This window comes from Lissotriton helveticus (assembly GCF_964261635.1).
Source record: "Lissotriton helveticus chromosome 1_1 unlocalized genomic scaffold, aLisHel1.1 SUPER_1_unloc_31, whole genome shotgun sequence".
Classification (NCBI taxonomy): Eukaryota; Metazoa; Chordata; class Amphibia; order Caudata; family Salamandridae; genus Lissotriton; species Lissotriton helveticus.
The window spans coordinates 301,136-445,314 of NW_027611672.1; the positions used below are offsets into that span (position 1 = coordinate 301,136).

The 144,179-nt window shown below is 47.2% G+C and overlaps 1 protein-coding gene and 1 pseudogene across 1 annotated transcript; one reads left to right on the plus strand and one right to left on the minus strand.

Annotated features, from left to right (window-relative positions):
* Positions 1-17,277: 17,277 nt before the first annotated feature.
* Positions 17,278-76,336, minus strand: LOC144805891 (uncharacterized; annotated as a pseudogene).
* LOC144805875 (uncharacterized) lies at positions 73,171-118,547 on the plus strand. The gene is made up of 4 exons (XM_078672355.1): positions 73,171-73,295; positions 75,097-75,214; positions 87,263-87,332; positions 109,811-118,547. Exon 4 carries the CDS (start codon positions 111,114-111,116, stop codon positions 112,743-112,745), a length of 1,632 nt encoding a protein of 543 aa, XP_078528481.1. The 5' UTR covers positions 73,171-73,295; positions 75,097-75,214; positions 87,263-87,332; positions 109,811-111,113; the 3' UTR covers positions 112,746-118,547.
* Positions 118,548-144,179: the final 25,632 nt, after the last annotated feature.

Genomic DNA, 144,179 nt, shown 5'->3' on the forward strand with positions numbered 1-144,179 from the left:
TAAATGCAGAGTTTTGTGGTATGGCCAGTTACTACTAAGGTACAACGCAAACACAAATCCTTATCCCACCGCTTGCCGCCAATGTTGGAAATGGGATCCCCGGCTGGCCAGGGCTTTCGCCAAAGTCAGTCAGAGACCACCACCCCCAAGTCAGGGCAAGGGAGTTACACGCCAAGATAACCCCTACTCACCCTCTAGGTAACGTGGCGCGAGCAGCAAGGCTAAACTTGGAGGCGATGTAGGCTAAGTATTTGCGCACGCACCCCAGCAACAACAACCAAAGGCCCACCACAAAGGAAACTCCACACAAGGTTATATAAAAATAGCCTTTGTATTACACCAAAACACATTAGATAAAACACACACTTTACAATGTGCCAGAGGCACGGGCAGAATTTACAAGGGATATGTACAAGACAGGGCCACCTGGACCACTGTCAGGAATCAGAAGTAGCACTTTCAGAAATAGCACTTAGTACATAGAATATAGCACAAAATAGCACACAACCAGTAATTACTGGTAACCAGGACCTCACTAGCACCACCTGTACTAGGGAGAAAACAACCACCTATGTATTACAATACCTGTAGGGGTGTAAGAACATAACACATGATGCAATGCATAACATTCATTCAGAGGTGTAAGGAGGAAAACACATGATGCATTAACAATACATTCAGAGGTGTAAGAACAATAATAATTGCGCCAATCTCACAAGTCACCACCTGTGACTGTCCATGTGTCCCAATGTCAGGGCCTAAACGGAGCAGCTGCCCACGAAGTGCTGGGCAGCTGTGTGAGACAATACTGGGGCCAACGTGGGAGCCTCACTGGGCTCTATGCCCCAGAACAAAGATATGCCCCCTAGAGCCTCTCAGGGCTCTAGACACAACTGTGGCGCTTTTGAGCCTCCCTGGGCTCCAAGTAAATCAAAATGCCCTTCTTGAGCCTCTCTGGGCTCAAAACACAATTGTGGGGCTCACGAGCCTCTCTGGGCTCTTCAAAACAACTGATGCCCCCGGGGCACCTCGTGGCTCCAAGGAAAATGCCCCTGAGCCTCGCAGGCTCCAACAAACAAATGCCGCCGTTATGAGCCTTTCTGGGCTCTTGAACGATGGGGGTGCTGTAAGCGGGAGTCCCCCTCCTGGGGACTCCCAGGGCAATGGTGCGCACTGAGCCTCTCGGGGCTCAAGCGACCCTGCAATGCCCCCAGAGGTCGCGCTAATGAGAGGGGGCGGGGCGGACACCGGCAATATGTCCCGACGCCCCCCTCTCCTTTCCCAAGCACCAGCACTCACCGGCTCGGTCTCTCCGTAGGCTGCGGGGACGCTGGCAGTCTCCTTCCTCGTCCGGAGCTTGGCTCTCCTCCTTACCGGGCCGCGGGCGGGGCTCTCTCACCCTCGAGAGCCTCGCCGAGGACAAGACGCTGGGCTCCTTCTTCCTCCTGGGCAGTATGTGCGGCCGGCGCCCCAGCCGCGATTAGGCCGCCATTTTCCCCGACGTCCTCGAGGACGCTTCTCCCGTTGCCGGGCAACACTCCGGCCAGGCTAAAGCGTGATAGGCTGGCGAGACAGCCAATGGCAGCGCGGCCCTGCAGACGAGCCCCCCAGGCTCCGGGTCGCGCTGCTGAGGCCAAGGGAACTTCTTTTTGCCGCAATCCGGGGTAGCCTCCCGGGAATTCACAAATAAAAGCGAGGTGGCACTCGCTTGGGCGGACAAAGCGCTCCTCAGCGCTAAAAGGCAATTTAAAGCGCTCCCTGCGCTAGATGCAAAATACAGCGCTCTCAAGCGCTAGAACAACATCAAGCGCTCCCAAGCGCTAGAGGACCAAAATAGAGCGCTCCCAGGCGCTATAAGTAAAATAAAGGTCCAGCAGAGTCCTTCAGCAAGGCAGGGGGGCAAGGCTGGGCCCAGAGCCAGCTCACTGGGTCTCCAGGCAGGGAGACACCCCAAGTGGCGGTCCTCTGGCCCAGCGACAGCAGCAACAGCCCCCTCAGGATCCTGGAAGAGAACAACCTCTGTGGGGACACAGCCCCATTTTTATACAGTGCATTCCTTTGTCTGAGGGTGCAGAGTGGGGGCGGAACCAGTCGCAGCTGGTTCTTGAGTACTCTGTTTACCTCAACCACCCTCTCTATTCACTGGCAGGGCTTGGGTCATTAGACAAACCACAGGGGGGCGGAGCCAGCATTGTGTGGGGAAAACCCAGCCCATCCAGGACACAGGTACACTCCTCCCACACATTACTCATGCAGATCTCCCACTCACCACCGGGCAGACCCATCCAGACTTCCTGGAGCCTGGCATGCCAGCCAGCTCCAGCCAATCACATGCCAGCACCCTCACAGCACACGTACAGCCATGTCTAGAAATGGCGCTTCCCTACTAGACACATACATGCTGCATACACCGTTGCGCAGCATTCACTCACACGAGTTCACACATACCAGACTCAAGCCTGTACACCCCACGCATCAGGAACTACCAGGGACACATACATTCCCCATGCATTCCTATGGGCGGGCAGGCCTAGCTCAGCACATGCACTCAGAGTGCGCACGCACTTTCCACTGGGACACAGTGAAAGTGCGCAGAATCCAAAAATCACCATCTCCAGGTCACCATTTCAAGCAAAAAGTCTAGGGGTGAACCTGCCCTAAGGGCCAAAGTCCAACAAAACATGTAAGCAGAGAACATTCCGGTTGCACAACACTTTGTTTTCAAACTCTTCTGACTGGCTGTAACTTTGTGCATCGGGTATATGTTTGTACAACTGCATTTTTACTATAAAAGCTTGTGAGCCACGGAGTAAAGTGGCAGTCTCCTGAGAACATACTTGGTGTACTTCTAGGACAACTGTGCCTAGCTGCAGCTAATAAATTCGGTTTCCTACGACAACAGAGTGTTCCGTGTCTCTGTGCAACCTCGGAGATTAAGGCGTGCCCTGTGCCGCCAGGCCCATAAGGCCCGGTTCTTCACAGGTCACACTCACCTGCGCTGTGCGGCCTCCATATGAGGCCAAGTGGGAAGGAGGAGCAGCTGGGAGGCAGGAGCGGGGCGGGCAATGGGCAGGGAGTACAAAAGAAAAGGGGCGGGCGCGAGGGAGCAGCGGCGGGGAGCGGGGGGGGCACACACAGAGGGAAGGAATACAACGGCAACTACGAAAAATACCGAAAAATGCAGCAGTCCAGAAAAAAAAGCACAATTCACAAGTCACAAGTGAGGGCAGCAGCCGAAAGAAGGAGAAGGTAGCAGCAGGGGGACACCAAGGTCAGGGGCGAACCTGCAGCGCCAGGGGCAAAGACACGGTCACAGCGAAGGAGCCGTGCGGCGTGGGGGGTGGCCCGGGGTCAGGTTGTTGTGTTGTCCATTCGGATCAACACTGAAGCTCCTTGAATGAGGGTGCAAAAGGACTTCAGAGCCGGGAATATCGCCAGTAACTCCAAAAGGTTTATGTGCCAAGTTCATTGGTGGGTGTCCCATTTCCCCTTGACTGTGAGGGCTTGAAGATGACCTTCCCAACATTCGAGGGAGGCATCTGTCGTGAGGATGAAATTTGGAGTGTCCACTACAAACAAACTGCAGAAATGTTTGGTATGCGAGTCCACCATACCAATGCTCTTCATATCTGAGACGTGATGTTGATGACATCGTCAAAGTACCCTGAGACTTGTTGCAATTGGTTGTCGAGTTCTCCAGTCGGGGTCCTATTTTGAGGCGACAGTTGGGAATTAGGGGAATACCGGAAGACAGCATCCCCAGAAGCGATTTGAACTGTCGAACAAAAACATACTTTTATGTGCGCAGGAGAGTTGCCAGTTTGGAAATCTGCGGTTGTCTTTCATTGGAGACAAAAGCCCTTGTTTGCTGTGTGTCTATGATGGCCCCCAAGAAGGTCCTCACTTGAGAGGGGGTGAACTGAGACTTCTACAGAGTGATGGAAAGACACAGAGACAGGCATGATTGAGTGTGTCTGCTTGCGACTGCGAACGACTAGGCCTTTATAAGGCAGTAGTCGAGGTAGCGGAATATTTGGACATCAGCTTGACCAAGATATGCTGCCACCGGTGCCAAGACTTTAGTGAACATTCGGGTGCAGAGCGAAGGCCAGATGGAAGGACTTGGAATTGGAAATCTCTGCCAGCCACTCTAAAGCGCAGGAAGTTTCTGTGTCTGGGTAGAATAGGGACATGAAAATAGGCATCTTGAAGGTCCAGTGTTGGCTTGTAATCCCCTTGAGGCAGTAATTGAAGTACTTCTAGGAGAGACAACATCCGGAAAGTTTGCTTCTTGAGAATCTTTTTGAGGGAACGAAGGTCCAGAATGGGGCGCCACTCCCCCGATTTTTCCTTGATTTGGAAGAATCTTGACTAGAAGCCTGCATCCCTTTGAAGATTCGGTACACTTTGATCGCTCCTTTCCTTAACAAGAGATGGATTTGGCATATAAGTTCCATCAGACGGGCAGGAGGAGGACCTCTGGGGGGAGATTTTTGAGGGAATTTCACAAATTCCAGAGTGTAGTCTCTGGACACTATGTCCAAAACCCGTCGATCTGTAGTTATTGTGGACCAATTGTAGAAGAAATGGGAGTTCCGCCCTCCAACTTTGGTCGGATTGATGGGAAGAGCGGTTGACAGTTGGCAGTTGGCAGTTGGCCGTGCTTTTTTTAGGAATCTCTACCTCAGCAGGAGGATTTCGCTCTGTACTGCTTGTAAGAGGCAACCTGCGGCTGTCGAAACGACTGCTGTTGCAGGGAGGAGGAGTAACGCGGTTGGCCCGGATAGGGATGGTACTGCTCATATTGGTTGTAACATCCCCGAAAGGAAGAGGAGGAGCCACGATCCCTCGCACCCCCAAAGGGCTGCATTTTAAACTGTACAGTAGACACTTCACACTACACACGGACCCGAGAGGCCTGGAATTTAGACTTTGACATTCCAAAGGAAGATCAAGACTGGCAGCGGTCCTGTGAACTAACATGCATGGTTTCTAGTAATGCCCATTTTCGAATGATACATTATAAATTTCTGTGAAGAACCTACTTAACGCCACAAGACCTTTATCGAATGGTCGTGTCTTGCCCAGATATATGGCTGCACTGCAACACTGTGGGGGCTGATTTCTTACATTAACCATGGCCCTGCGATGCAATACATTCCTTCTGGCAACAAGCTGTCGAAGAAATGGTGCATGCCACACAACTAAGTATTGAGCTGACACCCAAATGCTGTTTATTAGGCCTCTTCAGATGCCAGAAGGGCGCAAGATAACCTATAAATTTGGTCAGTCGCCTATGGTACTGGCATGACGTAGAATTGCAATCACATGGCTGTCCCAGCATGCCCCAACGATTGCGCTCTGGCATAGAGATGCGCTCAACTGGGCCTAGCTGAGGAGACACATATGCGCCTTAGCAGAAAGGATGACAAATTTGAGGATACACTAAACACTTGCCGTGCTCATACAGATAACTCCTAGCTCCTGCTTCCCGAGTGACAACAGACACAGACTTTGGCTCTGAAACAGATGAAGCAGAACACTACGACACTGGGGACGAGCAGGGAGGTGTCTCCACATAATAATTATAAGGTACATTCCCAATTAGGGAAATATGACACTTATTGATCACCTGGAGAATGGGAAAGCAGATTAGTGCATGTGTAATTATTGACTGCTTCTTGATTAACCTACTTACGTAGAACATATTGGTATGATATGCCTATGTATACTCTGACTGCCAGGTTGTATGTTGACAAAATAAAAATAAAGTTCTGAAAAAACAAAATAAAGTCATTACATTGACCCCAAACCCCAGAGGCACTAGGTTTGGGGTCTTGTCCTCAGTATAAAGGATTCCCTCCTCCCAATAGGTCGTGTGTTCTGTCGGGGGGTCAAGGGGACCAACAATGTAAATCATTGCCCTTTCAAAGGGAACGGCAACAACTGGAAGCGGGATTAAGAGGGCCTTTGGGTGCCCACCTCTCGTGCCACTGGCTTGACAGATGGGACAGGAGTTACAAATCTCCTTCACCTTCTGGTGCGTCCCTGGCCTTTAGTTTTGGTCCGATCAAGGTGTCCAGCTAGTGGGATGCTCTAACCGGGTCCTCTAGGAAAGATACAAACAAGTTTGCCCCACTGAAGGGAAGATGGCTTAACAAGAGCTTCTGAGAGTTACTTACCTTCAAGACTCGCATCCAGATATGCTTGTGGCTGCTTTCACTGATCTTAAAGCAGATGGGACTGCACAGACGCCAAACAATACGTCATATACAACTCTGACCCGAAGTTCTATCATGGAAAGCCGAGAAGCACAGTCAGTTCTTTGATAATCTCAAAGAGTCTGGACAGAATGAGTTGTATGTGTGGCTGCTTATAATGCACAAATGGAGGCGCAGGGTTTTGGCATAATTAGCACGACCTCGCTCAGGCTGTTGGGATCATTTTTCTTGTGTCTGTGCATTTGTTTGATTCTACTGCTCACTCGACGCATTTGTGTTTTTGCTGACCCTGTCTGCCTTTCCCTTTGACCCTCCATTTTGTTGTTGGTATCCCCTGGCCCGCCCCTCATCCACACTACCGCCTCCCTGCTGCCCCTCCCACCCACGTTCACCGAGCCTTCCTCTCCCCCGGCCAAACTGTGACCACGTGGACTTGCTTCAGAACGGTCGCTCCACCACGCTCCTCCTCATTAGTAGCTGAAACGCTCCCTGGTATCGTTTCTTGTGTGTTTTCTACAGCACTGTTGTTACCATTGCATTGTAGCGCTTTTCACGCATAGCGCCGCTGTTACTATTTGGCATAATTAGCGCGACCTCGCTCAGGCTGTTGGGATCATTTTTCTTGTGTCTGTGCATTTGTTTGATTCTACTGCTCACTCGACGCATTTGTGTTTTTGCTGACCCTGTCTGCCTTTCCCTTTGACCCTCCATTTTGTTGTTGGTATCCCCTGGCCCGCCCCTCATCCACACTACCGCCTCCCTGCTGCCCCTCCCACGCTCCGCCCCCTCCACTGTCCATTTATGTCAGATGTCCACACGCGCTACGGCCGCGCCGAAGGTGCGCCAAAGGTAAGCCCGTCTACGCCCGTCCGCGCCTGGCCCACGCCCAGCGCCAGACCCCCTAGTCCCCGTCCCTCCCACCCCTCCCGCATTACCTACGATGCCACCTCCCTCCTAGCCCTTAACCCCGGCCGACTCCCCAACTGCGCCCAAGGCGCTCCCGGACACACCCATGGACCCTTCTCCTGCAACTCCTGCAAGTTCGATGGCACCAAGTACAACTCCTCATCCACGAACACACAACAGATATCTGACGCCAACCACCTAAAATGCATCCTGCTCAACACCCGCTCAGTCCACAGACACGCCATCGACCTCTGGAATCTTCTCGACACCATCTCTCCCGACGTCGCCTTCCTTACAGAAACATGGATGAACACCTCATCAGCCCTAGACATCACCATTGCCATCCCGGAAGGATACAAGATCATCCGTAAGGACCGCACCGACCAAACAGGAGGAGGCATCGCTATCGTCCATAAGAACTCCATCCGCATCTCAACCAGCTCAGACGTCAACCTTGCTAGCGCCGAACACCTTCACTTCCAGATCCACACCGACCCCAAGACCACAATCAGAGGCACACTCCTCTACCGACCTCCAGGACCCCGTGCACAATTCAGCAACGTTATCACTGACTTTATCACCCCACACGCCCTCCCCTCCGAGGAATACATTCTACTGGGAGACCTCAACTTTCACCTGGAAAAGAGCAATGACAGCAACGCCACCTCCCTTCTGGACAATCTCGCCAACCTTGGACTCAAACAACTTGTCACTACGCCCACCCACATCGCAGGTCACACACTCGACCCTATCTTCACCTCCAGCAAACATGTCTCCTTCACTCACACCACTACTCTCCATTGGACGGACCACAGCTGCGTACACTTTATCTACAATAAAACCACAACTCACAACCATCCTCAACCCACTCTGCGAAGAAACTGGAACAAAATCACCATCGACCAGATCTCCTCATCGCTTCTTCAGAAACCCCCTGCCCACTCCTCAAACCCCAACCAAGCAGCCAGTGGAGCAAGCAGTGGAGTGGTGTGGCTCACTGGTTAGAGACGGCAGACCCGTAAGCAGAGGACGGCCCGGGACCAGGGTTCGATTCCCGACGCGGCAGGGTCGTGGACCAGGGTCAGCGGGCTCGATAATTCTCGCCTCGGTGCCTACTCCAGTCAGGGACCACACTCGGCAACTCTGGGCATTAGCTTGCCTCATCTTCACAACGGCCCCCCCAGACTGCCGGGGATGCTTGGTCGCACCTTAGAGATACCCATTAGGGACCATCTCTCAGGGTGAGCCAGGACGGGTTCCCCAGCGGTCGAAGCGCGGAGATACTCCTCCGGGAGTTGATTCTAGCGCTATATAAACCCACAATTAATTAATTAATTAACCTCACCCAATGGCTATCCAACAGCGCCGACATCCTAGCACCGCTGAAAAAACGTCAAATCAAACTGGGCAGCAAAAACGCCTCCTGGTTCAACGATGATCTTAAGAAATCGAAGAAACTCTGTCGCTCCCTCGAGAAGGCCTGGAAAAAAGACCCAAACACCTGCACCAGGGACGCCTTCAAAAACGCCACCCGCATACACCACCAACTAATCCGATCTGCCAAGAAAGCCGCATTCAAAGACCGACTAGACAACAACGCCCACAACAGCAAGGAATTATTCAACATCGTCAAAGAATTTACCAACCCCTCAGCCAACTCCAATGATATCACCCCCTCTCAAGCCCTTTGCGGCTCCCTAGCTTCATTCTTCCACAACAAAATCGCAGACATCCACAACAGCTTCGACAACCGACCCGGAGACCAACCCACCCAACCTTCTGCAGGACCTTCACCCCCCTTGAACATCCTTAACGACTGGAACCCAATCTCCACTGAGGACACCATCCACCTGATGAACTCCATCCACTCAGGATCCCCCACAGACCCCTGCCCTCACCACATCTTCACCAAAGCAGACTCCATCATTGCACCACACCTCCGTGACGTCTTCAACTGCTCACTCAGCTCCGCCACCTTCCCGAAAAGCTGGAAACACGCAGAACTTAGCGCCCTTCTGAAAAAACCCACTGCGGACCCCACCGAACTCAAAAACTACCGCCCCATCTCGCTCCTTCCATTCCCGGCCAAAGTCATCAAGAAAGCCGTCAACAACCAGCTCGCCGCCTTCCTCGAAAGCAACAAATCCCTCGACTCCTCACAGTCCGGCTTCCGAGCCAAACACAGCACGGACACCGCCCTCATCGCAGCAACAGACGACATTCGAACTCTACTGGACAATGGAGACACAGTCGCCCTCATCCTCCTCGACCTCTCCGCAGCCTTCGACACAGTCTGCCATAGCACCCTTCTACAGCGCCTCAGAAACATCGGAATCCAAGGAAAAGCACTGGAATGGATCACTTTGTTCCTCACCGGAAGAACCCAGAGAGTCCGCCTCCCACCATTCAACTCAGAGGCCACTGAAGTCATCTGCGGCGTACCCCAAGGGTCCTCACTCAGTCCCACCCTCTTCAACGTATACATGAGCCCCCTCGCGACCATCGCACGCCAACACAACCTCAACATCATCTCCTACGCGGATGACACTCCACTGATCCTATCACTCACCAAAGACCCTAACACCGCCAAAACCAACCTACATGAAGGAATGAAAGAAGTAGCCGAGTGGATGAAGCACAGCCGTCTGAAATTGAACTCAGACAAAACAGAAGTCCTTATCTTAGGTACCTCCCCCTCCACTTGGGATGACTCTTGGTGGCCAGAGGCCCTTGGAAAAGCACCCATCCCAACGGACCACGCACGGGACCTAGGCGTCATCCTGGACTCCTCACTCTCTATGAACAGACAAGTCAATGCCGTTTCATCATCATGCTTCAACATTCTTCGCATGCTCAAAAAAACATTTCGCTGGATCCCCACCAAAACCAGAAAAACAGTCACCCATGCACTGGTTACAAGCCGCCTGGACTACGGAAACACCCTATACGCCGGTATCACCGCAAAACTCCAGAAAAAACTCCAACGCATCCAGAACGCATCAGCCAGACTCATACTAGACATCCCGCGTAAAGACCACATCTCTAGTCACCTGAAAAACCTCCACTGGCTCCCCGTCAATAAGAGGATTACTTTCCGCCTCCTAACCCACGCACACAAAGCACTTTAAGAACTTGGACCTGAATGCCTCAACACACGACTTTCCTTCTACACCCCCTCTCGCCAGCTACGATCTTCCAACCAAGCCCTTGCCACCGTACCTCGCATCAATAAAACCACCATGGGAGGTAGATCCTTCTCCTACCTCGCAGCTAAAACCTGGAACTCACTCCCCACTCACCTTCGTCTCACTCAGAACCACCTAGCATTCAGAAAGCAACTTAAAACTTGGATATTTGACATGTAATTCCCCACCCTTCCTCAAGCGCCTTGAGACCGTCCGGGTATGTAGCGCGCTATACAAATCTCTTGACTTGACTTGACTTGACTTGACAATCTATAGCTGATAGATTTTTATGGGGTTGGAAATCTGCGCGTAGGGCGTCTAAATTTATGACATTACCAATATTACGTGGGGGTTGGGGAGTTCCAAACTTTGCACTATATTATTTGGCGTGTCTTATGCAGAATATTAAGTATTTTGCGATTGGTGGAACTCCGCCTATATATGAGAGCCCTGATATTTTTTCTCCTTTACTTGGCCCACAATCTTGTCAAATGCTGCTTCGTTTTTTAGAACCCAGCTATTATAAAAGAACCAGATTTAAATTGGTACTGTCTGCATTTAAAGGATGGCGGTCTATACGGAAGCTTATCTCCCTTGGTCGCATTAATTTCTATACATGTAATTCTATAGAATTGTTGCCGCCAATATTTTGGGATCTTACTATGTGTACATGGGGGGGAAAAGGCATATTAGCTATAGGCAATATTGTTAAAGATGGTACAATTGCTTCTTTTCAGGAGTTAAAAGATATATATAGTCTTTCCCAACATGACTTTTTTAAGTATCTACAAATACGTGATTTTATTCTTAAACACCCAAATTCTTTACCGCTGTGTCATAATGATCTTATTGAAATACTTAAAAAAACATCACGTATTGGGACTCTATACAATCATTTGGTGAATTTACAACAGGATGATATGGGAATGCAGGAATCAAAATGGTGTAATAGATTGGGTACATTGGCTGTGCCATTTCAAGAGTCAATTAATATAGCTGCTAAAATTATTTTGTCTGCCAATTTATACTCACAGCATTATAAAACTTTATTTAACCTTTATCATACGCCGTTTAAAATGATGAAATGGGGTAATGCTAATAATGGGAAATGCTATAGGTGCCAATCTGATCAGGCAGATATTGTACATATATATTTTCAGACTGCCCTGTGTTAAAACCTTTCTTTATATCTATAGAAACATTTCTGGCTTTTATTACAAAGTGTGATGTTACAATCTCAAGAGAGATGATTATTTTTGGTTTATCTGATGATAATAATTCGTTTCCAGGGTATCAAAATAACAGATATGTTGTATTTATGGCTATGGCGGTAGCTCGCCTATGCATATCTTCAATGTGGTTGAAGCCAGAAGCACCTATATATGAAATGTGGCGAGCAAAGTTTTACAATGTTTTTTATTTAGAATTTAATCTTTATCGGATTAAATCAGTTAGGAAAATGCAAAAAGGGTATAAAATTTGGCAGGCAATGATAGATCATTTGGATTCATAAAAAAAAATTATTGTTTTTTCTTTCATTCTTTTGGTTAATATGATGATATCGCTGCTTATACAACATGCTTAGATACTGTTTTTTATTCTTTGAGTATTTTTGATTGTGTACCTGCTCTAGCAATCTGTCTGTTTTGTGTGGCTTTGAACTGAACCAATAAAAAAAAAAAAATACATAGACGGGGAAACAATGCTGGCGGTAAAAACGTCTTTGAAAGGCGACTGTGCAGCATTACCTATGAACTATCCACTCAATTATACATACATAATTGATGCAAACTTCGTTCCTTTTGCTCGAATCCCTGGAGTGGGGGATAGAGTAATTCCAAACACGAACAGGAGAGTTTTTTTAATAGCACACGCACACATGAGATTGGGTCTAAGGCATCGAGAGATCAAGGAATCCCTGAAAGAATTACAATCAGAATACTGGTGGCCGGGGATGAGCCTGCAATTTTACAAATTTGCAAGTGATTGTCCAAACTGCAACAGAGATCGCAGTCGCGAACCGACCGGAGTAATGCCAGGACCCTTCTTTTAGAAAGCATAAGGCTATCTATACGCAAAACTCCAGCAGGAGAAATGCGTCCCATTTATATTTAGGACTAGATTCACTTAAAATGTAGACACCAGCGCTCGGCTGACTCCAGAACTGTTATAAAAGATTTGCGAGTCTTTATCGGCACATTCGCAATTGGCATGCTACATTCTGACCAGGGTCCTGCTTTTAGCTCTCGGGCTTACAAGGAGGCCATGGCCAGCATAGGCATTGCATTGCGGTACTCTTGTCCCTTCCATCCTGAGGGAAATGCGGTAGTGGAAAGAAAAAACCGGGACATAAAGCAATCTATAACGGCGAGGGTATTAGGTTCGGGTGATGGGTGGGTCCAGCATTTAACAAGTGTCCAACGTAGTCTTAATAATCTGGCAGGAAATTCTCTAAAAGGTCTTAGTCCGTAACAACTATTGTTCGGTACTAGAATGCATATTCAGGACCTTGATAGTCACACTTCAGTGGTAGAAGAAAAATGATTTGATATCAAAGACCGTTTGGCTGTTTTACAGGACTTAAATGAAACAAGAAGAAACCTGAGCAACATAAAGTTAAAGCAACAGCCAACAGCCACTGAAGAAAAACCACCTGTCCCAGCAAGACCTGTCTGGATTCCAAAGATTGGGGATCTGGTCAGAGAGAAGATCGCAGTAAAGAAGGAATTTGGGCCTTCTTACAGAAAAGCAGTACCTGTCTTAGCTGTCAGCGGAACAAGATCAGTTGTACTACCGCCCCTTGCTGGTAAAAAGGAGAACCGAGTTGTATCCATCGACCTGGTAAAACCACAATCATGTGGCCAATGATAAGTAGTAGGCCCAGTGGACTCCCAAGAAATAGCAGAGTACCAAAATTTTCTACAATTCAAGAGGTTCAAACTGAAAGACTAATCACATTCGATAAACCTGCAGTGAATAAAAAAGGACTATGCAACAATGCCATGGAACTTGTGCCTTTTGAAACCCAAATTGCAACAGTTCGTCAAGAAACACCAGTCTACAACGATGTAGCCTCAGACTATGCTGATGAAACAAAGAACAATCCAAAAGCAAATGAAAATCCGGAAGCAATTCCAACAATTGACAGAACTGCATCTGGCTACTTCATCAATTTCGATGACTTTTCTGAAGATCCAAGCGAGCCTGAAGAAATGCCAGCAACAAAATCTTTCAAAGAAAAAGTAACAGAACTCTTTCATCAACTCAAAGAAACCTATCTGATTTCTCCATGGATTGAATTTTGGATTGTGTTAGGTGTACTTTTCCTCCTGCTTTGGCTCATCATGATTCTTTGTTTGGGAAAATTCATTGAAGGAAAATACAGTACAATGGACACAGCAAGTCAGAACATCAACTTGGTCCTAAAGCCTCACAAGTCATCTCACATCGAGAAAAGAGAACTATCATCAGTGAACGTCACAGCCAATCCAATACCCGGTGGGGTAGCATGGGACAGAACTGAATTTGACATTTTTGACCCGATTGAGCTCTTGAAATATCCACATCAGTTCAAGGTTTCATTAAGCGACTTTGTAAAACCAAGTACTTTTTCTGATGATTGGGACTTTGAAAATATTAATAATATGATGTCAGATTTAGTAATGTCAACAAAATTTACAGAACATGATTACTTACAGGGTTCATCAAATTATGAAGAAATGTACTGTTATAATCACTTTGGACATCACTATTTGCATAAATATGCTCAACCTAGAAATGTTTTGAATTATAATCAATGGGAACATTGTGCAACGCCACCTAAAAGCAGCTCAAAAACATTCTATGAGAAATTCCCATACTTCTCAGGGTTTAACACAAGTGATGCAGAAACGTTTTATTTTAAAATGTTAAATAAGACAGGAATGAAAACAATGTTGACAAATACTAAGTTGATTTATTCTGAAACATTTTATGAAAAAATGATTACATTTGGTTTTGAATTCTGGAAAAACAACATTGAAACAAAAACCATCTGGGGTACAAAAGAATGGCAGGTCCAAGGTCCAGAAGCATTGTTTAGAGCCTGCATGATCCCAGAACAATTAATATTCTTGAATGACACCATTCAACAGACTACCTGTCTTGGCCTAGCCAAAATTAAGGACTTAAACAAACCGTCTATTCCAAAACCCATACCTGATAGTAATAGCACTACTGATATGGAGATAGACGTATCCCATATTTTAAACCAAAACAGAACACATCCTGATTGGAAAAAATGGTTGATCTGGCCCACAGACACTAATAACTGTCAAGATAGATTCCTGAACAAAATACAGGGGTTCAAAATGACCAGGCCAGACCCAAGATACTCCCAGAGACAACATCCAGGGATAGTTACAACATACAGTGTAGGGAAACTATGCCTTGAATGGCTACAGAAATCCACACTGGCTGAAATTAAGCAACACTTGACTTTACTTAAAGACGATGCTGACTTGCATGATTTCATTTTGGGATTTTTTAAGCAACAAGCACACAGCGTTCCCTGAACTCTGAATTCGGCCTTCAGCTCTGATAAACAAAAGCTACTGAAAACATTTGGAACTGTTTTTTCCCTGAAAGCGAAATTATTTTTTTCTCACTTCCAAAATATTTACTTTTTTTTGGCACAAAGTACTCTGCTTAAATTAGAACTATTCTTAGAGAACAGAGCTTCTAATTTAGGAACTCTAGAGACAATATTTTACCTCAGCCTCTAGCACATGTACAGCATTTGTATTAATATGTGATGGAATGGTCTCGACCCTCTTTTCTGTATTCAGAGCCATTTCATGTGTAAATTTTGCAAATCGTTCAGCTGAGATATATATGCATTTATTAACTGAATGATACCACTGCTTGAAAAGCGTACAGTACCAATACTCATTTTCATGTATTTACCATATACCATTTCAAATGCGAATTATGTATTTTGGGGTGGGTTGGAAAACACATGCACCATTATATGCTTACTATTGCTTAGTTTTAGCAATGAGGGACATTAGATCGTGGAGTGGGTGTTGTATTTCTATCTAGGACCCTAATTCGATATTTCTGATGTATGCCCTTATGTGGTTATAATAAATAATATCCTTATAAAGGCATAAGAATCATATCCATATTTAGTCGTAGCCCATGCAGTCCAAATTAAGCAAGGCTACTTCCCCAGGCTCCTAGAGAGTACAACGAGTTCTCTAAACAAACCAAACCTCCAGCAACCTGGGAATTCCCCATGGCTTTTGTTTTGATTTGTCCTAGATCTCCTGTGAACACTGTAAGAACGGCCAGTTCTTAGTGACATCTTTATTGACGTCTTATGTCCAACCTTACGTCAAACCCGGCACCTTTCAGGTATAAATATACCAACGTTGCCTTAAGCGAACACACGGTGGTTTGGAGCAGAGCGGCTATCTACTTGCCCGAGAGCCCAGCTGATGCGAGAGCCCACGGACGCCGCCCCTCCCTTTTGACGCACTGAGAGAAACGCTGTCTTTTCTCCTGCTGAGAAAATCCAGCTCCGGTGTTCTCAGCCGCCCTTGCAGGTTGCTGGGATATCGAGTCCTGAGAGAGAGATACCAGACCTCCTGCTTTCTATTACCCAGGTACGGAGCTGACTAAACCCTTGAGAGAATTCTTGATTCAGATTCTTGGCAAAACCAACTTAACTTGAACTGCTACTTACTTACTCCTTCCCACGTATTAGGCTTAGGTCAGGTACACCAGGGTAGGCGTATTTAGAAGCATCAGTTGAGTACGTTAGTCAATGTATATATGTATCTATATATTTTATCCATTTTAAAGTATCATATGGCTAAGAAACCATATCAATGCTTTTACAGTATCATTTTATAATACTCCTTTTACTGTACGCACTTTACTTTAAGATAAGTATTGCAATTGTGGCAATTCATTTCTCTTGCATGAGAAAGAAGACTGCTCAATAAATACCACCTTTTATTGAAAACGCCCGTCTCTCTATTCTCTGCACTCTGGTGAAACTAAGTATGCACGATTGACTGAGTAAAATAGCTGTCTATTGTTTTCACACAACTCTAGAGATACACTCTTATTCTGAGGGAGCAAAGTTGTCATGTTTTACGGTTGTCAGAAGCTAATCCCTTCTTGTCTATCCAGTAGAGACCTAGTCGACCTCAGTCATACGTCTACACTGCTGTTTATATTATTCCAATGCGCAGAGCCTATTGGGAATATAGGAACTACACTACACTACAATATGTGCTCTCTCATGTAAAGTCAGGTTGTTAGAAGCTTTTCTGCAACTCAAGATACACCTTACTTTTCACGTGGTGTGGATGCATTTCTCATGTTTAGTGAGATCTCCTTTCTGAGTAAAACGTTTCTGGCTTTAACCCTCCTGTATTAGGCTTTAGTCCAGTGGGAATTCTCTCTTGTGAAGTGGCATTGTATTTGAGACTAAACCTTATCTGACATTCAGAACACACATAAGGCTTTTTTCCCGCTGATGTCAAGTGAGAAGTAATTTGTAACCAAAACGTTGCTTGCATTTCGAGTACTCCTAAGGTTTTTCCCCAGAGTGGGATCTCTCATGAAGCAGAACAGTCTTTCAGATACAAGCTTTTAAGGTATAAGGATTTTCTCCAGTGTGGAGCTTCTCATGGTGAGATAGTGTTTTTCTCTGCAGCTTTTCTGGCATTCAGAGCACTCATAAGGTTTTTCATCAGTATGGAGTCGCTTATGGTTAGTGAGGCTGTGCCAATCAAATAGGAATTTCTGGCATTTACAGCATAGGTAATGTTTTTTCCCTGTGTGCGTCTGCTCATGTAGAGTGAGATTGCGTTTAAAATTGATGCTTTTCTGGCACTAGGAGCACTGAATTATTTTGATTGTGTGTTTTCTTATGGCGCTTGTAACCATCTCTACCTCTGAATCTTTTCTGACATTTAGAGCACTGATAATTTTTTTTCTCTAGTGTGGATTCTCACATGTTGAGTGAGATGAGATTTTTGGCTGAAACATTTTAGGCATTCGGAGCACTGATAAGGCTTTTCTCCAGTGTGGATTCTTATATGGTAAGTGAGACTGCCTTTTTCACTGAAACATTTCTGGCATTCAGAGCACTGATAAGGTTTTTCCTCAGTGTGGGTTCTTATATGCTGAGTGAGACTGATTTTTTCACTGAAACATTTGTGGCATTCAGAGCACTGATATGGTTTTTCCTCAGTGTGGATTCTTATATGCTGAGTGAGATTGCTTTTTACACTGAAACATTTGTGGCATTCAGAGCACTGATAAGGTTTTCCCCAGTGTGGGTTCTTGTATGTAGAGTGAGTCCTCTTTTGTCACTGAAACATTTCTGGCATTCAGAGCACTGATAAGGTTTTTCCCCAGTGTGGATTCTCATATGTTCAGTGAGATGAGATTTACAGCTGAAACTTTTTTGGCATTCAGAGCACTGATATGGTTGTTCCACAGAATGGGTTATTGCATGTCGAGAAAGGCTTTGTGTGTTACAAAACCTTTTCTGGCATTCAGAGCACTGATAAGGTTTTTCCCCAGTGTGGAATCTCAAATGTGCAGTTAGAAGTGATTTACGGTTGAAATGTTTTGGGCATTCAGAGCACTGATGGTTTTTCCCCGGTTTGGAATCTCAAATGTGCAGTTAGAAGGGATTTACGGTTGAATTGTTTTGGGCATTCAGAACACTGATAAGGGTTTTCCCCAGTATGGATTCTTATATGCTGAGTGAGACGGATTTTTTCACTGAAACATTTCTGGCATTCAGAGCACTGAAAAGGTTAATACCCAGTGTGGGTTCTGATATGCCGAGTGAGACTGCTTTGGTCACTGAAACATTTCTGGCATTCAGAGCACTGATAAGGTTTTTCCCCAGTGTGGGTCCTTGTATGTAGAGTGAGTCCTCTTTTGTCACTGAAACATTTCTGGCATTCAGAGCACTGATAAGGTTTTTCCCCAGTGTGGGTCCTTGTATGTAGAGTGAGTCCTCTTTTGTCACTGAAACATTTCTGGCATTCAGAGCACTGATAAGGTTTTTCCCCAGTGTGGGTCCTTGTATGTACAGTGAGTCCTCTTTTGTCACTGAAACATTTCTGGCATTCAGAGCACTGATAAGGTTTTTCCACAGAGTGGGTTAATGCATGTTGATATAGAGTCGCTTTGACACTAAAACTTTTCTGGCATTCAGAGCACTGATAAGGTTTTTCGCCAGAGTGGATTCTCATATGCTCAGTGAGATAAGATTTACGCCTGAAGCTTTTTTGGCATACTTTGCATGGAGAGTGGTTTTCCCCAGTGTGGATTCTCATATGTTCAGTGAGTTTAGATTTACGGCAGAAACTTTTTTGGCATTCAGCGCACTGGTAAGGTTTTTCCCCAGTGTGGATTCTCATATGCTCAGTGAGATAAGATTTACGCCTGAAGCTTTTTTGGCATACTTTGCATGGAGAGTGGTTTTCCCCAGTGTGGATTCTCATATGCTCAGTGAGATAAGATTTATGCCTGAAACTTTTTTGGCATTCAGAGCACTGAGAGTGGATTCCCCCAGTGTGCATTCTGTCAAATTATGTGAGATACGATTCATGGCTGTGTCTTTTTTGGCACTGTTATAATCTCCTGTTCATAAATGTGCAGTACAATATTACTATACGCAGATATTAAGGATGTACTTTGCCAGGGACTTTACTGGTAGTTATATGGGTTGTTTTACATATAATGTTATGTAGCACTTGGTACCTTCCTACTCCCCTCCCTTTCCTCCCCCTGTGGTATGTTCCTTGTCCCTGAAGGCTGCTTTAGAATGTTTACAGTAAGGGCATGCTGAGTTAAAGAGAGTGATGTTATAGGTGTCCTGATAAGCTATCCTGGTGGCACTGTGGAGGTCATGAATAAAGAAGAAGTTATCCAGCTACCTGTCTGGTATCTTTTTAACAGGCACATGTACCTTTTTTCCCCAAATTAGGTTATTTTGCCTTCATTGAGGTGTTTTTGAACACTGAATTTGTTCTCACAGTCTGTGTTTTTATAAGGTGTATACCTAGAGTTAATACCTCTATGTTTAGTTTTCTCTTGCGTATATGCCACGGTAAGAGGGAACCCGATTTAAGAGTCTGGTTTGTTTAGATAATGTTCAGCATTTATCTCTAAAAGAAATTGTGTATAATCTTTTTAACACTTGAATTGAGCAAAATATATCTGAATGCAGCCCTGTAACACCTGTTGAAATGTTTCTAGCAGATAATAGTCTTTAGGTTATAGCCTCTCCGGCAGCAACTTATTTTGGGACTGAAGATTTTCTCAAATCTATTTGTATAGGTACTTAGCAATGCAGTGATAAGGTGTTAGTCTGATATTTAATGATTAAACTGAGAAGTACTTTTCTGCACTGGCGTAATTGCAGTAACTGAGGGCGTTAGAACGTGCACAGTACTATTGTGGAACACCAGTCGCAGAACATCAGTTCATTTACCCTTTCGTTGTTTGGTGTAAGGTTAAGATTTGTAGTCCTGAAGACGAGGATTTATTTACATTACCTATAGCACAACTGTGCTCATTTAATCAATTTTTATCTTTAACAGTTTTACATATCACTCACGCACAGCAGATAATGTTGAGGCGATTTAGATAGAATTACAGAACAGTACACAATAAAAAAGGAAACAATCTGAGACGTTATGAATACAATAAAGTGGTGAATTTTTAAGGTTTTCGCCAGAGTGAGCAGAGTGGGTCGTGGTTTTCTACCCAGAGGCAGATAGTCTCAAACTTGCGTAACTGGTTAAAAACGGTTGTTGAACAAAGGTGATTTTCCAATCTTTCGGTTGTTAACGTGTCAGCTTTGGAGTCTCCTTTCAGCGTCTTTTCTTTGATGGTCTGCAGAAGAAACCTTTTGCTATAACTTTCTTTTATGCAGTGTGTGCTTCCTCTCTGGAATTATATGAGGTTTTAGATGAAGGTTATTCTGTACACAGATATGGCTTTGCTCTGGGTTAATGAAATGCTAAATTAGAGACTTCACTTACAGGTATAGTACTTTCCTCAGCTCCCACTTCCTCGCCACACCTAGATTTTGGAAATTGTTTAAACGTAGAATGCTGGATGTTCTTCAGTTTTTCAAAATAATCCTTCTTATGGCACTGACTTCAGTTGCCTGGTGCTAAATCTTGCTTTCTTCGTCAGTAATTTCAATCACCTATAGTATTAAAATCAGACAGAGCAGAGTGCAGAATGGTAGCCTGAGAGTACTTGGATGTAGGAGTGAGGATTTATAGACTTTTCAACATTTTATTAGGCTCACAAAGGATACATGCACCCTATGGACTTGTAACGTAGAATCCCAAAGGCAGAAATTAAAGTCATATGCACTGGCACCAAACGGATATTTAAAAAAGGATACTATTAATTAATGTTTAATCTAGAGTTCTGGGACGGAATTTTCCCTCCATGGAAAACAGGCATTTTACCCCTGCCCTGAGTTACCACCTACTTGTATCTGGTATCCTGACTTTTGAGTTTGGCCTCTGCCGCACACAAATCTATTCAAAAATATTTGAGTGGTCACCCTCCAAGTGAGGGTGTATTTTATTCACCCAAACTAGACCCTCCCAACCAGGCAATGGAAGGCCAGGTTTTGAGTTATGGTGAGGACTAAGCAGTAGTGGGCCTCGACAGTGATGGCGCAACTGGAAGCCAATCGTAAGATTGGCAATCACTATCAGACATGAAGAGGGAATGGGTTAAAATCACCTTACATGATTTTTATATAATGCTGGAACCTGGGCGACAGCCCATTTTCTGGCATATGTGTATTTTTTATGTATTAGAACATGATTTGAGAAGGCTGGCATAATGATCTCTTCGCCATGTGGGCACTCCCTGACAAATTCAGGTGGCCTATCTTTTTCAGCTAGAAGAATGTCATAACCCTTAGATAGCTTCTCCCAAAAGAGTGCTTTTATTTTCCTAGTTATGTCCCCCTCCATCCGGAGCGTTATTTCATATAACTTATGGGGTACACTAACCCTAGTGTCAGCAGTTTCAACTTGAATGTATCCATTCAAGTCCACTGTCTCCAGATGATCCTTCAGGATTTTGCGAGCTATGGTGACTTCTGCTGCGCTGCCTAGCATTGTCTGAGCCCACTCCCCGTTCTTGAGTTGTGTCCTCAAGATCCTCAGCATGTCGGATTGTAAGACCTGCTACCTACTTTTTGGTGAATTGAGTTTTATTTTTCTGAACGTGTTCATCGTCTTTGGACTTCACACGTTCTTCCTTGTGTTCTGGCCGTCCTCTTCTTTCTTTCCGATTTCTGGGAGGAAGTCTGAAAGGTTCGAGAGGAACGTGTATCAGTATCTTGATATCTATCAGGTTTTCTCAAATTATCCCTATTCCTGAGGTTATACCTCTTTTCAGAGGGCTCCTTTTGAGGAGAACTACCTCTGGAGTGAGAATGCTTCTCTTTAGGAAGTGAGGTAGTGTCTGTTTAGTGTTTTCCCATTTCTTTTTAGGAGTAGTGAGATTATTTTTAATAAAGACTTTTTCAGGATTTTCAGTCAGTTCAGGTTTTACTGGTTTACCACCCAAACTGTCTCTGCCTAACTCTTCATAGGATTTTTTAAATGTTCATATGGTAGCTCAGTAATATCAAGTTCTTTTAGTTTTTGGCAGATTGCCAAGGATGCTGCTTCACCTTTAAATTTAGCTAATAATATAGCTGAGACCTGTTTGAAATCTTTTAGTAATTTCATACCAAGATTTAAGACAGGTTCTGGTCCGTATTCATTTTGAATCTGTTTCAGGACGTCTGGTATCACTGCCATAGACGGAACGCCATGTGTTTTTGTGTAGATTGCAGCAAAGACTGTACCCCAAGTGTCCCAGTCCTCCAGGCATGGTGCGATCCCCATTGGTAAACAGATTGTTAGAATCCTGTGTTTCTCATGAGGTGTACTATCGGGAAATAATGCCTCAATTTGAGTAATTCTTTGAGCTAATTCTGAAATCAAAGCCTACACTCCCAGTAGAGAGCTTCGCTCTCCCTCCCAGTCTCTTCTTTATGTACCTCGATTTAGGAAGATCAAATTGGGGGGCATGAAGTTTTCTGTCCTCGCCCTTACCTTTTGGAACACCCTTCCTTTCACCATTAGGTCTGCCGTCTCTTACTCCAAGTTCCGCAGGGCGCTCAAGACTTTTCTTTTCTTACAAGCCTTCTCGCCCTAGCATCTGCGCTTCTGCCCTCTAGGGTCTGCATCCCCAGCGCCAAGAAACCGCCTGGTAGCCGTGCGCTTAACAAGTATTTTAACTTCAACTTCAACTTTAACCAGAATGGAATTTGTTCCCTTTTTGTGGGTATTTTACCAATGACTGATTGTATAGTCTGTGGTGTAATTTTGTTTGTGTTCCCCTGGTGTGGGATGTGCTGTGGAATCCTTATAGCAGTATGGACTGTTAAAGTCTGCATGACATATTGAACCAATTGTCTATATATTTTGATTAACTGTTTTAGCTGAAATAATAGTTCTGGACCTGTCATTTCTTCAATGTCAGGATGTGGTGTAAAGCTGGATAGTACCGGCCAAGTTGCTCCTGGTCTACCTAGTGGACCGAGCCTGGTAATGTGATTTTGATGTTGTAGGGCGCCTTTAAACCAGAGCTGATGCTCTTGGTATTTAATGGAATTTCTATATCCTCGAAAGGAATGTATTCCACTGGTGGTTCCTCTACTTGTAGTAGTGGAACTCATGTGTTTCTGGATTTGCTGTGGGAAACAGAATCAATAAATAGAATACCTCTGTCTACCGATATTCATGTGCCTCTATAACAAATATTACCTTACCTCTCTTGATGATACACCATTTGTTATAAGCTTTATAGTGATGGCTTTCTTTACATTTACGGGGATGATTATGGCATCCGGGTCGGCTTCAGTAAAGCCTGTAGTATCGAAAATCGGTTGGCCTGCATTTACTGCAGCTCTAGCCCTTTCGTTGTCACTCATTTTGTTGACCGAAAGTTTGCAAAGCAAGTTTCAAGGAAACAAAGATAAGGTGCACAATATTTTTGGAACACTGTATTCTTCAACGTTGAACAAACCAAAACTAATACATAGGATGTTTCGTCCTACTCGGTTATGGCGGATATTTTATCCTTTCACCCACTCCAGACGTCTATTGGAGTATTTTACGGGAAAAAACGGGTCTCTGTGAAAAGCATGACTGAGTTACTCTAGTATCTAACATTAAATTAATGCCTTACCAAACGTTGGGCGCAATGTAGTGTAGTTCCTATATTCCCAATAGGCTCTGCGCATTGGAATAATATATACTATAGAATTGACGAAGGACTTAGGTCGACTAGGTCTCTATCGAATAATTAGACTTAATTGTGGGTGCCAGCTGGCTCAGAGGTCACTAGAAACTTTCTCGAATTCACAAGAAGGGATTCGTTTCTGACAACCACATAAACATGACAACTTTGTTTCCCCCAGATAAACGTATCTCTAGAGTCGTGAAACAATAGATAGATATTTTACTCAGTCAATCGTGCATGCTTCGTTTCACCAGAGGTGCAGAGAAATAGAGAGACGGGCGTTTTCAATAAAAGGTATTTATTGAACAGTCTTCTTTCTCATGCAGAAGAAATGAACTACTACAATCATAATACTGTCTGTAAAGTATAATGCGTACAGCAAGAAGAGTATCATGAAATAATACTGTAAAAGCATGATATGGTTTCTAAGCCACAGAATACATACATAAATAAATACTAAAAAAGTACTCACCTGGTGCTTCTAAAATACTCCTACCCCAATGTACTTAACCTAGGTCTAGTACAAGGGAAGAAGTAAGTGAGGTGTAGCATAGGTAGTATTCTTTGCCAAGAATCTATCCAAGATTTCTCTTAGGGTCTAATCAGCTCCGTACCTTGGTTTAAAAGGAAGGAGGTCTGGTATCTCTCGGTTTCAGGACTCAATTTCCCAACACCCCACCAGGGGAGCTTAGAAACACTGGAGCTGGATTTCTCGGCAAGAGAAAAGACAGCGTCTCTATCAGTGCGTCTGCTGGAGGGTTGGCTTCCTTCGGCACTTGCTGCGGCGAGCTGTGTCGGGTAGGTAGATAGTCGAACTGCTCCCAACCATTGTGTGATTGCTAGGGCAAGTGTGGCCATATTTACACCTTGAAGGTGCCGAGTTTGACGTAAGGTTGGACGTAATAACGTCATCAAAGACTCGCAGTTCTTTGAAAACTCCATGAGTTCTTGGACAAATCAATATTCAAGCAAGGGGAAGTCCCTGACTGCTGAAGGCGAGTTTTTCCAAGAAATCGGTGTGGATTTTCGGAACTAGTGGAAGTAGCCATGCCGTATTTGGACTGCATGAGCTATGTCTAAATATGGTTATGATTTCTATGCCTATATGACGACAAGGTGATTTATATCTATATATGGGCATAAATCTGGAAAATTACACTAGGGTCCTAAAATGCTATACAACACCCACTCCACTTTAATATGTTCAACAATACTAAATTATAAGCATTTAAAACATATCTAAGGCATGTGTTTACAATCCCACCAAAAATACATAAAATGTACTTGAAATGGTTGCACACGAAAAATGAGCATTTGTACTGTACGCATTTGTAAAGGCAATGGTTATAGTCAAAGCATATAGTTTGACATTGGCAATGCTACTGAATGAATCACTAAATGACATTTCATGAAAAATGGCTCTTAAATACAGAAGAAAGGGTCGAGACCATTTCATAGCAGAATATATAAACTGTTTCGGTTTAAGGACAAGTTAAAATATTGTCTCTTGGAAGCAATTCAAAGAATTCTTGTTCTCTAAGAATAATTCTACTTTAAGCAGATTACTTTGTGGTCCAAAAATGTTTTTCAATTTTGGAAAAAGTCAAATTGTAGAGAAAAAAAAATAGACAAACATGAACAATCAAGAAGGAAAATGCTACTTACCAGTATGCATCTGTTATTGGCATGTAGAGCTGCAGAGTAGTACACTGCATTAGATCACCACCTGGTGTTGGGCTCGGATGATTACAGGTTGTTGTCTTCTTGGAAGAAGTCTTTCTAAGTCCCGATAGGTGACTCCTCCCTTGGGCAATACTGCGCATGGGCATCGGCACCATCCTCAGATTGTTTTTCGCCATGATGGGAAATGATGGAGTCAGTAGAAGTAAAGAAAGAAAGATGTCCATGCGTATACATCTAAGTAAGATGAAAACTGGAACGGATACAAGTCCTGGGGAGGCGGGAGGGCATGTACTACTCTGCAACTCTACATGCCAAGAATAGATGCATACTGGTAAGTAGCATTTTCCGTTCGAGGCATATGAGCTGCAGATAGTACACTGTGCATCGATTGTGCAGCAGTATCCCCTCTAGCGGTGGTCACCTGTATCCGTTGCAGTAGTTTGAAAGAGAGTTTTAAGGACAGCTTGGCCTACTGCAGCTTGCTGCTTGGCTTGCACATCAGCACAATAGTGTTTAGTGAAGGTGTGTGGTGTAGACCAGCGTTTCCCAAACTGTGGTCTGCGGACCCCCAGGGGTCTGTGAGACATTCCCAGGGGGTCTGCAGGACTCGAGTGCCTGTGGTCCTCACAGCACACAAGAGCTGTTTATGTTGGCGCAGGGGCGGCAAGACCACAACAATACAATCAGGAGGCGGGTGGCAGTGAATGGGCAGTCAGGGACGTGGGGCTGCAGGGGGCACAGCGGCTGGGGAAACGAGTGGAACAGAAGGCAAAAGGGGCGCAAATACAAGGAAAAAATGAGTGGCACAGAAGGGCACAAAAAACTGAGTGGACCAGAGGGAAGAAGGGCACAAAACAAGGGAAAAACGAGTGGAACAGAGGGCAGAAAGGCACAAATAATGAGGGAAAAGCGAGTGGAACAGGGCAGAAAGGCACAAAAAACGAGTGGAACAGAGGGCAGAAGGACACAAAAAACGAGGAAAAACGAGTGGCACAGAGGGCATAAAGTCACATAAAAGGAGGGAAAAACGAGTGGCACAGAGGGCAGGCAGGCACAAAAAACGAGTGGCACAGAGGCAAAATACAAAATACAGAAATTCAGGGGCAGCTGAGAACAGAAGGCAGAATGGGCAGAAAGGCACAGGGGCAGCGAGGGGAACAGAAGGGAAAACCGGGCAGAGACATGGGGCAGCGAGGGGTACAGAAGGAAAGTCAGGGCAGAGAGAGCACGGGGATAGCGAGGTGAACAGAGGGAAGAAAAAGGGGCACGGACCACGTACAGGCAGCGGGGGAAGACAGACAACAGCAGTCACGGACACAACAATGAAAATACAGGCAATACAATAAAAGCAATAAAGCGTTGAAAGGCACATGTGTATAGGTTAACGTTACTTGGCAGGCAGGTAAAAATAGATCCAGCCAGGATCAGCATTAGGATTTTCGTGCTGCTTTCTGATTGCTCACTTTCCACTTCTTGGGTTAATTATGTGTGCTGTCAAGCTTTCATCTTCAGACATATCAAGCTCTTATTCTGTGTAGCCTTTGCAGTTTGTTGTTGGCAAGGGATGGGGCAGTGGGCATCCTAACAGGAGAGGGTCATGTCAGGTGCCACACGAGGCCTCTCTGAAATATGCCTTAACTCCATTGCTCACCCCTTGGTGGTAAAATGTTGTTCTGCTGTCTGTGACTAAAGATTATGTCTAACGGGGTTTATGGTAATTGGCATAGCATTGTTCCATGATCTCACTGAAACAATAAGCCTCCTGTGCAGATACCTTCCTGCCATCTCTTGCACCTCCATGATGAACTCCTAATATAGACCTTGAATTTGCTCTGTACACTGGACTCATCACTTTGTGCACAATCTTGTTAGAATTTTCACAATATTCGTTGCTCCTTGGGGCATGTCTTTATTATAAAATGCTTCATAATTGTATCATATTTTAGACCTTCTTAAACTGTGAATAGGTAAAAATGCTAATAATTCACAATCATTCAACCTGTTGCTGTAAGGAAGGGTCAACACTCCAAGGCTCTGGAATGAGAATGTAGAGGTGCTGCTATGGCTGAGAGCAGGAGACTTGTACCACTAAATAATACGCTGCTGTGTGCATACATGTCCATGCCAATAGACCCAATTCAGGCTGTCTCCCTCTTGAAATTTCCTCTGCTTCAAAAGGCTTTTTTAAAAAGAAATTTTATTTGTACAAATTGTTTGGGTGTCCCCGGCATCTAGTAGTGATTCAGTGGGGGTCCTCAGGAGTCAAAAGTTTGGGAACCATTTAGGGCTGAAACCCTGAAGATGATGGTAACACCTCTGGTAAATTACTTGGCAAGTATGCTACCAATGACCATCTCCGATAATTTTATACACAAAGTAGAGAAGCTGTTTGGTGCATTTCAGTGGCAAGGAAAGAAGCCCAGGATATCAATGAAAAAGCTACAGCTGGCTAAAGAAAAAGGCGGCCTGGGTCTGCCAAACTTCAGACACTATCAAACAGCGTTCCTATGCAAACAGGGCGCCCAGTGGCTAAGCAAAGAATCAGATTACACCCCACTATGGATGGATATCGAAAAAGCTATATTGGGTACTATTCCACTCCCAGCCCTACTCAAAATGGACCTTGCGCGCCTACCCCATTCAAAGTATATCCTGCTAAACACAAGAAGGGCACTCCTGAAACTCGACCAGTCAAACGATAAAGGCCTAGAGCTCAAAAATTCCACTTCCATAGCCCTTTGGCATAACCCTTTACTGAAAATCAACGGGGTACCCCTTCAGTGGAAACACGGGTCCGCGAAAGGTATCAACATGGTAAGCGACCTCTTCAAGGGTATTGAACCTCTACCGTTCTCGTCACTCCAAGCCACAAACGCCCTCACACCAATAGACTTCTACGATTTTCTGAAACTAAAAACACTCCTGTCTGCGCGCTCCTTGATTCCCTCTGTGCCACGGCTCTGGAGTTCTGTCCGACGCATCAATAAAGCGGGACATTTCGTTTCGAAGGTTTATAAAATGCTCCTCCCCCTTCCTCAGAAAACACACAGACGAAATGAGATGAGATGGGAAGCAGAGTCCAACACAACGGGTATGACTTTCGACTGGGATATAATATATACTATTGCATTTAGGAATAAGGTCTCCCCTATATTATCACAAACTAAATTCATGTTAGTCAACAGTCAGTCAGTCAGTCAAAATACTTTATTGCGATAACTTAATATCATATAAAGACAATGGCAAAGTACAAATTAATCAAAATACATATACGGAAAGTTCATACTTAAAAACAGTTAGAATACAATAAGAATAAGAACCACACCACATGTTACAATTCGTATCATTATGAAATACAAAGTGCAAAGTGCTAAAAAGCTAAAAACAGATACTAAAAAGGAAAACCCCAGCAGGACGAACATAACAAGGACCAGATGTGCCCTAATTACAAGCCATGATATAATTACAAGGTGCCTTTTTAAGGTACATAGTCTGTATTACTTAAGGAGGTAGCCACATTTTTTAGTCTAATGTTCCTGCTCCTAATGGCACTCACCAGGAAACTAGCCACATGAAACATAATCCTGGGAGTCTGTAGAAGCTGTAAAAAAATAAGAGCAGGTTTAACTTGAATAAATCCCTCCTCCTTAAGAATTGGCACAAGGAACTTTCTCCTAGCATCAATGTAATGACTACAGAACATTACAAGGTGCATTGTATTTTGTACGGAGAAATGATCACAAGAACATGGTAACGCCTTTTCTGGGGTACTCCAAGCAGGATAAAAACCGAGATTAAAATGTATCAAGTTAAAACGAAAGCGAGTTAAAATAAACCTGTGGTAAGGGTGAGTCACCATGTTCAAGTAGTTTTCTGGGCCGTCAGGTATGGATAATATTAGACTTGCCCTAACACTAGATTTTTTTAGCTCACACTCTTCTCTCTCCAGAGATAGAAGCTCTCTCATTGCGCATTTTGTGAGCGCAATATCTTTAGATGTTATAGAATCTATTTCAGAATAAAGCTCTGGCCTCCCTATCCTGGAAAAATTTTCCTTGATGTAAGTCAACCACTTAATATTGTTAGCTTTGTCCAAACACAAACAATCTCTCATGATGATATGGTTTAAGGGGATTTCTTTGTTAAGCCACAACCTCAGCCATGCTATTAAAGGTGCTGTTTTTATCAGGTCTGTGATGTAGCCTTCCCCTAATTCCATATGAACAGTGTAGGACGGGGTCGATTGTGGAACACCAAGGACAGATCTAAAAAATGTATTTTCCATGATTTGTAGAGAGTCCAGTCCCCTATATCCCCATATAGAACTACCATAGGTTGCCACCGAGATGCATTTAGCCTTATAGATTTTCAATATGGCTATGATTGGCCTAGCCCCAAGTTTCTTGGAGAACCCCTGAAGGGCTGCAGAAGTTCTTGCTAATGCAATTACTCTATTCTTGACCTGGGGACCCCAATTTCCCTTCTCATCAAATGTAATTCCTAAATAAGGGAAGGTGGTTACTCGAGCAAGCTTCTCCTGCCCGCAACTAAAAGTTTTATGACACTTTTTTCTTGCTACTCTGCCCATGAGCATAACTTGAGATTTCTTTGTATTTATTTTCAAATCTAGTGAGCCCATGAAAGTTTCAAAGGCATCCAGAAGGCGTTGGAGCCCCACCCCAGTACGCGCAAGGAGGACCGCGTCGTCCGCGTAGAGGAGGACAGGAATCCCCTGTTCCCCTGCACGCGGAATATCAGGGGTCACGTCCCTAAGAGCAGGCTCCAAGGCATTCACATATAGAGTGAACAATAGGGGTGCCAAAATGCACCCCTGTCTAACCCCTTTTTCAGAAGCAAAGGCGTCAGTGCAACTTCCTCTCGAGGTAACTCTGATTTTTGCAGTAAGGCCCGAGTGCAGGTCAGCCAATAGGTTGACTATGGTCCTATACAGACCCATTTTCCAGCAATTTTACCCAGAGCTTCGATCTATTAACCAGGTCAAAGGCAGAGGAGAGGTCCATGAAGCCAAGGTACATGGACCCCTCCTTAGCCCTGGTATATTTCTCTATCAAGAAGTGGAGATTAAGACATTGGTCCTGGGTACTTCTTTTTGGTCTAAAACCATATTGCACATTTGTAAGAATACTGTTCTCAGTAGCCCACTCATTTAGTTTCACTAAGATGACTCTTCCTAAGATCTTAACTGATGAGTCAATCAATGAGATTGGTCTATAACATGCAGGATCCTGCCTGTTTCCCTTTTTAAACACAGGGATAATTATAGATGTTTTCCATGATTTAGGAATATTATCATGGCTTAATGCATTAAATACCCTGCAAAGTAGTCTAGACCAAAAATTAGGGAAGCATTTAAAGGCGTCCGCAGGTACACCATCAGGTCCTGGCGCCTTTTTCTTCAGAGTACAGTCTATGGCGTGTAGAACTTCCGATGTCTCAAAGTACAATTGAGTCCCAATGGTTTTAATATCATCCTCCCGAGCCCCAGGATCTCCACTGGTATGACTGGAATATATGTCACTAAAATGTTTAATCCAACCTTCGTCAGATATGTTTGTTTCAAGGGGGGAATTCTCCTCCCCTGTAAATAGGGGTTGGTTGACAATCTTCCAGAATTCTCCACTGTTTTTCAATATTGCTGGATCTAGGAGCTGGGTCCAGGCTTCATCTTTAATCTCTTTTTTCCTGACTGCTATAGCTTTTTTATACTGAGCTCTGCAGATAGTGATAAGTTCTCGGTCTTTTGGGACAGCCTTTAAAGCATTTAGTAGTGCAGAATGTGTTTTTGAACATTTATGATCAAACCATCTTTTGATGGGCACTGTCTTAGGTTTAGAGCCAACAGACAGTCTGTGGTTAATCTTACTACAAATGCTACCACAGGCAAGTATCACTTCCCTATTTTCAGCCTCACTAGATAGGCACACACCAACCTCGTCCTCAGCATCAGCGAGTACCTCTTGTACAAAGGGTTCAGGGGTTATACTATCCCATTTCAATCTACGTCCCTGGTCTTTAAGTTTAAATGCTTGTTTACTATTACAGGGACCATATTTACGTCCTATGAGACCAGTAGTTACTAAGTCCAAGGAGACAGGATTGTGATCATTGAAAACAGAAACCACAGTTTTATACATTAAAACCTTTTCTAAAAAACACAATGAAATAAATATATAATCAATAATAGAGCCATTGTCTGTTCCCTTAAATGTAGGGAGCCTAACCCCCCCTTCCCCGCACCCAGACTCATATAAGTTCCATCTTGCTAAAAAATTATCTAAACATTCCCCCTGTTTGTTATGTTCAAGATGGATAGGTGAACAGTTCGGGGTGGATTCTACTTCATCGCAAACACACATTAATGAACACTGGTGTATGTTAAGATCACCCAAGAAAATGATTTCAAAAGAATTAACATTTTCACTGTAGACTGACAGAAACTGGTCCAATCTATCTAGGCTATATAAAGTACAGTCAGATGCGTTGGAATTATAGAAATTTATAAATAAAATATTGGGAGATTCTGCCGACGAAAGTTCAACTATTAGACATTGTTCGGAGCCGAAATCGCATTTCTTTAGGCGACCATTAATATCTATTTTAAAAAGGCTTAACAGGCCTCCCTTGGCTCTTCCTGCAACGCTAGACACTGCAGGGATACAGAAAGGACTATAGCCATCTAAAGAAAAACTGTTATTTGTATCCCATGTTTCCTGCAAAGCAATTATGTCGAACCTTGTCATAAAATCTGTCCATGCCACGTTTCCTACTTTAGACTTAATTCCTGCAATATTCCAAGTAAGCATACTAAATACTTGTACTTGTTTCTCTTCATGGCTTATGTGTGCAGGCGGAAGTCAATCATTTTGATCCAGAAAGGATAGAGGAGCATAACGGTTAGACAGCAAAAGAGGTTGTGCAAAAGAATTGTGATGAACTGGATGAGGTGGGTGGTATTCAGTATTTCGATGATGATGTTGGCCCCATCTATTATTTATGTCCCTATTATTGTCCCACCCGAATGCAGGGGTCTTGGGGTAGGTGACATTCTCTTGTTCTCCATAAAAAAAATGTAAGGTTAATGGGACAACAGTACCCTGCCTGCGTTGGGGCAGAAGTAAGTTAGTGAGGATGTTTGGTAAGACGCCTGCATGTGAAAAACTCACTGCCACACAATCCCCTTTAAATTTTTTGGGGCGATTTCCTAACCAGGAAACCCTTTTTGCGGTCTTAATCTCCTGAGCTAATTGTTGCCCCCCCCCCCCCCCCCCCCGGGCTAGCCTCACATTATTTGTAAACCATTGCAATGCCTTGTTTGACAAAGAAGTGGAAGATTCTACTATGCCCGCTTCTAAGGGGGGAACATTGGCTAGCACTAGTACAACAGGTGAAGCTTCAACAATAAATTGTAAAGGGTCCGTTGTCTGAGCTTCTACTAGGGGGATTTCAACTGTTAAAGGACCATCCCCTTTACCAGCTGTTTCGTTAGCATTTAGTAGCGGTGACTGTGTTGGGGGATTATTAGGCAGCAGATCATCTATTCCTTCACCGTCAGCATCTGCGTGCTCTCCAATGTTATTGCCCATGTTATCAACCAGCGTGGTAATATTTTCAACTCCATCCACTAACTTATTCTGCTGCCCTCCTAACTTTTTAACCTCAGTTTGTAGTTTATCTATCTTAGCTACTAGAGGTTTAATAATAGCTTTAATTTTACTTTCAATCATCTCAGCAATTTTTACAAACAAGTCATCATCAACATTAAGTTTTACTCTCCCCTCTCCATTTTCCTTTAAATTATCCTTTGGAGTATTTGCCCTCTTCCTCCTTGTCCCCGACCTTAACCCTCCCCGTTTTGGCTGAGTTTTAACACCAGAACGTTCTGTCCGAGGGGCATGGACAGATAAGGACTGATCTTCATCTGAGGGACAAGACTGTATCTCCTGATCCAAGTCACTGTCTATATTGTTCACCGGGTCCGCAGTGAGTACCTCGGGGGCTGGCACTATGTTCTCAAATAAATTGCAGCTGCCCTGGTTAATAGAAAGAACCCAACGAACCTCAGGATCAGTTTCCAAGGATATGATATCATCAGTGGGAAGAAGTATGCTAGGGGTCAAGCATTGTAAGTCTGGTGATTGACTCAACCCCAAAGATTCTCTTCTCTGTATATTTATTTTTTGCACAGTTTGGACCAGATAGTTTTCCATAGTGTTTGTAGCAGTAACCACGCCTCTTTTTGGCATCCTGCCACTGAAGCCAGGGAACTAGCTCCACAATCTTACGTGTAGGTGAAAACACAACAATGCCTTACTTGATTATTCCAGTTTACCTCGTGCATCCAACAGCGTTTCTGGCCATGGCCCTGTCGCTTCCTGCCGCTGAGGGCCGTAGAGGGCCCACCCTTTGCCCGGGCTTAGCCCCGGGCGACCCGCTCGCGTCCCACGACGCGGGGGTGTCTGCGGATTTATCACACCTGCTGGCGCTCTCTCGCCACGTTTGCTGCGTCAGTTGCGCGCCGCCGCGAGGCCTGCCGGGTGTTGTAGTCCCCGGAGCGGCGGCGCGAGGCTTGGAAGCTGAGTGACTCTCGGCGGTGGCGGCTTGGTGTCCTGGCTGCTCTGTGGACTCCTGGCAGTGTCGGCGTGGTAAGTGTATCTCAACAGAACGTATTGGACACCAGAGAAACTCTTTAGACTTCAGCTAAGAGATAGCCCCATGTGCTGGAATTGTGATGCAGAAGTGGGGGACTTGGCCCACATGATATTTCATTGACCCTCATTGAGGAAATATTGGAATAGAATCTTTGACTGCATTGAACATATTTTCTGTATCAAACCTGTAAGGGAGTTTGTCTATGTTCTGCTGGGAGTACAGGACCCGAACTTGTCTAATACGGTTGATCGCCAGCTCCTTGATCTTCTTCTCACCTTAGCATGCAAAGTTGTACGGTGTAAGTGGAAAAACGCTTCTGAAGTATCATTCAAAATGTGGCAAGACTGGTTGTCCTTCCTGAGAGGAGCCGATAACCCAGCACTGCACTCATCTCCAGGGCGTGTCTCTCACAAACAATTGTGGAAGGCCCATGACGCTTCCTCCTTCTCGTTTGACCCCCCTTAGGCTACATAGCTAAAGTCAGCAAGACCAAGTCCCTGTCAAATGCCCCTCACCGAGAGATGGTTTTAGATGCCATTGAGATGAGAACCTACACAAAGATATAGGATGACTATGCAATTGTATATGTATACGTAAATGTATTGACCACCACATATGTTAACGTTCCTTTTTCTTTTCTTTCTTTTGGTTTGCTATTCCAGTGACTCTAGTGATTCTAGTGATTCTATTACCATGTTTTCATCATAATCAGAACCTTGTATTTGGAGAATTGCTTTTATTGTCTTTAATGTATTTTTTGCACCTTATTGTATTGTCTTGTTCTTTTCTTTCTATTTTCAAATAAAAATGATTTGAATACAAAAAAAAAAAGTTTGGGAACCACTGGTGAAGACCATGTTGCTGCCTTGCATATGTCCTCTAGTGATAGATTTCCTAAGAAAGCCATAGAGGCTCCTATTTTGCGAGTGGAGTGCGCTCTAGGAGGAACTGTTAGTGTACGTTTAGCCTTTATATAGCATATTTGTATACACTTTACAATCCACGTGCAATCCCGCCTTTGAAGATGGGGTTGCCTTTGTGCGGAGGAGAGACAGCGACAAACAGTTGTTTCGTTTTTCGAAATGATTTAGTACTCACGATATAGTAGAGTAGAGCTCTTTTAACATCTAGGGTGTGTAAAGCCCTTTCTGCTACCGAGTCTGGGTTTTGGAAAAACACAGGTAGCTCGACAGACTGATTGAGGTGAAAAGGAGTGACAACTTTTGGGAGAAATTTTGGATTAGACCTAAGAACCACTTTGTTAGGATGTATTTGAAAAAATGGTTCTTGTATAGTGAAAGCTTGTATTGCACTTACTCTTCTGGGAGAGGTGATAACAACAAGGAAAGCAGTTTTCCATGTTAGGAATTGCAGCTCGCATCTATTTAGGGGCTCGAAAGGGGGTCCCATAAGTCTAGCAAGGACAACATTTAGGTTCCACACAGGAGAAGGAGGCAACCTGGGTGATATTATCCTTTTTAAGCCTTCCTTCCTTCTTTTTTATGCTTTAATCGCGGGAACTCTGAAGAGAGACAGATGTTGCCTGTTCTGTAAATAAGCTGCAATTGCTGCAAGGTGCAGGCGTATGGAAGAATATGTCAAATTGGACCTTTGTAGATGTAGAAGGTAACAAATAATATTCTGGATGGAAGCATCCAGGGGTCAATTTGATTATTTGTGCAATAAATTGCAAATCTTTTCCATTTAGCAGCGTAACACGCTCTGGTAGTGGGTTTCCTGGCTTCTTTAATAATGTCCATACAGTCTGGTGGTAGGTTTAAATAACCAAACTGTAAGACTTCAGGAGCCAGATCGCTAGATTCAGTTAGTGCGGGTCTGGGTGCCCGATTTCACCATGGTGTGGAAAAGTAAATTTTGCCATGTCATATGTGCCTACGTGTTCCCCATCTTATGCTATATGTGCATGATCGATATGCATGTATCCCCCTCTGACCGATTAAAGACGCAATTACAGTTGTGTCCATCTCCAGTATGTCAGTATCCAGTTCTCGTGAAAGCAACGAGTATTAGGCCTATGTTGCCACATTTTACAGTGTGCACGTTAATTCATTGAATTGTCCCCGTTTCTAGGCCTCAAAAGGGCCCGGACACCAGATTCAGCTCCTGTCTCCTGAACCCTCTCCGAGGAGCGATACAGCCCCCACCTGCATCCCTGACCCTTCACTTACTTCCTGCCTCACAGTGCCCGGCCCGGCCTGGCTCTGCCTGCCAGTCTGCCAAGAGTATGTTATGCTTCTAGTTATCAGTCCAGCCCTCCTTCTCTGCATTCCTAAGCTACTGAATCGCATCAATAGTTTCCGTCATGGTCTAGCCTTACTGTCTCCATGTAAGAGAAATACTGTATTAATATTCATAGAATATTCCTAGCACACGCAATACATGTAGAATTATGCATGCACCAGTCTTAGTGTCAAGTAGCCTTTGCCCTGATAACTTTTGGATTCTATCAATATGTATTCCAAACACTAGATACCAGATATGCTTTAGGTACATGTCGTTCTGACACTGCAGACTGTAGTCTCCTCTTCTAGCGCAGAAGTCATAGCCCCCAGTCCTCCCTGGTAACACGTCATTGCCCGTTTGCGCGCACCACTAGGTTAAAGGTCCAGGCTGCTCAGGTAACCCCCTCCATGTTTCCGCCCCATTTATGACACTTCTGTTACGTTTACATCACATGTCTATGTATACGCCCTGTACACGCCTTCTTGTTACATCATTTTGTCCTTATCTTTCGTGACTGCTACTAGTTACGCCTACTGCTACGCCTACTGTATTGAATGTAATGTATTTGTTTAAGTATATATACTGTGCACTGTTACTAAAAGTTACCCCCAACCCCCCTTACCCCTACCCCATGTCATTCCCCGGCAGCTGCCATCAGTCTATTCCCATGCAGGCTGTCCTGTTCCTGTCCCCTATGCCTGATTAAAGCCTGTAGACTCAAGATACCTCGAATCCTGTCTCTTATTTATTGAGCTATCTGTTTTATTCACTGTATTCAAAAATAGTACCGGTAATTAATTATTTATTTACCACATAATGGCGCCCGAATAGGGACTTGCCCTTTCCCCACGCGCCGGCGAAGCCACGCAGGCCCCCTGACCCTCTGCAGCCGTGACGGAACTCTACTGCGCACCGGCAGATATTTCTGCTTCAAGTATCCCTCAGGCCCACGGAGGAGACGGAGGTTGCGGTCCAGCATCCAGACGAGGCGGTGAGGAACGCGGCGAGTCCCGACCAGAGCCCAAGCCGAGAGTCCAAGGTCCGAGGTATCCGGAGGCCCACCTGTAACTGAAGTCCGAAGTTCGTAGTCCGTCGTCGTAGCCGTCCAGTCCAGTCCGAGGCCTTCCGTTCTTGCTGCCCGGTGAGTACCGTTGCTGGGGTAGTATCTAGACAGGGTCAATTAATTTGTCTCTGGTCCGTGGGTTTGGGTACGCAGATCCAATCCGAAGTGTTCACCTAGGTGGATGCGGGTCCTGACGTGTCTCTTTATGGGACCGGTATGTTTCGTACTGTTTTAGCAGTGCATCTAGTAAGTCTAGTAAGTTCCGTTCTCGAGAAATTCATGTGTTGTGTTCTCAGTATACCAGGTAATATTCTGTCCGAACTGTTATTCTAAATGTTATTTAATGTGTTTTCAATGTTGTGGTATGAATGATTTGTTTTTCCAGTCATTATTGTGTTTATCGTGTATTGTATTGTGTTCGAATTTCAGCCTAAACAATGCCTCTATTTTCCAAGTTATGTCAGTTAAAGACCCGAAAAGGGTTACTAGAGGAAGCAGTTCCTGTCCCGCCTAGGGACAGTCCAGGTCATTTTATGTATCATAAGCATGGCTTAAGTGCCATATTATATCTAGACTTATGGGTGGATTATACCAAGGATATAGTTATAGAAGGAGTTAGAAGAGAAATATAGATGGCCCATGTCAGGTACATGGGATGCCGAGTGCATCATGCGAGTAGAAGAAGCATTATGGAAAAAGAAAGCCAGACAGTCCCAGAAAGATGCCATTGAGTTATGGCGCAAAGAATCTCATAAAAGAACCGAAAAAGAAATCAGAAAAACAGAATTAAGTAGGGAATCCTCAGAAAGAGCCCAAGAAAGGGAATTGATCGAAGTAGGTGAACGAGTTAAAGCAGAACAGTCAGACAGACGGAGAAATGCCCTTATTAAGGGTATGTATCCTCTTCTTGCCGAGGGCTTGCCAAAAGCAACGCCGGAAGCACCATGTAATTTTCCGCCACCATTGGTCCCGATTAAGCTACGTCACAAACCGACCGCAGCTGATATTTTTCTCTCGTCCTATTTGGACGATACAGTCCCCGAATATGCAAATCCTGTCCCGCCTGCTCCCTTAAATAATGTAATTCCTGTTCCTCCAGCCACCGGGGCACCCGTTACAGCATCTGTTACGGCACCCCCGGTCCAGCCTACAGTACATATGCCCGCTACATCAGTCACTCTCCCAGCACGTACAGTACCCACCGACGATTCTAGTCTAGGAGCCGCGGGGGGAAGTCCTCCTGGAACCCCGCCTCAACACAGACGTATGACGCTACTCGAGCTACATGAACGAGCGGTACGCCGAAAACTCAAACATTTACAGATATCAAGCGAGCACTTACCGAATGTCGTTATGATCCAGTTTCAGGCGATGGTAATATGATCATATACTCATTACGTTTAAGACGGGTGACCGAATATTTGGACACCCTGCCCAATATGAAAGAATATCTAGACAGAATATATCGTCGAGATTCAGCTTATGCTTTTAAAGTTTTTAATTAATTGTTTAATAAGAGAACAAGATTATCCAGATAAAGATCCAGAAGAAATGAAAGTCCTGACCAGGTGGAGTGACCATATAACCGAGGGAAGACACAAGACACAGAACTGTATAGAGAGTATGTACAAGAAAATTCGTAGGGAAATAATAAAGTTACACGAGAAACGAGAAGCAACACAAGTAACCGAGAAAGAAGACAACTCTGATAATGAAGAGGTAGACGACGAGAATCCCTCCAGAATAGCGTATGTAGGTAGAACTAGACTTTCCGACCGACATTCACGCCTAGATCACAAGAAAGTTTTCCCTCCTCCCGTACCAGAACAGGGTTCCCTTGAGCAAGTATTCCAAGCTACCGATCACATTCTGAAATCACGAATAGGCTATAGTGAGCTTAGTACAATGCATGAACAAGAACTAGCCCGATCAGCAGTCCGATGGACTACTGATTCTACCACTTTTCCAGACGAAATAGTGGCACAAATGTTTCTGAAACTGCCCCCAGCCAAGCAGCGACTGGTGGGTATGTATATGATCCAGCACCTCATTACACTGTATGAGGATCAGCATTCTGATCCAGGTCCGCTACATGATGTATTGAACGAGTTACTCCAGTATAGATGGAGAGGTCTAGGTACCGATTTAATTAGTGTCATTCTAGAACAGCGCCACAAATATCGAACGTCTCTGAATCCGCATTTTGTTCACGTCTCACCCCCAGAAAGTAAATCATTCTACATAGATAGACAGAATCCGTTACGAGAAGTACACCCAGTTAGAGGAACGGGTGGTGATCTAGAACGAGTATTTGTTTACACCCCTATCACAAAAATGGAACTCTTAGAGATGAAAAAGTTAATTCCCTGTCACGATAAAGATCCAGCAGGGTTCCATCGAGAATTAAAAGACATGCTCCGTATGGGAGAATACACGTATCCTGATATCATTAAAATGTTAAAGGTCCTGTTGCCCGCAGGGGTATATGAAAAACTTAAGGAAAAAGAATGGGAGGTGGGAGAGAAAAAGATAGATTGGACAGCTCTAGAAGCTGAAGATAATTTACGAGTACCAGGTACCGGTCTTGGGGAGAAAGCTAAAGATTTGCCCGAGTTATTGATACAAGTTTTGCCAAGATTACTAGCCACGAAAAAGGAAGATTGGGATGCCATCTCAGCTTGTAAACAGAAACAAGATGAAGACACTAGTGATTTTTATTCTAGATTTGAAAAATGTTTTATTATTAACAGTGCTCTGAAAACAAGTAGTGAATCGTACCCTCATCTTTTTGTTACCAAACTAGTCGAGAATTCAAGTCCACAAGTTAAAAATCGAGTACTGAAGGTCGAAAGTACCTGGCAAGCTAATACTCCGTCACAGATGTTACAAATGCTCCAGTATCACCAGAACAGAATCAGGGAAGAGCAAGAACACGAAAGGAGACGTATGAAAGACACGAAAATGAAAGTATTAGTTGCACAATCTGTTCCACAAGACAGTCAGAAGAGGGGTCCGAATCAAGCCAGTCATCCTGCAGCTCCCGTTAAAGGGACCTGCAATTACTGTAAACAGCCAGGTCATTTTATAAACGAGTGTGCAGTTCTGAAACACAACATAGCTACTGGTAAAACTAAAGAAAGACCACGTCCGCCTAGACAAGAACAAGTTTCACAGACTTCTCAGCCATCACAGAATGCACAACAGACAGTTCCAGCACCGCAGCCTATCGCTGCAACACAGCATGTTACACAGCAGATGTACCAATATGCCCAGACAGAATATCCAGATTATCAGCCGTATTCATGAAACAGCCTGGAGAGGGAGGTAGGCTTGCCTCTCATCGAGATACCTGTAGATCAAGAGGGTCCCTATGTACACAGTCAAGTATTAGGGAAAGACAGAAAGTTTCTGATTGATACAGGGGCAAGTAGGACTACTATCAGTCATGACGAGGTTCCAGGGGCTCCGCTCTCAGGCTCTAGAAATGTTTCCCTTGGATTTTCAGGAAAGCCGATTGTTAATGAAATATCGAAACCAGTTACTCTAGAAGTCGGTCCATTGTCCCGAACTACTGATTTGTTACTCACGAAATCATGTCCAGAAAATGTGTTAGGCATTAAGACATTGAAAGAATTAGGAGCAGTAATTTGTTGTTCCCCAGAGGAGGTTCGCTTGTTTTTGAGAGACTTCAAAGGTCATTATGTATTACGTGATTTTGATCCAAGGTTATTGAATGTACCACAGCATTTATGGGCGCAAGGTCCAACTGATGTAGGTTGTATGCATATCACACCCCATCGTGTGACTCTGAAGCCAGGTGTAGTTTTGCCACGAATCAGACAGTACAAATTGCCACCTGAGGCTGTAGCAGCCTTATCCAAAATTATTGACGAGCTTATTGCTCAAGGAGTGGTTGTAGAAACTGACTCCAATGTATGTAATTCTCCTATCATTCCAGTCCTGAAACGTACTGATCCAAATGCACCTCCAGTATATCGATTAGTGATTGACCTTCGAGAACTTAATAAATGTATCATACCTCAGTACCCAGTAGTCCCAGATATTTCATCCCTATTGACAGCCATTGATTCTGAAGCTACGTTCTTCACAGTTATCGATCTCAAGAACGCATTCTTCAGTGTCCCCATTCATCCAGACAGCCAGTTCCTTTTCGGTTTCTGTTTAAATGGAAGAAGCTATAAATTCACACGAGCTCCTCAAGGTTTTACAGAAAGCCCTAGCATTTACAGTCAAGCACTTAAAAGACAACTAGACAATATTCACATGCCAACTGACACTGCCCTGCTCCAGTATGTCGATGATCTACTGATCACAGCCCGTTCTGAACGTGACTGCGAGCGAGCGTCACTTACAGTTCTGTATTTTCTGGCCGAGATGGCCCCTTCCAAATTACAATTCTGTGTCCAGCAAGTGGTCTACTTGGGACACTTACTGTCCAAGTGGGGTAGGCAGTTGACACCTGACCGTATCCAGTTAATAGCAAGTCTTCCACAGCCCAAGACACAGAAGGAGGTACGAGCTTTTATCGGCCTCACTTCTTACTGCAGACAATGGATTCCTCAGTATGCATTTCTAGCCAAGCCCCTGATACAGTTAACGACACAGGAGGCAGCCGTATCGACTGTCCTCCCTTGGACCCAGGAACATACACTTGTTTTTAATGAGTTAAAGAAAGCCTTATGCCAAGCACCTGTTCTAGCAACACCGAACTACAGTAAGCCTTTTACACTTTTTGTCACAGAACGTGATGGTACTGCATTATCTGTTCTTACACAAGACCAAGCAGGACAATACAAGCCCTGTGCTTATTTTTCCAGCACATTAGATCCAGTGGCCCAGGCTCTGCCTGCGTGCCTCAAGTCAGTTGCAGCCACAGCTCTAGCGATCAGACAAAGTGATTCCATAGTGTTAGGACACTCCCTGACAGTACAAGTTCCACACTCCGTGGAAGTTCTTTTAAACCGAACCCAGACTCAGCACTTGACAATTGCACGTTTAACAGGTTATGAACTGACACTGTTCCAGCCACACATAGAAATCAGACGCTGCAACATTCTAAATCCTGCTACACTCTTACCGTCAGTTACTTCAAATCCTGCCACACATGACTGTGTGGAAGTTGTTAACACTATGACAAAGCCAAGACAAGATCTGACAGATATTGCATTACCTGATCCCGACCTGACACTTTATGTGGATGGTTCATGTATGAGAACAAGTACAGGAGAACTAGTGACCGGGTATGCAGTGACTTCTGAAACCGAAGTTATAGAAACACATCGTATTGACACCCTGTCTGCTCAAGCAGCAGAGCTAGTCGCTCTGACCCAAGCCTGCATACGTGCCAAGAACCTGAAAGTAAACATATACACAGATTCACGTTATGCATTCGGAGTCGTACACGACTTTGGAGTGCTCTGGCAAGAAAGAGGTTTTATGACTTCTCATGGAACCAAGATCCAGCATGGTCTTCTCATTCAAGCTCTGTTAGATGCAATACATTTACCAACAGCTATCGCTATCATGAAGTGCAAGGCACATACGAAAGTCACTGACATCATTTCCCAAGGTAACGATCTAGCAGATCGAACAGCCAAGCTTACAGCTCAGACTCCAGACATTCCAGTTAACACGACACAGACACTCACTCCAGATCAGACTACTTGTATGACAGTTAAGGACCCTACACAAGATGTCATAGACATACAGTTACATGCTACTCCTGAAGAAATCAAGAAATGGTCCGAACAAGGAGGGGTCCAGACAGATCAAGGATGGTTGACGAAGGGAAAAGCCACATGGTTTCTCCCCGACTCTATGGTTCAAGTCATTATCAATACCGCACATAGTCCAGCACATCTAGGAGAAAAAGCTATGTTAGACAGTATTCAGAACCTTTGGTTCAACAAGCATTTACGAGCTGCAGCCAAGCAGAAAGTCCGTACCTGTATGATATGTTGTCAGTTCAATCCAGGTAAAAGTGTCCCGGTGGAACAAGGGGGATTCCATCCTCCCGACCACCCTTTTGAGGTCCTCCAGATGGATTATATTCAGATGGAGCGATGTCGAGGTTTCAAGTATGTCCTCGTAGTTGTATGCGCTTTGTCCAGGTGGACAGAAGCATATCCAGTTCCAGATTACACAGCTGCGACCACTGCCAGGCAGTTGGTTCGTGAGTTCTTTCCCCGCTATGGACTCCCTAGGGTCGTATATTCAGATAACGGCCAGCCATTCTCATCCGAGCTCATGAAACATGTTTCCCTTCTGTTAGGGTACCAGTGGAAGTTCCATTGTGTACGCCATCCTGAAGCAGCCGGTCTCGTGGAGAGACATAATCAGACTTTGAAAATCCGAATTGCTAAAGTTTGTAAAGAAAAAGGTGTAGACTGGCTAGTAGCTCTACCAGTTGCTCTGTTCTACATGAGAATGGTTGCACATTCCAGATCAGGTCTGTCCCCGTATGAGGTCGTATTCGGCCGTCCTCCAAACATGTGGGGTACACCTAGACCCCGTAGTATTACAGACGTTTCCAGTAATATGCTGACAGATTACCTAGCTTACTTGATGTCTGCCCTACACTCTTGTCGTTCACAGGTTGCCGCTGCATTTCCAGACAACACTGAGGTGAAACCGCATGAAGTCGTTCCTGGAGAATATGTCTTGGTCCGCAATTTTGATCGTTCAAGTCCGCTGGAGCCCCGGTGGAAAGAGCCTAAAATGGTGTTGTTGACAACAAGGACCGCGGTCAAGCTAGAGGGCCGGAAGGGGTGGGTCCACACCAGCCATATCAAGAAATTCCATGGATTACGACAAAAGATATTTCTTAAGGACTGCCTTATTCCTAAAGACTGCCTAAAAACAGACTCTGAACTCAAGCCTCCCCTGTTAGAGAAAACTCCGCAGCAGGAGTATAAAGATAAGCTAAGGTCTAGTAAAATAAGTCAGCCAGTTTAATTGTCTAAGTCCCTCTCGGGTGAAACGGTTAGACAGGTTCCTGACATGTATGAGACAGACCCCCACAGTGAGAGAGTTAGTCAAAACTCTAAAAGATGTATTATCGTTCTATTCTTTTTGTTATTTTTGAGTCTTATGGTTACATGCACAAGTTATGCTTTACATTTATGTTTTCCAATTTCACATGTACATATGTCTTCTAATGCTACAGTAGAGCACACATTTAGTGATCTGCCTCCTCACGAGCTATCCTATCGTCTTGCTATGCGTAATAACACATTCATCCGAATGTTACACTATTCACACCAGACCAGCAATGCCACTAATTGTTGGGTGTGTGGTCGACTCCCCCCTTTCCAGACACCGAAGGGAGTTCTGCCACTCTTTCCCTATCCGTTCTCACATAATGGTTTGTGTGGAGCATGGTCCACGTTAACGTCATCTTCAACTGATATGTCCTTTCTGAATCGAACATGTTTCCCAGACAAGCAAGGTCTTTCCCATAGAACAGGGTTAGATCTAGAAAATGAAGTATATGATTTAGGTAATTATTCCTCGAATTTCATGGTCCTGAATGTTCAGTCCGATACTACTCCAGATTTGCCTGCTATTACAGTACTACCAGTCAAAGGCGAATTATGTGTCAGAAAGAATGGATCCGCACATGTAGGACATAGTGATTGTACTACTACTGTCGAGTATAGTGACAGTGGGAAATCTATTTTTAAAGCTTCACGTCATTCTTATTTTGTTTGTGGTCAGACCGCATATGTTCGTCTGCCCCTCGATTGGGATGGAACATGTTACATTACCTTCCTACTGCCACCAGTTTTTCTAGCCCCATCTGATTATCACAGAAACACACATCTAGTACACGTCAGACATAGAAGGGAGATCGAATCCCCAATTGTCGATCAAACTGAAACTACTCTAGAACAGTATCAAGACTTCAATAAAGGTTTCTTCTTCTTTATAGGACCTGTCCAGAATAGTAAGTTAATACGTAGGTTAACCAGAACCCTTGAAGCAGTAGTGAATGAGACTACTTCCGCTCTAGGTAACTTAACTGAAGAGCAATCTGCTATGCGTTTTCTTGTGCTCCAAAATCGTCTCGTTCTTGACGTCATACTGGCCAATAGAGGAGGAGCATGTAGAGTCATCGGATCTAGTTGCTGCATTTTCATTCCTAATAACGCACCGTCTGTTTATTCAGCTATAACCAGACTTCATAAAATTGCCTATCAGTTACACCAGAATCCAGGCACCTGGACATGGTCCGGTTGGCTCTGGAGTATCGTATCCGCCTGGGGATGGAAAGTATTGTCATTCCTAGGTATTGCAGTAATGATCATTTTCAGTTGCTGCCTCTGTATACAATGTGGCCCTGCGATTTGCGGCATGTGTGCTACCTCTTGTATTCCTAGTCCTAGTCCTAAATCCCGTTCCAAGATTGATGTTTCCTGATGGAAACGTAGGGCACAAGGAGGGAATGTGGAAAAGTAAATTTTGCCATGTCATATGTGCCTACATGTTCCCCATCTTATGCTATATGTGCATGATCGATATGCATGTATCCCCCTCTGACCGATTAAAGACGCAATTACAGTTGTGTCCATCTCCAGTATGTCAGTATCCAGTTCTCGTGAAAGCAACGAGTATTAGGCCTATGTTGCCACGTTTTACAGTGTGCACGTTAATTCATTGAATTGTCCCCGTTTCTAGGCCTCAAAAGGGCCCGGACACCAGATTCATCTCCTGTCTCCTGAACCCTCTCCGAGGAGCGATACAGCCCCCACCTGCATCCCTGACCCTTCACTTACTTCCTGCCTCACAGTGCCCGGCCCGGCCTGGCTCTGCCTGCCAGTCTGCCAAGAGTATGTTATGCTTCTAGTTATCAGTCCAGCCCTCCTTCTCTGCATTCCTAAGCTACTGAATCGCATCAATAGTTTCCGTCATGGTCTAGCCTTACTGTCTCCATGTAAGAGAAATACTGTATTAATATTCATAGAATATTCCTAGCACACGCAATACATGTAGAATTATGCATGCACCAGTCTTAGTGTCAAGTAGCCTTTGCCCTGATAACTTTTGGATTCTATCAATATGTATTCCAAACACTAGATACCAGATATGCTTTAGGTACATGTCGTTCTGACACTGCAGACTGTAGTCTCCTCTTCTAGCGCAGAAGTCATAGCCCCCAGTTCTCCCTGGTAACACGTCATTGCCCGTTTGCGCGCACCACTAGGTTAAAGGTCCCGGCTGCTCAGGTAGCCCCCTCCATGTTTCCGCCCCATTTATGACACTTCTGTTACGTTTACATCACATGTCTATGTATACGCCCTGTACACGCCTTCTTGTTACATCATTTTGTCCTTATCTTTCGTGACTGCTACTAGTTACGCCTACTGCTACGCCTACTGTATTGAATGTAATGTATTTGTTTAAGTATATATACTGTGCACTGTTACTAAAAGTTACCCCCAACCCCCCTTACCCCTACCCCATGTCAGACTGTTGGTGTTGAAAAACAGCAACTAAGTTTTGAATGCTCTGTATCCTGGCTGGACTGGGATAAGCTAGAGCTGTAGGCGTGTCTATTGTACCACCTAGATTCTGATGTACGTGCGAAGGCTCTAGGTGGGACTTGGTGTAGTTGATTGTAAACCCTAAGTTGTGCAACATTTGGATCGTCTGATGTGTGTGTGTAACACACTGACTGGACGATTTGGCTTTTATGAGCCAATCGTCTAGATAAGGGAAGACATGGATCTGTTGTCTTCGCGGATGTGCTGCTACGACTGCTAGGCACTTCGTGAATACTCTTGGTGCCGTCGTCACCCCAAATGGAAGGACTGTGAACTGATAGTGTTGTCTTTCCAGTACAAACCTTAGATATTTCCTGTGAGAAGGATGTATAGGGATGTGAAAGTAGGCGTCTTTCAGATCTAGTGTAGAAAGGAAGTCTCCCTGTTGCAGCAGTGGAAGCACTTGTTGCAGAGTGATCATATGAAAATGATCTGATTGTATGTAATGGTTGAGGGGCCTGAGGTCTAGAATCGGTCTCAGGGTCCCGTCTTTCTTGGGAATTAGAAAGTACAGCGAGTAAACCCCCGTCCCTTGTTCCTGTAAAGGAACTAACTGAATCGCACCCTTCTGTAGAAGGGACAGAACCGCTTGCTGAAGCAGAGCTAGATGATCTGTAGACATTGGACGCTGTCTGGGAGGTATGTGTGGAGGGGTTGCCGTAAGTTCTAGGCAGTAGCCATGTTGGATAATCTGTCTTACCCACGTGTCTGTTGTAATGGAGTTCCAGACAGGCAGCAACTGTGTTAGTCTGCCCCCTACAGGAGTGGAATGCTGCGGCGGGAGCGTAGGGAAGTCATTGCTCAGGGGCGGAAGAGGCTTGAGTGTTGTTATTACCTCTACCTCTGCCCTTGGTATTATTGCCTCTGTATCCTCCTCTATAGTAACTCTTGTTGGAGGAGTTTGTGTCTTGAAAGACGTGTTAATGTCTGTTCCAGTTTGTTTGGAGCCGCCTCTGTAAAAGGAGCGACGAAAGGAACCTCTTGCAGGGGTAGGTAGACTGTTAAGCCCCCATAGACTTGGCAGTGTCTGTGTCTTTTTTCATTTTTTCAAGGGTAGTGTCTACCTCTGGGCTGAATATTTGGTTTTGATTAAAAGGCTGGTTCAAAATGGTGGTTTGTACTTCTTGTTTGAACCCTGAGATGCGTAGCCACGCATTTCTCCTAATAACGACACTGGTATTAATAGCCCTAAATGCTGTGTCTGCGGCATCTAGTGCGCATTTGATGGAAGCGTTAGATATTAACTTGCCTTCCTGTTTGAGGTCAGTAGCTTGAATTTGAGCGGATCTCTGAGACTGCTCAAAAGTAGGTAAGAGAAAATCTTCCTCAATGGCCTCAGAATGCATGGAGACACCATGGTATGTAGCAGCTCGGTTTATCAGCTGTCCAAAACCAATAGTATCCTCAGGAGAAGGTTTAGATGGGTATGAGGGTGTCTCAGGGACATCAGGTTCATTTGCAGGGTATGGAAAGCCCCACCCAGATGCAGGTTTTGTGTGTGGAAATTCCACGTGCCCTCGCCTACAGGGTATGCAGTGTCTCCTTCCCCGTCCCCTCCACCCAAATCATATTCATCATCATTCTAAGGCGAATGTGGTGACAATGGAGACTGTATAGGAGAGGTTTGAGGTGAAATATAGGGAGGAGCGAGAGAAGGAGGAGAGACAGGAAAGGAAAAGAGCAGAGGAGAGGTTGCACAGTCCTTCTTTTTGGCAGGAACCACAGGTGTAGGTGGTGTAGCTGCAGGTCTCTTCGTAAGCGGTGTGGCACCACCATGACCGGTTTTCGGGTCGATGAAGATCTTTTTCTGTTGAGTATCTGGTTGAAAAAGGTCCTCTTGAGGCACAACCTTCTTGGGCGTTGATTTTTTCGGAGCCGGCGTAGGTTGTCTACTGTCCTTAGCCTTGGAAGGTATTAGAGCGTTCTGTGGCTTAGGTTTCGGCGCCGAAGGCGTCGTTTTTGGCTTGGAAGGCATTTTCGAGGGCTTGGAGGCCTCAGAATCAGGTTGTGTGTCTTTCGGCACCGTGTGCAGTTTTGGAGCAGGTGCGTCTTTTGGTTTCGGTATCGGGACCGAAACAGGTTTCGGTTTCGGCACTTCTTTTGGTGTCGGAGTCGAAGGGTGTTTTTGGCTTCGGTGCCGACGGAGTCTTGCTCGGTGACGAGGCACCAGAAGGCGGAGGACATTTTTTCGGAGCCGACGAAAGACTCTTGGTCGGTGTCGAGGCACCGGAAGGCGTGGAAGATTTCTTCGGAGTCGAGCCTGAAGGCGGGACTTTCGAAGTAGATGATTGGTCTCGACTGGGCCCAGCGGGCGGAGTGCTGACCTTTGCCTTCTGTTTGGGCGTATGTGTGGCCGGGGCAGTAGTACTCACGCGCTGACCCGATGGAATGGAGTCGTCAGAGTCATCTGCCTCGGAGACGATCAGGAGATCCGGTGAGTCTTCTTCGGGAACGAGTGGAACCTCGTCGTCGAAGATGTCTTCCAGTGCTGGAGCTGTTCTCCTCATCTCGTGTCGACGGGCCCTCCGGTCTAGGATGGTTTTCTTCGAGCGGAAGGAAGCACAGGCTGTGCAGGTCGACTCGTTGTGGTCCGGCGACAGGCAGGTCTCAGAGAAAAAAGAGATCGTTTCTTTGAGAACAACTTCAGTACAGATCTCACAGTATGCCACTAATGTTGTTAATCGTACTCCGAAGCACTTTACAATTAGGGTAACCTTTATTATAACAACTCAAGAAAGACACAGCTTGGCTGTTCTGATTGATTCTGGGGCTACCGGCAATTTTTTTTAATTTGGAATTAGCCAGTACATTAGGAATAACTTGAGCTGCAAAATCTGAACTAGAACCAGTCAGAGCTGTAGACGGCTCAGCTTTAGCCTCTGGATCAATTAAGTTTCATATCAAACCTTTGACCATAGTTGGAGAAAATGGGCACACTGAAGAAACTGTTTTGATCAAATTGACACACCCACTTTTGGTGTCATACTAGGAGTTCCTTGGTTAGAACTACATAATCCGAATATAAATTGGATTAAAAGAACTGCCACTTTTGACTCCTCCTATTGCAGAAATCATTGTTATTGGGAAACTCAAGATCCCATAACTCCACAGTTACCCAGCGAATATCAAGACTATGCTGATGTATTTGATCTTGTCCGAGCAACTAAATTACCACCACACAGAGTGTAAGACTGCAGGATAGACTTGATCCCTGGTGCAGTCTTACCCTGTAAGACACACTTGTGTCAAAAACGTATTTTATAGATGCGGTCAGCAAGTGGGTAAAGTCTGTGGTTGCGGTGGCTCAGGAGAAAGGTAAGAATGTGCAACTTGAGATTCGCGGACTACGGCGGCATTCAGAATCATGCCTGAAGCCTCCAAAAGCAGCCCGCCGGAGCCTGAGGAATTGCCAGTTCTGAGTTGCAAGCTGCAACAGTCTTTATTCTACAGACCTGAGGACATGTGACTGGGAGCCCCAAGGCCACGACGAGCCTCCAACAGCCTGGTCGCAGGGCATTGGATTTATTTAGGCATTTTTTATAGCGCATACTTTACCCAGCGGAGTCAGAGCGCTTTACAATAGAGCGAAGTATATAGGATTAGATATTATGGTAACATATTTACAGAGTATAAATCCACCAAAAATTACACGATACAAACTTAAGTTGGAGCGATTAGGGTTCCAAAAAAACACATTCCAGAGTTGAAGCGTAAGGACAAACTAGTCTCCAGTGAGGAACACGAAACAGTCAATGCCTCCAGGCTGTGTAGGTGTATTGTTTTGACCCCGCCCCCCCAGCCACTGACCACGCCCACGTGCCCCGCCCCCAACGCACATACCCCCGCCCCCTCTGCCACAGGCCCCGCCCCCACAGCCACACCTACAAGCCCCGCCCCCACATTCACTGCCCCCGCCAACGGCAGAGTAGGAGCATTCACACCCACAGGCCCCGCCCCTCACAGGCCCCGCCCCACACACACAGGCCCCGCCCCCACATTCACTGCCCCACCCGAGTAGGAGCATTCACACCCACAGGCCCCACCCCCACATTCACTGACCCCGCCCCCGGCAGAGGAGGAGCATCCACACCCACAGGCCCCGCCCCCACAGGCCCCGCCTTGACACCCACAGGCCCCGCCCCTCTCAGGAATCATACGTTAATGCTCTTCCACCACTGCCTCGAGTCCTTGTCTCCCCTTACCTCTCTTGTGCTTTCGAGGGGGCAGTGTCGGCCTGGTGGAGGGGACACACCGAGGGCCCCACGTGACAACAAAGCGCGCGCTGGACAAGGGCCGCCCTGATCTGTAGCTGCGCATGCGCAGGACACTCAGTTTGTCACAAGTGCGCATGCGCAGGATGTCTGCTTGTTGTGGCCGCGCATGCGCTGAGAATAGCGGAGCCCATGAAACATAAAGAGTGTGTAATTGAGCCGCCCGCAGGGAAGCACGGCCTGGAGAGTCCAACCGAGAGGGGAAGCAACTGGGAACGTCCACACTGTCTTCCATTCAGAAAAACTGAAAACCCCAGGACTTAACTAAGAGCGCGGGTTAAAGAGGTCTTGATGGGTTAACAACTGCGCATGCGCTGGTGACAGACACTGCGTCCCGCAGCGGAGCACGAGCTAAGAAGGGCCTTGGATTAACAACTGCGCATGCGCTGAGAACAGACACCTTCAAGAGGGCCTTGTATTAACAGCTGCGCATGCGCTGAGGACAGACACTGCTCCCGGGCCTTGGATTACCATGAGCTCCTCACTGCCATGCCAGGGACACTGCAGCAGCAGCTCCAAGCAGCAGGTAGAGGGAGCACAGAGGGGTGAGACTCTGAGACACACATGCAAACAATCAATCAATAAAATCTGTATTCGATCTCTTAAATACAGATCATAAAAGCACAATTTAAATCAGTGATCAACAACCAGCCCCAGTTGGAGGGCGTGGCTTGGACGCCGATCGGGATGGCGGCGTGAGCTCGTAGCTCCGCGCAGAATCCCGTTATTTCTCCTGTTTTCGGAACCCTAGGCGGCCCGGAGACGACGCTCCTGCCCTCTGAAGTGTGAGGGGACAGCTGGACACTATTGGTGAGCCGCTGGGGGACTGCAGGCCCCGAGGAGACCGAGTCGAGGAGGCGGCTGAGGTGTTGCTGAGGGTGCGAAGAAAATGGCGGCGTGGAGTTCGGCAGGCCCCGAACTCCAGCTCTGAGCCGAGTTGTCGCCGTCTGGCGAGGGATACTGGCAGGAGACCCTGCGTTCGGCTGATCGAGGCACTGGGGTCGGCGGTGCTGTGCCTTGGGGTCGAGTGACGCTGCCTTGACTCGCCAGGAGCTTGGGGACCCTGGCTGGCTGCCGCCTGGAGACTCATACTTTCCCCCTCAGGCTCCCGAGGGGGGTGGCGGAGCGGAGTGTACCTAGCTGGTTGTTGCTCCTGTGAGTTTCTGTGGAGACATTGCTCTGCCCGGTGCCCGACTACCTGGCACTAGCCTACGGGCGCTGACGACAGCGGGCTCCAGGACCTGTGACGCAGCACCCTGGAATGGCGGCGACTGGAGGGCCGGTGGCCGTGAGATGCACTGAGGAGGGCTCGGCGACATCGACTCGGCTGGGCGAGGGTCCCTCCCCGGAGCTTGACCGAGAACAGCGGCTGAACCAGCGATTGGATGCCATACTTGATGCGATCGCCTCGACTAAGGACGCGTTGCACCAGGACATCGCCCAAGTGGCCACGGGCCTAGGGCTGCTCCGCGCGGATCATGCGAAGCTAGCGGACAGAGTTAAGGACCATGACCAACTGCTGCTGGACCTGAAACCATCGGTGGTGGCCGCGGAGCATAGGATTGCGGACATGTTGGCCCGGCTGGACTCGCTGGAACGGAGGGCGGAGGATGCCGAAGGCCGCAATAGGCGGAACAACGTGCGGGTCGTCGGCCTTCCGGAACGGATTGAGGGGGAGGATGCGGTGGCCTATATGGAGACCTGGTTCCGCACTGTGGTGGCGCCGGAGGGGCTCACTCCTTTTTTCACGCTGGAGCGGGCCCACCGGGTTCCTGCTCGCCCGCCGGGGATTGGCCGCCCCCCCCGACCGATGGTGGTGAGGCTCCTCCACTACAAGGACCGAGATCTCCTCATTCAGCGGGCCAGGATGTCGGGCCCTTATGAGGTGGAGAACAGTAGGGTTACGATCTTCCCGGACTACACCCAAGCGGTCCAGAAAAACCGGGCATCATTCTTGGCGGTGAAGAAAGAACTCAGGGAGGAAGGCGTTCAGTATTCCTTGCTCTACCCGGCTAAGTTGCGGATCATCATGGATGGGGCTACGCACTTTTTTCAGACTCCGGACGAGGTTTGGCTTTGGCTGGAGTCATATAGAGCGGGGACGGACAGATCACATAAAAGCAGACGAGATGAACCCAAGCGGCCCCGGGTGAGGCAATCGCAACGAATCAGATCCCGCAACAGGCGCCAGCGGGAGAAACGGGAGGCTCAAATGGCGGCGGAGAAGAGGGATGCACTCGCAGCGACGGCGGCCATTACAGGGTCGCAACAGAACAGTGAACGGGCTGAAACGGACTCGGGAGGGGAAGGCAGCAAGACGGGCGAGGAACTCTCGGAGGCGGAAAGCTTGAAGGGGCCGACGGTGACCCCACAGACTTCGGATGGTATCGTTTGCGGCTGAGTTTGGACTGGGCTAGTTCGAGACTTCATGGTAGGGTGGTATCCTGCTGTTGGAGGACGGGATGCCGGGAGGGGAGGCTGAGTGCTTCGGGAGGGATGGAGGCGCGGGGTGCGAGCTCCGCTTGCTGGGGTCGGCGGCGACTCAACCCCCTTGGGCCCTTAAGGCCGACTGTGGTGGACACCACAGGGTAGGAGTGTGGGACGTTGGTTCAAGGTTTGGATGGGGGCGGCCATTGGGTTCGTGAGCTCTGTCCTGGGGAGTGGGGTTTGGGGAGTTTTTCTGTTTTGGGGGTGTTTGGGGGGGGCAACTGCATTGGGGGGGCTGTGAACACTCGTTATTTGCTTTGGACTGTACGAAGTTGGAATGGGAACGTTACCTAATCTGAAATGCCTGACGTGGAATGTCCGGGGGCTGCGAACTATGGTGAAACGTCATAAGGTCCATGCATATCTAGTACGCAGGGGGGTTCAGATTGCCATGCTCCAGGAGACTCATCTTACTAAGAAAGAGTGTACTGCCTTGCAGAAACGATGGAGGGGCCAGGTGTTTGGCACCACTTACTCAGCGTATGCCAGGGGGGTGCTGATCTGGGTGAGGGCGGGGATACCCTTTCAATTACTGAATCAAGCTGTGGATCCGGATGGCAGGTTTGTGGCGGTGGAGGGGAGGTTATATGGACGGGATGTGGTTTTCTGCTGTGTGTATGCGCCGAACGCTGATCAAGCTCGATATTTTGATAGCCTCTCGGGGTCTTTGGCCTCTTTCCTGGCGGCCCCAATAGTGCTAGGGGGGGACTTTAACTCGATCACGGATGTGGTTCTGGATAGGTCCCATCCCCCCCTGGTGGACTCCCCGGTGCGCAGGTTGGCCGCGCACAGGAAGGACTGGCAGGATAGGTGGGGGTTGCTGGATGTATGGAGGGAACGGCACAGGGAAACCAGGGATTATTCCTTTTACTCTGCTCTTCATGACCTGCATGTCAGGATTGATTCGGTGCTCTGCAGTGGATCCCTGGCCCCGCTGATCTCCCATGCGGAGTACTTGGCTAGAACGATCTCAGATCATAACCCCCTATTGGTGCACATTCAGTGGCAGAGAGAGCGCTCAGTAATTCCAACGTGGCGGCTTCGGCCGGAAACGCTTGAAGATCCTGTGTTCTCTGATGCGGTTCGACAAGGCATTGATAGCTATTTCGGAGTGAATGAGGGCTCGGCCACGAGTAGGTCCACTGAATGGGATGCAATGAAAGTGGTGGTGAGAGGAGTGTGTTTGGGTAGGTTTTCAAATGCTCGCACGGCTGTGTTGACTGACCTCATGAAAGCAGAAGAAAGGTTGAGGGATTTGGAGCGCCGCAGGCCAGCTAGGCCGGACTTACAGGCCCAGCTCTTAGAAGCGAAAGAAGTGGTCGCCACTGAGACGGAACGTTTACGTAGCTATGATCACAGGCAATATATCATCAGGGCGCATGCGGAAAGAGACAAGGTGGGTACCCTCTTGGCCAGACTGGCTAATCCGGAACTTAGGGGCTCCCCGATCCTCGGCATTCGTACTGCGCAGGGAGAGATGGTATACACCCAAGCAGCGGTATTGGAATGTTTTAGGGAGTACTATGAGGAACTGTATCAGGGCCAGCTGGGAGTGGGGGCCCAGGACATTGCGGAATACTTGGGGGCAAGGCAGCTTCCGGTCCTTGATGAGGAGGACGCGAAGGAACTGGGCGGCCCGATCACGCTCTCAGAAATACGGGCGGCCATTAAGCATATGGCTCGCAACAAAACGCCCGGGGTGGACGGATTACCGATTGAATTTTATCAGCGGTATGCGGACAGTTTGGCGCCCAGGCTGTTGGTGGTGTACGCTGAAGCCTTCGAGGCTGGGGTATTGCCTGGGTCCATGCGGGAGGCCTTGATAGTGCCGCTCCTAAAGCCTGGCCGGGATGCTGCGGATGTGAGGTCTTACCGCCCGCTATCCATGCTGACGGTGGATTATAAAATTCTGAGCCGCATACTGGCCACCAGACTGGCCCCATATATGACGGGCCTGGTACATAGGGACCAGGCCGGGTTCATACCCACGAGGAGCACGGCGCTGAATATTCGCCGCCTGGTGGGGATAATGGACGCCATCTTGGACGAGGAGGGAGCCCCGGCGGTCCTATCCGTGGACATCGAGAAAGCCGTTGATAGCTTGGAATGGCCGTTCCTGGACGGAGTTTTGGAGAGGTTTGGCATGGGCGAGGGGTTCCGCAGGTGGACGAGGGTCTTGTATGCTTCGGCGGCGGCGAGGGTGCGTTTGGGCGGCCTGGTGTCTGCGGCGTACCCGGTGGGCAGGGGCACGCGGCAGGGGTGCTCTCTGTCCCCCCTGTTGTTTGCTCTGGCGATGGAACCTTTGGCGGTCCATGCGAGGTCGGGTGTCAGGTACGCGGGGATAGCGAGAGGCGGGCAGTGGCATTATATATCGCTGTATGCGGATGACTTGCTCCTATACCTGGCTGATACCTCGCGGGCATTGACAGGTGCGATGGAGCTATTGTCGGAGTTCGGCCGGCTGTCGGGCCTTAAGGTCAATTGGGCGAAGACTTGTGTGTTCCCGCTGCGAGCGGACTCGCCCGCTCCTGGCGGCGACTTGGGCGTGGTGTGGGAGCCATCTTGTTTTACCTATCTGGGTGTTCGCATCTACCACGCGACTGCGGACCTCTTGGAGGGCAACATTGGACGCTGTGTTCGGGCACTGAGGGGCAGCTTGTCTTTCTGGTCGACCCTCCCGCTGACGGTTCTGGGTAGGATTGCCCTTTTGAAGATGGTGGCGCTCCCCCGCTTCCTCTATTATTTCCGAACGCTGCCTGTCTGGATTCCCCAAGGGGTCTTCAGAGACCTGAGATCGATGATTATTGGCTTCTTATGGGGGCACGGCCGCCGTAGAGTGGCCCTGAACACGCTCCTCCGCCCTAAGGTTGAAGGGGGCATGGCTGTGCCTGACTTCGAGCTGTATTATCTAGCGGCGCAGCTGCAGGTTCTTACACAGAACGTGGCTAGGGTGTTCCGGGGTCCAGAGGAGGACCGGGACCGAGGGATACGACGCCACGTGCTGTCCTATATTGTCATGCAGCAGAGGCTTGAGCTGCGGGCCCTCACTATGGAGGAAAGGACGCTCCGGCTGTGTTGGCAGAGGAGCCTTCGGAGAGCGAGGGCTTCGCGGCCTTATGCGCCGGAGATCCCGATCGGCATGCTGACGGCCTTGCCGCACGGAGGAGATTGGTCCCCGTTGCTGGATTGGGAGGAGGCGGGACTACAGGTGGTAGGCGACTTGTACATAGATGGGGCTTTGGCACCGTTCGAGGCGCTCCGGGACCAGTTCGGGCTGCCCGACGGGGGGTTCCTCCTGCACGCGGCGGTGGTGGCTGCCATACAGAAGCACTGGAAGGGGGGGCTCGTAGAACCCACGACGACTATGGCGTGCCAATATGTGGTGATGGCAGCGGGCACGGTCAAAGCTGTGACATGCCTCCATAATAGGATGTTGAATGAGGGACTGGAGCCACTCCTGGGGCTCAAGGCTAAATGGGAGGAGAGTGTGGGCCGGCACATACCGGATACGGCTTGGGGACACATCCTGCGGCGCACGTGGAAGGGCACGAGAAATGCGCGCTTTCAGCAAGTGCATTTCTATGTGCTTCATAGGGCCTATTTAACTCCAGAGAAATTACAGCGGTACTTCCAGGTGCCGGATGCTCGATGCCCACGGTGTTCGTCTCTGGGAGCGGACATGGATCATTTGTTTTGGAAGTGCCCGCAATTGGGGACCTATTGGGCGGAGGTAGGGGGACTCCTGAATGCAGTGACAGATAGGGAGGTGGAATTCGACATGGCGGCGTGCCTGCTGCTCTGGTTCCCGCACACTAAACGCACCAAGGTGACGAGCAAGTTCCTTGATCTGGGTCTGATATTGGCGCAGAGGGAGATATCGTGGCATTGGAAGTCCAGGGGGGGGCCCTCGCTGCGTAGATGGAAGAATGAATTGCTGCGGTGGTCTGCCTGTGAGAGTGTGCTCCGGATGCGGCAGGCTGTTAAGATGGGGAATGAGAAAGTTTTGGAAGCGGCGCGTGCATGGGAGCTAGTGGTGCAGGACTTGCGTGATTCTTTTGTGGACGACGAGGATGGGGAGAACTAAACCGGTGGACACCACGGGGCGAACACAGAAGTGCTATCTTCCGCACTGTGGTGGTTCCATCTAACTCGACAGGACGAGGCGTACGCCCAGCAGTTGCCAGGGGGGGGGGCCTTGGGGGGGACTGGTTCATGGGGGTTCGGGGTGGGACGGAAGCCACTGGATGGTAGCCGCCTGGGTGCTTTGACTCTACTGGGATGGTTGGTACAGGTGGAGTATGAAAGGGCTGGAGGGAGTAGCCAGGCGGGAAAGAACGATAGCACCTAGGGCAGGCCCCGATATGAGCGGTGTCACTGTTTACCTCTGGGATGGCTGACGGAGATGTTGTTGTGGGGGGGGGGTACAACGACTTTTCGACCATGGTCCCCGTGGGACGTGCACCGTGCTTTTCCTATTAAATGTAATGATATGCCGCCCGGCCCCCGGGATGCGGGCTGAATGGCTGTGTATGGTTTGGACTTCTTAGTGGACGGGGGATGTCACGAGTGCACTGGTTGATTGTTTGTATCCTGTGGTTTCTAATTTTGCAATAAAAATATATTTAAAAAAAAAAAACAACCAGCCCCAGTTCATAACAAGTTAAAATCCTAGAGCAAGTAGAATTATCTAAAAAGAACATCAGATACTTTTTACAGGACATTTTATCCCATAAAGTGCATCATGTGCCTCATAGACCGAATCCAGTTAGTTTACATCAAATTACTCATTTCTGCATATAATTATTAGTTAAAACCAACCTCGCGCCTTTCTACTTTTCATACAGGCCCACAAAAAGGTGGCTACCACAGACAAAGGGATCAGGCAGAGATTTACAGAAGTAACGTGCCACCTGGCATTGTTTAAAATTGTGGCGCTTTAAAATCGAAAGGATAAATTCTTCTCTTCCTGTATTATAAAACACACAGAACAAGACTAGGTGCAGGTCACATTGGGGGGAATGGTTGTGGGTGGGCACCGGCCTCCAGCAACAAAGCGCTCCCAGCGCTAGAGGTAAAATAAAGCGCTCCCAGCGCTATAACCAGAAAATAAAGTGCGTCCAGGCGCAAATAACGCGCTTCCAAGCGCTAGGAGGCAATTCCAGCGCTCCCAGCGCTAGAGGACAGCACAAGTCCAGAGAAAGTCCTTGGAATGCAGCAAGATGGGGGGGCAAGGCTGGGCCAGGGCCCAGCTCACTGGTCCCTCCAGGCAGGAAGGTAATCCCAAGTGGCGGTTCCTCCTGGTCCCAGCAGCAGCAGCAGCCCCCCTCACTAAGATCAGGAAAGAACAACTTGCAAGGGGACACAGACCCTTTTTATACTAATAAATCCTTTGTCTGTGTGCAGGGTGGGGGAAGAACCAGTCGCAGCTGGTTTGTGAGCACCCTTGATGTGCTAAGCCCCTCACTCTATTCACTAGGCAGGCTAGGGTCGTTAGACACACCACAGGGGGCGGAGCCAGCATTGTGTGGGGAAAGCCCAGACCTATTCAGGACCCAGGTGCACTCCTCCCCAGCCATCAGCACGCTAATCTCCACACTCACCACCGGGCAGACCCATCATGACTCATGAAGCCTGGCATCCCAGCCAGCTCCAGCCAATCACACGCCAGCACCTTTACAGCACACACACAGCCATGTCTAGAAGTGGCACTTCCACACTAGACACAGACACGCCGCATACATCATGTCGCAGCATTGAATCACGCGAGTCCGCACATACCAGACTCGAGCCTGTACACCCCACGCATCAGGAACTACCAGGGACACATACATTCCCCATGCATTCCTATGGGAGGGCAGGCCAACCTTACTCCACGCACTCAGAGTGCGCACGCACTTTCCACTGGGACACAGTGAAAGTGCGCAGAACACAAAAATCACCATCACTAGGTCACCATTAAAAGCAAAAAGTTTAGGGGTGAACCTGCTAGAAGGGCCAAGTCCAACACTAACCATGAAGAAAATGCTAACCACCGAAGGGAAAGAATGGGACATGTTGTTGCCACTCGCCCTCTTTGTTATTTGAAGCCAGGTTCAGAGAAGCTTGGGTTGTTCTCCCTTTGAACTTCTTTACGGGAGACAGCCACAAACCTTGCTAGAAATGACAAGAGAAGCGTGGGAACAAGAGAAACAAGAAGAGACACAACACCATCTAGAATACACCCAAAGCCTAAGAAACCGCATACAGAAATTGCGAGATTTTGCTCACAAAAACCTAGAAAAAGCTCAAAGAAGCCAGCAGATGTCTTACAATAAAGGAAAGAGGTGACCACAGTTACAGGTCCATGACTGGGTGCTCCTATTCCTACCTTCCTCTATACGCCAAAAACGGGCAGAATGGAAGGGACCATATGACGGTGCTGAAAGGGTAGGCCTCACTACTTACCGGTTACGCCTTTCCTCAACCAAAACCCAGATATACCACATAAATCTACTAAAGAAATGGTTGGGACCCCTCCCCAAAGACACTCATTACGTTTTGTCTGACTCAAAACCCATTCCTTCAACATTGAATAAATTGCCCATAAACGAACATCTAACAGAGGAACAAAAAGTGTCTCTTCAGACCCTCTTAGAGTCCTTCTCCTCCATCTTTTCCGACCTCCTGGGAAAATCAACAATACTCGAGCATGCCATTGTTACCCCACCAAATAAAGTAATAAAACAAAACCCCTACAGAATACCAGGCGTTAGGCGGGACGCAGTTCCTGACGAAATAGAGAGCATGTTACAACTAGGAGTCATAAAACCTTCCAGCAGTAACTGGTCTCCCCCATTGTCATAGTTCTGAAACCTGATGGTTCCATCCGTTTTTGAATAAACGTCCGAGCAGTCAATACCATCTCGAAATTTCACTCATACCCGTCGATGAATCGAGAAATTAGGCTTAGCCCAATATATAACCACATTCGATCTTACAAAAGACTATTAGCAGGTACCACTTAAACAGGAAGACCAAGAAAAATCGCCTTTAGCACCTCTAATGGGCTATACGAGTTTACTGCACTGCCTTTTGGGTTACACAGAGCACCAGCGACGTTCCAAAGACTTATGAACAAAGTTTGCTCCCAACATCAAGAGTACTCCTTAGCCTTCATAGACGATATCATAATATTTAGCCCTAACTTGGAACTACATCTCGTCCATTGTGGGAAGATATTCCAAGCACTTAGGACTGCAGGGCTCCACGTGAACTCCAAAAAGACCAGGATAAACTTCACCAAAGTCAAATATTTGGGCTATTTATTGGGAGATGGGGCTATCGCTCTGCAACAAGAGAAATTGAGAGCAGTCTTAGACACCCCCTTCCCTCCCACCAAAAAAGGCATTAGATCCTTTTTGGGCTTACAAGGCTACTACCGCCGGTTTAAACCCAATTATTCTGAAATAGCAGCACCACTAACCGACCTACTGAAGAAAGAGAAAAGGAACTAAGACTTGGTAAATCCTCCCCAAGCCGCCAGAAAGGCATTCCACGAGCTCAAGTGAGCCATAACCTAAGGCGGAGAAACCAGCAGGGAAGACCGGAAAAACGGAGAACACCGAACAGCCTTCCGAGAGAGAGAACTGAAGCCTTGGGGAGGTCACAACTTGTTGGCGAGGAGGGAAAGTCGAAACAGAAGGAGACCAGACCTCACTGAAGAACGTGGAGTCACCACGCCATGGCCCCGGAGTGACGTGGCTCTTACAGGTGAGTGGGCGTCTATGGGGCTTTTGGAAAGGGGCTGAGTCAGAGAGGGACCGGAGGGGAGGCTGAGGGGTGAAAGGGACCCAGGGAAAAGGAAATAAGTGAGATGAAATAGGAAGACAAGAGCAGAAATCATTGGCTACTCTTCTTGTTTTGGTTGCTCCAACCCCCTCCCTTCACATTTATGCATAGCTATTATTTATCTCTCACATCCTCCTTTGATTAAATCATAAAGCAAAAACACTTACCTGAGTCTTTTCCTTCTGTCCGAGAGACGACGGTGGCCGAGGCTCACCTAAAGGACTGAAGTGGAAGACCCTGTGGGAAAGAAGAATACAAAAGAGACAATCAATCATTGTGATTTCCTGCAATACTAATAAAAAGTGCACACCAAGAAATTATTCAATGCAGTGTGCTCCTTCTTGACCGACTCTTCTAGGACGGGGAGATACATACTTTCCCTACAGGGAATGGGAGACAGACACACAGAGACCACCAGACACACAGACACACAGACAGACACACACAGACAGACACAGACACACAGACACACACACTGACACACAGAGACCAACAGACACACACAGACACACACACAGACACACACAATGACACACACAGACAGAGACACACAGACACACACACAGACACACACAATGACACACACAGACAGACACAGACACACACAATGACACACACAGACAGAGACACACAGACACACACAGACAGACACAGACACACACACTGACACACAGAGACCAACAGACACACACAGACAGACACAGACACACAGACACACACACTGACACACAGAGACCAACAGACACACACAGACACACACAGACACACACAATGACACACACAGACAGAGACACACAGACACACACACACACACACACAGACAGACACAGACACATAGACACACACACGAGGGAAAGCAAAGTAGGAAAACGCTACATACAGTTGTTCTATGCTCGCATATGTACATTGTTTTATAAAGATGGTGGAACTATTGCTTTGAATGCACTTTCTTTTCTTAGGTCACACATGTATGACGCAGTTCAGAGTCTGGAGAGCCCTGCAGCCCCAGCCCTGAGTGTCGCCTCTCAGTGTCCTGAAGATGCCCCCGGGCTCGTGCGTCACCCTGGGGTCAGAGGCCGCCCTCACCTCTGCTTGAGCCCCGGTGAGGAGTGGGGCCCGGTGTGTTATTCCCCACCGAGTGACGCGCGAGCTCAACAAAACAAAACAATGCGTCTCACTTCTGGGCACGCGCAGGACCGCGCGTCACAGCTGCGCACGTGCGGAGCAAAGACAGCTCGTCCTATCGCCGAGTTAGGACCTTGCACGAGGTACGGACTGTGAACCGCCCTGGACAGACAACGCGTAGCCTCACTGCGCCTGCGCAGAGAGACACTTCCCGCTCATAGCGCCTGCGCAGAGAAAAGACACTTCTCCCAGAGGAGTCGAACCGAGGAGCTTTGCATTTAAATACATCTCACCCTGTGCTGTGGCGCGAGGCGCCTCGTGCTCCGCGGCGGGAGGCAGCTGCTGCTTCTCACTCATTGTGTCCCCGCGCGGACACTGGAATTTCAGGCCTTCCTGACCTCGCGTTCCGCGGTGGGAGGCAGTGTCTGTCCTCGGCGCATGCGCAGTTGTCCATCTACGGTCCTCTAACCCACGCTCAATAGTTCAGTGCTGGGGTTACTCAAAGGCCTCAGAAAGCTCAGCCCGACCCCAGCAGGGCCCTCAGCACCCACGTTACACCCCAGGTGAGGCCAAGAGATACAAAGACTGTCTGGTGCTGGAGGGTCTCAAGCCTCCTCCGGGATTCATTTGTTGTTGCATCGATGGATGATTATTTTGTCTCCACAATGCTCCTTGGCCCTCAGTGCTGGAGTTGGGTCGCTCTTTTCAAGGCCTCAGCAAACGGGGACATTTGTTTCGCCTGAAAAGTCTGTCATGAGAAGATCGACCAGTAAAAGTAACACATGTACAGGATAAAAAAAAAATAGAAAAATAAATAGATAAGCAATGTCCAATCCATAATGTAGCAAAATACAGTAAACCTAGGTAAAGTGCATATAGTGAATATTACTATACGAATGACTTCACATATCGCACATAGATTTCCGTGCACCCATAGCCACTCTCACAAAGGTGCCAATGCTCCAGATCAATTCAACATTGTCCAATTTAAATTTGCAGTCAAGAGCGTCTGTTAAATTAATAGGTGACAATTTTTTAAAATACGGAATTAGCAACGATTGTGCATATTTCATATAGTATTTACTAAAGACTAAAAAGAGTAAAAGTGTTTGACCGCTTTGACCATCACATGGACATGGCAGGGAGTCACGTTTTGCGTTATAGCTATAGGGAAAACAAAGCAAATATCTTACTGTACCAGCTCTTAAACGGAATAGGAGGCCTCTCTCCCATTGGGACATGGGTAGTGCAATATAACTTGGTAGACAATGCTCAGGGTGCTCAATGGATATACATTTTGCGACCGTTTTTATATTCAATTCCCTTTCTAGTTTATCCGCGCTATAAAGTGCGTACAATGCTGCCTTCAAAACGTTTTTGTCCATTGTTACAGCTGTGTTCGAGTTGGCAAACTGTCTACCAAGGTTATTGCTTTCCAAAGTCTTCACTACCCCAGGAAGCCATGGAATATCCATCCCTTTCTCACAGCGAAGACTATCATCTATTATGTCCCTTGTGAGAGAAGCCTCGGGATTCTCCATTATGGCTAGCCAAAATAGTACAGGGCGGGCCCTTATGATGTCTTCAATGTATCCTAATTTCAGTTTGCCGTGACATATGTACAGAGGGGTGGAGATTGGAGCGCCCAAGAGTTTTCTACAAAATCTACTTTCCTCTGATTGGACGCAAGAGCAGTTGGCAACACTCCATTCCTCTGCCTCATAGGTAGCTATTGGTACACACAGGATCTTAAAAATCTTTAAAAAGGCTGGAATTGTTCCCGATCTTCTAGGGCGGAGGAGACTGAGGATTGAGTTAAAAGCCTTCGAGAACTTACTTTTACAATATGCCAAGTGTTCACACCAGGTGCCGTTCGCAGCGAAGATTATTCCAAGATAAGGGGAAGTAGCAGTGCAAGTTAATTTTTGGTCGCCCACAGAGATAAAATATTAACAGACATTTCCTTGGCCCACAAGGCATTATAAAAGATTTCTTAAAATTTGTGCATAAATCTAGGCCGGACATAAAATCTGTGAAACCTCGAACTAAAGTGCGTAGTGCATTTGGTGTGCGACCAATTAAAACTGCATCATCTGTGTATAAAATCACTAGGAGAGGTTTGCCTTGAATTCTGGGAACATCATTAGTTAGTGTGATCAGTAAATTGTTTATATATATGATAAATAGAAAAGGGTCCAGAACACACCCCGTCTGACTTCTCTGTCTACACTGATGTAATTGGAAAGTTCTCCCCCAACACCAATCCTGACCTCGCTTTCAGGTCCTTATGGAGATAGGCTAAATAATGAACAAGGGCCTCATCCAGTCCATATTCTAAAAGGATGGACCATAGACGGGACCTATTGACAAAATCGAAAGCTGAGGACAGGTCCATAAAAGAAAGCTAAGTAAAGTGGCAAGTGCTGTGCAAAAGTGTACTTCCCTATGATCAAATTAAGATTAAGACTTTGCTCGTTTGTGCCAACTTTACCCTGAAACGTAGTTGGCATTGTTCTAAAACTGATTGTCCTCTGTCCAGGTTAAAATTTTTGTGTATAAAACTCTGCCTAAAATTTTAAGGTTGTTATCTATGAGGGAGATCGGTCTACAGCAACAAGGTTGTGTGCAATCGCCGTTTTTAAAAATGGGAACGATCGTGCTAGTAGACCATGTCTTAGACAGTGGGGCATTGGTTAGAATATGAAAAATATTTAACAACAGTGGGGCCCAAAAATCTGGTTTATCTTTAATAAGATCAATGGCCAACCCATCAGGGCGTGGAGTTTTATTGCCCGCACTCTGACGTATAGCCTCCTCAACCTTGTTTATTGATAATGGGATTCCAGGTGGCCCCCTGTTAATAAAAGGGTCAGATTAAAAAGCAGGCTCTTGGTAAATAGTGGAAAAGTGACTTTCTCAGGTGGCGCTCATTATGTTGCATCTGATGGGAGTGAACGGCTGTCCAATTGATCTTTAGTGGTAGTCCAAAATATATTCCCATTATTTAAGCTGGTGGCATTAATGAGCGCATCCCATTACACCTAGGGCTTTGAGATAGGACCTTGCGGAGCTTTCTGTTGGCAATTGAGCACTCCTGATTGAGCCATCTAGGTTCACGCAGTACTGTACAAATGGGTTTAGACAGCAAGGATTTAATGGTCCACTGAGTTCGGTAAAGGCGCTGATAGCCACTGGGTGTGGAACAGGGCCTCTAAGCAGATGTTAATAAGATTCATGTTTCCCCTAACCATAGAACTGAATCGTTCTGTGTTATTAATGCCTCGCCAGCCCAGTCTGAGGTTATCTGTAGATGGTGATCGGTCCCTAGCACCACATTCTGTCTGAGGCGTTGGAACTGGAGACATCCGTAACGTTATTTGTATTGGGTTATGGTCCCCAAAGATTGTGGCCATAATTTCGGCTTTAAGCAAGCTTGCTTCTCAAGCGGGGGAGATAAAAAACATTATCAATTGTAGATGAGCAGCCCCTCCCTCTGAATGTCGGTTCGGGGGGGCATTATCTTTTGTAGTTGCATCAATTTCCATAACATTAATTAAGTTAAGGGTGTTCAAATGGTCCATTAGCTCTCTACCCCATTGCATGTTTGTCTGCTGCTATGTGAATATTCACTTGACCATGAGTAAGTTAGCTTAGCATTAAAATCGCCCCCAGACAGATTCCTACTGACTTGAAAGAGTCGTTGGATTTTACAATAGATGCAATACAATTAAACAAATATATAAAATGCATATTTGGAACAGAATGAAAATCACAAGACCTGCCAAACGCCATTCAGCTACAAGCAATGCGCCCGCATGTTTATGGGTAATTCCTTCCACCCGAAAAGGAGCGTTTTTCAAAGCACAGCAAGGGGGTGTTCGCCATGACCCTTCATCAGTATGAACGCTGTACCCTTCAATACGTTTTATTTGGTAGCCGAAACCATGCACCTTATTGCTGCTCTACTATAAACAAAAATCACACTTTGATACTAATATACACCTGGGGTATACTTAGACGTGGGCTATTGTGTAAAACTAAACAAGCCCACACACAGAGTGTCCCGTATGCCACCCATAACCGTCAAAGTTCCTATTTTACACACACAAGCAAAACATGTTTCTAAACATGGAAATAAATATAAGTAAACTCAACCACGATTATAAAAGACTTCTAGCCAGACAAGCTGTTGGCCTTCACTAAGCCAGATGACTCACTGAGTTGACCCGACATCCGAGTGTGACCTCTACCAAATCTGAATACTCGTAGGGCAGGCTCAGCCTTTCATCCTTTAGAGGGTGATAAACTGGTCGCCATTGAGCTGGTAATAGGAACATCGGGTTATAAGGCTGCAATTGGTGTGATGCAGAAATGTACTTCTAATAACTCGTCCCACCCGTAGAGAATTATTCACAGTAAATTACACCTTGTTCACTCCTGAGGCAGAGAGAGGCTTAAAGTTTCTGCCTTCAGTAAACAATGTTATGTTATGTTATGTTAACATTTTGATTAAGCGCAACAGCTGCCCCAGCAAAGAGGCGTCCCGGCGCTGAGGATCCACAAGTACCATACCAATAGCGGAGAAAGAGCTGAGGCAGGAAGTCCTAAGGAGAGGGGAACAGATGGGTCTTAACGGCTTTCCGGAAGGCGGACAGGTTTTCCAAGGAGCGAATATTCAATGGCAAGGAGTTCCAGAGCTTAGCTCCCAGAACCCTGAAGGAGCGACCACCAATACGGCAGAGCTTTGTGCGGGGTACTATTACTAGGTGTTGGCCTAAAGAGCGCAGACTGCGCTGTGGCACATAAGGTGTTAGAAGCGGGCGCAGGAGTTTTGGGCATCTGGATTTGAGGATCTTGAATGCCAGGGTGAGGGTTTTAAATTGAATACGAGATTCAATGGGAAGCCAATGCAGCTTTCGAATGGTAGCTCTGACAGAGCATCTGCGGGGAAGACCCACCAAGGATGTTGCCGCCGAGTTCTGAACTCGTTGCAATCGCGCTATCTCCACTTTGTTTGCACCCAAAAATAAAACACTGGCATAGTCCAATCAAGAGAGGATTGTGGATTGTACAATGAGTTGCTGGACTTTAGAGTAAAAAAAATTGAGTATCGGGTTAAGACTCCTCAGCAGGCCCACACAGGTAGCTGCCACTCTTTTTGAGTGGGTCTGGAAGCTAAGCGAGGAGTCTATCCAGACTCCCAGGTTTTTGACTAATGATTTAGGTGGTGGAATGGTGCCCAAAGAAGAGGGCCACCAGTGCTTGTTCCAATAGCTGGTATTCCTCCCAACAAGCAGCACCTCCGTCTTACCTGCATTGAGCTGCAGGCAATTGTCCGTCATCCACTGGGCTACTGCAGCCAGCCCACTCCTGACTCTCGAGGCCGAAGTAGATGGTCCTTCGGTGAGAGTGATTACCAGCTGCGTGTCATCTGCATATGACACCAGCGTTAGGTCCCACTCCTTAGCCACTACCGCAAGTGGCTGCACGTAGAGATTAAAAAGGAATGGGCCAAGTGCAGAGCCCTGAGGGACTCCCTGGCCGATGGAATGGGACTGGGAGAGAAACGGGGGAGCCGACACCCGGAAGGATCTGTCCTTCAAGAATGAGCGGAACCATTCCAGGGCAAGACCGGTAATCCCTACTGTCGCCAGACGATGTAGCAGAATGTCATGTGAAACCGTATCAAAGGCTGCGCTGAGATCTAACAGAATCAGCGCAGCGCTCTGACCGGCATCAAGAATTGTCCGGAGGTGTTCAGTCGTGGACAGGAGGGCAGACTCAGTACTGTGGCCCGGCCTGAACCCGTTTTGTGATGGGTCTAAGATGTTATTTTGATGCATATATTGGGACAATACGTTGCTAACATGAGCCTCCGCAAGTTTAGACACCCATGGGAGCAACGAAATGGGCCTGAAGTTTTCTAGTTTGGAGGGGTCCAGAGTAGGCTTCTTGATAATGGCGGAAACCCATGCTTGTTTCCAGACAGTCGGGACATTGGCCGAAGAGAAGGAAAGATTAAGTATAGAGGCCAGGGATGGTAGAAAGTATTCTAAAGACTTAATATTGGAATTAGTGGAGTTAAGTGGATCAAAAGAGTGCTGCGGGAATGACCTATATATTTTTTGCACTTTTTCTACAAAGAAAATGGCAAGGTACTCACACTGCTGCACGGAGGTGATACTGGAGACAGGGGTTCTGCTACTCTGCAGTTCTTGCACCAATTTAAAGATACATTTGGTGGGGTTCGGGCTAGAGTTGATTTCTTCTGCATAGAAAGAAGCACGCGCGGAGCAAATAGCTTTGTGATAGAGTTTTTGTTTGGCCAGATAAAATGCTTTATCCCTATCATTGTAGTCCCTTCTCCAGATTCGCTCGGCTTTTTTACAATCTTTCCGCATGGATCTCAAAGTGTCATTATACCTTGGGTTGGAGGGGGATCTGCGCCCCTTAGTCCATTTAGCTGGAATGAGGGCATCTAATCCTCTGGTAATCCAGTCATGGAAGGCGGCGTATGCCATATTGCCATATTGATGTCCATATTTGTCTCATAATGGAATGCTCCTAGAGTAGAGTGGAGGTCATTGGTTGTAAGTTTATGCCAAGGCCTCTTGAAGCGCCGGGTTGGCTCATCCTTGTTGAACATTTCCCTGACCATCATAGTAATTTTGATTAAATAGTGATCTGTCCATCCCGTAGGTTTAGGCACATCTGTCCTAACCTCCGGCATATTAGTAAAGACAGGGTCTAATACATGCCCAGCCGAGTGCGTAGCAGTCTGAATTAAAGAGTCTAGTTGTAAGGCCGCAAGGTCCGCCAGGAGATTTTTGATGGTAGGGTCATGAGTCAAATCAAAATGGAGGTTTAGATCTCCTAATATTGTGAAGTTAGCCGAACCCACAACCAAGGAGTTGGCCACCTCAAGGAGAGCTTTGATGAACATTAGAAGCAGGTCCAGGGGGTCGATAGATATAAAGCCCTGACAGAGCAAAGTGTGGGCCCATAATGATCTTAAATCGAGTGCTTTCACAGCCATAAATATCTTCCTTAATAAAGGAGCAGATATATTGATTTTTATAAATGACTGCTATGCCGCCGCCCCTTGCGTCTCTATTTAAGGTCTTGATCAAATAGCAACGTGAGGTTCGGTAGACTGGTCATGTTGTCACATAAAAAAAGAATGTCAGGGTTCTCATCAAGGAGGAGTGTGTTGACCTCTAAGTGGTGTTTTGCGAGAGACCTAATATTCAGTTGGAGGACGGTAATAGGTGTTTGTTTAAACGAGTCTGACCTGTGCCCAGATAAGCAGGGACTAGGTGTTGTGAATTCACAAGACTTACATTGTAAGCATGTCTGTCCAAGGTGGCCTGATAGCTCATCACAGGTCTGGCCAGGGTTCAGGGCAAGTAGAAGCTCCCTATCATAATGGCGAATTTCCCGTAGAGCTTGGCCAGGGGGACAGGCGAGAGGCGATGTCTTGGCGATGACGGGCGCAGACGGGCTTGCCTTCGGCGCGCAGACGGCGCGCCCGCTGCGCTCGTCCGCTGCGCTGGTCCGCTGCGCATCCGGGGAATGCACATGGTTTATAGAAGGGGGGCGTGGCCTAGCGGTAGTGGGCGTGGACATAGGGCTCTCGGTGATGGCGGCAAAGAAGATTGTTGATATGACTCGTGGCAGCGCTAAAATCCGCTGCGCGGGGAAACCAAGGGTCTGATAAGTAAATAATAGGTGCCCAGGGAGAGGAGTAGGTACATAAAAACACAGTCTCACGGTCAATTTTATTTAAAAATGCAAACAAGCGCTCTCCCGGCTTCCGCCTCAGGAGGTAGGATTCTCTGGCTTGCGCTAGTGATCAGCGCTGCTTAAATGCCTTCGGCGGGGGCGTGGCCTAGCGGTAGTGGGCGTGGCGTGGCCATAGGGCTCTCGTGATGGCGGCAAAGAAGATTGTTGATGTGACCCGCGGCAGTACTAAATGTAGTAAAACTTGGAGGAGGCCTTTTCAATACGGACCCCCGGTCCTCCCTCCCCCCGCCAGAACCAAGAATCCCCATAATAAACACATAACTCCATTGAAAAGCAAATTTAAAAACTAAACAGGGGAAACAGTAACGACCGCCCTACCTCCTATAAATACAAGGGTAACGAATCCCACTTCAGAAAACCCATAGTGCCAAACCCCAACAGTCAGTCTCATCCTTGACCCTTCCGATCAGTGGAGCAAGCCCCTTCCAGACAGGCTTTCGCCTCCGCAGGATAGTCGGAATGTGAAAACAGTTCAGTATAGTTCCGTATGAGGCGAGGCAAAGTTATAGAGTCCCTAGGAATTTTATCGGCAGCAACGGTGACCCTCGTCGACATAAGCTCACGACGTCTGTGCCTCTGTGAGGAAATTGAAAGCGTCAAAGAGGGGTAGAATGCTGAATCATTCCATAGAGAGATCCCAGCAAGAGAGTCCGGAAGGGGAGCAACAATTAAACCAAACTCGGTAGACGATGTTGGTGGGCTTGGCAGACCATAGGGCACGTCGAGTACACGATTATCGACCATCACATTGCCATGAAGCTCCGACACCTCTCGTGGCACAGGGTACACTGCCGCTACAGGGACCGCCATGGGTGATGTAGGCTGATCAGGATTTTGAGACGGTGTAGGGTCCGGTCCCACTTGCCAAGTCCGTGTGCAACCACAATCATTTTTCAGACAATGAACTCCACATGGGAATGTAAGGCCCCGATCGCTGCCAATACAGATCGTATCGACGGTTCAGACTCAGTCCGTCCCACCGAATCGTGGTCCGAGACACCCATGTTCGCGTCCTCCCGAGGCCCGGCCTACCCCGGGGGAATCGGCTAATTTTGTGACGGACTGTCGCGGAGGGAGAACAAGGACTTACCAAGGTTGCGGTCCAGGTTCCGAGGCCACAGGCGTAGATCCCAACCCGGCAAACACCGGCGGGGTTCAGACCGGGTCTCCGGGCCAGGGACCCACACCCGCAGCGCACTGTCGTGCCTCGTCAACCCTCCATCGATTGTAGGCTAGAACAACGACCGCCGTCAAAATCGGGCTTAAAATTTTTTCCCATGTCCAAGGACCGGACCCTGATGGTCACCCATGTTATTCAACTGGAACCCGGCTGGGCCAGTACTCAAGTCCCCGGATCACAAGCTGGTGTAGGACCCAAACTAAAACTCGACGTAACTTCGTCCACAAAGCTGGAAAAAATCCCGGGATTGCACCAAAATATAACGTAGCCGTTCACACACCCGGAGGCAGGGTGGAAATTCAGGATTTGTAGCAGGATTGTCCGGCGGAGGACGGAGGTCGGCGGAGCCGGGAGCCTATGCGGCCATCTTAGTTGCGAGCGTAGCTCCTCCGTTTTCTCCATATTTGTTCGCAGATTAACCCGGTTTAGTATTCAGACACATCACACAAGGGTCTTTCTAGGACTCTTGACTTGGGCCTCCAAATGAACATCTACTGAGGTTTGTCTGGCTCGTTTTCTGGTTTCCGGGACGAATGCGGTCACGCAGCATGTTTGTTTAGGAGATTAGACAAAGTAATCACAGTGTTTCTTACAAAAAATAAAGCGTGAATGCCGTGTGTAATTAAAAAAAAATGATGTCAGAGAAGCGCATTTGTTTCTGAAGCAAACTAATCAAAGTAACCAGCGTAAGTAAAAAATCTGGCTACATTGTAAACGGTAAAAAAAGTAACCAACACGTAAAAACGGACTCTGGAGCAAATGAGTTTTAAAGGTGTCCAATAGCTTCCGGTAGAGACTATATAGAAAACTGAGAAAAAGGAAAACATCAAGTGAAAACGGACTTGGAAGCAAATGAGGCGGGAGGAGTAAAAGCACAGAATGGGAGGCTGATGCTAGCGGTTTCGAATAGAAAGCTAAAGAAGGGAATGTTTGAGAATGGAGAAGGGATAAGAATAGTTGCAAACAAGTCGGATGGGGGTGGGGGAGAAGCGGAGTGAGCGAGTGGGAGGGAAGCACTGGTGAAGCGTCACGTTTCAAGAGCCTGGTGGGTGGGGGGGCGGGGGAGCCAGCGAGTGGGAGGGAGGAAAGGAGCATATGGGGATGGGGTGTGAGTGAGGGGGATCAGAAGCCTTTGATGGTGGTGTGCGAGGCGGAGCGCGTACTGGAGAAGCGCCACGCTTCAAGAGTTAACATGCATTGTGAGAAATCCGAATGGAATCTGCTTGGTCAGAGAGTTTGTTTTAACTACATTACTCTCGTCTATTTATCCCTGTGGGATAGAATAGTCGAGACCTCAAAACTTCATCTTGCAGACGAACCAAGAATCACGCTTGAATGTCACAACTTTTTAAAACAAGGTAGTCAGGAAAGTGTGGCGAATATATTGCAGCTCTTTGCATTTTGACAGCCCCAAGCAAATTTGAGAACAGAGTGGATGTATGTAGCAGAGACGAGTCTGTTCACCCAATGTGAGTGGTGATATCCGCTTTGCTGATCTGTCTGCAGTTATGATGCTGCTGACAGTAGCGTGTCTGCTAAAAGTGATGGCGTGACTGGTGGAACAGTAAAGCCAAATAAGAGAAAGTTATCTCCGACACCGCAGTCTTCGTGACTAAGACCAGTAATACTGTAGACTCTTGAGACTCACAGCAGTAATTTCTTCTTTCAGAGCGTTATTGCTGCAGATGGAGTGAAGCCAAGAAGTAAGCACATTACTAAGGTACCAACAACGTTCAATATTGTTCATTTGTATTAACTGTTTCTCTTTTGCATCATTTTGAAATGCATTTTCTAGTTTTGTTGCTTTTTGTTTAGTTTTTTTCTTGTAGGTTGTTACCTTTGGTTTAAAGGGAAAGATGTTGTAGTGTGTGATCTTAATGCTGCAGTTTGCATTTCATTACCATTATTTGCTTATCCTGGAAAATCTCCAGGGTGTAGGAGATTTGTTGTTCCAGAGTTCATTCTTCAGCTTCTGGGCAGTTGTCGCTCTGTGGCGACCTGTGGTCCTGTTTCTCTGCTCTTCTTGTAGCAGCTCCTATCAGAGCTTCATCCTCCCACCAACGATAATAAGATGCCAGGCATCACACAACACAGACTATGTTGGGTTAAGTCCATCTGCTCTGCGCAGTTAGAGCTAAGATAAAGTTCTACGGACCCATCAGGCTGTGAATGTAACCTAAGGGCTTAAGATGAAATGTAGAGCTTACCTCCTTCCTGAGTGGCTCCAGACTGCTGTGTGCAGACCCGATAGCTGGCACCACGCTGGAGTATGTATGTATAAATCAGATTATGTTGTAAGTAATCTGCAATATAGTGGCAGGCAGCCCCCTGCCATAGAGTAGGGTTTCTCATAGTGTTTTAATTCCTGACACATTAATGGAGATTGTCTTTTAACAGGCAGAAGAACAACACTGACCATATATTTCTCTGTATTTGTTTTTAAAATGATGTACACATTCGGAATGGCATTTCGTTCTGCTGGAATAATAAGACAAGTTATCTTGCACTCTATGTTGTTGCATGGATTTTTGGCTGCAATGCATTCCATGTTTTATTCAAACGTGCTTTCTACAGGGCGCACATACATGATTTGCTGCTGTAGAGAAATAATGCTCCTGTGTACTGTGGCAGATTCTGAAATATTGAAAAACTTCATGATTTCTCTTTCAGCACTTCATAGTAAAACCTTTCAATTTTTGACTTAATCATTTGGCAGAAACATAACTTTGTACCATTAAAATAGTTTTGATGGGGAACATTCATGTGGGTGTGGACTGGCTCGACCAGAGTGCTTGCTGACTTGGAGGAGTATGGAGTTGACCACCTTGCCTGGTCCGGTGTGGAACCAATCCAGCGATGCTTTGCTGCAGACTCATTTGCCCTGATAGCTGGTCAATAGTTTGAGGAGGAGGAGGTGAAGAGCTGGCTAAGTGTGCCATGAGGCTGGCAGTTCAGTACATCCCTGAGAAATGAGCTTTGAGTCGATGTAGTGTTCCTCTTATACCATGTGCAATTCACCCTCTCCAAAGCCTCAAGAATTCCTGGGTGTGAAGGGCGGCTGATTCTGATTGGGTGCTTGATAGTTTTCCAGAAACTCATGTTCTTGATTGTTCATGTTTGTCAGTAGTTAATTAAACACGCCCAGGGGTTTTATCTCTTCAGTGACACAAGCTGCAATAAAACTTTCTTTGTCGTCAAAGAATGGAAGGGCTGTGGAACTGTCATTCATCTCACTGCTAAGCAGAGCAGTGTCATGCTTCACCCTCACTCAGGCCTCTGATTTTGACCAACATCGCTTAGAACAATGGGACTTTAAAGACAATCCTTTTAATGAGAAAAGCAAAACTACAAGTCCCTTAAGCAATAGTGGTGGAAGGTGTCACGCATAACCTGGAGCAACATCCGATTCAGCACATCCAGTTCCATTTTTTAAGTATTTGACACAATATTGAATTTATAACCTTTGTTTTTTATGGTCATGAGTCATCAGATATACTAAAAACGTGTCTTTTATTTTCAAGGTCAATTAAGTAATGGTCACCAGCTTGGAAGCTCTGTTAATTCTTCGGTATTTGTCATTGATCTCCACATGTGGCTGGTTTGGGTCTGCCCCTGCATCATTCCCGATAACTCACACAGGTAAGGAGCTTGTAGCAGCAACATGATAACCCCATACTCGTCTGTAAGAAGTGCGCTCCGAGGCAGGTATCCGATCATTTTTGTGAAACAAGCAAGGGTCAATATCTGCTATGTACATTTGTTAAAATAAAACACAGTTATACTGTTCCGGAGGTTCAGTCCCAAAGACATTATTTAGTTATTTATTTAATTATACAAGATTTATAATGCGCATGGCTGCCCCAGCGACGAGGCGTCCCAGCGCAACCAGAACCGGCAGCGAGAACAGGGGGGCTTACAAACACGGGAGATTACAGAGTGGGGAACAACCATGTTTTTAATGATTTCCGAAATGGCAAAAGATTGGTGGTCAATCGAATGCTAACTGGCAGAGAATTCCAAAGCTTGGCTGCCATGAAACAGAAAGAGCGACCCCCCGTCCTTGCCCTCCTCACTCGAGGGACACAGACCAAACTGTGGTGTACGGAGCACAAGGTGCCCCTGGGCAAATAGTACTTCAGCAGGCCAGATAGCCCAGTAGGGGCTTGCTGTTTCAGGATTTTGTGCGCAGTGCACAGCACCTTGAACTGAATACGAGCTTCGATCGGCAACCAATGCAGTTTCAGAAGCACTCGTGCAACAGATTGGGATCTTGGGAGTCCCACTAACATTCGGGCTGCCGCGTTTTGAACCCTCGGCAGGCGTTATTGGCCCCTAAGTATAGGGCATTGCCATAGTCAAGCCTCGCAAGAATGGAGGCTTGCATGATGGTTTGGCGAACGCTGGGCGGAAAGAGACCAAGCAAAGGCCTCAATCCTCTCAGAAGGCCAAAGCAAACAGCAGCAACAGCTCTGGTCTGCTTCTCGAATGTTAGACCGGAGTCGAACCAAACACCCGGTTCTTTACCGTCTCCTTCAGAAGCGGGGCAGGTTTCAGATGTTCAGGCCAGCACTGCTTGGACCAAAGCTCCTGGTCCTTCCCAAAGAGAAGAATCTCGGACTTGCTGGCATTTAGTTGAAGGCAATTAGCCTTCATCCAGTCGGAGATAATCGCCAGATCCTCTGTAACTGAACGCAGATACCCTAGGAAGCATGTGCTTTTAAGACAAGTTGCGGTCACTTACCTGAAGGTGACATGCTTCATCATTGGGCTATGCTCTTCACCAGGTCGGCGCTACAATGCCGGGCGGGTACCACAAGAGGGGATTTTGTCAGAGATCTTCTAACACTATCAATGCTACAGCAATTCCTTCCTAGTGCTGAACATCTTTGAATCCCATTGTTCATGACGAGCTCAGCTCGTCATGAGCACACAAGCAGTGTACTGCATGACCAGCTGAGCTCGTCATGAGCATGGAAGGGGTTAAGAAGTACGCCGGATAAGCATAGTAGGTCAGAGGATGTTGTGTCATAAGATGTGAGATTGGTGAAGTCTGAATATAAGATCAGCTATCGACCAGTTGCCGCAATATAGTTCATGTGATCTTCCTGGTCCATGTTGAGATTAAAAACAGTGGCAGAGAAACTGAGGAACTAATGCCCCCTATCACTGTGTGAAAATGTCGATCAGCTATGGACCTGCTGGTAAGCTGGGGTCTATACTTCATGTCAACTTTTTTCATGCCTTGTGTAGTCATGGAGCAATCTGTTGACATTTTATCAGGACCAAATATGGGAAAATGGGTAAATGTGACCTAATCTTCTCCACAGCGTGAGGAGCTCTGTAACTCAAAGCCCTGCACCGTGCATACGTGATAAGGTGCCTATTAACTTCTTACAACCACAGGTGAGCACTGCCTAACAGAGTGCACTAGATACGGTAACCCTCCTAAAATTCAGGACATATTGACTTATCCAATAGCGAGGACGCCGCATCAGAGGGCAACTGGTTTGAAAAGCACATGCTTCTAGCGTGCCTGCATTCAGTTAGAGATAATGTCTGTGGGACTGAACCTCCAGACCAGTATACTGTGAGTTGATTTATATGAAGAATGTGTATACTGGACTGTATTTTCCTCGTCATCTCTTGTGCTATGTAAAATAAAACGCAACACACCGGGAGGCCAACAAATCTATCATACATTTAATGCAAAAATAGCAAAAGGCCAAGCAAACTAACAAGTGACAATTGTCTTTGCAATGGACGAGAGCATCCACCCTAAAGCAAGTTGGAGTATATCATGCTAACGCTACACAATGTATTTTTATGCACTTTTCTCCTAATACAAGTCAATGAAACATGAACACGTGATAGAAACAGTTACTGAAACAACACTAATGAGTAGGAGGCAGGATCTTCTCTCGAGAGGAATGTGAGGAGTCCGTGAGGTGCAGATAAAAGATACACAGACAAGCTGCAGAATTCACTGTTTCTGGAAATAACACTTCTGTTTGTCAATATTCAATTTACTACAAGATGCAGGAAAGTGTGCAGATGAACATCACTAAATAAAATGGTTCTGGGCCCTAATAGAATCATGTAACTTTGCAGGCATATTAAGGCGAACAGTCACAACAAATTAATATAAGAATATTGTAATTCGGTTCTGTAATATATCAATGCACATTGAGGCATTCATGTTTAACCAATTATCGGTATTAAAGAAACCAGTATATCCAGTTATGCTTTCTCAATTCCTGCTTGTAATGAATACCAGAGGCTAGCGTTGTTGCTAGCCAGCTCCAGTCACCAGTGGCCCGTCACATATTATCCTCAATAGGATCAATGCCCAAGGCCTGTGCAGCCGCTAACCTGCCCTAGTCAGTAGTGACCTCCCAGACCTGTTATTCTGCATATAATCAGCAAGGCTTCGGCTCTAAATACACTCACCCCCACATCCTTCCCGTATAATAGCAATGTAATTTATTTACTTACATCATACGGTAGGTATCGCACTATATCACACGATCCCAAAAACAAAGAAAATCAAAAATTGCCTAACCATTCAGCACTCCATCTTGTCAAAAATGACTAAATCACACCAAGCACTATAGCCTGCCACATCACATGGCACACTCAGCCACAACATGACTAGATACCACTGCAGGGATTTGGGACCATTAATCCTATGTTTGAGGCATGTGTGCTGTAGATGCACATGCTTTGCATACTTCTGTCATCTTGTGTTGGTTCCGGATGTTTGCAAGTTGTTTTTCTTTGAAGAAGTCTTTCCAGTCACGAGGTAAGCTGACTCCTCCTTTCAGTGATAGTGCACATGGTCATTGACTCCATTGTTAGATTGTTTTTTACCCCCAACGGGTTCGGATGTGTATTGCTGTGCTCCGAAACCGTTCCTCGGGTTCCCCTCGGTGCGCAGCAATACACTCTAACCTCAACAGTATTGTTTCAGTATGCATTTCTTTGTTCTCCGCATTTCAGATTGATGGACAAACTCTCCATTATTGATAGAAATCCTTGTGGGCAACCGTTGGGCTACGTAGGGCCAGCCTTCTACAAATGGAACGGACTCCATTCCATTTCTTTCCTTGGTACCACGCCAAGTACCCTCGCACTGGCCTACATCAAGTTTGTAACTTATGTCTCTCTCCGGAGGACAAGGAGGAAGACTGTGACGCTTGTAAGTTCTTTTAGTCCAATAGGACTCTACCCGATCATCAGGCTCGATGACGAGAGAGGCAGAGCCAAAGCATTCAAAACACTCTGGATATCTTTGCGGAAGAATCTGACCTAGAAGAGATAGAAGCGTCCTCCGTTGAAGAAGAGGCGATTCCAGAGTCCGATTCCGAGCTCGAAATCTATCTGGAGTCCCAAGATGTGCCTTCGGGACATGGTGCCGTGAGTACCGAAGACCCCTTGCCCCCTAAATCCTCTTCTAAAACTCATAAGGCTACAGCACCACCTCTGCCTTCTGGCCAAAGTCGGCACCGAGACAATGTTTCCAACGTCACATCCCTCGGCTCGGCACCAAAACAAACCGTCAAGCCTTCCAGCTCCGGATCGAGTCAGAAGGAATTACCTTCGGATCCGAAATCATCAGGCTCCAGGACAAATCTGGTTTGGAGCCGAAACCCTCAGCTTCGAAACACCATCTCGCTTCTGAGGCAAAACATTCTATAGACTAGCCGAAATCCGAGGACAATGTTCTCGAGCCTCCATAACCAATTTTAGACGTTCTTAAGGCCAAATTGGATCCCAAACAAAAGAACATTTTAATTAATCCTGATACTGGACATAAATCCAGTGAAACACAAGCATCCTGGAGAGGACACTTCTGATAAGATTCCCTAAAAGAAGAAGGACATGGCTACTAACCATGTTAATCCTTCCCCACAACCCTCCCCGTCGCCACCTTCTTCTCCACAGTTAATAATTGAAGAGCCCTTACACATAACACCTCAGGGATCTCCACATCCAGATCCAGATGTGGACAAGGTGATGATGATACTCATTTGCCTGCAGACCCATGGAATGATTACACCATTGGCCTCCAGTAGACAATGAGCCAGACCGTTACCCAGCAAAGCCATCACCACCAGATGATAATATGGCTTATGAACAGCTCATTGCCAGAGCAGCAGAGTATCATGGGGGTACCATCACATAAAGAGACATTAGAGGAGGACTTCCTATTTGAAACACTTGAGTCTACGCACAGGTCAAGTCAAACACTCCCTATGCTTGAAGGCATGATGAGGCATGCAGATGATATCTTTAAAGACCCTGTCAGAGCATGTATTATAACTCCAAGGGTAGATAAAAAATATCAACTCTCACCATCAGAGCCTGTGTTTATTAAGGGACAATTACCTCTTGACTCTCTACAACGCTTGCAAAAGAGCTAACTCGCAAACCTGTGGGGATGCACCTCCCCCAGATAAAGAATCCAAACTTACAGATGCCTCAGGGAAATGAGTAGCTGTTCAAGCCGCTAACCATTGACGCATCGCAAACACACAGGGCCTACTAGCTAGGTACAACAGGGCACACTGGGATGAGATGGAGCAACTGCTCCAATATCTCCCAGACTCACACAAAACTAAAGCACAGCAGTTAGTTGAAGAGGGGAAACTCATTTCTAACTCCTCAATGAGATGTGCTTTAGACGCAGCAGACACCGCAGCTAGGGAGATCAATATCTCCTTAGAAGGCGTGCATGGCCTAGGATCTCAGCTCGGGAGATCAATACCAGCATTCTCTTCTGAAGACGTGCATGGCCTAGGATCTCAGCTCGGGAGATCAATACCAGCATTCTGCTCAGAAGGCGTTCATGGCTTAGGGTCTCAGCTCGGGAGATCAATTCCAGCATTCTCCTCAGAAGGCGTGCATTGCTTAGGATCTCAGCTTGGGAGATCAATACCAGCATTCTCCTTAGAAGGCATGCATGGCTTAGGGTCTCAGCTCGGGAGATCAATCCCAGCATTCTCCTCAGAAGGCGTGCATGGCTTAGGATCTCAGCTCGGGAGATCAATTCCAGCATTCTCCATAGAAGGCGTGCATGGCTTAGGGTCTCAGCTAGGGAGATCAATACCAGCATTCTCCTCAGAAGGCGTGCATGGCTTAGGATCTCAGCTCGGGAGATCAATTCAGGAGAATTACCAGCATTCTCCTGCATGGCTTAGGATCTCAGCTCGGGAGATCAATTCCAGCATTCTCCTGAGAAGGCGTGCATGGCTTAGGATCTCAGCTCGGGAGATCAATTCCAGCATTCTCCTTAGAAGGCGTGCATGGCTTAGGATCTCAGCTCGGGAGATCAATTCCAGCATTCTCCTTAGAAGGCGTGCATGGCTTAGGATCTCAGCTCGGGAGATCAATTCCAGCATTCTCCTTAGAAGGCGTGCATGGCTTAGGATCTCAGCTCGGGAGATCAATTCCAGCATTCTCCTCAGAAGGCGTGCATGGCTTAGGGTCTCAGCTCTGGAGATCAATACCAGCATTCTCCTTAGAAGGCGTGCATGGCTTAGAATCTCAGCTCGGGAGATCAATACCAGCATTCTCCTGAGAAGGCGTGCATGGCTTAGGATCTCAGCTCGGGAGATCAATTCCAGCATTCTCCTTAGAAGGCGTGCATGGCTTAGGATCTCAGCTCGGGAGATCAATACCAGCCTTCTCCTTAGAAGGCGTGCATGGCTTATCATCTCAGCTCGGGAGATCAATACCAGCATTCTCCTCTGAAGGCGTGCATGGGTTAGGATCTCAGCTCGGGAGATCAATACCAGCATTCTCCTTAGAAGGCGTGCGTGGCTTAGGATCTCAGCTCGGGAGATCAATTCCAGCATTCTCCTCTGAAGGCGTGCATGACTTAGGATCTCAGCTCGGGAGATCAATACCAGCATTCTCCTCAGAAGGCGTGCATGGCTTAGGATCTCAGCTCGGGAGATCAATTCCAGCATTCTCCTTAGAAGGCGTGCATGGCTTAGGGTCTCAGCTAGGGAGATCAATACCAGCATTCTCCTTAGAAGGCGTGCATGGCTTAGGATCTCAGCTCGGGAGATCAATTCCAGCATTCTCCTCTGAAGGCGTGCATGGCTTAGGATCTCAGCTCGGGAGATCAATACGAGCATTCTCCTTAGAAGGCGTGCATGGCTTAGGATCTCAGCTCGGGAGATCAATACCAGCATTCTCCTCAGAAGGCGTGCATGGCTTAGGATCTTAGCTAGGGAGATCAATACCAGTATTCTCCTCAGAATGCGTGCATGGCTTAGGGTCTCAGCTCCGGAGATCAATACCAGCATTCTCGTTAGAAGGCGTGCATGGCTTAGGATCTCAGCTCAGGAGATCAATACCAGCATTCTCCTCAGAAGGCGTGCATGGCTTAGGATCTCAGCTAGGGAGATCAATACCAGCATTCTCCTTAGAAGGCGTGCATGGCTTAGGATCTCAGCTCGGGAGATCAATTCAAGCATTCTGCTCAGAAGGCGTGCATGGCTTAGGATCTCAGCTCGGGAGATCAATACCAGCATTCTCCTCAGAAGGCGTGCATGGCTTAGGATCTCAGCTCGGGAGATCAATTCCAGCATTCTCCTTAGAAGGCGTGCATGGCTTAGGGTCTCAGCTAGGGAGATCAATACCAGCATTCTCCTCAGAATGCATGCATGGCTTAGGATCTCAGCTCGGGAGATCAATACCAGCATTCTCCTCAGAAGGCTTGCATGGCTTAGGATCTCAGCTAGGGAGATCAATACCAGCATTCTCCTTAGAAGGCGTGCATGGCTTAGGATCTCAGCTCGGGAGATCAATTCAAGCATTCTCCTCAGAAGGCGTGCATGGCTTAGGATCTCAGCTCGGGAGATCAATACCAGCATTCTCCTTAGAAGGCGTGCATGGCTTAGGATCTCAGCTAGGGAGATCAATTCCAGCATTCTCCTTAGAAGGCGTGCATGGCTTAGGGTCTCAGCTCAGGAGATCAATACCAGCATTCTCCTTAGAAGGCGTGCATGGCTTAGGATCTCAGCTCGGGAGATCAATACCAGCATTCTCCTTAGAAGGCATGCATGGCTTAGGATCTCAGCTCGGGAGATCAATACCAGCATTCTCCTTAGAAGGCGTGCATGGCTTAGGTTCTCAGGTCGGGAGATCAATACCAGCATTCTCCTTAGAAGGCGTGCATGGCTTAGGGTCTCGGCTCGGGAGATCAATACCAGCATTCTCCTTAGAAGGCGTGCATGGCTTAGGATTTCAGCTCGGGAGATCAATACCAGCATTCTCCTCAGAAGGCGTGCATGGCTTAGGATCTCAGCTCGGGAGATCAATTCCAGCATTCTCCGCAGAAGGCGTGCATGGCTTAGGATCTCAGCTCGGGAGATCAATACCATCATTCTCCCCAGAAGGCGTGCATGGCTTAGGGTCTCAGCTCGGGAGATCAATACCAGCATTCTCCTTAGAAGGCGTGCATGGCTTAGGATCTCAGCTCGGGAGATCAATTCCAGCATTCTGCTCAGAAGGCGTGCATGGCTTAGGGTCTCAGCTCGGGAGATCAATTCCAGCATTCTCCTCTGAAGGCATGCATGGCTTAGGATCTCAGCTCGGGAGATCAATACCAGCATTCTCCTCAGAAGGCATGCATGGCTTAGGATCTCATCTCGGGAGATCAATACCAGCATTCTCCATAGAAGGCGTGAATGGCTTAGGATCTCAGCTCGGGAGATCAATACCAGCATTCTCCTTAGAAGGCGTGCATGGCTTAGGATCTCAGCTAGGGAGATCAATACCAGCATTCTCCTTAGAAGGCGTGCATGGCTTAGGGTCTCAGCTCGGGAGATCAATACTAGCATTCTCCTCAGAAGGCGTGCATGGCTTAGGATCTCAGCTCGGGAGATCATTTCCAGCATTCTCCTCTGAAGGCGTGCATGGCTTAGGATCTCAGCTCGGGAGATCAATACCAGCATTCTCCTCAGAAGGCGTGCATGGCTTAGGATCTCAGCTCGGGAGATCAATACCCGCATTCTCCTTAGAAGGCGTGCATGGCTTAGGATCTCAGAGTTTAAGCCTGAGGTTCAACAGCCCGTTTTGAACACTCCCTTTGACAAAGAACACCTGTTTGGTCCTTTAGTTGACCAAGCCTTGGAAAAGAAGAACAAGGACACTGAAGTAGCAAAATCCATTGGAGCACTCCAGTCCCCATCCAATAGGGGCTCCTTTCACTGCTCGTTTAACATAGCAGGGTCCAAAACAACATCCTCAGGCTCAAATGCTTCCTCCTACAAAGGTAACATCCAATCCTTTTCCTCTGGAGGTTTCTACAGAGGAGGATATAGAGGAAACAATTCCAAAGGCAGACCCCTGCTCAAGAATCCCTCAGCGCCCCCACCATCCTCAAGAACTACCGACCCATCTCCCTCCTCCCTTTCGTGACCAAAGTCACAGAGAAGATCGTCCATGCCCAGCTAACAAAATTCATCGAAGAAAACTCCATCTCGACCCCTCCCAATCCAGATTCCGCAGCAACCACAGCACCGAGACCGCTCTCCTCGCTCCCATAGACAACATCCACACCCTGCTCGACCAAGGGCACATGCAGCTCTGATCCTACTCGATCTCTCTGCAGCATTCAACACCGTCTCCCACCGCACACTCACCGGCAGACTCCACGACGCCGCCATACAGGGAACCACCCTTGACTGGATCTGCTCCTTCCTCACCGGCAGAACCCAAAGAATCAGACCGCCACCCTTCCGCTCCAAACTCACAGAAATCAACTGTGGAGTACCACAAGGATCGTCGCTCTGCCACTCGCTCTTCAACATCTACATGGCCCTCCTTGTCACCATCGTCAAACAGCACGGACTCAGTATAGTATCCTACGCCCACGACACCCAGATCATCCTCTCTCTCACCAAGGACACTACACAATCGGACAACAGTACATCTACTTCACCAGTTGGGTTTTACAATAATTGCACAAAAATCTCACCTGTGTCCGGCACAAGTGCAATCTTATCTGGGAGCTTCCATCAACACTCTCAATGCTCTAGCCACTCCCAATATAGCCAGGATTCACAATATCCAGGCCACACTATTACAATTTCAACTCAACCAATCATTACCAGCCAGAGTCTTCATGCAACTGCTGGGAATTATGGCATCCTGCGTTAAACCCGTTTGCACATGCAAAATCACTGTTGGCCATGTACAATTCCAAAATAGCAAGTTGCAGTTTTTTTGCGACTCTCTATTTAAGAATTGCAAATCGCAATTAGGAAGGGGCACTCCCTTCCTAATTTCGTCCGCAATGCTATGTGTGAATGTTTTGAGACCACAATTGCGGTCACAAAACACTTGCAAATGGCCACCCTCTTCAATAGGGTGGTAATGGAGTCGCAATTTCGAAGGGGTCCCCAGGGTACCCCTTCCACTTTGTGACTGTGCCTAAAAATATTTTTTAAGGGCCGGCTGCATTTAAAAAAAAGAAAGGAAAAAAAAAGCTGCTTTATTAAAAAGCAGTCCCAGACATGGTGGTCTGCTGAGCCCAGCAGGCCACCATCCCTGGTAGGGCTGGCATTCCCAATGGGCTCGCAAATTGCGGGATGCTCATTAATATTAATGAGCCTCGCAATTTGCGACCCCGACCTAGTGTTGGTAGACAGCGGGAACCATCGCTCGCTGCAGTGGTGGAACCCTCAAAACTTAGCAAAAGGGCGGCCTTTCATAGACCCGATTCCACAGTAACCGGCTGGGGTGCCCATCTTCAACATTACAAAGTCCAGGGGCTGCGGTCAGACAAACACAAACGTCTCCACATCAACTACCTGGAACTTCTAGCAGTGTTCATAGCACTCAGCTTTTCTCACCCAACTTGTATGCAAGACTGTCTTAGTTTGCACAGACAACATGACAGCAATGTACTACCTACAGAAATAGGGAGGGACTCACTCTCTCCAGCTGTCGCACCTTCACAAAGCATTTGGGATTGGGCGATTCGCCAGAAAATCTATCTCCTAGCAGAACACCTCCCAGGAGTAGACTATGCTCAGCAGACACAGGTAGCATGTACACGAGTGGGAACTTCATCCCCAAGTTCTCCTTCCCTACGTTCAAAACTGAGGTTTTCCACAGATAGATCTGTTTGCCACAGTGCACAACACAAAAAGCCCAAACTCTGCATCCAGGTTCCCACACCCAGCATCCGAAGACAATGCCCTATGGACGATTTGGTCAGGGATATTTGCTTACGCTTTTCCGCCTCTCCTGCTAATTCCATTACTAGTTCGGAAGCTCAGACAAATGTCCCTCACTGATCTTAATAGCCCCCACTTGTTCTCGTCAACCTTGGTACTCTCATCCTTCGAACTCTCAGTGGTTCCACCTCAAAAGCTACATCTCACACCTTGTCTCCTCACTCAGAGCCATTGAGAATTCAGACATCCAATTCCCAGAGAACTCAACCTAGCCATTTGGCTCCTGAAGTCGTAGAGTTTGGTTATTTACAACTACAACCAGACTATATGAATAATTTCAAGGAAGCTAGTAAGCCAGCACTAGAGCATGTTATGCAGCAAATGGAAACGTTTTGTTGCCTATTGTAACAACAACAATATCAATCATCTTGATGCTTTTGTGCAGAACATCATTTGTTAACTGTTGCATTTACAATAATGTGGATCATTTACACATCCATTTTGTTTACACCTGGGAGTCGTAGCTGCATACTTGCAAAATAGACAACACCTATCTCTCTTCAGAGTACCAGTGATTTAAGCCTTCATGGAAGGATTAAAAAGGGTTATACCGCCAAGTATTCCCCCTGCTCCAGAGTGGAACTTAAAAACATAGTCCTTACAAGGCAAATGGGCCCGCCTTTTGAACCAATGCACAAATGTCCGTTACAATTCCTATCATGGAAAGTTGCTTTCCTCATAACGATAAACTCACTAAGGAGAGTTGATGAACTTCAGGCATTAACTATACAAGAGCCTTTCTTTCAACTTCACAAAGATTGAGGGGTTCTACGTACCAATCCTAAATTTCTCCTTGAAGTAGTTTCTGCTTAGGGGTAATTTGTGTGCGATATCAAATTAAAATAACATAACATTATCATTTTCATTATTTATTGAACCATCGTAATTATTGTATAGAATTTATGTGCTGCAATGATAATAGAGCAAAAGACACACAATTGATGGACGGAATGCAGAACAAATCAAAACATTGATCCTCAGTCAAGAGATCTGGGTAAATCCATCATTATTTTGCTCACCATGCCACCCCAGTTCAGACATGGCCATATGCAAATCGGTCTTGACCCTGTGCCTTATGAGAACAGTCCAGCCCGAACTGCAATGATAATAGAAGCAGATAAAAGTAATTGGCAAAATAAGCACATTGAACAGAATAAATAGTTCCACCATCTTTTAAAACAATGTACATATGCAAGCATATAAAAACTGTATATAGCGTTTTCCTACTATGCTTTCCTGTGTGTGTGTGTGTCTGTGTGTGTGTCTGTGTGTCTGTCTCCCATTCCCTGTAGGGAAAGTATGTAGCTCCCCGTTGTAGAAGAGTCGGTCAAGAGGGAGCACACTGCATTGAATAGTTTCTTGGTGTGCACTTTTTATTAGTATTACAGGAAATCACAATGATTGATTGTCTCTGTTATATTCTTCTTTCCCACAGGGTCTTCTTCCTTAGTCCCTTAGGTGAGCCTCAGCCGCCGTCGTCTCTCGGACAGAAGAAAAAGACTCAGGTAAGTGTTTTTGCTTTATGGTTTAGTCAAGGGTGGACGTGAGGGATAAATAATAGCTATGCATAAATGTCAAGGGAGGGTGTAGAGGTTGGAGCAACCAAAAGAAAAAGAGTAGCCGATGATTTCTGCTCTTGTCTTTGTTTCCGTCTCACTTATTTCTTTTTCCCTGGTTCCCTTTCACCCCTTAGCCTCCCCTCCTGTCCCTCTCTTACTTAGCCCCTTTCCAAAAGCCCCGTAGATGCATACGTACCTGGAAGAGCCACGTCCCTTCGGGGCCATGGCGTGGTGACTCCGTGTCCTTCAGTGAGGTCTGGTCTTCTGGTTCGGCTTTCCCTCCTCCGCCAGGTTCGGGTGTTCTGCTCGCTGACAAGCTGTGACCTCCCCTGGGCTCCGGTTCTCTCTCTCGTAAAGCTGTTAGTCCTTCTCTGTCTTTCCGGTCTTCCCCGCTGGTTTTTACGCCTCGCGTTCCCATGCCGCGTGTAGCTGGACCAACTACTGACCAACCTGACGCACTCTCCGCCCCCGCCTTCTTCAAGTGTGTATCCTCTGATGTCCGTCCTCAGCTCCGGCTTAAAGGGGCCGCCTGCCGATTCCCCTCTCTCCACTTCTTGATGACAGCAAAGCGGACAACCGGTAAAAGGGGACTGTGAATATCGGAGGGGAGAAATATATGAAGGGATGGCAAGGCACTCCTTATCCTCTATCCCATCGTCTACCACAGGGGCTACCTGACACACCCCACCCCCAGACGCACCCAAAAATAGCTTATCCTAAAAACCCACCTCCCAAAAACAAGACACCAAACAAAAGGAAAATCTTACGAGCTTCAGGTGATGTCCCTAGTGTCTGAATGCTAGTGTTTGTTTAGGTTTACAGGAGTCCAGATGTTACATAGCAAACCTTGTCTATGCATGCCGTGTATTTTTCATTCATTATTGTAGTATTTATGTAATCCACTCATCGCGTGCCAGAAGGTAGATGTGTGTGGCTACAGTTGTTTATATAGCGCCAGACTAGATCTGGTCTATGTCTCCTGCTCCACAGCTTGTACCCGTAAAAGTGCATCCCTTGGAAGCAAATCCACTTGTATACCAGTTTAAGCATATTTATTCTCATAGAATCACTTTCAAAATCCACTGTTCCACAAGTAAATTCAAATTCAGTCTGCCCCAATTCATTTTGGGTGTTCTCCCTTCATCAGGGTATGCATGTGAGGAATCTATCTTGTATGTTGTGTGCGGAAAATAGTGAGGTATCGGGTTCTGTCAGGCCTACATACTCTGCAAAAACCCTCAAACACCATAGACAGAAATTGGCACGAAAACTGAAAATGCAAAGAGGCAAGTTTATTAGGACCCCATGGGGTGGTGGTACATTCCTACAGCACCCTTCGGCAATGCAAGAAGTATCACACCGAACCTCAGTGCGCGACCTCTTTTATACAGTTTAGCAGCAATAAAAAGGTAAGTGGTATACATTTGAACGGTTTTAGGTACATATAAGGGCATTTTTGGAACACAGCCAACATGTGGGAGCAGCTTAATACCACTGGTCAGTTAGGGGAACATTCCTAAGGAGTGACCGCTCTCTAGTCCAAAGATCAGATGGACGCATGCGCGAGACTGACCATTGCTAAAAATAGCCTGTTGCTGGGCAGGGTAAAGGTTCATTGGCATGAAGGAAGGACGAAAGGGCACGCTGACCAAGAGGCCGCATGTTCATACAAAATGGAAGCCACCGAATACAAAATGGCCCCCACACGTTTAGTCAAGTTAACAGAAATGTTCGTGTAGCTGAGCTTAACGCTAACTCAGGTACTGCCAAATTACGACAGACGACCCTTTTAGCGTTTAGCTGAAGCTACCTCATAATGGAAGTAATCATTAATATCGATCAGCATAATTTGCTTGACTTCAGCATTACTCATCTGTACATTTTTAGCAATAGCTCATTTGGATGGGATACAGGCTGTTATACATACAGTACATAGAGTAGGACCACATTGAATACATAGGCAACAGAAGAAAAATATCCCAATAATCACACATAGAACACTTAGCAGTTTCCAACCCCAGGTACTAAGCAGAGCCCAAAACCAGCTAGAAAAAGTCCAAGTACCATTGTCAGTGTGAATTTCAGAAGCAATTCTGTGCAACCTAGAGATAGCATCATACACAGATGGTGAATTATCTGGCACATAAACGCAACAACTACTTCCGATGATGCGGCATGCACCCCCACGATCAGCTAACACCACGTCCAGAACCATCCGGTTCTGAAGTGTAACGATTCTTGTAATCTGAAGCTCTTCAGTTATATTCCCTAAAGCAGAAGCAGTTTCATTAGCAACTGCCTCCACAACACGTGTTAGCCGCCTAATTTTCCTGCTGTTTAGAGCGGCGCCCACAAAAGAAAATAACCCTAAATTAAAATCCACATATTGTTGTAGAGAGGTGTCAGTTTGATCAACCCCATCAATGTCCAATGTCCTCTTAACTCTATTTAAAATAAAATCATGATACAATACAAAATCATTATGGTACATAGGTGGGGCAATAAACACAGGGGGTAATACAAAAGATACATAACATGTACCTAACCATCCAAGAGGAAGACGATGATAACCTTTATTACCGCAAATAAAGTAAGTGTTTCGTGAGGCCACAAATGAAATACCATTAGGTGTATCAAAGGCAAGAGTAACATTGCATTCACTTCTCCCCACCGGAATTGTTCCCTTATTCCTAATACAGAGATCTGCTTTTGTATCAATGACAGTAATTACGTGTAAACTAGACATATTTGTAAGTCTCTGATTAGTGAAGATGCGAGGTGTAGACACATTGTCCGGTCGATATTCTTCCCACTCAAATTTAGTTCCTTCTGCTTGTGGATAGCCATCTCGATCGTTATAGCAAACTTTGTTCAATCGAAAAAGTAGCCCACCTTTTGTTGGCCATCTCAAAGTAAAGAGAAGAGTGTACCAAGCATTGCATGACCCATTGTGAGAAAAAGGAAGAGGAATAAGTGGGGTTCCTCCATTCTTCTGATGCCCAGGTAACATCCCACATACCCAACAGTTGGATGTGTTGGTCATATTATGCGTGTGGTGTAATATCTGAATGAAGCTATTATTCAAATAAGTCTGTCTATGTCTTTCTTCGTGATAGGGCAAAGTAAAATGAAAATGTTCAGATGGAATTGGAGTGGTAGGCAGTAAATAGTCCCATGCAGGAAATAGTCTTTCTATAGTCCAAGCTATTACTGCTATTACCACTATAGTCGTAGCAAAAAGAACTGCACCCAAAAATGTTCTATTTCTCAATGTCATAGGTGCCATAGTACAAAGAACAGAAGTCTCAAGAAACCAACTAAAAAATAAAAATATGGTGCTGAGAACCGAGGCTGCCGTTGAGTTTTTCTCCGAGATTCAAGACGGGTGTCGCTACACTGGACAGAACTGATCCCCCCCCCTTGATATTCCCGGCTTCCGTTTCACAAACCTCGGAACGGTTACCAACCAGTCATGAAAAATACAAAAAAAATTATTTCCTTGGCCGTAGATTGTATTTCACTCCACCAGAAATAGCGTGGTCCGGGAAGGCTCCCTCCGACTCGTTGGGCATAACAGCTGGGCTTTTCTCCGCATTCAAGATGTTACTGTAATCGGACAGCACTTCAGGGTTCACCAGATCCGGAGAGACACGTCGTCAGTGCGTTGAATGTATCCACCGCTTCTTATTCGTGACTCGCACAGCCGTTCGCGTTGCCAGCAGCACTTGCTCAGGGCCACGCCACCTCGGCTCCAAACTGCTGGATCTCTCAAACACCCGGATCATGACATGATCGCCAGGACGAAGATTGTGAGCCTCTCCAATGGAATTGTCGGGGAGTGCTTCTCGAACCTGTTGATGAATAGAAAGTAAATCATTTGTTAATCGTGCCAAAGAATCGTTCATCATTATACAAGGCACATCATGTATCAAACGAGGCTTTGGAACTCCCCAGATATTCATAGGCCTTCCAAACACCACCTCATAGGGTGTGAGGCCAGTCCGAGAGTGTGGCACTGATCTAATAGACAATAATGCCAATGGCAAAGCGTCCGGCCATTTCAAAGACGTGGATGCCACGATCTTTGCTAGCTTCAGCTTCAAAGTCGCATTATACCTTTCTACTAGACCTGCTGACTGCGGGTGGAATACAGCATAGAACTTTTGTCTTATTCCCAATCCTTTCAGGACATGCTCCACTATTTTCCCAACGAAATGAGGGCCATTATCATTCCACAAAAATTTACAGACACCATAACGTGGGAAGTACTCTTTCAGTAACACCTTAGCTGTTGTTAACGCTGTATTATCCTTCGTGGGGTAGGCTTCAACCCATTTACTGAAAGCACACACCACCACTAGGACATACTTGAGGTTATTACAGCGCTCCAGCTGGATGTAATCCATTTGCAGTACTTCGAATGGTGCAGTAGGTGGAACGAACCCTCCTTTAGGAGTAGAGGTCCCTTTAGCAGGATTGTACTGTAGGCATATCAGACAGGTCTGTACTATTCTCCTAGCCGTGCTGGTAATCTCAGGATGCTCCCAAACTCATGTAAGCAACTTAGTAATTGCAAGAGCTCCAATATGTGCCAGCCCATGCGTCATTTGAACCATTGCCTGCAAGTAAGCAGCAGGTAATTTCCATCTCTTCATGTCTTTGCTTCTCCAGCAACCCTCATCATCCAACACTCCCTCTATTGCCCATGCTGCAAGCTCCGCTTCAGACGCTGATTTCTGTATGTCTAAAACTTCCTCTCTAGCATCATGCCATCGCTCGGCTTGCGATCTCACCACATACATAGGGGAGTCATTTTGCAACATGGCAGTCTCTCTCGCTATGCGGTCTGCAAAAGCATTTCCTTGCCCTATTTTGTCTGTCACTTTCTTGTGTGCACTACATTTTATTATCGCCACCTTCTTTGGACATAATAGTGCATTCAGGAGGTCGCATACCAACTCTCCGTACATGATGTGTGTTCCGTGTGAGGTCATAAACCCTCGTTCCCTCCAGAGTAGGCCAAAATCGTGTGCTACTACAAAGGCGTAACGACTATCAGTATAGATATTCACACATAGACCAGCGCTTAACTCACATGCTTTCGTTAAGGCTATCAATTCAGCCGCTTGAGCAGATTTTTGTGGTTTTCGTGCTGTTTCTACCACTGTCTTAAGTGTCGTGATCGCATAGGCTGCGGAAGCCGTACCATCTGGCAATCTCACACACGATCCATCAACCCATAGTTCCCCATCTACATCAGGAAGTGGCGTGTCCTGTAAATCGACACGACCCTTTGTTTGTTCGTCAGTCAGAAAAACACAATCATGTTGTTCTTCCTCCTGGGTCTCAGTAACAGGATATGGCAATAAAGTAGCGGGGTTCAAAGTGGCGCACCTCTTCAATGTAATGTGTGGCGCCAACAGTGTTAATTCGTATCCCGTTAAACGGGCACTGGTTAGATGTTGCGTTTTCGTTTGGTTCAGCAAAGCATCTACTGCATGGGGAACTAACACCAACAATTTGTGTGACAAAACTATTCCCTCACTTTGCCGTGTAGCTACTGCTGTTGCTGCAACTGCTCGAAGGCATCCAGGCAGTCCTCGAGCCACAGGATCGAGTACCGCTGAAAAATATGCGCAAGGCCTCTGTTTATCTCCGTGTAACTGTACCAAGACTGACAATGCGCACCCATCCTTCTCATATACATATAGTGTAAAGAGCTTTGTGTAATCTGGTGTACCTAACACTGGCGCAGAACAAAGAGCTTGTCTCAATTGTCCAAAAGCATTTTGACATTCGTCCGTCCATTCGAGGGGGAGTGGTGCAGTTTTGGACAGCAACGCTAACAAAGGTTTTACAATGTACGAGAATCCTAGTATCCATTGCCTACAGAAGGACGTCAAACCTATGAAAGCACGAACATCCTTCTGCGTGCAAGGGACTGGTGTATCTAAAATTGCTTGAATTCGGTCTCATGTTAATGCACGTCCCTCCTTAGACAAAAGATGACCAATATATGTCACCTTTGGTCTACAATATTGTAGCTTCTTCTGCGAAACCTTGTGATTGTGTTCCGCAAGGAAAAAGAGCAGGGAGAGGGTACTCTCCTCGCATTGCTCCTGTGTGTCTGCTGCAAGCAGAATGTCATCAACATATTGGATAAGTGCCACCCCAGACTGCAAATCAAATGAATCAAGTTGTCTTTTCAAAGCCTGACTATAAATGCTAGGACTTTCTGTGTAACCTTGAGGAACTCGACAAAATCTATAAGATTTATTATTTAATGTAAAACCGAACAAATATCGGCTATCAGGATGAATGGGGATCGAAAAGAAAGCGTTTTTCAAATCGATCACCGTAAATGTAGTAGCTGTGGGTGGGACCAGAGTAAGTAATGTGGTGATATCGGACACTACTGGATACTGGGGTACAACTATCTTATTAATTTCTCTCAAATTAATAATGAAACGATAAATCTTGGAGTCTGTATCTTTCTTTAGAATCGGCAAAATTGGACTGTTGCAAACATTGTAGGGAACTTCCTCCACCACCCCGGCCGTTATCAAGTCATTCACAATATGTGTCAAAGCCAGTTCGCCTTCTCTAGAGATCTTGTACTGATGAACACGAGGTAAAACCGCTCCCTCCTTCACAGTAATGCGCACAGGAGGAATAATCATTCGACCCACATCAGTATCGGAAGTAGCCCATAACGTGCTTGGAAGGGAAGCTAATGCATCGGACTCTTGCATGAGGCACAATCTCTCAATTTCTGGGTAGTTCTCATTCAAAATAACCCACACCCCTTCAGGGGCACAGCGTATTGTTGCATGAAAATGCTTTAGCATATCAAGTCCCATAATATTATCTGGTGTATTTGAAGATAATAAAAACGGACATGGGGCAGTAAATTTATCAACATGAAATGTAAGGGGTTGAGACAATGGGCTTAGTGAAGGTGTTCCATCGAACCCTATTGCTGTAATCGTTTCGCCAGACAGGGGAGCCCTTGGAACCAAGCGTTTGGACAGAGCACTACGAGTAGCTCCTGTGTCGACCAGAAACTGATCAGTAGAACCCAAAACATGTGCTGATATATATGGACCCCTTTGATCAACTGATACTCCAACCGATTCCACACCCCATCCTACGCAATCCTATGCATGTCTATTATCCTGTGACTCAGTATTTTCTCCTTCAGCTATCTGGTATTGATTCCGCCGCTCAAAAGTATTATGTTCAACCTGACCACGACCCCTCTCTTCAAACCTACCACGATCATTCGCTCCACCTCTTGGTCCTGAATAACTATTCCGTGACCTTCCACTTCCTCGACCTCTCTGACTACGCTGTTCACGAAGTACCGGACAATCTGCGAGCCAATGTCCAAACTGCTTACAGTATGCACACTGATCCTCAGATATGTCGGAACGAGGGGGAGACGTAACGTACGATCCTCGTCTACCCCATCATTCCCTCTCGATTGCGTAGCACAAACCTGTGCCAACATCACTTTCGTCTTTAAGTCCTTCACTTTCTTCTCACTACTTTCTTTAGCCTCTAGTTCCTGACGTTCATAATACTGAGCCATAGTTAATAAGGAGGCAGGCGTTGCCGTGGTCCATGAACTTTCACTAGCCTTTAATCGCTTTGCAATTTCCGGTAGGAGATTAGCCACATACTTGTCTACGAATAAGTGCCTGCCCGTGTCCTCTGTTAATGATTGTCCACTGTAATCATGGAATGCTTCCTCAAAACGTGAGAAGAAATCAGAAACCGATTCGTCTGACTTCTGCTTACAAGACGCTAACACTGTCCAATCTATTTTCTTAGGGGGGACAAGCGTTTTTAATTTATTCAAGATAGCTGTTGGTAATTCTAAAATTAACTGACACGGTTTACATGCAGGTTCCCTATCTAAATCAGCTCTCACTATGTCCTTCCACTCTGCACCTAATATCGTTCGATCGTCAAACTTACGAATCGCCCTCCACATATCAGGAGGCAATATCAGTCCAAAGAAAAGATCAATATCAACTAATGTCATAATACACGAAGAAATAGCACCCTCCACACCTTCATAGAAAGCTGCTGGATTTTTACGGGGGTCAGGCAAAGCATTCTTAAGTGCCATAACATCTGCTCTATTCCATGGCGTATAAACCCAATTATACACAAAATAGCCCTTTGAATCTTTAGACATCTTATCATCATCCGTACCGTCCCCTTTGGGAGGGACATACAAAGGTGCGGCTTCCCTCATAGGCAAAACATTAATCGCAACACTCTTATCTGATCCATAGATAGGGCACACTCAAGAAGTTTCCGTCGATTCAGACGCTGGTGGGTTCGATGCCTTTTTCACCGCTCGCAATCGTGTCGCCTCATCCCGTAACCAAATCAACCGTCGGAAAAATTCCTCCGCATCTGAAAGAGCAAAAACACCTTTACGGAAATTCTCACGACCAACTGATATATCCTTAGGTTCAAACTCAGGAGATTGTTTTCTAAACCGCTCAACAACTTCGCCTGCAAAATGATCTAAAAAATACAATCGTTCCATGTCGGACCACTTACTCATAAAATCATCAACCTCTGAAACAGTTATAGAATTTGCATTAAGTTTACGGGCAATCGAACGCAATTCCGTCATACGCTCGGCATGTAACCTGGTACGTTGTCTGTCCTGATTATCCTCGTCCGATTCCACATCCGGAGCCGTAGGCTGAACATACGGAGGCGGGCAACGATCTAACAATGAAAAATCATCTAATTCATTAGTAAGGACAGGATAGAGAGGACGCCGAAGAGGAAACTGACCATTAACCTGCAAGTTACGTTCTCAACTCTCTTTCTCTTTCTGTTCCTGCAATTCCTTCTCCTGTAGCTGTAAAGCTTTATCCCGAGCAGCCTTTCGCTGCTCTTTGTCCGCCAAGGCTTCTGCACGCTTCATTCGTTCACGCACCGCTTTCTCCCACATACTCACACAATCAAACATATCCTGTCTAGACCTGCGCTGAAACAAACACTGTTCTACATACTGGACTTTTCGCAAGTCGAATGACCCATGTAGTGGCCATTGCAATTCGCGATCAGGTTTAGTGTATTTGTGCCATAACGTGCTATACATTATGGGAGGAAGGCCAAATTTAATGTACATTTCGCGATTAGGAGTCCCCTCTGGGGGAGCCGGCTGAGATTCATTTAATCGATAAGTGGTACCATTTCCAAAGCAGCACATTCCTCGGAGTGTGCTGAGAACAGGCATGTTCAAAATATCACGAAAAAAACGCGATATTACATAAAATGGCACTTAAGGGTACTTACGCACGATGTGCCGTCAAACAAATTCAAAAGCAGAGAAATATCCCTACATGCCTGCCTATGTGAGGTGCACTCCACATATAATTCAAATCATAGGTCCAAACGTTAGCTAACTCATACAAATTCAAATTCAAATTCAAAAAGCCACAGTAAGTGTCAGTAGACTACCTTACCAAACATAAGCTTACCAAAGATCTTCAAAAGTGTCCAGATTTCCAACTGCCAAGTTCCGTAGCCGAATCAGCCAAAACAGGCACTACACGACAAGCCAAAGGATCAGAATCTTAGTCGAGGACCGGCGCCACCTGGAAGGTCAGATCAGAAGGAAGGGAAAAACACCGTGGGTGCCGAGACTCGGGTCACTCAGTGGCAGCGTACGCGTCCATAGCGAGTTTCCAATCCTTCGTCGTGACCTCTCCTTCGGGCATCCGAGTCGCCGATGAGTCCCTTCGTGGTCGCCAATTGAGGTATCGGGTTCTGTCAGGCCTACATACTCTGCAAAAACCCTCAAACACCATAGACAGAAATTGGCACGAAAACTGAAAATGCAAAGAGACAAGTTTATTAGGACCCCATGGGGTGGTGGTACATTCCTACAGCACCCTTCGGCAATGCAAGAAGTATCACACCGAACATCAGTGCGCGACCTCTTTTATACAGTTTAGCAGCAATAAAAAGGTAAGTGGTATACATTTGAACAGTTTTAGGTACATATAAGGGCATTTTTGGAACACAGCCAACATGTGGGAGGAGCTTAATACCACTGGTCAGTTAGGGGAACATTCCTAAGGAGTGACCGCTCTCTAGTCCAAAGATCAGATGTACGCATGCGCGAGACTGACCATTGCTAAAAATAGCCTGTTGCTGGGCAGGGTAAAGGTTCATTGGCATGAAGGAAGGACGAAAGGGCACGCGGACCACGAGGCCGCATGTTCATACAAAATGGAAGCCACCGAATACAAAATGGCCCCCACACGTTTCGTCAAGTTAACAGAAATGTTCGTGTAGCTGAGCTTAACGCTAACTCAGGTACTGCCAAATTACGACAATAGTGACATAAGAATTAACTTGCATTGCAATCTAATCCTACAGATACATAAATTAATAGTTTACTGCATGTCCTGGTAGAGCCTAACTGCATGTCTGCGTTTGTGTTATACCAGGGTCTTCACCTTTTCGATAGTGAGAGCTACTTCTGATCGAGGAGAATTATCCTGATCCACTGCCTTTATCACGTGGCTTAGCTAAGGGTAGATGAATGCCAAGCATCTTAATTGCGCCCCTAGAGCACCCAGTCCTGCTGCAGTGAGCACATAGCATTTGTAGCACTGGGTTAGGAAAGGTTTACCTGTAGGGCCCCTAAGCCTTTGTAGCACTGTTAGGTTTACCTGCGGGACCCCAAGCATTTATGGTACTGGTAGGAACGGTGTATCTGTGGGGTCCCCAGGGACCCGTTTGGTTCATTTTATTCTTATTAACGAATCCCATCTGAGAGGTGAGTGTTTCACTGAGGGTTGTGGTCTCTTTGTCATACAATACATGGGATGGCATTGTTCTCTCTGAGTGAGTGTGAAGACAGAAGACTTCTATTATCTGGTGAGTTGCCCTCCTGTTCATTGGCTCCTGTCCAGATCCTGGCCCTGGTTTAACAATTCAAGATTAATGTTCAGTAGTGGCAGTCACAGTATAAGGACTGTGAGCAAGACCTGCTGTATAGTTTTCGCTGTCCTAGGAAATATACCTGCGCTGATTGCAGTGTCCGATTTATAAAAAATTGCACATAGGGTGCCCCTTAGAGGGGTCCCGTAAAATCTACCACTCCTTAGTGTGGTCACCGACTGGCCTGAGCCAGCCTGCTACCACCAGACAGTGTTCTGCCCTCATGGAGAGAGTGCCTGTGCACTTCGAGGTCAATAACAATGCCTTTCCTGGGTGGAGGTGTTCACACCTCCCCCTACTCAGGTGAAGCCATCTGTGGTAAGGATTTTCAAAGGCCTTGCCGCCTTGGTAATGCGACCCCAGCCTCTCCTGTTAGAGGGAGCAAGCGATCTTCCTGTCCTAACCCCCTTTTAGGCGCAAGGATAGGTGGGAAACCTTAGATACAACAGGAGGTGTGCCCCCCGCCCCCTCTATTAACTCCATCCTTCAGGTGCTGGAGGCGAGGTGAAGTACACTTTGTAGTGCCCACCCTCTTGAAGATGATGGGCCTTATCCAATCAGGGCTAGGACTATGTCCCCTTCCCACAGGAGGTGGGCATGATAGAGGGTATAGACACCCCAGGAAAGGGGCCCATTAGCCTCTACCTGTCACTCCCTTGTAACACCCTTAAATCAAGATTTTAGGTGTCATCCCCAGACCATGAATTTCAGTTCTTGGCGACCTAAGGGCACTGCAGCCTTCTCTGCTGCTGAGGATCTGTAGAGAACTATTGTCTTGGTCCCAGTCCTACTGGCCGGTCTGCATCCCTGGATGATCCAGAACCAAAAGTCAAGTCGTCTTGCAGCCCAGCGACCTCCAGAACCTTGGGAGGACTACCTGCCTTCGATAAAGGGCAATCTAGTTTTATGTAGTCTGATTTGGCCAGGGAGTGTCAGGACAAGACAAGCTATGTTACTCACTCTATATTTGCAAACTTTGTGTTTTTGGTCTAATCACTCTCACTAATGTGCACTGTATTTCGTAAGCGTCTTATCCTTCCACAGGATGAGTCAGTCTTGTCTTGGTCTCTTTCCTGTTTCCCGGCACTTAAATGGCACACCGAACACTCGAGGGAGCAGTGACCCACCAGCAGGCTTTTGTGGAGCACTTTGGTCCTGGTTGTAGGGCTGCATTCAGTAGGGCACCCACTCTGTCTTTTCTTTGCAGTTGCCTGAAGATCGGTACAAAAGGGGGTGGTGATGGACGGAGCATCTGAACCAATCAAACACTCACACCCAGTCAACAGATCTGGGTTAAATCCATCACCGTTCTTTAGCCCACTCTGCCACCCCAGTTCAGACATTGCCATATGCAAATCAGTCTGACCCTGTGCCTCATGGGAACAGTCCAGCCCGAACTGCCAAGCCATACCTTCCCTGGACCGGAATCAAGCTTCCTAGGACCAGTTTCTGGCATTCCAGCCGTCTTCAGCCAGGCTTGCTTGAATCCAGTAGCAAAGTGAGCAAGGGACTCAACGTCTGAGCATACCCTGCCGACTTATGGTGACAAAGCGGTACAAAAGGGGTGGTGATGGACGGAGCATCTTAACCAATCAAACACTCTCACCCAGTCAAAAGATCTGGGTTTAATCCATCACCGTTCTTTAGCCCACTCTGCCACCCCAGTTCAGACATGGCCATATGCAAATCAGTCTGACCCTGTGCCTCATGGGAACAGGCCAGCCCGAAATGCCAAGCCATGCCTTCCCTGGACCGGAAACAAGCTTCCGAGGACCGGTTTCTGGCATTTCAGCCGTCTTCAGCCCGGCTTGCTTGAATCCAGTGACAAAGTGAGCAAGGGACTCACGTCTGAGCATACCCTGCCAACTTATGGCGAACAAAGTGGTACAAAAGGGGTTTGTGATGGACAGAGCATCTCAACCAATCAAACACTCACACCCAGTCAACATATCTGGTGTGAATCCATCACCGTTCTTTAGCCCACTCTGCCACCCCAGTTCAGACATGGCCATATGCAAATCAGTCTGACCCTGTGCCTCATGGGAACAGTCCAGCCCGAACTGCCAAGCCATGCCTTCCCTGGAATGGAATCAAGCTTCCTAGGACCGTTTTCTGGCATTCCAGCCGTCTTCAGCCAGGCTTGCTTGAATCCAGTGGCAAAGTGAGCAACGGACTCAACGTCTGAAGATCAGCAGTCCCAAGATAGCAGTCACACCTGGCCTGTCTGTAAGTGCAGCCCCTCTGGAGGCCCGACCGTCAGCAATTGAGCCCACACTGTGGCCGGCTGGACCACAGGCGTAAGCTCAGACAGGGTGTTCGACACTGGAGTAGTTATTGTCCCTCATGGGCCTCTGACACAGAGTAGTCAGAAATTCAGCAGCTAAAAGCCCGACTCAGGCTCTCCAGGAAGTCAGTAGATTCAGACTCTGTTGTGTTCAGGATTTGGCAAATGCAACCTTGAACGGGCCGGTTGGCAGCAAACAGTCGTCCAACTGGGCCTCTACAATCACGTTGTCGTAGAGTATTATTTTCTGCCTTGAACTGTTGCGAGAGTCTTGTGGGGGGGTGTCCCTCAGACTAGCTGGTCCTGCTGGATGGCTTTCCGGCCCGCCCTACAGATAACGAGGAGGTGTTGCACCTTGCTTCTTCCAGGACAGCCTTGTCCTCCTGCTGGATAGTCAAACTCCCTTCCCTTTCTTACCAGGCAGGAAAGCTTCTAGGCAGACTTCTAGGCTCTGCAGGACAGGTACACAGCTTCTCCATTAAGTAATTCAGCCTGCAGGTGATGTCCCTTCAACTTAGATAAACTGTCAGGCTGACACCATCCCTGGTGGCACAGCAGGCACCTGAGTACTTTGTAGAGCACATTATTCCTTCGTAACAGAGGACTTTGAACTAGGGTATAAAAAGGGATATATGGTCCCACTTGCATACACAACTGGCAGGCAGGAGATGCAGTTTACTCTGTCGCACTCTCACATTGCATTTAAGCTACGCACACCGATACCCTAAACACGCACTTGATGTTAGCGCAAAGTCTGTGCACAGGCATAGAAATGGAGCATTACATGTGTGTGTCAGTAGGACGCCACTCCACTGACCATGATGCAAAGATCACATCATGCTATTGATCCTTACAACAGGGTGCATTGCCACCACCGCTCTGTCTGGTAACAGGTCACAGGACCGGTCCAAGACCTCTCATAGTCCCTTGTTAGAAGTTGCATAGTACTGATATGGCAGAAAAATATCATGTAATTGTTTTTTTTTACTTTGTGGTAGATTTACCCCAGTAACGTGCAGTCACAAGTTTGACCCCATTGACTGGGGAGTTGCCACGTGGAACAGATTCTTCTGCCTGTCAAACCACATGCCATTCACTATTTCATTTTTTTTTTTTTTCCCTTTAGATAATTTATTGATAAAAAGCGGCAACACATTGATACCTTGCTGCTTCCATTGCTCAGCATTCAAACTCTACATCAGCTTGAACTTGAATTGCAGTTTCTCCGAGAGCATTGTTTTTTTTGGTTTTTTTGAAGACCTTTATTGCATAGATGGTAAATATCTTACATGTTACATTCAGCGGCTCTCAGGGGCCAGCCGGGCAGAAAACAATCGGGTAAACCTATGACTAGATGACACAGCCATTTAGCCGACAACCCGGGGGTCCGGCGGCGAGTCTCATGTGGGTGTATATGCAGCCATCCGATGTGCAGGTATTTTAGCATTAGATCTTGTATTTTTGTCTTACATTGTAGAGATTTGCTTTGCAGCGATCACCCAGCATTAGTGCCATGATAGGTATCCCCCAATTCCCCGCAAATAGCCGAATAGTCAGTCGTAGGCAACCAATAGCGGGGGGGGTCTGCAACAGATGGTTTACCAGATCCGTGACCGTAATGCTGACTATGAAACGACTAGGTGTACAATAGTATAGCTCACTGAGGCATAGTGGTAGGTGGTTATGTGCGGCAGGGTGAGTCTGCAGCCGTTTCAGGCAGGCCTCAAGTGTCTGGTAGTATGGTGTCTGTGTGGTCTCCCAGCGTTGGTATTGGGAGGTCGCAAGAGACGCAGCGATATCTGATAGGCTGTGCAGAGGGTCTCTTGTTAACATGGGTGAGGGTGTGTGCAGAGTCGTATCTCTCTCAATGTGTAAGTGTCACCGTGGCTCCGCATGGTATGTGTAGCTCAAGATCAATAAGGTATCGCTTCTTGTTAGTGACATGCTGCATCTAACGTCTTCCTTTGTGTGAAGAAATGGGTCCGGTCAGGGAACACGACCAGTTAACAAACCATTCCCTATGCCTACATCTTGGCAGGGAAAATCTGGGGGGCAGGGCCAGTAAGGAAGGGGTAGTGGGGGATTTCGTCACAGGACCTCATATGCGGTGGCGGTTGTGGGGCAGGGCCTAGCAGGGCTTCTCGCCACGTGAAGTGCGCAGGTCAGTCGAGGCAAAGGCTGTGGCTGGTGTGTGGCGCTGTGTGGGCGTCCGGTGCAGTGCGTAGTATAGTAAGTGCCTATAGTCGTTAGTGTATATCTCAAAGTCCAGAGAGGCGGGTGAGCGGGGGAGAGGGGGGCAGGGCCATGTCAGCTTCCGGTGTTAAGAGGTGTTGTAATGCGTCGGTACGAGTGTGTCTCATGTAATCCCCTGCTCCTGGCAGGTGCGTCGGAACGCCTTGAGGAAGTCTTCCCAGAGCTGAGCAATAGGGAACTTACGCAATCCCGCTGTTTCCTCGCGGAGAAGCACCGTGCCTTCCGCTCGCCCCCAGTTGGTAAAGGAGGCGCGCCAGTGCTGTGCGTGAGGGGGGGTCGCTGCCTTCCAATGCTTGGTAAGCAGACGTTTGGCCGTTATGAGCCCCATGTCCCAGAAGCACGTCTGCACTTTGGTAAGTTTAGTGCGTTTGTATAGCCCCAAGATGCACGCTTCCCACGTGTGCGGTACCTGCTCGCCAGTGCTGCGTGTGAGCAGCGTTATAACTTCAGTCCAGTACATGTGTACATCGGGGCAATGCCACAACATATGCAAGAGGTCCGCTCCGTTCAGAGAGCAGCGTGGACAAGCGGCATCAGTGGTTGTGAAGTACCTGTTTATCTTGTTGGGTGTCAGATAAGCTCGGTGCAAGATGTAGAATTGAATTATTCTAAAGCGGGGGTTGCGTGGGATGTATGTCGGTCCGGCTAAGATCATCGCCCATTCTTTGTCAGTCCATGCTTGTCCTCTATCCATCGCCCATTTGTCCCGTAGCCGCAATGTAGACGGTTGCGAGTGCATTAGTAGGGCCTGCGCTAACCAATGTATGACATGTGAGCCATCTCCCATGACGTGGAGATACTGCATAAAGCTGTGCATCGGCAGTTCGTCCCTCATGTCGCCCCAAGACTGGGTGAGCGTGCGTAAGAGGGACGCATGCAGTAGGAACTGGCCAGCTAGGATTTCCGTGCTAGCGGCCAGGTCCGCAAAGGTGAGTAGCGTTCCGTCAGTGTAGAGATCTCCCAGAGTGTCCACCCCCGCCTGTGTCCAGCTAGTTAGTCGAGTCACAGTTAGTGCATCCACTAGCCCTGGAGTACCCAGAATTGGTAGTATCGGAGCGTATGGCGTCGTCACCCGGGTGAGCCGTAAACAACGCAGGAAACATCTGCGCGCCACCGCCAGGTGTAGTTGTAAGGGGCAGGGAGTCCGGGTTATCGGGTGGAACAGCGTGCAGATTTGTGTTTGCGTCCAGGCAGCAGTGTCCGAAGCAGTATCTTCGAGGTGTTTGCCGCTGAGCCACCCCGTCACCCACTGCATCTGTGCCGCGAGGTAGTATAGCTCCATGTGAGGGACTGCTAGGTCCCCTGCTCAGTTGGCATGTAGAGCTTGGTCAGCGCTACGCGGGGCCGGTCCGTGTTCCAGATGAGACTGCGTAGCAGAGTGTCCAGGTCACGGAATATTTTATTTGGTACGTATGTGGGCAGATTGGCAAAATAGTACAGCAGTCTGGGCAGCACTATCATTTTAGTAAGTGCTATGCGGCTCGGGACATTTAGAGGTAGGGTGTTCCAGAACTTGATCTGTGCCCGAATCGAGGCGATGGCCCGCAGGAGATTCCCCTCTAGGATATCCGTCGGATTCCGATATATTCGGATCCCCAGGTATCGGAATGTAGTGGGATGCCATTGCAATCTACCTCCGCCCAGACGCACGTCGCATTCGGGCGTGTCTGGACTAAAGGAAAAAGCCCCCGATTTGGACCAATTAACTCGCAGTCCAGACATTTCTTCGAAAGTTTGGAAGACGTCGGCCAGGGAGTCAGGGATGTTAGTTATGTCTCTGACGTACAGCAGCAGGTCGTCTGCATATAGTGACACTGCGTGGAGGCCATCTATTAGCGGGATCCCCCATTCAGGCCCCTGAGTCCTGAGGATTGTGGCCAGGGGTTCCATGGCCAAGGAGAACAATAGAGGGGACGGGGGCAGCCCTGTCTGGTGCCTCTCCGAACCCGAATAGTGTCCGAGAGCAGCGCGCCCGTGCGATCTCGGACCGTCGGTTTGTCGTACAGCAGGCCCACCATGGCTTCGTATCCTCCTCCCAGTTGGTACTTTTCCATAACCGCTCCCAGGTAGGGCCACTCGACCGAGTCAAAGGCCTTTTCAAGGTCTAGTACCAGGCATCCTGCTCTGGGCCACTGATGGGTGGCGTATTCCTGTATACGGAATAGGCGGCGGATATTGTGGGAGGTGTGGCGTGTCGGAACAAAACCGTTTTGGTCCTGGTGCACCAGGCGGGGCACATAGGGGGCCAGTCTCCGGGCTAGTGTGGAGGCCAGTATCTTATAGTCCGTGTTTAGCAGCGCCAGGGGACGGTAAGAGCCCATCTGCGTGCAGTCCTTGTCAGGCTTCGGGATGGAGATCAGGGTTGCTTCATTCAACGATGCGGGTAAGAGCGCATCTTCCGCTGCTGCGGCGTACACGCTCAGAAGCCGCGGAATGAGTATATCCGCGCCTGCCTTATAAAATTCGGCCGGAAGCCCGTCCGGGCCAGGGGATTTGCCGTTAGATAGGTGAAAAATTGCTTCGCGGATCTCGTCCGGGTCAAGCGAGGCTCCTAGTTCGTCCTGTTGTGTGGTAGTCCGGTGTGGCATGAGCAGAGGGGAGAGATAATGAGCAATGTCCGAGCGTGTGCGCAGCAGTCGGGAGCGATATAATGCTTCGTAGTGGTGAGTGACTGCATCGTGAATCTGATGTTGCGAGTACAATAGGCCCCTCCCTTCCGCGTATATCGCCGCCACTGGGGATGAGCGGGATTCCTGTGAAATCAGCCAGGCCAGTAACTTGCCAGGTCTATCACTTAAGTGATGTGTCCTCGCCGAGTGCGCTGCGTAGTTAATGTCTCGGAGCCGCTCCAGTAGGCTTGCATGTTCTGCGCGCGCCCCCTGCAGTGAATCAGCGCTACCGTCAACTGCCTCCCCCTCCCTATCCAGTAGGTCGGATTCTATCCGGGTCAGTTCACTTTCTAGTTGTTGCCCCATGTGACCCTGTGTCCTCAGGCAGTGTCCACGGACCACTACCTTGAAGGCGTCCCATTCAACCTGGGGGGAGGAAGCCGTGCCCGCGTTGTCCTCAAAGTACTGGGAGGTGTGTGTAAGGAGGGATTCGCGGAAAGCCGCATCAAGCAGGAGCGCTGGTTGTAGTCGCCAGGTGGGAATGGGGGGGCGCGGGCGGTCCCAAGCTATGGATAAAAAGTGTGGGTTATGGTCTGAATGCGTGCGACCCATGTATAATGTGTCAGTCACTAGGGGCAGTAGTGCAGTAGTCGCCATAAATCTGTCCAGGCGGACATGTAATTCGTGGGCGCCTGAGTAGTATGAGTAGGCCCGCGTCCCAGGGTTGCGCGATCTCCAAACGTCATGGAGATCCCACCGGTCAGCCCATTCCAGCAGTGCCTTCGTGGCACCACGCGTTGGAGCGCCTATGGGGGGCGGGAATGAGCGGTCCAGTGTTATGTCTAATGCGCAGTTGTAATCTCCCCCCAGTAGCCACGGGACCGCGTGCCAGGACGCCATCGTCGCGGAGAGGTGCATCAGGAAGTCTCCCTGATCAGTATTCGGGGCATACAGCGATGCCAGCACTATCTGTTGGCCATCCAGTCTTCCTTGCACTACAACAAACCTGCCCACCTGGTCTAGTGCAGTGTCTGTGACTGTCCAGGGGATCCCAGGGCGGACCCATATCAGTGCGCCGCGTGCATATGAGGAGTAGGTGGTAGCATAGAGTTGTCCGCGCCACTTGCGATGCAGTGCCAGTACCTCTGTCTTATTCAAGTGTGTTTCCTGAAGGAGTGCAATGCCTATCTTGTGTCTTTTTAGGTAGGAGTAGATCTGGTAGCGCCTAGCTGGTGTGTGCATTCCTCTGATGTTCCAGGTGCATATCCGTACCTCAGACATAGCGCTTCAATGTGTAAGCTCCTCCAGCTCCCCTGCTCGTGAAACTCCCAAGCAGCGCCTCCCGCTAGGCCCAAAATCTCTTCCCCAGCACTAGTCCGCTCCAGGGTCTCAGTATGGAGTGTGACGAACTCCAGTGGTGTAGAAGGGTAGGGAAAAGGGGGGGAACATAAAGCCTCAACATGGCAACATTACCTGAAATGCCAAAAGGTTGGCTGCACAACATGTCGCCGTCCAAACTCTCAAATGAGCTCGTAAACTATACAGTTTTAGGGGTTATCTTGTGACGTATTGTATAACAATTGCAATTGCAGTGTAGTTCAATGGGAGCGTAGCAGCCCTCCCGGGTAGAGTAGGGAGGCCATCGCTGTCTGGCAGTTGCCCAGATCTTGTCTCTCAGGGCGAAGCCGGCAGTACTCTCAAGTGGCAAGTGGTGGGGGCTATGTCTCCAGGAGCAGATCTCTTTCCCCGGATGGCTCGGGGAGCGCCAGCCGGCGCGCGCAGTATCACAGAAAAGGCGACCCCTACGCAGCAGTGTGCAGTGTGATCGCGCGTGTGCGGTGGTCACAGTACCTGGCCGAAGTTCGGGGTCTCAAGGAGAGCGGGGTTCAGCAGCTCGCAGTCGTGCAGGCCCTCGCTTGCGAAGGGGGTCCGTGGAGCACTCGTGTAGTCCTGGTCGCTCCAGTGCACAAAGGCGGGAAACCGCCCCGGCCAGCTCAGCCAAACAGGTCGGCAGTTTGTGGGGTGACGTCCGGCAGGTCGTCCGTACGTTGGGAGTCTGGTAAACCATAGATCGCTTCATCGTCGCTCTGGAGGGGCGTCGGGTTAGCGATCGGGGCAGGCGATGGAGCCGGAGAGCTGCTGATTTCCGCCACGCTGCGGAGAGCATCCTGTTGTCCTTGCATCTTCTCATGCGCAGATGGGGAGTGAGCCGGTGTTCCTCGAGCTCCGGGAGGAGTGGGAGCTCTGCGTCGGCGGCGTTTTCGAGCCCCTCGTGTGCGTTCCATGGTGGCAGTCCCGTGCGCTCGTCTAGGCACGTCAGGCATGTTCTCGTCAAGCCAGGCCTCAACTTCATCAGGGTTCACAAAGAAGTGCGTCCTATCTTTCGCCACCACCCGTAGTTTGGCAGGGAAGAGCAGCGAGTATTGAAGGCCAGCTTGTCGCAATCTTCTCTTCACCTCTAAGAAAGAGTGTCTCTGTCTTTGCACTTGCACTGTATAGTCCGGAAAGAACATTACCGTAGTGTTGTCAATTCGGATCTCCCCCAGCTTCCTGGCTTCCCTCAAAATCGCATCACGGTCTCTGTAGTTCAGGACTCGTAGGATGATAGGTCTGGGGTTCGAGCCAGCTGAGAGGGGTTTCGTGGGTACTCGGTGAGCACGTTCCACCACGAAGTGGGGCGATAGTGTGCCTTCCGGCAACAGGTCACGTAGCCAGTCCTCCACTCTCAGTGTAGGGTCCATCCCCTCCCATTTCTCCGGGATGCCCACCAGGCGGATGTTGTTCCTTCTCGCCCGCCCTTCAGCATCCTCTGCGCGTTCTTCCAAGAATTCCACCCGGTTGAGGAGATTCTGTATGTGCCTGTCAGACTGGGTCACCGTCGGTTCCATCGTTGCCACCGTGCCTTCCAGCATCGTGGTGCGTTCCTGCAGTTTCTTGTGGTCAGCTCTGAGGTGCGTCAGGTCTATTGCCACACGGTCTATCCTCGTTTCTAAGGAGGTGCGCGTCTGTTGGAGGGACTCCTCCATTCTTTCCATAGCTGCCAGGACCGAATCCAGTTTCGACGCCACGTGGTCGGCGTCCATCTTGGACGAGGTCTTTGGCGTTTTCCCCTTCACCGATGTGCTCCCCGTTCCGGTGCGTGTCAACACCCCTCCAGACATGGGGCAGGCGGCGTGCACAGGTAGTGCCAGGGGCTCAGGTCGTGTCCTTCTGAGGAAGCACCGGGGGGCAGATGATCCGTTGGGTCGCGACCATCGTGTGTCCGGTGGTTCAAGTGGATAAGGCGCAGTCTATAGCTCCGGGCCTTTCGCGCAGCAGTTGAGGGCCAAAGTGTGCACCAGTGTATCTCAGGGGTGGGGGGAGGGGAGAAGCAGCTTCCCACCCGGTCGTCTTGTAGACTCCTCAAGCCGTTCCTGCGTGGCCAGCAGTCAGCAAGTGCCCCTTGCAGCGTCGGTCGCGGCTGTTAATGAGCGCAGGCCCCGCAGGACATGCCATTCACTATTTCATAGTGTATTTCTGCTTTTATTTAGCACTAGTTTTAAGCAGGGGAGGGAAGGGGAACGAAATTTCTAACAGAGGGAAAATTGTGTGTTTCCCCCAGGTAGTACAAAACAGCATAAGTCTTCGCTGCTTTTGCTGCACCCAGAGTCTTGTGCGTCTTTTCAGTCTAATTTTCCTATCTGGAAAAAAATTGTGTCCTGTTTTTCTGCACCCGGTACATCCAGGTGCAGAAAAACCTAACAACTGATAATCAGGTGGAATAAAATGAACACATGAAAGTACGCCTTAATTTCATTGCCCTTGATTCATACTCTGAACCATAGTTGAGGGATTGGTCTAGGCATAGTCCTCGCAATACACAATAGATTTGCGTGAGGCAGAGACCAGAACTCCAAAGTCAGGATACCACGTACAAGTAGGTGGCAACTCAGGGCAGGGGAAAAATGCCTTTTGTCCATGGAGGGGAAATACCCGTCCCAGAAATCTACATTACAAATTAATTAATTGTATCCTTTTTTAAATATCTGTTTGGTGCCAGTGCATATGACTTTAATTTCTGCCTTTTGGATTTTATGTCACAAGTCCATAGGGTGCATGTATCCTTTGTGAGCTTAATAAAATGTTGAAAATTCTACAAATCCTCACTCCTACATCCACGTACTCTCAGGCTACCATTCTACACTCTGCTCTGTCTGAAAAACAGCTCAACATTTTCAAAATTCTGCATTGATTTGGCTTGTAAATTATATTTTTGGAAATCTACATGTTTTAACTATTTAATTTTAATACTATAGGTGATTGAAATTACTGACGAAGAAAGCAAGATTTGCACTAGGCAACTGAATGTCAGTGCCATAAGAAGGATTATTTTGAAAAACTGAAGGACATCCAGCATTCTACGTTTAAACAATTTCCAAAGTCTAAGTGTGGCGAGGAAGTTGGAGCTGAGGAAAGTACTATACCTGTAAGTGAAGTCTCTAATTTAGCATTTCATTAACCCAGAGCAAAGCCATATCTGTGCACAGAATAACGTTCATCTAAAACATCATGTAATTCCAAAGAGGAAGCACACATTGCATAAAAGAACGCTATAACAAAAGGTTTCTTCTGCAAACCATCAAAGAAAATTCGCTGAGAGAAGACTCCGAAGCTGACATTTTAACAACCAAAAGATTGGAAAATCACCTTTGTTCAACAACCGTTTTTAACCAATTACGCAAGTCTGAGACTATCTGCCTCTGGATAGAATACAAAGACCCACTCTGCTCACTCTTGCGAAAACCTTAAAAATTCACCACTTTATTGTGTTCATGACCATCTCAGATTGTTTCCTTTTTATTCTGTACTGTTCTGTAATTCTATGTAAATCGCGTCAACATTCTGCTGTGCATGCGTGATATGTAAAAGTGTTAAATATAAAAATGGAATAAATGAGCACCGTTGTGCTATAGGTAATTAAATAAATCCTCGTCTTCAAAAGTACAAACCTTAACCTTACATCAAACAGAAAGGGTAAAAGGAACTGATGTTCTGCGACTGGTGATTCACAATAGTACTGTGCATGTTCGAACACCCTCAGTTACTGCCATTACGTCAGTTCAAAAAGGTACTTATCAGTTTAATCATTAAATATCAGACTAACACCTTATCACTGCATTACTAAGAACCTATACAAATAGATTTGAGAAAAACTTCAGTCACAAAATAAGTTATTGCCAGATAGGCTATAACCTAAAGACTATTATCTGCTAGAAACATTTCGACAGGTGTTACAGGGCTGTTTCCTGACATAGTTTGCTCTATTCAAGCGTTAAGAAGATTACACACAATTTCTTTTAGAGATAAATGCTGAACATTATCTAAACAAGCCCGACTCTAAAATCGGATTCACTCTTACCGTGGCATATAAGCAAGAGAAAACTAAATGTAGAGATATTAACTCTAGGAATACACCTTACAAAAACACGGACTGTGAGAACAAATTCAGTGTTCAAGCCCGCCTCAATCTGGGCGGGCAAATTAACCGATGTTGGGGAAAAAAGTTACCTGTGCCTAAAAAGATACAGCCATTCATCTCATCTCACAGAATTTGACAGAATGCACTCTGGGAAAAACCTCTCTCAGTGCTCTGAATGCCAAAAAAGTTTCAGCCGTAAATCTTATCTCACTGAGCATATGAGAAGCCACACTGGGGAAAAACCTTATCAGTGCTCTGAATGCCAGAAAAGGTTTTGTAACAAACCGAGCCTATCTCGACATGCATTAACCCACTCTGTGGAAAAACCTTACCAGTGCGCTGAATGCCCAAAAAGTTTCAGCCGTAAATCTTATTACACTGATCATATGAGAATCCACTCTGGGGAAAAACCTTATCAGTGCTCTGAATGCCAGAAAAGGTTTTGTAACAGACCGAGCCTAGCTCGACATGCATTAACCCACTCTGTGGAAAAACCTTATCAGTGCGCTGAATGCCAGAAATGTTTCAGTGACAAAAGAGGACTCACTCTACATACAATGACCCACACTGGGGAAAAACCTTACCAGTGCTCTGAATGCCAGAAATGTTTCAGTGACCAAAGCTGTCTCAATCGACATACAAGAACCCACACTGGGTATAAACCTTTTCAGTGCTCTGAATGCCCGAAATGTTTCAGTTACAAAATCAGACTCACTGAACATATAAGAACCCACACTGGGGAAAAATCTTTTCAGTGCTCTGAATGTCAGAAATGTTTCATTGGCAAAGACAGGCTCGCTCGGCATACAAGAATCCACACTGGGTATAAACCTTTTCAGTGCTCTGAATGCCAGAAATGTTTCAGTTTCAAAATCAGACTCACTGAACATATAAGAATCCACACTGGGGAAAACCCTTATCAGTGCTCTGAATGCCCAAAACATTTCAAACTTAAATCACTTCTAACTGCACATTTGAGATTCCACACTGGGGAAAAACCTTATCAGCGCTCTGATTGCCAGGAAAGGTTTTATAACAAACAAAGTCTTTCTCGACATGCAATAACCCATTCTGTGGAACAACCTTATCAGTGCTCTGAATGCCAGAAATGTTTCAGTATAAAAAGTAGTCTCACACGGCATAGAAAGATCCACGATGGGGAAAAACGTTATCAGTGCATTGAATGCCACAAATGTTACAGTGAAAAAAGCTGGCTTATTCGGCATACAAGAACCCACACTGGGGAAAAACCTTATCAGTGCTCTGAATGCCAGAAATGTTTCAGTGAAAAACGCCTTCTCACTGTGCATATAAAAACCCACACTGAGGAAAAACCTTTTCAGTGCTCTGAATGCCAGAAAAGTTTCAGAGACAGAAGAAGTCTTTTTCAACATACAATAACCCACACAGGGGAACAACCTTATCCATGCTCTGAATGTCAGAAATGTTTCATAAACAAATTCCGTCTCACTCAGCATATAAGAACCCACACTGGAGAAAAACCTTATCAGTGCTCGGAGTGCCACAAATGTTTTAGTGTAAAAGGCAATCTCACTCAGCATATAAGAACCCACACTGGGGAAAAACCTTATCAGTGCTCTGAATGCCAGAAATGTTTCAGTGACAAAAGCAGTCTCACTCAGCATATAAGAATCCACACTGGGGAAAAACCTTATCAGTGCTCCGAATGTCAAAAATGTTTCAGCCATAAATCTCATCTCACTGAACATGTGAGAATCCACACTGGAGAAAAAAAATTATCAGTGCTCTAATTGTCAGAAAAGATTCAGAGGTAGAGATGGTTACAAGCGCCATAAGAAAACACACCATCAAAATAATTCAGTGCTCCAAATGCCAGAAAAGCATCAATTTTAAACTTCATCTCACTCTGCATGAGCAGACGCACACAGGGGAAAAACATTACCAATGCGGTGAATTCCAGAAATTCCTATTTGATGGGCACAGCCTCACTAACCATTGGCGACTCCATACTGATGAAAAACCTTATGAGTGCTCTAAATGCCAGAAAAGCTGCAGAGAAAAACGCTATCTCACCATGAGAAACTCCACTGTGGAGAAAATCCTTATGCCATAAACGCTTGAATCTGAAAGACTGTCTGCTTCATGATAGACCCCATACTGGGGAAAAAACCTTATGAGTGCTCGAAATTCAAGCAAAGATTTGGCTACAAATTACTTCTCACTTGTCAAGAGCGAACTCACACAGGAGAAAAAAGCCTTATGTGTGTTCTGAATGTCAGATAAGGTTTAGTCTCGAATACAATGTCACCTCATATGAGAGAATTCAAACTGGACTAAAGCCTTATACAGGAGGGGAAAGCCATAAACGTTTTACTCAGAAAGGAGATCTCACTAAACATGAGAAATGCATCCACACCAGGTGAAAAGTAAGGCGTATCTTGAGTTGCAGAAAAGCTTCTAACAACCTGACTTTACATGAGAGAGCACATATTGTAGTTGCAATAGAATTCATCAAGAAACTCTTGCAGGATAATTTAGGCTGCCCACATGCAACCTCCAAAGAAATTTCAGGCCTTGAACATTTTTAATTGCAACAAAGTCCACAATTTGAGTATGTGAAAGTTACATAACTCGCAAGATCTTTACTTTACACAGAGAAGTGTTAGTGCTTGCAAAAATCAACAAATTGCCAAAAAAATCACAAATATTAATGTCTCAAATTTTACTCCACCCAAAATGTTTCTACTCACCCTTGTTTCTTAACATATGACTGATATCTATATTTTCATGATAAGATTAAGCTTAGGTGGAGTTCCTCAATGAAGAACTCAGTGAAGTGACAAAAAAACTCTGGCGCTCTACTCGGAGTTCCGCGAGCAGCGGAGTGCGTTAGGGTCATGCCCTTCTTGGTTATTTTGATCCAGGGGTGTTTGTCCCGCCCTGTAAAAATAATCGCGAAAGGCATCATGTGCAGCACAAGAGGGTGCAGTGGCTTCTACTCGAGCGGCTGCTTTGTCAATGCGAAGGGAGGTTTCTCAACGCGAGTGGTTGTGACCTGCCGCGACCACTTGCATTGAGAAATCCGATGACCAACTTTGAGAAATCTCGCCAGGAGGTTGATTTTGCTCGCCAACTAGACCTTGGCGAGCTCGAGCAAGGAAAAATCTCATCAGGTGGTGGATTTTCCTCGCTCCAGCACATGACGTTGAAGAGCGTGAGCATTGAAAAAAACCTAGCTACGCTCCATTGAGCAGAGTTTTTAGGAACTCTGCAAGCTCCGCGGAGTTCACCACCCAGAATTAGATAATATACAACAGCAGGAAAACATAACAAACCAGTTACTTGCCTTTGGTAACGCTCTTTCTGATGGATACTCCTTTACCTGCAGATTCCTTACCTTGTGAATATTCCCCACATGCCAGACTAGATCCGCAAACTTTAAAGCAGTCCTGCTACACGCAGTAGGAGACATTGTGCAGCTCAGTGTCGACGTCATTCTGCTCCAGAAGTGACAAGCAGAGACTCATATAAGCACTTCCCATGTGCACTGTGAACAAATACAGGGGTCTGTGAGTTCATTATCTCACAGGTCTGTATCACATATGCAGGCCCTGGGCAAATATTAATTCACCATTTTTATCATGATTAGAATTCAGATGATGCCTTTTCATTTCCAAAAATTCTAATTGTATTCTCAGCATCAAGTGTATATATAAAGCGTTGAGTGATGACTGCGCAGTGCTTAAGATGAAAGTGATATGATGATAAAACTGTCCGATCCACATTTTGTACACAGAAATAGGGCTGTAAATACTTTTGTACAATACAAGTTAAGCAAAGGCTATTCTTAGAAGACATAATTTATATGAAATAGTCCCTGTATAGTTAATATTTTGACCGCTCCAGTTAATTACCATGGTCTCATCAGGACGGTAGATCGCCGTCTCTCCAAAATGCTTCTCAACTATATTCAATACAATCCAGTAAGTATTCTTCTGTATCTCGGGGCAGCGTACCTGGGAGGAAGTCAAATTCAACTAAGCAGTTCCAGCGCCCGTTCGTCGGACCATACAACTACAGCCGGTGAATCCTTGGCTCGCTGTCAAACAAGTTCAAGTGTGACACTTCCTAATGAGACCATCGTCATTGACTGCCTTGTCTGTGAGAAGCTGCACCAGCCCTCCTGTGATGGTGGGCCAGAAGACCTTCACCGCTAAGTGAAATGCTCGCCACTCCAACAGCTTGATGTGGAGTTGGGTCTCTGCCGCTGACGAGGGTTCCCTAATCTATGTCTCCCATATGGCCTTCCCATCCCAGAAGTGATACATGCATCGCCACTGTTACGCCTGGGTGGAATAGGGAGATGGGTCTGCCACTGGCACAATCTAATTCATTGGGGAATATGTTGGATACTGCCCACAATAGGGCGAGTCAGTGTCTGGCAGGACACAAAGATTTTTTGCAGCTGCTCCAGTTGTATCGGCAGGTCACGCAGTGGCATGATGTCCTGGACGTTGCCTTTATGTGCCATGGCCATGAAAGAACTGGGAGACCTGCTGGGTTTGCAGCAGGGTCTGGCGCTGGTAGTGTTGAAAAACCCTACTGTAGCCAAAAGGGGACGAGATTTGTGATGAATTTGCATGGCGGAGGGAGACTAGCAGTCAGGAGGCGCACTGATTGTGTACCCCCCACCTGACAGGATCGTGACACACCCCAACCACCTGCAGGGGAAACGTGCCACCTCATCTCATAGCTGCCAGGCGCTTCACTATGTCAGCAGACTGGTGGTTTACAACTGTGCCTACGTTGGGGCACCACATGTTTTTTCCAGCATAATCTGGTGTACTCCCCCTGTGTGGGATGACAGCACCCACCGAAGACTGCACCTTTGTGTAGTCTGGGACAGTGCACCTTCCATGTAATTCTGAACTGGGTTTTTAAATATGGTACATTTTCTGTGCCTATTTAATTCAGGTATACAAAGAATGTGGTACTACTTGTATACAAGGGTAGGAGAAGGAAGAATGAAGTTCTAAGGTGGCGGAAATGTTTTTGTCAAAGTGCTTTATTCCCTAAACACCCTCCCGTACCCTGAACATAATGAGATTACGTAGATTACACCTCTGCGTGCCTAATGCTGCCATTTGTATTTCAAGACCAGTGATTAATGTGGCTTTATCAAGTTCAAAGCCATTAGGCGTTCCCGACCTGTCTGATCGAGCTGCATTTGTACATAGGCCTTCCTATATTATGAGATTTATTCCTGCTTCAGTCTTTAATTGCGATGAATACTTTAATACCCAGGCATGAAGTCATCGTTGAGCTGTTTAATTAATCCATCTGTCTTGCCACCTCTTCCCCTCTGCATCCTTAACCAGTGGCCTAGCCAGTGTGCCCTGGGTCCCAAGGTAAGAAAGGAAATGTGACCCCTGCCCTCTGTTTTGACTGTGGAAAACAGCAATAATCATTGTTCTGTGGGCCCCTCAGGCCTCTGTTTGAACTGTGACAAATAGCAGTTATCAGGGTTCAGTGGGCCTTTAAGGTATCTGGGACCTGGTGCCATCGCACCTGCTGCACCAATGGGAAGCTATGCCCCTGCCCTTATCAGCTTCTATTCTAGCCCAACTGGAGAACCGAAGCAGCCAAGTACTGATCTGGCCATATCTGCAGGCATGCAGCCGCCTCTTCCACTGAAGGGATTTAAGTCGCATGAAAGCAGCATGCGGGAAACAACTATTTTTTTTAACCTGAATCCGTTTAAAACCAGGGACGAAAAACGGTTCATCGTCATCCCTTGCTTATCAGATTCCTCTAACATTACAGTGTACAACATAAAAAATGTGATTCTGTGTACGAATTAGAACTAGCATGCATATAGAAAGGGGAGCCTTTGGCCAAAATAGCTATTTTTCCTACCCATACTTTTAACACAGCTTATACAAAAAATGCTAATTACATTGTCATCCGGAAATGGTCATTAGCGCCTACTCATAAGCAAATGCCACTTAGAAATGTCTTTCACTTCAAGCTTTCAAAAGTAAATTGATTTAAAAGCAGTATTGCATTTTTTGACATTATGTACTTTTACCAAAAGAGCATCAATTTTATATGGCACATCATAGAAAAAAGGAGTTGTTTATATATACTAAACCTCCAGAAACGTTTGATTAACCAGTTATAAAGTCACGTCTAGCTTAGTTAGTTTATAGTCTTCTTTTTTTTAAACTTAAACAGGAAAGCAGCTAAAGCAGTCTCTGGACATAAAATAGGATGTAATCATAATCTTTAGATACATTTTCTGAGTTTCAGTAACAATGTGTGTCTTCTGGGTTTACTCCAAACCACTATAGTAAACATATTCAAAGATTTTAGATTTGATCTTTTTGCACTGGTTTCTATTGCAGACAATAATCTAGATTTAGACCCAGGATCAATTCCACCCATGGCTTTTAAAATCTATTTATCAATGATCTCTATTAGTGTTATCGCAACTAAAACGGTACTAGAACTGATCTGAGAGATGGACCTTCAAGTATTATGCTCAGTCAATTTATTGAACAAACTATGGAGTTAAAATCTGAATAGATTAGATCTACAAGCATTGCCTGACCACTGTATTTTATATCAATAGATTACTTATCAGCACATTTTCTCTAAGTACAATTCAGTCATCTTCTATTTTTCGGTGAGCTCGTGCTGGGTCTGTTAGAACTCTTTCAAAAATATGACATTTAAATGTCCAAAAAATCAAGAATTCTAGTTTCAAGCCTGGTCAAACCTTAATGAATGCTACACCAAAATATGCCCTTCTGTTCCTACATTTTATTGTGCACCATGATTCAGAAATGGCATGTTTTTGCTTTCGGAGGTAAAATTCTAAATATATTTATTGTTGTTGCCAGCCGAAACATTATCACTAATTGGGAAGATAACAACAAGTGGTCTTGTGATGCTTGCTGGAATGGGAAGTGTTTAATCAAAAAGTGGATAGAATTCAAGTTTAGGAGACAATTTTACAAAAGTGTATGGATGTTGTATATATTTCAAATTGTTGATCTCCAAAATGGCCTAAATCAATAAATTGAATTGAAATTCAAGTTTATCATTTGAATCCTATTGTTGGAAAAGATGTGATTTTGAACCCCATGAGGTGGTTCCTTTCCAGAAAGCATTCAGGTTGTAATCATGAGTCAAATAATGCTTAGGAAGATACAATATTCAAATTGAATTCTAATTACATATGAAATGTTCATTGTTCAATATATTTCTCTTAGTATTTTAATGTAAGGCATTTTTATGCCTAAGCAAAATAATTAGTATTTGTTTTTCTATATGTAGGAAGCATTACATTAATGAAATCACTGTATCCTACCTTCTTTGTTTCCTTTCCTGTTCTTTATGAACGTTTCTATTGTTGAACTTTAAAGATTGCCCGAAATTAGGAAATGTGCTCTACATAACTTTGCTGTGTTACATTATGTTGATTTTTATGTACAACTATCGTCTCTTATGTGTATGGCAACTGATGTTCTGTTTTGCTTTAATAATCAGCTTATGTTTATTAGGTTTTATTATTCAATAAAATGTTTCAAACACAACAAATGGTAGTTGATATGTATTTACAACTGCAGCATTTTTATTGTATGGGCACTTTCAAAGGGGCCAAAGATATGGTCTGCGGGTTGACGGAGTACCACATTGGCATCAGCAGGGAGAGGTTTGGGCAGGTGATTGGGGATACATGTAAACTTGGAAGTAGGGGGAACAACGCATATACATTGTGTGGACTGTGACTCCTGAAGTTATTGTGAGGGATACCATGCTACCGTGTAAATGAATTATTGATTATTAGCAACAAACTTTATTCGGTTTTATAAAAGAAAACCATACATAAAATGATAAAACATTTTCCAAGTTACAGATTGACAAATATAATATGTACAAGTTAATCAAAACACAATATAAAAATTCATGAATTACAGTACAGAAGTTAATCGCAGCTTGACCTGAGTCTAACAGCGACCCGTAAAAAGTTAAGCGTATTCAAAACAGTGTCATTAGAGCAGTTATTAAAAGATAAGAGCTGGTCTCACCCTCCTAAAACCCGCTTTTTTGAGAATGGGAATAATAAATAACTTTCTAGGGACAGCATAAAAACTACAAAACCTTAAAAAGTGCATCATGTCCTGAGGAGACTCACCGTTGCAGCCACAGGGCATGAGGCACTGGCCTCTGTGAGAGCCACGAGGGTGTGCCAAGAGGTAATGGAAGAGGTTGAGCCGAAACAGGGTCAATAGATCATGGATGCTTTTAAGCCCTAGAAGACAAGGTTCGCTGGTTGGTCCGGTTTTTAACCGCATGCGTGCGGGCGGAATTCCGCTGGCACGCTGAGAATCTGTAAAGCCCTTTATTCATGACGAGCTGGGCTCGTCATGAGCGTGCGAGGAGGCTACCTCATGACGAGCCCAGCTCGTCATGAGCGTCGAAGGGGTTAACACGATGTACATACGCACACTAGGCTTACACAGCTCATTTCCCTCTCTTTCACAGCAGCTCATTCTTAAAAAACACTCTTTGACCAGAGAAAGGTCCCTCTTACATATGCACTCAGGTTTAGCAAATAGTTTCTACCTACCCTGGAGAGACCAACTCTTATATACTGGAGCCATCGGATGCTTGAGACATGGTCAAGTGAAAGTCATTCCCGTAGGACATCTTTGCAAGTGTATTTTCTTAACCCCTTGGCTGCGGGGCATATTCCCCTGCTGTGCTGGTGGAGTGGAGGGGCGCGCACAGTGCCCCGGTGCTCATCACGAGCTCAGCTCGTCATAAGCCACGGTTCTTGTGTACGAGCTGAGCTTGTCACGGCCATGCCCGTTTCAATAGAACGCTCAGCACAGCAGGGGAATAATCCCCGCGTGTGAGCATTCTAACGGCCGTGACGAGCTCAGCTCTTCATAAGCACACGGGAACCGTGGCTCATGCCGAGCTGAGCTTGCCATGAGCATGGGAGGGGTTAATAAGCCCAAATATTAAGCCACAAAGACAGGGGACGGAAAGCCAGTACATCTGAGAGGAAAGAAATCCCCAACTCTTCGTGCACGACATAAAATGGGTTGCTTTGTGGGACAGAAAGGGCACGTCGCAGGAAAGAGTTTTCAGCACTTTGCACTGCCCCTACCCCAATGTAACCGCTTATCTCACTCCCATAACTAACCTTTGAGATATATTTGACTTCATATATCTTCAAAAGAGCCCCTATTGGCTTCCCTTCCACTCTGCTGGCAAAGTTAAGAACAGCTGCAAAAGCTTTCGCTATATCCCCTTTCTTGCAAGTCAGCAAAGGGCACCAACTCAAGGAATCGTTACACAACTCCTAAATAGGAGAAAACATTGGTCTTGGGTATTGACGAAAGGTGAACTGCTTAGCTTTACGAGGTCCCACCTGCAAAAATGAACGCATTGGAATGATTAAACGAAAGATTCAAGTTCTTCATAAAAAGAGAAGAAGAATTAAGAAGAAGTTGTAGGCCCCTAGTTGTCCTCGCCCAAGGACTGCGTCGTCCGCGTAAAGGAGGACTGGCAGGCTACGCTTGCCTACCTGGGGACAATCAGCATTTGTGCTTTGCAACATCTACATGAAGTCATTACCGGTACTGTTCATTCAATTTCACCTCACGTGCTATAACTATGCCGATGACACACAAATACTCCAACTGGAACACCCCAAAGACATTGGAAAATCCCCAATTTTCAGTTGTCTCAGAGCTGTGGATCAGTGGATGACTTGGAGCCATCTCAAATTGAATGCTTCCAAAATGGAAATATGCAAATGTGGCGATTGGAAACTGTTGGACCTGGCCCTTTTGGCACGTTCACCCCAAAACGTTTTGCTTTTTCCTAGCCCATTTCTGTTACCTGGTGTTGGTGATTTTAGGCCTCTGCGCACTTTTTCACTGGGGTCCAGTGTAAAATTTGTGCGCTCGCTGTGTATGTGTGGTGAGTGACCTGCCCTCCCATAGGAATGCATGGGGAATATGTGTGACCATGGTAGTTCCTGATGTGTGGGGAGTGCAGGGTCGAGTTTGGTATGTGCGAACTCGTGAGATTGAATGCTGCGTAATGATGTATGCGGTATGAATGTGGCTAGTGTGGAAGTGCCACTTCTAGACATGGGTGTGCGTGTGTAGTGAGTGTGCGAACACGTGATTGGCTGAAGCCGGGCTCCAGGAGTCTGGATGGGTCTGCCCAGTGGTGAGTGTTGAGATTAGCATGCTGATGTGAGGGGAGGGGTTCACCTGGGTCCTGAATAGGGCTGGGCTTTCCCCACACAATGCTGGCTCCGCCCCCTGTGGTGCGACTGATGACCCTAGCCTGACTAGTGAATGGGAGGGGTGGCTGAGTTCATCAAGGGGGCTCCCAAACCAGCTCCGCCTAGTTTTTCACCCACCCTGCACCTTTAGACAAAGGAATTCCCTGTATAAAAAGGGGCTGTGTCCCCTTACAAAATGTTCTTGTTCTTAACTTGAATCCTGCCAGGGGCATGCTGCTGCTTGGGCCCAGAGGAAGGCTTGCCTCCCTGGGCCCTGCCCTGCCCCTGGATGTCTGGAAGACTTTCCCTGGATAGGAGCTGTTGGTGCTCCCTCTCTTTGTCCCTGGGCTGGTGTGTCTCTAGCGGTGGGGAGCGCTTTTAATTTCCTATAGCGCTTGGAAGCGCTTTATTTGGTCCTCTAGCGCTAGGAGCGCTTTATTTTCCGATAGTGCTTAGGAGCGCTGTGTGCCAGGAATTCACCGCTGGCCCCGGGGATTACCGAGGAGACGCTGTGGCCACCTCCCTGCTCGGGGCCGCACTGCCATTGGCGGCCCTCCGAGGCAGGAAGCCAGGCAAATTCAGGGAAGACGTGGGCGGGGCCTGAATGAGGCAACTTCCGCTTCCCCCTGCCTGGGGGAAGCCTTCGCTACGTTGCCGGTCTCCCATGCGAAGGAGGGAGACTGGAGATGTGCCCGGAGATGCTGGCTGCCCCCGCCGCAACCAGAGGAAGAGTGTTGTGGCCTGTCGTGGGGCTCCGCTGTGCTGAGGGAGCCCCACGGTGCCCAGAGGAGCCTGGACCGATGTGCCGAGAACAGCCCTGCCGCTGCGATGAGAAGGAGTCCCCCCCACCCCCCGCAGGAAGCCCGGTGAGTGAGAGAGGGCTGGGGAGGGGCTCCAGGCGGCCGAGTGGTGATGCTTTGTTAAAGCCCCGTAGGTTGGGGGCATTTAGAACGGCCCCGGAAGGCAGCGGGCCGGTCCCACGCTAGCACATTGAGAGGGGACATTCGGGGCGGCCCCGGATGGCAGTGGGCCACCCCCACGTTTTATCAGTGACGATCCGAGCTCGAGGCTCCAACGTTGGGACCCATTTTTGTTCAAGCGCCCCATTGGGGGTCCCCACGGCCAGTGGTGCCGATGCCTGGTTGATGAGGGGCATGATTGTTTAATGAGCCAGTGTGCTCCCCGTGGCATATGTTGGATGTCTAGAGCCTATGCGTGGCTCCAGTTCGGGGGCACTTTTAGTTGGCTAGAGAGCCTGTGTGGCTCTGACTGGCCTATATGTATTAAAATGCCTAGGGCCCCCCCTCCCCATATGTATGTGCAGAGCCTAGAAGGCTCCCAGTTGGCGCAGTTTTGGTCCCTGAGGGCTAGTGAGAGCCCTGTCGCAGTTCTGCTTCACAGCTGCCCAACAAGTAGTGGGCAGCTGCACCGTTTAGGCGCAATGTGAGAGAGAGAGTCCTTGAGAGGGAGAGAGATGGCACAGTGGTGCCAGGCCTGCTACAGCTGCGCAGCACTTAGTGCCAGCTGCAACGTTTAGGCCCTGTTGTTGTTCCCAGCTGCCCAGCAATTAGTGGGCAGCTGCAAAGTTTATGTTTGCGCCGATGGCGCACCCCTGACTGGTGGTGCATTGGCAGCGCGCCCTGACATTCTGGACACAGGGCTTTTTGAGTCCCCTTGTTGGATGGCCAGTTGGCCAGGGGGCTGGCATGTGGGTAGTGCGCAAGGCCCTAATGTGATTTCTGCGCAATGTGATTTTGCTATGTTTTTGATAGTAATTGCCTAAGGTGATGTTTTGCGCAATTGTGTTTTCTTACACCTCTGAATCTGTCGGTTATACATCATGTGTTTTTCCTGTGTTGCACCTCTGAATGTTTTATGCATCATGTGTTTTCCTTCCCTACACCTCTGAATGTTGTGATGCATCATGTGTAATGTGTTCTTGCCTATACCCCTAAATGTATGGTGATACTTAGGTGGTTGTTTTTTCTAGTACAGATGTGCTAGTGAAGCCCAGGTTCCCTGCGTAATATTCTCCTACGGTGGTTAGGGTTGCGTAGGTGGTACTTACCTGTTACCAGTAGTTACTGGTTGTGTGCTAAAGTGATTATTATTCTATGATCTACAAAGTGCTATTTCTAACAGTATTTCTAGTTCTGACAGTGGCCCATGTGGCCCTGTCCTGTAAAGAATCCCTTGTGAATATTGCCCGTGCCAGTTGGCACAATGTACATGTGTGATTACTATCTGATGTGTTTTGACAATACAAAAGTTATTTTTATATAAACTTGTGTGTAGTTCCTTTTGTGGTGTGCCTAGGATGTTGTTGTTGTGTGCGTCCGCAAATGCTTTACACATTGCCTCCGGGATAAGCCTGTCTGCTCGTGCCAAGCTACCAAGGGGGGGAGCAGGGGTTATCTTAGCGTGTGACTCCCTTGCCCTGACTAGAATGGTGGTTTCTGCCTGGCTTTGGCGTAAGCCTTAGCTAACCAGAAATCCCAGTTCTAACAGAAACATTATGGCCCGCTTGCCGCCTGGCCTGATGAACTGGGATCACTGCCTAAAGTATCGAAGGAAGTTAGAAACCTCGGAATGACCATGGACTCCAAGCTATCAAATAATGCCCAAGTGGACAAACTAGCAAGATCAAGCTTTGTCACTATAACAACACTGCAACAAATGTTCCCTCATTTGGGATTTCCACACAAGGTCCAAGCTACGATCACCCTTGTTCTGTCCAAACTCGATTACTCCAATAGCCTCTTCCACGGATCACATTTAACGACCATGAAAAGACTACAACGGATTCAGAACTCGGCTGCCAGACTACTCCTGCATATCAAACCGGGAGACCACATCTCACCTGCCTTGAAAACCCTGCATTGGTTACCGGTTGCCAGAAGATCCACGTTCAAGCTACTTTGCATCACCCACAAAGCACTATATGGAATGGGACCGCTCTCCATTAGGAATAAAATCACCAAACACATTCAACAAAGGAACCTCCGCTCTAAAGGGGCATCTTGCCTCAAAATCTTAAGATACCAGAAAAAACCATGGGTGGCACATCCTTCTCTGTTCAAGCAGCCAAACTATGGAACTCTTTACCCCCCAACATAACATCCACTGACAACCACCGTATCTTCAGAAAACTACTCAAGAATTGGTTCTTCCCCACAAAAGCACCATACACAAAAAGGCATTTACAGCATATCTCACTGTAAATAAGCATTTATTTCACCATAGATATGTACCTATCGTTGTATTGCTTTGTATGAACATGTACAATAATTATGTTGTTAATAAAGAAATGTAAAAATCATCTTTGGTCTACATGTACTTGCTTCCATTGTGCATCTATGTATCTTCCATGTTCTTGGATCTGTGTGATATTTACTTTTCTCCTGAAAAAGCATATCCAATGCACTACCCTATTTCTCATCCTGTACCTCTATCAATATCTTTAATCTACATATACTTACCTCCTTTATGCATCTATATACTTTCAATGTACTTATGGATCTATACATTTATCACGTTCTTCTAATTAAGTATTTCCAATGCACTACCCTATTTCTCAGCATATACCTCTCTCAATATATCTTCTAGCCCAACTATCTGTCTCATCTCGACTACTATTTCCAATGCGCTACCCTATCTCTCACCCTATACTGCTATCAATATATCCCCTACATCCACTCTCTCATTTATCCCAAACCCCATACCACTACTATGATCCCCAAAATAACCCTTTCTAGACTCTCTCCTACTCTACCCCTCCCTGCATCATCTGACATATTTTACTATACCGATTCCCAAAGCAAACCTTTCTAAACTCTTCCCTCTGACTCTTCCCCTCCAAAAACCCCCTCCTACTGCTATGACCTAAAAAAGAAATCCTTGACTATCCCACCACTTTCCTTGTCAATCAAAATAACAGACTAACATGTTCACTTCTCAAATTCCATATTCCACTATACTAATTCACCACTAAGCCTTTATGGGTTCCTGAGTAGCGTGCTACTTGCCAATGAAGCGTTTCAACACCCCATCAGGGTTAGAAACGTTATATAAATGCAAACCTTTTTTTCCTTTTCTACTCCTCCCCAACCCTTCTCAATCCAAATAACTGACTAACATAGCCACCACTCAAATTAATTTGCTGTTTCACCATACTAATTCAACACTAATCCTTATGGGTTCCGGAGTAGCATCCTACTCACCAAAAAAGCACTTCAAAACCCCATCAGGGGTAGCAAGCGCTATATAAATACCAACCTCTTTCCCTCTTCTATCCCGCTGCCTACCCTTCTCTATCCAAATAAATGACTGACATATCCACCACTCAAATTAATTTCATGTTTCACCATACTAATTCAATGCTAATCCTTATGGGTTCCAGAGTAGTGTGCTACTCGCCAAAAAAGCACTTTAAAACCGCATTAGGGGTAGCAAGCGCTATATAAATTAAAACCTCTTTCCCTCTTCTATCCCCCCACCTACCCTCCTCTATCCAAATATCTGAATAATGTATGCACCACTCAAATTACTTCATATTTCACTATACTAATTTTCAACACTAATCCTTTATGGGTTCCAGAATAGCATGCTAGTCGCCAGAAAAGCGTTTCAACACCCATCAGGGGTAAAAGGCGCTAAATGAATGCAAACCTTTCTTCCCCTTCTATCCCTCCACTATCCTTCTCACGCCTAGAAACCCTAACCTAATAGCATCAGTGTCACATTAGCTCTTCGTCCTACAGCAAAGTAACCAATGATTAGACAACTCAGAACATGCGACTTAGGTTACTCTCAAGAATCAAGAACACTCTTTTTTTTGTTATTCTCATACCAGTCCACAACATGGGTAAAAAAGAGACACTGTAAAGTTTAAAATGTTTATTTTAACAACGTGCTCTAAGATGCAGTATTTTTGCGTGCATAATCAGGGATAAGATTAAAAATAATACAAGCATCATTGTTACAATTCCATAAAACACAAAAGGGGAAATCATATTATAATGATGGTGGAAACAGGTCCTATAGTGCCTTGTATGCCACACCCCCTAGTGAGGAACTATGTTTTATAAAATAGAGAAGGTCTCTTAGGCTTGTGAGGGGGACCCCATACCTCCAAGTGTTAAATCATGTATGCAGTGTTCACGTTTTTTTTTCACTCACCGACCTTGCCGTGATTGCATGCCCTATTTCCCAGCAGCCTACCACTTCCTTTCGGACTTTTTCAGGCAGACAAGGGACCTGATTGTGATGGTTATCTCGAGGTTTATTTCTATACTAGCCAGAATGGTAAAATACTTGTCGGGAAGCAACCCTACCTGATAAATAGATGGTATTTATCACACCCGTTCAAATCTGATACCCAGGAGCCAAGCAGCTTTGACCTGCTGAAATCTACACTGGAGGGGGTTGGGGCTAGGGGAGGGGGTAGTGTGGTCTTTAAACCAACTGGTAATTACAGGGTTTATTGAAATCCGACCCACTTGTAAATGCAATCCCTGTGCGGCCTAAACAGAGTTTTAAAATTTCAAAGATTTGGCTTACCAAGCGCCTGGGGAGCGGAGGCGGCTCCGTGGTCTCTGCGTCGGAAAGAGAACAAGAGATCGCCCGCTCAGCGTCTCCTTCCTCTATGTACATCGCTGTACTGTACTGTGTCACTGAATGCAAGCATTCGCTCTAATATGCCAGTGACGACACGTCATGTAAGGTGGCTTGGGTACGGCACTGTCCCAAAAAGATGAAAGAGGAGAGGAAAATCCCATTTATATATGGCTGCATGCTATTTCCCCAAGAAAAGAACGATGCTACAGTGGAGAAAGAAGCCTTAGCTATTAAAGGCACTTCAATACTACTTGGAAGGACAGGAAATTGCCCTATATACATACCATGCTCCTCTTGAATGGCTGGCTCATAACAAGGGTAGAAACCCTCGCATACTAAGATGGTTCCTGGTCCTTCAGCCTTTTCATTTTAAAGCGCAACACCATAAGAGAAGGGGGAGAACAAGAGAAAGATGCCAGCATTGAGGAGAGAGAGGAGCGAGACCAGCAAAACAAAGAGACTTCAGAAAAGAAGCCTTGAGTCAGCGCCACACTGAATCGGCAGGACCGCAGCAAGGCCAAAGACATCCACTATGTGTGGTTCGCCACCGATTGGTAGACATTGCCAGAGATACTGCTGCAGCCGCAGCAGCTCAGGAGAGTTCTGAGGAAGGGGGGGGGTGCATCATTGTGGGTAGGGGAGTACCTGCATGAAGGGGAAAGGAGAAAAACTGGAGGCCCATGGATGTGTCCTAGAAAGTGCCAGTATACAAGTAGGGGGAGGATAATATGAAATTCTAACTAACTAACCAATCATGTAAGGAGAGTCTGTTCTCTTAACGGTACTACACAAGAAAACATGTCAAAGAGGGGCGAGGGAAGTGAGTCCCTCATAGGCGAAATCTACATTTGCTTGACTGAGGTTTCAATTACTGATGTAATGCTATTTAACCCGTTCTGTGCTCCGTCGGCACTAACTCGCGGGTGTTGCGCACGACCGTTGGCCGCCGCAACCCTGCCCGCTCAATGGAATGCCCCCCCGCGACGGACATTCCGACGCAGTAAACGGGGTAAACTGAACCTGTCTGTCTGGCATGGCAGGATTGTTAACTTATTCAATGCAAATAAAAACGATTTAATAATATAAAAATAAAAAGGAGGGGCGAGTGAAAGCTTACTTAACAAGCAACTGCAAAGCCAATAGGTTTTGCCTAAGCGAGATCTATTGGATTTATCAATGCTTTTAGACATGTTGCACAGCAGTGCAGCTGTTGTGCAAAGCTGCTTCAAGTAAAGAAAAAAACACTGTGTGGGTTTCTACTTTAGGAATAAGAAAAAAACAAATATCAGTGATCCTGAAAAAAGGTTACTGCTACATATAGAGCGTTGGCTTGTAAAACAGTGATATGAGGTGTCCGCAAACACTCGGCAACTGTGATCAGCTGTTTTAAAGAATCCATAGATTCTCCTTTGGCTTGATAATGGCCTGCACAAACACAAGTATCTTCAAGGTCAATAAACTAGGAGTGGCAACAGGACTAAAGGTTTGGAACACTTAAAGTCATAAAACAGAAGTAGCCACAGTACAGCTTATGAATTTAAACAGGTGTTTAGTAAAGCACAGAAAAAAATGTTATGGTGTATTTTTACTGCAATGACAACAACATAACAAACAAGAACTTAAACTAATGAAAGAGTTTAAGGGTGAAAACCCTTAAAGGAGTTTAAGGGTGAAAACCCTTAAAGGAGTTTAAGGGTGAAACCCCTTAATGGTCACTCTGATCACAGGCCCAGGGAAAACTCTTCAATCAAATGGGATGCAGAGGGACATCTGTTTGTCTGTCTGTGAAGCAGAAGAGTGCAAACAGCTCCTTATTGCCCATCCTGCCTGGAATGTGCTGAGGGCGAGAAGGTGCTACCTCCCTGATCACTGGTTTATTCTGGTAAGACACGCGCAGCTCTAGTGCACGCGGGACCTGTGGTTGGATGATTCACTGCCGATATCTGATCATGGATGAGCTATAACACCCTTTCGAGATGGGGTAAGGACCCGACTTGCGATAGGAGGTAAGGAGATGATTGGTAACAGTCCCAAAGATCTTGTGTGCCCCAGAAAAGTTCCCAAGCAGTGGTGGGTGGTGGGAGGGGAAGGACAAATGAAATGTGGGAAATAAACCACCAAATAACCAAAGAACACGGGTGCAACAAAGTGCAAAACAAAGTTTCCCCTATCTCCATTTAATTAGCAAAATGTGTACTCTTAATAAAACAATGCTACCACTGTACGCAAATCCCATATTATGCCTTTTCCTTAATTTGCATTCTGGGGATAATTGTTCTTGAGTGCGTTGCCGCTCTCACGCCCTGCATTTGTGCTTAAAGAACTGTTCTAATAATATTGTTTCACCTAACACATGGATTACAAATCTATCTAAATGCCCCATCAGCCTTCATGAATAGCAATAACAATATATTTAAGTTGATAATCGGGTCCTTTTCACAGATGCCAACTCCGAACAAGCATTGCTTAGGAACTGGAACTAAAACGTGGAAAACTTAAAAATGGCGGGGGAAAAAGGGACATGTTAGCCCAATTGTAAGAATATGGACAACATGCTTCTCCCGGCCACCTTCACTTAAGCGGAAAAAAGAGGGTGCTGGGTTTCACAGCTCATAGCAGCCATCTCTTTTCTTACTTGCCAGCTTGATGTGACCTTGTTGTGGGACTCTTAGTCCCTCAGAGTCGAGATGGCCATTGTTTATAAACTGACACAACATTGATGGGCAACTTGCAAGATCAAAAGATGCCTTAAAGATAATTAGCAAAATTTGATTTATTCATCGTTTCAGTACATTTCGGTGATTTGAGCTCACCAACTATCAGTATAAACATGTATATTGTAGAGGTATCATTGTAAGCCGCCAAAAACAAAGGTACTGGATGTAACCACTTGGATGTGGCACAGATAGCACGGCTCGGGGAACAGAGTAGCACAGCCCTGCCATTGCTGCTTTGTCTAAAAATAAAGAAAATGTCTTTACTTCTCAGAGAAAGTAAGCAACCAATTGATCTTCAATAGCCCGGTACGTCAATACAGATACTCTGCCTAGAATACCCAAGTCGTTCTAATCTTACTGGCACCAGTCCTTTGGTGTAAGCAGTAAGACCATTGTGCGTGATAAGCAAACACCCAATTCATGCATATGCCAACAGTCAGTTTGTGCTCCCACATGGACTGAACAACCATATATCTGCAGTGGGGCACTCGACCTTTGAGCGAAAGACGGGAAGGTGGCAAGAAATGCTGACCAATTTCCCATTCAGGAATACCCACCCTACACCATTCACATCCACAAGCAGTGCACACTCACACCAAATGTACACCACACACAACCCTATGCACATACAAATGTTACCAGCATACACCATAAAACAAACCAAAAAACATCTATACACCCTCCTATCCCAACTACCACACCGTCACCTATAAACAGTATATAACTCTATTGGATACCACTAACCAATTCATTCATCACTAACACAACACCATACATAACTACATCTCATTCAGACACTCACTCCCTGCTCTAAACACCCCTATCAGACCACTTTATTTCACCAACAAACATATAATCAGCCTTCCATCATTTGTCCAACCAACACCCTCCTCTTCCTTCTCCCTTAGCACTAACGCACAACACATACACTGCACAGAACCACACTTTTTAACTCTTGCAACAAATCAGTCTAAGACAAAGACAAATACTCTTACCTCTACTTCATCCCCTCCTACAAACAACATACACTCTACTCATACACACATCACCACCGCTCTACCTTACAACATCCACTCATAAACAATACTATACAAACAAATCCATCACATGAAACAAATACACCAGAACCTCTTTTCAATATTCCTCAAAAACAAAACATCACACACACCAGCACAACAAAATCTTCAAAACGCAACACCTCTTAATACCTACCATCACAAAATACAAACATACACCGACTTTTTAAACAACATAAAGGAACAAACTCCAATGCCAAGCTTTCTCTCTTCTACCACACCTAACAAAGACACAGCAATACAGCAACACTCCTCCAAACGTCTCTCATCCGTTGGCAATTTAGAACCTTACTTCATGACCCACTGCTGCACCACCACCCTTGACTCATACACCTGCCGCCCTAAACAAGCAAACAAAATAAGCAATGTGCCACACCTCACAACTTCGCTTCCCCGTGTCTACTGCACAACAATGTTACACCACAAAAACAACACAGCCCACCAACTCACTCTCAAACACCATCTTCACCACATTCACACGCAGACCCATCAAAATGCCTTCTTAGCATGCCGGATGAGGAAAATGATACAGAACAGCTACACGATTGCTTTCCTTATACAGCTAATACCAGCACTATAAAACACATCTGCTAGAAACCCACACAATACTGATCACTCTTCTACAAAACAAACTCTCACTGTCACCAAAGCCCATTCTCTAAACTGTCCACTAAGAAATGCTTGGTGCCTCTCTAAAAACAAACTTCACATCTACGACCTTCTCACCGATGCAAAACCAGACATACTGTTCATAACCGAATCATGGTTGGGAGATGATATGGCTCCAGTCCTGCATGAAGCCATTCCTCTAGGCTATCAAACAATCACACAAAATCGTATAGGCAAAAAACTGAGGTGGTCTAGCTGTTGTGTTCAGACAAACATTACATATCACTAAAGTTGACAACATTACCATAAAGAATTGTGAGGCTCTTCTCACCAGATGCAATCCTACACCGTCTTCCTCCATAACTTCCTGCTCCTTTACATGCCTCCACCTAGCAAGGCGACATTCCCAGACACGCTTCTAGACACAATTTCAATACACTCCAATCCATGCGTTCTGGGTGACCTCAACATTTGGGCCCCGTGCTCACTACGCCACTGGAGTCAAGCTATCCTGGCTGAAGACGGCTGATAGACAGCAACCGGTCCTAGGATGCTTGATTCCGGTCCAGGGAAGACATGGCTTGGCAGATCGGGCTGAACTGTTCCCATGAGGCACAGGGTCAAGACTGATTTGCATATGGCCATGTCTGAACTGTTGTGGCTTTGTGAGCAAAATAACGATGGATTAAACCCAGATCTGTGTTTGGGGGTGTTAGACCTGGCACCTTGGCGTGGGTTTCCCTTCCACTTTTTGCTGTTGTGCCTCAAATGTTTTGCTGGTGTCTGCTACTCAGGGCACTGCGCCACGGCCAACCCGTGCCGCAGTGCAAGTGCTCCCTACTGTAAAGTGTACATGTGATTGATGTCCATGATTGGTTCATTGGATTTACTGTTAGTCCCTAGTAAAGTGCACTATGAGTGCCAGGGCTTGTGAATGCCAATACTGCTAGTGGGCCTGCAGCGCTGGTTGCGCCACCCACAGAAGCAGCCTTAAAATGTGTCTAGGGTCTGCCATCGCAGAACCTGCGTGCAGTCTGGTACTGTCACCCTGGCTGGGCAAGTGCACACACTTGCCAGCCCCTAAACCTTCCCTTAAACTTCATATTAGTCACCCCTATGGTAGGCCTGAGGGCAGGGTGCATTGTAAGTATAAGGTAGAACATGCCCTGATGTGTGTGGCATGTTCTAATAGTGAATTACTGCCAAATTCGTTTTTCACTATTGTAAGGCTACCTGTTCCCTTCTAGGCCAGATGGGCTGCTGGAATTATTACACTCTATAATCCCAGCAGGCTCAGGGAACATGGTAGGAATTCGTGTTTAGTATGCCTGGACTCAGAATAATAAAATACTTCTTTTAGTAAAGTTTATTTTAATATCCTGTGTTTGCAAATGCTACTTTTAGAAAGTTAGCATTTGCTTGCCTAATCATTTCAGCCCGCCTCTGCTTGGATGTGGATCTGACTGTCTGGTGTGTGTGAGTGACAGGGCTGGGAGTTGACAGGTAGTGATTAGCAGGAGGACCCCTTAATGGGTGGTGGGAGTTTCCCCTGAATGATGCATCAGGCTGTGCCCCTGCCACCACAATGCTGGCTCCGCCCTCCTGGGGAGCGACTGATGACTCAGCCTGCACCTGGCCCAGGAAGGACCGAAGCTTGTCAACAAAGTACTCAGGCCACTCCTGCCCTCTCAATGCCGGCTCCGCCCCCCTGGGGAGCGGCTGATGTGCCTGCCCTCGCACTGAATGCAGAAGTCATAAGTACCCACAACAAGTACTCAGAGACTGGAGCAGTTATGCAGAGGCCCCCCTGGCTTGCTAGAACAAAAGAAACTGGGTATAAAAGAAGGAGCCCTGCTCCTTGTAAATTAGATCCTGTTTGTGCTACAAGAGAAACTCTGCCCGAAGAGAAGGACCTGGAAGGACTACAAGGAGGAGTGCTGACTCTGGCCTGTGTCTGGTGCCTTGCTGCCAAAGGAGAGGAAGAGAAAAAGACTACAAGAGACTTTTGCTTTATTTTGAACTTTGTGCCAAACTCTGCTGAAAGATCTCCAAGGGCTTGCTGTTGAACTTGCCCCCTGACCAGCGCTCCAGGAACAGTGAGCGCTAACCCCTGACCAAAGCATCTGCTGTGTGTGCTGCTTATCGCTGCAGCGCTGATTGAGGAGGACGAGGGCATCTACCCCCCTGCACACCGTGACCGTGAGTTCAGCCAGCCGCCCTAGCATCGTGAGGCCCAGCCGCCGCTGGCCCGAGCACCGCGACGGCGTCTGCCTTTCGCCCCACGAGAACAAAGTAACGGAGGACCCGTCCGGTCCAAGCATCGAGGTCTACTGGGCAAGCGCCGTAGACTTCCCCGCAAAGACGGACTGCCGCCCTGCTGTCCTCCCCCGCTATCAGCGTCCTGTCCGACTGCCCCGCTGAAAGGGCATCACCGCGACCGGCACTTTGGCTGGGTACGTCCCGCACTTGGGGACCGTACTGCCACTGCGCCACACCCAGCCGCCGCCGTCAGGACTGAAGAGGAGACTGAGCGAAGGACCTGAGACCCCATCGAGCACCGCCGCCCCGGGTGACCCGTGACCTGCTGCCTCGAGCCGCAGCTCGCCTCGCCCGTCAAGGAAGCAACGCGACGTGGGACAGCTCCCCCCCCCTGCAGCCGTCCTCTTCAAAGACCACCCCAAGAAGTTCAAGGTACTGTCTTTTGCCCGTCGCGGTGCGAGCGTCCTGCAATCCGAGCTCGCACCGTGCTGACTGATCTCCGGCACCCCGGGAGCCGCACAACTGCTGGCAGCGCGAGCCGCCCCTGAAGCAGAGGCTCGCTCTGCTCTTGGCCCCCGAGGCCCCGCCTGACGCTCCCGAAGGCCCGCGGCCCCCTCTTCCCGAGTGACGCTCTCTGAGGCCCGCGGCCCCCTCTTCCCGAGTCAGGCCCCGCCGGGTAGCTCATTTCTGAAGCTGAGACAGCGGAAAGCACCCTGAAGCGCTCTAAGACCCTTGAACCTTCTTAAAGCTGGGCAGAAGGCCCGAACGAGTGCGTTTGTTTAAGAACTGTGACTTTGTGATAAAGAATACTGGAACCTGCATTGAAGAAGTAACCAAGACTGTATTTACAAGCCTGCTTGAGATTTATATAAAGAACATATATTTTTACAACTACAGTTTGGTGTCATTGTGTGGTGGGTTGGTGGTGATGGTATAATATTGCAAATGTTTAACCCTACATGCCCCAGAGATTAGCCTAAGACTGCTTAAGCCACACTACCTAGAGGGTAAGCAGAGGTTGTCTTGAAGGTAACCCTCAGCCCTGACGAGGAAGAGAGAGGCCCTGCTTGTCGCCAGTGTTGCACTGCGCCACCCAGAGACTCCCCCTTCCTACATTGGACGCAGCGGTGAGGATTCGCGAATTTACATTTGCAGTGTTTTACCTTAGCTACTGACCATTGCATAGTGATTACAGTCCAGTAACTTAGCCACAGATTTTTTGATTTTTTAATTTTGCTAAAGAAGAAGATCCCTAGTGTTGCAAACATGCCTGGCACAAACAGCATTGATGGAGGAGAGTCCATAGCCTCTAGTGCGCAGGGGCTAGAATGGGATGCATCAAAGCTGGATGACTACACAAAGAAGCAGTTGAGTTATTTTTGCAGGAAACTCAAGGTTCCACACGCAGGATGCAGAAACAAACCTGAGTTCTACAAGGCCATGAGAGCCTGGATTGAATCTAGGAAGGCACCTGAGGATCAGAATGCACCTGTGGATCCTGTGAGTCTGGAAAAACCAGACAGCGTTCTTAGCTTTGGCAGAGGCCTGTCGCCAGAGGAGCTGGCAGACAGACAGGCAACCAGGGATCATGAGATCAAGATGGCAGAATTGAATTTGAAGGGCCAAATGGAGCTTGAAAGCAAAAGAATGGCTCTGGAAGAGAGAAAACTCCAGTTGGAGTATGATGTGAAGATGAGGGAGATGAGTCTAAAAGAGAAAACCTTGGATCATCCTCCCTCTGGTGGCAGCACAACGCCGGTGCAGGTAGAGTCAAGAGTGCACATCCCCAAAGATGTAGTTAAAGAGTTCTTTAAGGGGGATGACATAGGACAGTGGTTTAGGGCATATGAGGTAGCCATGCTTTCCCACCGGGTCCCTGAGAAGGATTGGGGAGCGGGGTTATGGGGAAGGTTCCTTAGCGAAGGGCGGGACACCCTGCTAGATTTGCCCTCTGAAGACCAGAGATCCTATCCCCATATGAAAGAAGCTTTAATGACCAGGTATGGGCTTACCCCTGAAATGTATAGACAGAAGTTTAGGGGGTGTAATAAGCGGCCTGGGAATACGTATGTGGAGTTTGTGACTTTTTTTTGCAGAGCACTGGATGGTTGGGTGAAGGGTAACAAAGTGAATGATTTTCAAGGTCTCTTTGATTTAATTGCATGGGAGCACTTGTCTGATCAATGTTTTCCTGAGTTACGCCAGCACCTGATTGATAGCAAGTTGTCCAACCCGAGGAAACTTGCTGAGGAGGCGGACCGCTGGCTCAGCACCAGGGTCCACAAGGGTCCAGTGGGAGACTCCGCCAAGGGTGGGCAGGGTCCCCAGCAGAAGAGTGGGGGGGACAAGGGAAAACAGAAAGGGTTCCAAAAAGGCCCCCAAAGTAATCCCCAAGGGGACCAGCAGAAAGGTTCTCAGCCTCCCCCACCCCCTAAGCAGAATGGGGCCCCGACAGGTCGACCTGTTCCAAAGGGGCCCTTCAATTGTTACAAATGTGGTGACCCGGGGCACATAGCCAGTGACCCCAAGTGTCGCCTGTTTGGAAAACCAGCACCCACTGGTGCTCCGCCCCGACAAGTGACCAGTGTTCACTTAGGAGAAGAAGTGATGGTCCCGGGGGGTGGAGATCCTGTTCAGATGACCCTAGTCTCACTAGGAGACAGTGAGATGGTCCCTACAAGTTACCTGCCCTCTAACACTAAAAAATATGGGCAGGTGGTTACCATCAATGGTAAGAAAGCTGAGGCTCTTAGAGACACAGGAGCCAGTGTGACTGCAGTGAGGCATCACCTGGTGTCTCAAGAGCAGGTTGTACCCCATGCCTACTGTAGGGTTGTCAACGCTGACAATTCAGAGAGTCAGTGTCCGATGGCTCAAGTTCCCTTCGAGTGGGGGGGGGTCTCTGGTACTCTGCAGGTCTGTGTGAGGAAAGCCATGCCTGTTGACTGTTTGCTAGGGAACGACTTGGAGGACTCCCCTTGGGAAAAGGTGGAGAAAACGACTCACCTGAAGATGGTGGGTCTACCTGACTGGGCGTGCGTGACCACCCGGTCAATGGCAGCCAGTAGGGGTGATCAAGAGGTCCTGGGGCCTGACGGAGAGGCCCAGGAACCGGCCTTAGGGAGAAGGCGCAGGGTGCGCGGGAAACCGGCCCCTGAAGTTCCCACGGTCCAGGAGGAAGCAGACCTTGAGGGGGATGCCCTGGAGCCTACTGGGGAACAGATTGCCGAACTGGGGGACCTGCCTGAGCTGACCCATTGGCAGCAAGAAGGAGGCCCCTCCAGGGAGGAATTCTGCAGGGAGCAGAAAGAATGCCCTTCTCTCGTGGGTATGCGGCAGCAGGCTGCAGACCAGGCCAATGGTGTTCAGGCCAAAACACATTATGTGTACTGGGAGAATGACCTCCTATACTCAGAGCCTAAGGCTGCTGAACCTGGGTCAGCCCGTGTGCTGGTGGTACCCCAGAAGTTCAGAGCCTTCCTACTGGGACTGGCTCATGATGTGCCTTTAGCAGGACATTTGGGGATGGACAAGACCTATGACAGGCTTGTCACCCACTTCTACTGGCCCCAAATGCACAAGAGCTCAGATGCTCATTGTAGGACCTGTCCAACTTGCCAGGCAAGTGGGAAGAGCGGAGGGAAGAACAAGGCTCCCCTCCAACCCTTCCCGGTGGTCAGTACGCCATTCCAACGAGTGGGTATTGATATTGTTGGGCCTCTGGACCCCAAGACAGCCATGGGCAACAGGTTCATCCTGGTCTTGGTGGATCATGCCACCCGGTACCCTGAAGCCATCCCTCTGAGGACAGTGACCGCCCCCGTGGTGGGGCGTGCACTAATGGGAATTTTCTCCAGAGTGGGGTTCCCTCTAGAGGTGGTGAGCGACAGGGGGACCAACTTTATATCCAAGTATATGAAGTCCCTTTGGCAAGAGTGTGGTGTAACCTACAAGTTCACCACCCCTTACCATCCCCAAGGAAATGGGTTGGTTGAAAGATTCAACCGAACTCTGAAGGGCATGATCATGGGCCTAGAAGGTCCAATGAGGCGTAAGTGGGACGTCCTCTTACCATGCCTACTCTTTGCATACCGCGAGGTGCCACAGAAGTCTCTAGGGTTCAGCCCCTTTGAGCTGCTGTATGGCCACCCCGTGAGAGGACCACTGAGTTTGGTAAAGGAAGGCTGGGAGCAATCTCCCAGGAAACCTCCCCAGAATGTATATAGCTACATGCTGGCCTTCAGAAACCAAACCAGGCGCTTCAGACAACTTGCTGAGGCAAATCTGGAAGCTAGCCAGGAGGAGATGAAGCGGTGGTACGACCAGAATGCCACTCTGGTAGAGCTTCAGCCTGGACAAGAGGTGTATGTCTTGGCCCCAGTGGAACCCTGTGCACTTCAGGATAAGTGGACAGGCCCATTTGAGGTTGTGGAGCGCAAGAGCTCAGTGACATACTTGGTGGACATGAAGACGCCCAGGAATCCTTTAAGGGTCTTACATGTCAACCGCCTCAAGCCCCACTTGAAAAGGTCCGAAGTGGGCATGCTGTTGGCCACTGATGATGGAATGGAAGAGGAGTCTGAGCCTCTTCCTGACCTCTTAGTGGCCTGTGAGAAGGATGGGTCAGTGGATGGAGTTAACCTCTCACCCACCCTGACCCCTGAGCAACAGGAAGACTGCCGCCAATTGCTGGGGCAGTTTCCAGACCTGTTCTCCCTGGTTCCTAGTGTCACAGATTGGTGCGTCCATGATGTGGACACAGGAGACAGCTTACCTGTGAAGCATAAGGCTTACAGGGTAACTGACAGGGTCCGGGCCTGCATCAAGGAGGAGGTCTCCAAGATGCTTGCTCTTAGGGTGGTTGAGTCTTCCAGCAGTCCTTGGTCCAGCCCCGTGGTCTTGGTCCCAAAGGCTGCTGCGCCGGGAGCCACACCTGAACTCCGGTTCTGTGTGGACTACAGAGGACTCAATTCAGTCACCAAGACTGACGCGCACCCTATCCCCAGAGCTGATGAGCTCATTGATCGGCTAGGGGCTGCCCGGTTCCTCAGCACGTTTGATTTAACGTCTGGGTACTGGCAGATCGCCTTGACCGATGGGGCAAAGGAGAGGTCAGCATTCTCCACACCAGATGGGCACTTCCAGTTCCGGGTTATGCCATTTGGGATGAAGAATGCCCCTGCCACCTTTCAGAGGTTGGTCAACCAGGTGTTGGTCGGGCTGGATGAGTTCAGTGCCGCCTACCTGGATGACATCGCAGTGTTCAGTGGCACCTGGCCAGAACACCTGCAGCACCTCTGGGAAGTGTTGATGGCGCTGCGCAAGGCAGGCCTCACAATCAAGGCAAGCAAGTGCCAGATTGGGCAGGGCTCAGTGGTGTACTTGGGACACCAAGTGGGGAGTGGCAAGGTGGCACCCTTGCAACCCAAAATTGAGACCATCCTGGCTTGGGAACCCCCCAAGACCCAGACTGCAGTGAGAGCCTTCCTGGGGCTCACTGGGTATTACAGGAGGTTTGTCAAGGGCTATGGCACTATTGTGACCCCCTTGACAGAGCTGACTTCTAAGAAGCAGCCCAGGAATGTGATTTGGACTGACACCTGTCAGAAGGCTTTTGACACCCTGAAGACTGCCATGTGCACGGCGCCCGTGCTCCTGGCTCCTGATTTCTCCAAGGAATTCATAGTGCAAACAGACGCTTCAGAGCATGGTGTAGGGGCTGTTCTCTCACAGATGACTGAGGAGGGCTGGGACCAACCCGTAGCCTTCATCAGTAGGAGGTTACTTCCACGGGAAAGTAGGTGGAGTGCAATAGAGCGAGAAGCATTTGCTGTGGTCTGGGCGCTGAAGAAGCTAAGACCCTACTTGTTTGGGTCTCACTTCCGGGTTCAGACGGACCACAGGCCCCTCAGATGGTTGATGCAAATGAGGGGTGAGAACCCAAAACTGTTGAGGTGGTCCATCTCCCTACAGGGTATGGACTTCACGGTGGAACACCGCCCTGGCACAGATCACGCCAACGCCGATGGTCTGTCCAGATTTTTCCGCCTTAGTGATGAGGAACTCCCTGGGGAAGGGTAGTTCTCCCCACATTTCAGCTGGAGGGGACACGTGTTAGACCTGGCACCTTGGCGTGGGTTTCCCTTCCACTTTTTGCTGTTGTGCCTCAAATGTTTTGCTGGTGTCTGCTACTCAGGGCACTGCGCCACGGCCAACCCGTGCCGCAGTGCAAGTGCTCCCTACTGTAAAGTGTACATGTGATTGATGTCCATGATTGGTTCATTGGATTTACTGTTAGTCCCTAGTAAAGTGCACTATGAGTGCCAGGGCTTGTGAATGCCAATACTGCTAGTGGGCCTGCAGCGCTGGTTGCGCCACCCACAGAAGCAGCCTTAAAATGTGTCTAGGGTCTGCCATCGCAGAACCTGCGTGCAGTCTGGTACTGTCACCCTGGCTGGGCAAGTGCACACACTTGCCAGCCCCTAAACCTTCCCTTAAACTTCATATTAGTCACCCCTATGGTAGGCCTGAGGGCAGGGTGCATTGTAAGTATAAGGTAGAACATGCCCTGATGTGTGTGGCATGTTCTAATAGTGAATTACTGCCAAATTCGTTTTTCACTATTGTAAGGCTACCTGTTCCCTTCTAGGCCAGATGGGCTGCTGGAATTATTACACTCTATAATCCCAGCAGGCTCAGGGAACATGGTAGGAATTCGTGTTTAGTATGCCTGGACTCAGAATAATAAAATACTTCTTTTAGTAAAGTTTATTTTAATATCCTGTGTTTGCAAATGCTACTTTTAGAAAGTTAGCATTTGCTTGCCTAATCATTTCAGCCCGCCTCTGCTTGGATGTGGATCTGACTGTCTGGTGTGTGTGAGTGACAGGGCTGGGAGTTGACAGGTAGTGATTAGCAGGAGGACCCCTTAATGGGTGGTGGGAGTTTCCCCTGAATGATGCATCAGGCTGTGCCCCTGCCACCACAATGCTGGCTCCGCCCTCCTGGGGAGCGACTGATGACTCAGCCTGCACCTGGCCCAGGAAGGACCGAAGCTTGTCAACAAAGTACTCAGGCCACTCCTGCCCTCTCAATGCCGGCTCCGCCCCCCTGGGGAGCGGCTGATGTGCCTGCCCTCGCACTGAATGCAGAAGTCATAAGTACCCACAACAAGTACTCAGAGACTGGAGCAGTTATGCAGAGGCCCCCCTGGCTTGCTAGAACAAAAGAAACTGGGTATAAAAGAAGGAGCCCTGCTCCTTGTAAATTAGATCCTGTTTGTGCTACAAGAGAAACTCTGCCCGAAGAGAAGGACCTGGAAGGACTACAAGGAGGAGTGCTGACTCTGGCCTGTGTCTGGTGCCTTGCTGCCAAAGGAGAGGAAGAGAAAAAGACTACAAGAGACTTTTGCTTTATTTTGAACTTTGTGCCAAACTCTGCTGAAAGATCTCCAAGGGCTTGCTGTTGAACTTGCCCCCTGACCAGCGCTCCAGGAACAGTGAGCGCTAACCCCTGACCAAAGCATCTGCTGTGTGTGCTGCTTATCGCTGCAGCGCTGATTGAGGAGGACGAGGGCATCTACCCCCCTGCACACCGTGACCGTGAGTTCAGCCAGCCGCCCTAGCATCGTGAGGCCCAGCCGCCGCTGGCCCGAGCACCGCGACGGCGTCTGCCTTTCGCCCCACGAGAACAAAGTAACGGAGGACCCGTCCGGTCCAAGCATCGAGGTCTACTGGGCAAGCGCCGTAGACTTCCCCGCAGAGACGGACTGCCGCCCTGCTGTCCTCCCCCGCTATCAGCGTCCTGTCCGACTGCCCCGCTGAAAGGGCATCACCGCGACCGGCACTTTGGCTGGGTACGTCCCGCACTTGGGGACCGTACTGCCACTGCGCCACACCCAGCCGCCGCCGTCAGGACTGAAGAGGAGACTGAGCGAAGGACCTGAGACCCCATCGAGCACCGCCGCCCCGGGTGACCCGTGACCTGCTGCCTCGAGCCGCAGCTCGCCTCGCCCGTCAAGGAAGCAACGCGACGTGGGACAGCTCCCCCCCCCTGCAGCCGTCCTCTTCAAAGACCACCCCAAGAAGTTCAAGGTACTGTCTTTTGCCCGTCGCGGTGCGAGCGTCCTGCAATCCGAGCTCGCACCGCGCTGACTGATCTCCGGCACCCCGGGAGCCGCACAACTGCTGGCAGCGCGAGCCGCCCCTGAAGCAGAGGCTCGCTCTGCTCTTGGCCCCCGAGGCCCCGCCTGACGCTCCCGAAGGCCCGCGGCCCCCTCTTCCCGAGTGACGCTCTCTGAGGCCCGCGGCCCCCTCTTCCCGAGTCAGGCCCCGCCGGGTAGCTCATTTCTGAAGCTGAGACAGCGGAAAGCGCCCTGAAGCGCTCTAAGACCCTTGAACCTTCTTAAAGCTGGGCAGAAGGCCCGAACGAGTGCGTTTGTTTAAGAACTGTGACTTTGTGATAAAGAATACTGGAACCTGCATTGAAGAAGTAACCAAGACTGTATTTACAAGCCTGCTTGAGATTTATATAAAGAACATATATTTTTACAACTACAGTTTGGTGTCATTGTGTGGTGGGTTGGTGGTGATGGTATAATATTGCAAATGTTTAACCCTACATGCCCCAGAGATTAGCCTAAGACTGCTTAAGCCACACTACCTAGAGGGTAAGCAGAGGTTGTCTTGAAGGTAACCCTCAGCCCTGACGAGGAAGAGAGAGGCCCTGCTTGTCGCCAGTGTTGCACTGCGCCACCCAGAGACTCCCCCTTCCTACAGGGGGTGAATGTATTGCCATTGTGCAACATTCCGTCCATCATCTTGTGTGTTTTGCTGTTCACCCTATGTGGGAAGGGCATGCCAAGACGTCGGTCCCGTGCTCACTATGCCACTGGAGTCAAGCTATCCTGGCTAAAGACGGCTGATAGCCAGAAATCGGTCCTAGGATGTTTGATTCCGGTCCAGGGAAGACATGGCTTGGCAGTTCGGGCTGGACTGTTCCCATGAGGCACAGGGTCATGACTGATTTGCATATGGCCATGTCTGAACTGGGGTGGCTTGGTGAGCAACATAACGATGGATTAAACCCAGATCTGGTACTGGGGGTGAATGTTTTGCCATTGTGCCACATTTCGTCCATCATCTTGTGTGTTTTGCTGTTCACCCTATGTGGGAAGGGTATGCCCAGACGTGGGTCCCGTGCTCACTACGCCACTGGAGTCAAGCTATCCTGGCTGAAGGCGGCTGATAGCCAGACACTGGTCCTAGGATGTTTGATTCCTGTCCAGGGAAGACATGGCATGGCAGTTCGGGCTGGACTGTTCCCATGAGGCACAGGGTCAAGACTGATTTGCATATGGCCATGTCTGAACTGGGGTGGCTCGGTGAGCAAAATAAAGATGGATTAAACCCAGATCTGTGACTGGGGGTGAATATTTTGCCATTGTGCAACATTCCGTCCATCATCTTGTGTGTTTTGCTGTTCACCCTATGTGGGAAGGGTATGCCCAGGCGTGGGTCCCGTGCTCACTACGCCACTGGAGTCAAGCTATCCTGGCTGAAGACAGCTGATAGCCAGAAACCGTTCCTTGGATGTTTGCTTGCAGTCCAGAGAAGACATGGCTTGGCAGTTCGGGCTGGACTGTTCCCATGAGGCACAGGGTCAAGACTGATTTGCATATGGCCATGTCTGAACTGGGGTGGCTTGGTGAGCAAAGTAACGATGGATTAAACCCAGATCTGTGACTGGGGTGAATGTTTTGCCATTGTGCAACATTCCATCCATCATCTTGTGTGTATTGCTGTTCACCCTATGTGGGAAGGGTATGCCCAGACGTGGATCCCGTGCTCACTAGGCCACTGGAGTCAAGCTATCCTGGCTGAAGATGGCAGATAGCCAGAAACCGGTCCTAGGATGTTTGATTCCGGTCCGGGGAAGACATGGCTTGGCAGTTCGGGCTGGACTGTTCCCATGAGGCACAGGGTCAAGACTGATTTGCATATGGCCATGTCTGAACTGGGGTGGCTTGGTGAGCAAAGTAACGATGGATTAAACCCAGATCTGTGACTGGGGTGAATGTTTTTCCATTGTACAACATTCTGTCCATCATCTTGTGTGTTTTGCTCAACATTTGGTTTGACAAACACAATATGACCCATCCGAAAACAATAATTACTGGCCTAGACGCACTGAACTTGCATCAGATTGTCCACAAACCACACACATCGCCAGACATATCCTAGATGTCATTTTTGCTAATACTGAACTAGTTACCTTTCAAACTATAACTCCAGTCACATGGTCAGACCACCACTTGCTTGCTTTCCAACATAAAACAACACTAAGCGAATCACCTAAAACTACCTTACGTCCATCCACCTATTCATTTAGAAACACAACTAACATCCAGTACAAATCTGGAAACAATACATTCTGTTCAAAAACTATATAAGTGGCTACAGGAAGCTTTTGACATACTGATACAACTCAAAACCACTCAACAGAACAAAAGAAAAAAAGCTCATTGGAGCAACATTAAAGGAGCTGAGGCCATGGCCTTTTGTCTTACCATCAATGACACCCTCTCTTTTTCCGGTGCCCTATTCTATCGTCCACCTGGCCCTCGGACAGTCTTTC

Excerpts from the sequence above, each read along its gene's own strand:
- LOC144805875 (XM_078672355.1), top strand. The coding sequence starts at position 111,114 with ATGCACTCTGGGAAAAACCTCTCTCAGTGCTCTGAATGCCAAAAAAGT.